Source organism: Lactuca virosa, chromosome 2 (assembly GCF_052849685.1).
Source record: "Lactuca virosa cultivar CGN04683 chromosome 2, Lactuca_virosa_CGN04683_v6, whole genome shotgun sequence".
Lineage (NCBI taxonomy): Eukaryota > Viridiplantae > Streptophyta > Magnoliopsida > Asterales > Asteraceae > Lactuca > Lactuca virosa.
In genome coordinates, this window is record NC_136427.1 from 189,991,705 (window position 1) to 190,135,883 (window position 144,179).

Here is a 144,179-nt window from a genome sequence, read left to right on the forward strand (position 1 = left end):
GGAGCAGCGTTCCCAAGCCAAAAAGCTCTTCTTCTCGGAGCCTTATGGCGCTCCGGGACTTGCCTCTAGCACTTGGAAGTTGCTAGGGATTGGGAATGAGAGGTTTGGAGTATTGAGAGAGAAAGAAGGGTGAAGGTGTGAGTTTTGGGAGTGATTTACGCCTCTATTTATAGGCTGAGTTCGGTCCGAACGCATCGCGTTCCCTAGACGAATGCAGCTCGGTCGCGAACGTGGTGTGTTCCCTAGACGAACACAGGGCGTTCGTTGCCACGTTTCGCCATCTTGTTCCAAGCCGTGGGGAAGAAGGTGTGGCCCAGATTGCGCCACGTGTCACTCGAAGATTACCCCAAAAACTAAATATCTTCTAAAATCCGTAACTTTCGCATACGAGCTCCGTTTTTGACGTTATTTATATGCACGCGTAGGTAAAAACAAGACATACAACTTTCATTTAGACTCCGTCAGCTAATTCTTGACTGATCTTAAATTTAACAGTAGGAGGAGATTATACTATTAAATGTCCGCGTAAAATTCATAACTTCTACATACGGACTCCGTTTTCGTCTGTCTTTTTATCGTTGAGTTCCTATTAATGAGATCTTCAACTCTCATTTAGGTAGCGTAGGCCAAAAACCGCTCGATCTAAAATTCTAGTTTCGGGCTGTGCACTGCTATGCCAAATCTTAGAAAATTCATAACTTCCTCATACAAAGTCAGATTTGGGCGTTCTTTTTTTTGTATGTTCTCGGTTTAACATATACTACAACTTTTATTTAGACACTAAGGCTAAAAAGTCCTCTATCATAAATTCACTATTTATGTCTCCCGGTGCCGTGCCGGTTTTGCCGTAAAACTTCGACAGGTCATAACTTCTTCATTATAACTCGGATTTCGGCGTTCGTTATATGTACGGAAACCTTGTGACATATACTATAACTTGGTAAAGATTATTTATTCTAATTAATCTTCTATTAAAAAGTCATTTTTGACACTTATCGTCTCTAAATTGACTAGCCTGAAGCTGCGGGCGTTACAATTATCTCCCCCTTAAGATGATTACGTCCCTGAATCATCAACGAAACAGGGCAGTATAATGACTCCATACGTTATCAGTTCATCCTAGGTAATAATCGTAACTTATTTGTTCCTTCGAATGAGTATCTAACTCTTGGACTCCTGACTGCAGGCGGTGCCCGATCTTGGACCCGCTCTCTATCTCATGTTAGACTTCCAATCATGATCTTCATGTCACGATCTCGATCTTTATTGGAGACTCCTTCTTTAACAAACTTGAGATAAGTTTCTTCCTTCGATTATCATAATAGACCGATGGGTCATGTTCTAATGACCTCTCATCGTATGATACATTGCTTGGAATCAGGTCTTTTAGAGTCAAATTCCAGAACAGACTATACCTTCCTTCATGTTCTAATCACATCTTAAAAGGTAGCATTTCTAGCTACAAGCAACCGTCGCGATACCTCTACTGATCGCTTTGATTAATTCTTCCGGCTTAAGCCAGGTGTTAGATCGAACTTGGTTCTCGGAACCACGTAACATACTCGTCGTAGTCGGACTCAATTTGGTATGACCACTAGGGTCGGAATAACAACAATCTTCTTAGTCATTACCGAAACAATGGTAACGGCATACTTGAATAAAATGGTATCAATTACTAGCTTCTTGGTAACCTTGTGACTTTCCCTGATCCAAGTGTGAGTCCTGTGCTTCCGGTAGTTTAGGCCTCTACTACCTTTCACACCTACTCATACTCGTCCCAAGTATTGTCTCGCAATTCTCTAAGTCATTAACACATAAACAATTTTAACATATACAAATGTGTCCAAACAATCATATAATTTTCCCTAGACTCTACTAGGACTTCTTCCATGCATATCTTCAATCATCAATTCTGCTTCACTCGGTTGGTGATGGAAACGTCAGACGATGGGATAACTTCATGGATTATACCAAAAATCTTTCTTCTGCTAATCGAACATGTACTTCTCCCGTACTAGACGTATTATTTATTAGACGCATTCTAAAGGCATGATATCACTCTTACGATATCTTCCGATAGGCACCATTCAGTATCATAAGCCTTCTCATTTCGTCCATTCACTCAATTCACTATGAGTCTTCACCATGATGTTCTGCACACCAAAGCAGGCGTTCGGTGTATCGAGACGAGAATATAGATAGAGGAAGATTTAGACGCGTATTCCTCCTTATTACTCCGAAAAGTTACATGCCGGTTCTAACACCGTAATTAAACGTTTAGAAATCGGAACACATAAAATTTCCAGATCCGGTCGGCAACAGACCATAGATCTGACCAAACAATAGCTTAAAGCATCACAAATCATTTAGCACATAAAAGCATTTTAGGCATCTTCCCTAATTAAGCTAGTGCTTGTGTTTATTCAGGTGTACTACCTAAAATATATTGGACACACTCCTCACGATCATCGCTTAGCATTCTAAGTTTAAGTCTAGAAACAAATCCTTATTCCGAGTTCGCTTAAACTAATGCTCTGATACCAACTGTGACATCCCTATTTTCACGGCCAGAAAAGACCGATTTTGTTTATGCTTTATAAAAATCAGAGTACCTCTTTTAATAAAAATGTTGCGGAATTTGCTCCCAGTAAAACATGATAAATACGTTATCAAGGCATTTCCGAAGAAAAGTATTTTTATTCATTTTAAAACATTTGGGATGTCATCGTTAATACAGAAACATAAGCATAAACAGAACTTACATTCATTATCACTAGTGATTTATATCTCCTTAATCTCTCAGTGTAATGTGACTTCATATCAACACCTGTGATATAAATAAATAAGGGGAAGAAGGACCTATGATTATTGGCACAAAATCGGTTCGTTTCCGTTCATCGTTATTTTATTTTTCTTATCTGTACTTACTTTTAAGCTTTTTTCTAGAGTACTTTTCAATTATATATCAAGTGGCTTATGGCTTTCCTCATCTATGAAAATGTATACACACCCAGTCACACACATTACTTAATCAAATATAATGAATACTTAATTACCTATTAACTCTTGATCCCTTTTAAGTCTAGATGACTGATTAGTCAAATCATTAAAATATCTTATGTTCCTTGCATATGTTACTCAAATCATTGAAATATGTTAGAAGGTTTATGAGTTTTATCATTTTTGGGTGTTTAAAATTTTGATGAACTACTTTTCTGTAGCAATAATTTACACAATTTGTAGGTGCAAACAAAGGTGCTTTTTTACACCTCGTAGAATAGATACTATCTATTTGGACCTTTTTACCCTTGGAGGGTCTTCTTCCTACTTATTGTTCCCTTGTGTTCCATGTGGTTTGGATATTTGTTTTTTTTTCTTGTAACATGATTTTTAATACATAAAGAGAAACTGAATAGGAATATAATGCATTTGGAATACATATAGGGAGTCTTCATCCTGGTGCTTTCATAGATCATCATTTTTCACAACTAAAAACTTGTGAGCCGAAGATGGTTTATATATTCTAATTGTTTTTTTTTCTTAGTCACCTTTTGTGTTAACATGATTTTTTCATGCATTTATATTTCACATGATGTCTGCCTGACTCTTGCATAGGTTTTGTGGATTATATGTTTATCGGGCGGGGCTTGATGTCGGGCAGGGACTCGATGACCATTTTGTATGATATCTATCTTTGAGATTATTGCATGTGTTATGTATATGTATTTACCGGGCAAGACCCGATGCCGGGCGGGGCCCGATCACTATCATGCATCTTATTACCTTAGTGATTATTGTTTTTGATATATGTTGTTATGTTTATATGCTTGTATGTATCACGGATGGGGATTGATGACTAACACATCTGTATACCGAGAAGGGCTCGATGCCAGGCGAGACCCGATGAAGGGAACGGGCCCAATATATGTTTGATATGTGTGGTATGGGGTATTCTGTGGAACTCACTAAACTTTGTGCTTACGGTTTTCAGTTTATTTTTAGGGACTTATGGTGCTAAGGGCAAGAGCTCGGGGTGATTGTGGTGCACACATGAGATTGTTCCGCATTTACATGACTAATCTGGTATTTTATGATGTATCGATACACTTTGTCACACTTGAGATTTTATGATGATATTTGGAATACTATTTTTATAAATTTAAAAAATGAAAATTTTAGGTCATATTATTGGGACATTACAGCGCGCCACTCGGTCTAAGGTTAGATGCTTAGGTTATTTAATGTTTAGTAAGTCGGGCACCACCCACTAGCACCTTAGGAAGTGGTGGTCGACGGTGGTCCATGGCTGTGGGAGGCAGCAGCCACCACTTTTAATGGCGGGAGTTATAAATTTTTAAGCAAAAACAATATCCAAATCATTCTGGTTCACATGAAACATCAATCAAACATACACATACGTATACAACCACTTGAGGTGGTGGCTAGTGGTGGCAGAACGACGACAACCATCATGGTCCGCTGCCATGGTGGGTTTCTCTTTGTTTTCCGTCCAACAAACACACACACACACCGACATTAACTGAAACACGCACACCCACATGCGAAAACACACACAACACAGCCACCCACTCACGGTGGCATACGACAGTCGGCAAAATGTTGGCACATGGGATAGTCGCTTGGAGCGGCGGCGGCGTAGATGAACAACAGAAGGAACGGAGAAGAGAATGGTTGTGCAACCCTTAACCAAGAACGGCAGTAGCAACATCCAAGAGCTTAGTTCTTTCGATCTACCCGACTGACACGACGTTGCGCTCACGATTCTCGTCTTCGCCGACAGTGGGAACAGCGGCGGTTGCTCGATGGTGCAAGGCAGCGACAAGGTGAGGGCGGCGGATGTAGATATGGAGGGATAAGGGTGGCGGCTGCAACACAACTTAGGGTTAGGGTTTGTGAAGTCGTTTAAACTAAAGGCCAAGGGAAGGGGTTACAGGTTTTAGCCCCTTCTCCTTCATTTCAAACTTATGTCCATTTTTAAACTTTCAGTCCCTCCTTCCCAGATGGTTTTCAAATTAAATCCATAATTTACTCTATAGCCCCCTGCTTCCAAAAATTCTTTCAATTAAAGTCCAAAAGTTACTAAAAAGCACCCAACTTCCACAAATCTATTCATAACTAGTCCAAAAGTTACACTTTATCCCTTGATTTCCAGAATTTATGACATTTAACTCCTTGCGCTAATACTCTGATAAATTATTACGGATTTGGAGCTAACATAATATAATACATCTTGGTGTTTTAGGTTTTATTATTTATTTATTTATTTTACTTATTTTATTTATTTTATTTTAAATTAAACGGGATGTTACATCGGCCGAAAGGTTCTATAGCTGAGGGTTATGTTGCTGAAGAAGCTTTCTCATTTTCTTCCATGGACCTTCGAGATGTGAAAAATCAATTCAATAGACCTGAAAGAAATGAAGATGTCGTCGTTGAAAAAACAAAGGTTTGGATGTTTGAGTCTAAATGACGATCGACCATCGCAAATCTAATCAAAACTTTTAATTTAACGTAAATGCGTAACATGGAATGGCTTGTACTGAATAGCTGTGAAAAAGTCAGACAATATATCAAGTAACTGTTCTTATCTTTATCTTTCATCCTTAATTTTTTTTCTTTTTATCTTTTTACATCTATGAATTCTATATCTTTTTTTCGTCAACGTAGGAAATTTAAATTTGAACATCCCCAAAGTGATGAAAAGAGCGAATTTACTAATTGGTTTCGTGAAATGGTAAAACAAATTATGAAAGAAATTTGTTTCATTGATCTAAAGAATACATATTACATTTACTTTATATTTGTTAGGTTCATCAAATGAAAACATAAAACTCTACAGAATTCCACAAAGAGTTTTCGGCTCTTACAATGGGTCCGCAAATGAATGCTTATACTTACACCGCATGCATAGTCAACGGTGTTAGGTTTATGGTACTTAGTTGTGAGACACAACGCACAACACAAAACTCTTGGGTTTAAAGGCGAATGAGAAAGGCGAGAAATATTATGTCCAATTAGAAGAGATTATAGAGTTGTGGAATACACATGATTATTCAACTGTACTATTTCGATGCAAGTGGTTTTATACTCAAACAAGTGTTATTTTTGTTGATAAATTCACCAGTATCAACACACGACGCGAAGCATACAATGATGATCAACTCATATATGCTTCAAAAGCCAAACAAGTGTTCTACAATCGGTGTGTCGTCGAGCAATTTAATCATCAGAGTAGTTGGGATCTACCATCGAATGATGATCGTGTCCAACTTGTTTACAATGACTCTGTCTAAAATGTTGACAATGGCTCACACGAAAATGTTGACAATGTCGACGTAGTTCAAAATATGTCATCATCCAATGCTCCACTTTTTATCGATTTCAACATATACTTTCAAAACATGCCTAGATTCGTTGTTGATGTAGAGAGTGCAACTTAAGTTCCTCCGCCAACTGGTAGAGTTAATGATGTTTCTGATTGTGAGACTAATTATGATGAGACTGGTTCTGATTATGATACCGAAGGATATGAGGAAGATTATGATTAGAATAGTTCTTATGTAATGCGTATTTGTAATAGAAACTTTATTTGGATTCCTAGTTTAAATAGAAATGTTTATTCCTATGTAATGTGTATTTGTAATAGAATTTGTATTTGTATGTCTTATAATTTTTCAGGAAATGGCATCGATATGGCTCTTGTTTTTGTACACCATGGTTGCTGTTATGGGTCGTTGACATGGGGGCGATGGAGCCCAGGACCCACTTTTCCCAGGCGGTAGAGGTGTTGGTCATCATGAGCAGGATGATAAATCTTATTATGAATTTTTTTATTTACTTTTTTTTATTTAGTTATTATAAAATACCGTTTCTAATAATTTTTTCTTATATTTGTAGCTGTGTATGATGTGCCATACAGAAGAGTATGAGGAAAAGTGAATAACATTAAGCTCGAAAGAGCGCTCTTAAACAATAAGGGCAAACTGATTGACATAGACTATGATGGGGATATAGCATATGATCACGTAGGAGAGCTGAAGGACATGTTTGCACGCGAAGTTGGGAAAATCATGTGGCGGATGGTCCCTTTTGATAAGTGGACATGGAAAAAAGTTTCCCCCAATATAAATGATACAATAAAACAATATTTAGGGGTACATTATTGATATAAGAATATTTTATATGGTTAATTATGATTGGTTTTTTACTTGGATAACTTCTTTTTTGTTGTTTTTGTAGACGAAGTTTGATTTGGATAAGATATCCCGGGATCCAGATGCTACTATGTTGTTAAAGAGTTTTGAAACGGTAAAAGGTTGGCGAGAGTGTAAAGCTGATGCAAAAGAATATTTTTTGAAAGTCGGAGGGTATGAGGATATCCCAAGAGCATTAACCACCCCATCCCCATGTGATATGGAGGTTGATAATTCGAGAAAAACATTTGAGTGTTTCTAAACAACTTCTTCGGAAGGGAACAAAAAATCCGTGGACAGCAAACGATCGTGAACCGTAGGGGTCGAGCTCGTATAGCCGTACTTGCTATAAAAAGGTAACGTACGATATGTAATTATTTTTTTAAAATATCTAATTTTTAATTTTTATTATTTATTTAAAATATAAGCTAATTTGTCATGTTAAACATAACATGAAGAGAGTAGAAACGTTTTGCAAGGCTCATACCGATAAGAATGATGTATTTGTTAATGTCGAGGCAGAACAACAATACGTAAGCATTTTATTATATTTTTATCATATAATTAAGTGTTTATTTATACTTAATTGTTATTCACTTTTGGAAAACACAAAATCGGTTAGTGGAAGAGCTCTTAGAACAAACAGAAGGGCCAGAAGGAGAATGTGAGTTAACACCCACCGAAAAAAGAGCTACTTTCGAGAGAGTATTACGTGAACGGCTTCGCCATATCACATGCACCGGCCGACAACCTTCTGCTATCCCGCCGACTGCACAACCATCACAACCACCACCATATTCATCACAGCCATCACAAGTAAAACAAGATTATTTAATTTCAATAAATGCATGTTGATTTGGTAATTTTGGTTTGTGATGATTATTTGCTAAAAGCTTTGGTAATTGGTTTTTTTGTCTTAGTTTAAAAATATTAATATATTTTGGCATCAATAAATGCATGTTGATTTAGTAATTGTGTTTTTGTCAAAAGTGCAAGAAATAGCAATGATTTTTTAAGTATTTAGTGTATTTAAGTGCAAGAAATAGCAATGTACTTTGGTATTTCTTGTATTTAAGGTTCTTTAGCATAAAAAGAGTAGATTATTTAATTTCAAAGTCTCGTGTATCTATATAATGATCAATAAATGCATGTTGATTTGGTAATTGTGTTTATGTTTTAAATGCAAGAAATAACAATGTATTTTGGTTTTTTGTCCCTAGTTTAAAAATAGCAATGTAGTTTGGCACAAATAAATTTATGTTGATTTGGTAATTGTGTTTTTGTCCCAAGTACTAGATATAGCAATGTACTTTTGGTATTTCTTGTATTTAAATGCAAGAAATAGCAATGTAATTTGGTAGTTTTTGTTTATGTTTAATAATTTAACTTATAAGTTTAAATATGTTGTTATTTATCATGTAGTTGGAAAATCTACGGGAAATTCTCAACGACCCGACGTATAGGGAGGAACTTTATGCGTTTTTTCAATCGGGGAAAGATCAAGGAGGAATCGATGGGAACGGAGATGATGGTTCGTCGGATAATTAGTTTGTGTTTTGTATGTTAGACTTGTGATGACACTTCGGTACTTGTTGGAATTATAAAACTTTGGGTGTTTATTTTGGTATGAAATTAATTATAACACTATTTTGTAGCTAATCGGATGTTATTATGTAATTTTTTTTGCATTTATTGTTATTATGTATCGGTTTTTTGGCACCCAAAATTGTTGATTTAAAAAAAAGTGTTATTACCGGCCACAGAAGGAATTACCGGTGACAAGAGCATTAGCGGCGACATAGGCTATTACCGGCAACAACAACATTAGCAGCGACATGGTTTTACCGGTGTGATTTTAAGCAATAGCGACAGAGCAATACCGACGACTTTTTACCGGCAACTTGTCGCCGCTATTGCCTTTAGCGGCGACTTTTGGCGCCGCTAATTCCATTTTTTCTCTTAGTGATTTACTCTATGGTCCTCTCTTGGCTAAATATTTTCACGTTTAATTATTGCGGGTAATCTTTAGATCAATTGCTGATGATTTATCTTTTTTACTTCACGATTGATTGATCTTCCCAGATTCTTCAACAGAGGTTACGATAACGATCTACCCTGGCCAAATATTTCGGAAATTCATCTTTCCATTATTTACTATTTGCTTTTTTTTTTCGCATAATATTTACAGACATGGAAAACATCAAGATTATAAACTATAGGATGACCATTGAAGAATTGAAGAACCATAGGGGTTGATTGCAATGGTGAGCCTCAATCTAATTTAGGCTACAGTTTTTTTCGTTAAGGTGGCCTTCCTCATCCAATAAGATTGGTGCATTGTATGAAATGCAAAATGTAACACCCGATTCCTGGTATGCCTTTAATTCAAGTATTCATATGTTTTCTGTAACGACGTGAATTTTCAAAACAATTTTTCATTTCTAAAACATACTTTCATTCATAAAATATCAGAGTAATCCAATGTATCACATGATAACATAATAACAAATCCCAAGATCTCTAAATACATAAATCCTCTCAGTGTGTACGGATCACGCCGGCGCCTTTCCACGGTCCTCGCTAGTACCTGAAACACGTATCACAACAACTGTAAGCATAAATGCTTAGTGAGTTCCCCAAAATACCACATACCGCACATACGCCTTTCCAGGCCATAACTCTATAGGATCTTTCGATCCATGTGTCTCAGGGGACTTCCATCCCAAATCCCGGTAGACCTTCCGGTCCTACCCGTATCGACCTTCCGGTCCGTAACCTCTTGACCTTCCGGTCCATACCATACATAACATACATAGCACATATATATCACATAACCGCATATAGCACATACATATCACATAACCACATATAGCGCATGCATCTCATAGCATACAAGACCTTCCGGTCACACGTAGGTACCCTTCCACGTACAGTATAGTGAGAAGACTCACCTCGTATGATGTCTAGTAACTCACGTGCTCGATATCCCTGAATCTCGAAACAACGACCTAGCCCCGCCTAATCACATAAAGTAATTATTTCAAATCATTAATGGCTCTCAAGGCTAGACTATATTCCTTTCTATAATCCCACAGAAGGGTAAAAGACCATTTTACCCCTCCTTGACCCAAAAGTCCAAATGTTGACCAAAACCCTAAAAGTCAACAGGGCAGTACGCGGCGCGTACCAGCTCTTGTACGCGGGGTGTACTCCGGTGATCCAGAATCGGGGTCTCGGACCCTTACGCGACGCGTACTGAAATTTACGCCCAGCGTAAGTCTCAGTTTCAGCCTTCCTTGGATTTTGGTCTTAAACGGTTAAGACACTCCTTCAACTTCCAGATCTGACTCTCCTTAAACCTCTTAACCCATAAAGTCGGAACCTTTAAGCCTTTGCATGGCTGTAAAGGTCCCTACACCCTCTAACACCTTTCCTTTCTCCTCCAAAGGTCTAGATCTCATGCATGGCTCACTATTTACGTCCAAGATTGCATTTTTATGAACATACAACTCATATAGTCCTGAAATATGATAGATCTAGGCTAATGGAGACCTTTTGCTCATAAAGTCTCCATCTTGGGACCAAAAACCCTAGAAATTGGTCCAAGAAGCACACAACACAAATGACAAAGCAAGTTTTGAGCTTTTTACCTCAGGAAGAAGCTCCATCCTCTGAAAAGCTCGGATCTACTCTTTCCCACAACTTCTAGCTTCCAAAATGGCCTCTTCTTCTCTTCCACCACCTTGAAAAGACACTTAGAAGCTTAAAATACCAACACACTAGCTAGAAACGAAGGAGGACTCTCTTTTAGGGTTTCACTCTCTGGAATGGAGGCTGAGGTCCAGGACATAGTATTCCTTTTATAGTGCACAAGCCCCAAATTAGTGTTTACACCTGGGCCGATTACGCCCAGCGTACCTAGCAGCGTCCGCGTCCAAAGTAAGTGCATGAGTACGTGCAGCGTACTCTTGAGTACGCCCAACATACTCATTTGCTACAACTTTTCACTCAAGGGTAACTTTGACAACTTGACAAAAGAGAAGGGTTAAATAGTTGTACCTGAATTTCGGGATGTTACAATTCTCCCCCACTAGAACCAGACTTCGCCCTCGAAGTCTCATGCTGCAAACAACTCCGTATGCTGCTCCCGCATCTCTGACTCTGTCTCCCATGTCAGCTCGGATCCTCTCCGATGTTGCCACTGGACCTGAACCAGGGGCACCTCTTTATTCCTCAGAACCTTGATCTTTCGATCCACAATCGCGATTGGCCTCTCAGCATAATTCAGGCTCGCATCCACCTGAATATCCTCCAGTGGTACCACCGCCGACTCGTCGGCTATACACTTCCTCAACTGAGACACGTGGAAGGTATCATGAATCTGGCTCAGCTCCTCAGGTAGCTCCAACCGATATGCTACCCTGCCCACCCTCACGGTCACCCTAAACGGCCCAATATACCGGGGCCCCAATTTGCCCCTCTTCCTGAATCGAATCACTCCTTTCCAAGGAGACACCTTCAGGAGTACAAAATCCCCGACCTGAAACTCTAGCCCGGATCGTCGTTTATCCGCGTAACTTTTCTGGCGACTCTGAGCTGTCAACAACCTCTGCCTAACCTGCTGTAACTGCTTTGTCGTCTGAAGCACTATCTCAGTGCAGCCCATCACACGCTGCCCCACCTCTCCCCAACAGATGGGAGTCCGACACCTCCTCCCATACAACAACTCGAAGGGAGGCATACCAATACTGGAATAGTGGCTGTTGTTGTAGGAAAACTCAGCCAACGGCAGATACGTGTCCCAACTTCCTCCGAAGTCCAACACACATGCTCGAAGTATGTCCTCGAGCGTCTGAATCGTCCGCTCACTCTGTCCATCCGTCTGGGGGTGGTAAGCGGTACTGAAATGCAACCTCGTGCCCAACTCCTCGTGAAACTTCTTCCAGAACCTGGAAGTGAAGCGTACATCTCGATCTGACACAATCGAGATCGGCACCCCATGTCGTGATACCACCTCCCTCACATACAACTCCGCCAGCCTCTTTGCAGAAGAGCTCTCACTGATAGCAAGAAAATGCGCGCTCTTCGTCAGCCGGTCGACAATCACCCAAATTGCATCGACACCCCTCGCGGTCCTCGGTAATTTGGTGATGAAATCCATGGAAATCTGTTCCCACTTCCACTGGGGAACCTCAAGTGGCTGCAACTTGCCATGCGGACGCTGGTGCTCGGCCTTAACCCTGCGACAGGTCAAGCACCTCTCGACAAACCACGCGACATCCCTCTTCATACATGGCCACCAATAATATTTTTTCAGGTCCAAATACATCTTTGTGGCCTCGGGATGGATCGAGAACCTCGATCTATGCGCCTCCTCCATCAGAATGGTACGTACCCCGCCTGCATACGGCACCCAAATCCGACCTTGAAAGGTCATCAACCCTCGACTATCGGTAACAAACCCAGGTACCTGCCCAATCACCCGCTCCTTCTTGTAGTTCTCCGGTCTCACGGCCTCTGCCTGGGCCTCCCGAATGGTGTCCAACACCGGGGTCATCACTGTCAATCTCATACAAGTGCCTCGAATCGGGGCACTTTCCGTCCTACGACTCAGCGCATCAGCTACAACATTAGCTTTGCCCGGGTGGTACAGGATCTCAAAATCGTAATCCTTCACCACGTCCAACCATCTCCTCTGACGCATATTCAGATTGGGCTGATCCATCAAATACTTCAAGCTCTTATGGTCCGTGTATATGGTACACCGAACCCCGTACAAATAGTGACACCAGATCTTGAGGGCGAACACCACCGCCCCCAATTCCAGATCGTGGGTGGGATACCTCGTCTCATGAGGCTTCAGCTGCCTCGATGCATATGCTATCACATGCCCTCTCTGCATAAGCACCGCACCCAACCCTGATACCGATGCGTCACAGTACACCACAAAATCCTCCATCCCTTCCGGCAGGGCTAACACAGGGGCTTCGCATAACTTCTGGCGAAGTGTCTCAAATGATGTCTGCTGCTCCGGACCCCATGAAAAAGCAACACCCTTCCGGGTCAACCTGGTGAGAGGCACGACGATCTTGGAGAAATCTCTGATAAATCTCCGATAGTAGCCGGCCAATCCAAGAAAACTCCTGATCTCGGTGGGAGATCTCGGCACCTCCCACCTCATAACCGCCTCAATCTTGGCCGGATCGACCAAAATCCGATTCTGGTTGACAAGATGCCCTAAGAAATGGACCTCTCGTAACCAGAACTCGCACTTGGAGAATTTGGCATAAAGCCTCTCCGTCCTCAATACTCCGAGAATCTCTCTCAGATGCTCCTCGTGCTGCTCTCTAGATCTCGAATACACCAGTATATCGTCGATGAACACGATCACCGAACGATCCAACATCGGTCTACACACCCTGTTCATGAGATCCATGAACGCTGTTGGTGCATTGGTGAGCCCAAAAGGCATCACCACGAACTCATAATGCCCATAACGAGTCCTGAACGCCGTCTTCTGGATATCCTCATCGCGCACTCTCATCTGATGATATCCAGACCTCAAATCGATCTTTGAGAACCAAGACGCTCCCTGCAACTGATCGAACAAATCGTCGATCCTCGGTAATGGATAACGGTTCTTGACCGTCAACTTGTTCAACTCCCGGTAATCAATACACATCCGGTGTGAACCATCCTTTTTCTTGACAAAAAGGATCGGCGCTCCCCATGGCGAGCTACTCGGTCGAATAAACCCCTTCCCCAGCAGCTCCTGAAGCTGCGAGGATAACTCTTGCATCTCTGGCGGCGCAAGGCGATAAGGCGCCTTGGCGATAGGCGCTGCCCCCAGAACCAAATCAATGCGGAACTCAACCTGCCTCTCGGGAGGCACACCCGGCAACTCGTCGGAAAAAACATTCGGGAACTCACGCACTATCGCAACGTCATCCACCGAATTTGGCCTCCCAGCGGCCTCTCGTGTGTCCATCACATAGGCTACAAACCCGCTGCAGCCCTGCTGTAAACTCTGCCTCGCTCTGGCAGCCGAACAAAACGCTGATCCACATCGGGTACCCTCGCCGTACACCGTAAGTACTCCCCTACTGGGGTCTCGTATCGTCACCAACTGTCGCTCGCAGTCTATCACAGCCCCAAATCGGCTCAACCAATCCATGCCCACTATGACACACACGTCCCACATCGCTATCAGGACCAGATCTATCTGGAACTCAACACCGAAGATCTCGAGTACACATCCTCGTATCATCTCCGTAGCATACACCGCTCGCTCGTCAGCTATGGAAACTCGCATAGGTCGACTCAACGCCTCTCGTCTGCTACAGATGTGCCGACTAAACGCAATCGACACAAACGATCGACTCGCACCCGAGTCAAATAATAATAAGGCAGGCACAAAACTCACAAGAAAAGTACTTACACATATCATCATATAAGCACAATATCTCAACTCAACATAAATGAATGAAAGAATACATACCAGCCACGACATCGGGCGCTGCGCGGACCTCCTCTGCTGTCAACTGGAAGGCTCTCCCTCGAGCCTTCGACGCCTCGGCCTTCACTGGCCGAACCTCGGTAGCTCTGGCAGCAGGTGCAGATCCCCGTGCTGATCCATGCTGTAACTGCAGGCACTCGGCCTTCCGATGGCCAGTCTGGTTGCAATGAAAGCAAACCATGAATCCCTTGGGGCAATCCTTGGCGATATGCCCCTCCTTGCCACATTTGTAGCAAGCCCCCGATCGACAGACCCCATCATGTCCCTTGCCGCACTTTCTGCAAGTGCGGCCCTTCTGGCCTCCAGATCTCGTATCAGCGGACTTGGCCCGCTTGGCTACCGGCTGAGACTGTGCCGGCCGCCGATCCGTCTCCTGAGACTCGGCCTCCTCCCTGGCCTGTGTCTCCAACTCAATCTCCCTCTTCCAGGGATTTTCCTGAAGCTCAGCAAATGTCCGATAAGTCGAGTTCGACACGAACTCCTGGATATCCCTCCTCAGAATGCCCTAATATCGGCTCATGCGTGCCTGCTCAGTAGACACATGCTCAGGGCAGAACATCGCCCTCTCATGAAACTTCCTGGTAACCACAGTAATAGAATCAGTACCCTGTTTGAGGGTCAAGAACTCCTGAACCAACCGTTCCTTGTCCACCGGGGGAACATACTCGTCTCTAAACATGGTGGTGAACCTCTCACAGGTCACCTCTGAAATCTCTGCAAGAGTGAAGCTCGCCGTCACGAACTTCCACCAGTCCTTCGCTCCCAAGCGAAGCTGGTTCAGCGCGAACTGTACCCTCAGGTGCTCCGGACATGAACACGTGTAGAAGCATCCCTCGATATCAACAATCCATCTCATCGCAGCGATCAGATCCTGCATCCCATCAAACTCAGGTGGCTTCGTGTTGCTGAACTCCCAAAACAACAACGAGTCACCTCCCTGAGGCCTGGCAGCAGCCACAGCTGCAGTAGCTGCAGCAGCCACAGCTGCAGTAGCTGCAGCAGCAGCAGCCTCAGTCACCGCGGCGTACCGCTCATCGAAAGTCTCAATCAGTGTGGTCTTGATAGACCCAAACATCTCTGGAATCTTGGCCCTGATCGCCGCCGCCACCTCATCGTGGATCATCTGACGAAGCTCCTCATCACTCACGCCACTCGGCTCAGGTCTGTGACGTGTCCCAACCATGATGTCTCTGAAATATAACATAAAAATATCAGAAACTCGCTCGAGTAGACTCGCACTCGATAACTCACCTCACTTGTTCCTTGGTACCCAAAGGATTCTTACTCAGGGTGCGCACTGCTCCGGTGCCTTTAGTAGTACGGGCCCTATACTACCGTCCACACCATATCAGCATTCACTCTAAGTCCTCCTCCTTGGATCCCAGATCACAAGCACTCTATATCTCACTGGCATAGGCTACCCTTCGGTAGACCCCTCATCAGCTCCTCACTGCTACCTACTCGCTCTCAAGCATCACATAGCAGCAAAAACCCTCCTAGGCTAAGGCATCACAAAATCAGGCCACTCTAGTCCTAATATGAATACCTAGCCAACTCTAGCATGCATATCATATCATAACATATCTCATAACACATAATGTTAGGGTATTTTGGGAAATCACCGTTCAGGCGCTGGTTGATCGTACACACTGCTTCCTTCTGCCTTTCTCAAAAGCTTTTACTCTTTTTAGAAAAATCGTTTATTTTATGAAAAGCTTTCTCAATTCCTCAGTTTGAGTTCAGATTCATCCGAAGATGCACCCGAATCCCTCAAACCAAGGCTCTGATACCAACTTGTAACGACGTGAATTTTCAAAACAATTTTTCATTTCTAAAACATACTTTCATTCATAAAATATCAGAGTAATCCAATGTATCACATGATAACATAATAACAAATCCCAAGATCTCTAAATACATAAATCCTCTCAGTGTGTACGGATCACGCCGACGCCTTTTTACGGTCCTCGCTAGTACCTGAAACACGTATCACAACAACTGTAAGCATAAATGCTTAGTGAGTTCCCCAAAATACCACATACCGCATATACGCCTTTCCAGACCATAACTCTATAGGATCTTCCGATCCATGTGTCTCAGGCGACTTCCGTCCCAAATCCCGGTAGACCTTCCGGTCCGTAACCTCTTGACCTTCCGGTCCATACCATACATAACATACATAGCACATATATATCACATAACCGCATATAGCACATACATATCACATAACCGCATATAGCACATGCATCTCATAGTATACAAGACCTTCCGGTCACACGTAGGTACCCTTCCAGGTACAGTATAGTGAGAAGACTCAACTCGAATGATGTCTAGTAACTCACGTTCTCGATATCCCTGAATCTCGAAACAACGACCTAGCCCCGCCTAATCACATAAAGTAATTATTTCAAATCATTAACGGCTCTCAAGGCTAGACTATATTCCTTTCTACAATCCCACAGAAGGGTAAAAGACCATTTTACCCCTCCATGACCCAAAAGTCCAACTGTTGACCAAAACCCTAAAAGTCAACGAAAGTCAACAGGGCAGTACGCGGCGCGTACCAGCTCTTGTACGCGGGGCGTACTCCGGTGATCCAGAATCGGGGTCTCGGACCCTTACGCGGCGCGTACTGAGATTTACGCCCAACGTAAGTCTCAGTTTCAGCCTTCCTTGGATTTTGGTCTTAAACGGTTAAGACACTCCTTCAACTTCCAGATTTGACTCTCCTTAAACCTCTTAACCCGTAAAGTCGGAACCTTTAAGCCTTTGCATGGCTGTTAAGGTCCCTACACCCTCTAACACCTTTCCTTTATCCTCCAAAGGTCTAGATCTCATGCATGGCTCACTATTTACGTCCAAGATTTCATTTTTATGAACATACAACTCATATAGTCCTGAAATATGATAGATCTAGGCCAATGGAGACCTTTTGCTCATAAAGTCTCCATCTTGGGACCAAAAACCCTAGAAATTGGTCCAAGAAGCACACAACACAAATGACAAAGCAAGTTTTGAGCTTTTTACCTCAGGAAGAAGCTCCAACCTCTGAAAAGCTCAGATCTACTCTTTCCCACAACTTCTAGCTTCCAAAATGGCTTCTTCTTCTCTTCCACCACCTTGAAAAGACACTTAGAAGCTTAAAATACCAACACAGTAGCTAGAAACGAAGGAGGACTCTCTTTTAGGGTTTCACTCTCTGGAATGGACGCTGAGGTCCAGGCCATAGCATTCTTTTTATAGTGCATAAGCCCCAAATTAGGTTTTACACCTGGGCCGATTACGCCCAGCGTAATCTTTGGTACGCCCAGCGTACCTAGCAGCGTCCGCGTCCAAAGTAAGCACATGAGTACGCGCAACGTACTCTTGAGTACGTCCAGCGTACTCATTTGCTACAACTTTTCACTCAAGGGCTAACTTTGACAACATGACAAAAGATAAGGGTTAAAAAGCTGTACCTGAATTTCGGGATGTTACATTTTCTATGGGACTCTACGAGTTAGAGGCCCAACTCGTCGAGTAGAGTCGTGATCCGCGGGAAGTTTAAGTAGTCTACTCGACGAGTCGGGAGACCGACTCGGCGAGTAGACGCTATTTGAGTGAAACCCTAAATTGAGGGTTTGCACCCTATTTAAACACATTATAACCCCTCAACTCAGCCCCCATTGTCCAGAGCAAACCCTAACTCCAAATCCTAGCCGTTTTTAGTGTGTTCTTGAGCCTTGTGGTGTTACTTTGTGTGATTGAAGCTTGAAGAGTAGAAGGAGGCTTGTGAGATCAAGGGGAAACAAGAAGATCGAGATTTTTGAGCATATTTCCAGCTTATTAGAGGTATAAAGCTGAAACCTTGACTATTCATTGTCTAGATCTTGATTTTGGACTTTTTCTTCATCTTTCTAAGCCCTAGTAAGGACGTATTCGGGATTGAGTATAAGAAGTGAGTTTGTGCTTCAGATCTAGGGTCATTGGGGGTCTTTATGGCATAAAGGTGCCCACTTTGTCGCCATAAACACCCCATGCATCTTGTAGACCATCTTTTATGGCTTTTTGAGCCAAAGATCCCATGCATGTGCACCAAGCTTGAGGCTTTACGTGTAAAATGGACATTAGGAGGCCAGATCTATAGTTTTGATGTGTTAAGACCCATTTAAATCGACTGTATAGTAATGGTCAAGGATGTACTCGGTGAGTTGTTCTTAGGACTCGGCGAGTCGAGGTGTAATGACCACAAAATCCCTTCTGTCGATGGACCACATGAGAGTGTGTAAGGTCCCTTAGTTGTTTGGGCTCTTAAGGGACCTGGGAATCATGGGACTCGACGAGTGCTAAACAAACTCGGTGAGTCCAAGGCAATCTCCCAATCTTTGAAGATGAACTCGACGAGTATTTCTTACAACTCGGCGAGTCATAGACTGGACGCACTCATATGATGAAGATGAACTCAACGAGTTCAAGGAAGAACTCGGCGAGTCGGTTGAAGATTGACTGAAGTGTTGTTGAAGGTGAACTCGTCGAGCTCTTGCTAGACTCGACGAGTGGGGACGGGTTTGTAGTATTCTGTGGACGAAGGGACTCGATGAGTTATCGGACCAACTCGGCGAGTCTGGTCAACCAAAGAGTTGACTTGACCAGGGTTTGACTTTGACTTTGACTTTGACCTTGATTCGAGTTGACCCTTGTAGGGGTTGTGAGTACAAGTTGATAACTTAGAGGGGTTGTCATGTAGGGATTGACGAGTCGAGGAGAGCCGACTTTCACACCGAGGACAGTGCAGACACTACACGACTTGGAGGTGAGTTTCCTTCTAGTAGGAGTGGGTCTACGACCACAATGCCGACCCACCAGCAAGGGCATTGCGTAGATGATTGTCTTTGTGATAATCATCTAGGATTGATGTACGAAATGATTATTGTGCTTGATATGATCATTGTATTTGATATGCTTGTTGTGCTTGATATGTATTAGTAATAGCAGGGGTGGAATAGTCCCCGGATACCGGTTGAAAGATACCGAAGGGGAGGGTAGCTCCCGGTTACCGGTTGAAAGATACCGAAGGGGAGGGTAGTTCCCGGTTACCGGTTGAAAGATACCGAAGGGGAGGGTAGTTCCCGGTTACCGGTTGAAAGATACCGAAGGGGAGGGTAGTTCCTAGTTACCAGTTGAAAGATACCGAAGGGGAGGATAGTTCCCAGTTACCGGTTGGAAGATACCGACGATTATGCATTATTTGGTATGGGTATGATGAGGGAACTCACTAAGCTTTGTGCTTACAGTTTCAGTTTTGGTTTCAGGTACCTCTTCGTCTAAGGGGAAGGAGTCGGCGCTGTAGCAGCGCATCACACACACATATGGTTTCTGCATGGAGATTTCTGGGATTGTACTTTGATTTTTATTACTTTTGATGATATGGTTTTCAGACACGTTGTTATGGTTTTTATAAATTGATATGACATTGGCAATGTTTGGCAAACTATTTATGAATCTTGTAATAAAAAAAATGAAATTTGGCCTCGAATTTTGGGATGTTACAAGTTGGTATCAGAGCCTTGGTTTGAGGGATTCGGACACACCCTCGGGGGTGTCTGGACTCAAATCAAGGGCTTGAAGGATTTTTACAAGAAAATAATTTTTTCTAAAACCTAAGTTAAAGAATTTTGAGAAAAGACAAGGTGTGTGATGCGTGCGACCGGCCGAGCTCAAGTAAGTTTTCCGCAAGATACCCATACTTGTTATGTTATGATATATGATATGATCATGTGATCTGCATGCTAGATTAGGGCTAAGGATCTAGGAGGATGCCTTGTATGCCTGTTATGTGCTTATGAGAACTTCATGCTAGAATAGGGCTAAGGATCTAGGAAGGATGCCTTGTATGCCTGCTGTAGGAGCTTATTCAGCGGTATTTTAGAGCTGTTAGTCAGCATTATGGTAGCCTGAGTTGGTTATGCTTGATTTGGTTACTCGACGCACGAATGCTGCTTGCTTTGTGCTATAGGGGTTCTGGCTAGCTTTGACTAACTAGTAAGCGAATATGTATCAGTATTCGCAAGCTAGTTAGCGAAAGGTGGTTGGGACTCCTAGTGCAGATGATGGCGGAGAGTATGTCGGAGGGTGCCCTAGGAGAGCCTAGGATGAGAATAGATGGAAAGCAGTGTCGGTAATGGGACTTGGTGAAGTTGAAGCAATCCTTGAGGAAAGTAAGGATAGATGTGGAAGGTAGTATGGGCTCGTACTACTGAAAGCAGAGGATCTGTACTCGAGTCAAGGAGGGCCAAGATGGTACCAGGAAACTTGGAGAGTGTGCGAGGCCTCTCGAGATTATGTATGATCCTGACATTTATGTGTTTATTTTCAGTATGGCGATTACGCGACATGGAGCAGGAAGTTCAGGATCAGGGTCAGGATTAGGATCAGGCTCGGGTGCGGGATCCGAGCAGGTTGATGACAACTTACGCGGGTTCATCGTGTCGGAGATCACTAGAGGTATCCTTGAGTCGACCCCTATCATCTTCGGGTCAATCAAGGACGGGATTATCGAGTTGATGGAGGATCGCCTCCAGGCATTTCGGAGGGACTCGACGCCCAGCCAGTCGGGTACGCACACCCTGTCCTTCAAGGATTTCAGGGGAAGTGGTGCGTCAGACTTTCATGGGGTGAAGGACCCCATTGCTGCCAGGAGATGGATCGCAGACATTGCGTCTGCGCAGTTGACGAGCTTCTGCCCGGAGGGGTCGAAGGTCCACTTTGCTGCGGGATGTTTGAGGGATAGAGCTAGGGATTGGTGGGAGTCAGTTGGTGACTCGCTGGGAGCCCCAGCCATTAAGGCTATGACTTGGTCGGATGTTGTGACCAGGTTCAAAGCTGAGTTTGCGCCAGCGGTGGAACTTCAACAGCTGGCTAGGGAGTTTCTTGATATGAGACAGACGACCGAGACAGTGGCGGAGATCACCGCTAGGTTCCGGGAGAGGGCCTTGTTTGTAACACCCGAAATCAGAAAGGTCAAGAAAGGAAAGGAAAACCATAAGTTAAAAAGGGTCGACTCGTCGAGTCCAGGGAGGAACTCGACGAGTCGGAGCGGGATCCGGGTATAAAGTAAGTGACAGACTCGGCGAGTCGGCAAGTGGACTCGGCGAGTCTGGTCTGAAGAGAAAAAAAAACCCTAAATCCGGGACTTTGTACACTATTTAAACGTCTCATTCTCTTCCTTAGGGTTCCTTTACAGTCTCTCTCACCTAGAATACCAAACCCTAGCCGCCATAATCCTTTTTGGAGCAAGATCTAGCTTTGGTGAAGGAAACCTTGAAGATCAAGAAGCGTAGATCAAGGAGACCAGAAGAAATCCGGATTATACTTCAGTGGGAGGTCATTTTGGAGGTAAGGAATCGTTATCCTTGGCCTTCTCCTTTCTATTTCAACATTCTTGGAGTTCTAGGGATTGGTTAGAGAAATATTGATGAGATCTTGAAGCATGAGTTAGATATGGAGTTGAAACTCCAGATCTGAGTTCTATATGAATCATTGATGCAGAAAGCCTTTCTAGTTGTTATGCAAAAGCCTTTCCCCAAGAGTTAAGTCCCTTTCTAGCTTGGTTTTGGTATTATGAGACAAGAAGCACGTAATTGTAGCAACTTTATGTTGCTAAAGGACTCTAGGAACCCAGATCTATTGTTTGGAGCAAAGGAGTAGCTCTGCGACTCGAGATTATGAGAATACACGAAAGGACCCGGCGAGTCTGGCAGATGACTCGGCGAGTCGGGCTAGATATCAGACTTAGAGTCGCGTAGGAACTCGACGAGTCACATGGGTGGACTCGGCGAGTTGGATGAAGATAGGCAGGAACTCGACGAGTTGGAAGAACAACTCGGCGAGTCTGTTGAAGATTGCCTTGGACTCGGCGAGTCTGGTCGCAGAACCTCAAACCTTTCCTGGTTAAGCCTCGAATCAGTGAGTCCGGAGGTGACTCGATGAGTTGAGCAGGATGGGACTCAGAGATCGTTGAACGCTACGAGTCTTGGGGGTGACTCGGCGAGTTGAGTCGCATTATGAGAGTTTCAGAAAATAAGGACTCGACGAGTCAACGGGCTGACTCGGCGAGTAGAGTCAGTCTGGAGGGTTGACTTTGACCAGGACTTTGACTTGACTAGAGTTGACTTAGTTTGACCGTTGAAGGGCAGTTTGGGACTAAGTGTTATATTTGGTATTAGTAGATTGGGGAGTCATTGGAGTAGCAGTGTGAGAGTTGTCAGATAGCAGTCAGCAGGGTATCTGCAAGAACTCCAGCAGTGCAGGTGAGTCTTCCTTCCAGTAGGAGCGGGTCTACGGCCACAATGCCGGCCCGTTTAGTTAGCAGTAGTTCCGGACCTCGGTCCGATGCAGTAGTTGGATTGCTTGATGTCTTTGTGATTCAAGCATGTTTTGTGTTATGTGTTCCGGACTTCGGTCCGATGCAGTATACAATATATGTGCTTATGCTAGTTGATATGTTTATGCTATGCTATGTTGAGTTAGTTTCCGGACTTCGGTCCGATGCAGTAGTTAGTATGTTTGATGCCTTCGTGGCTCAGACAGGATTTATGTGTTATGTGTTCCGGGCTACGGCCCGATGCAGTATACAATGTATGTGTTCATGCTAGTTGATATGTTTATGCTATGCTATGTTGAGTTAGTTCTGAACTTCGGTCCGATGCAGTTAGTCCGGACTTCGGTCCGATGCAGGGGACAAGGTCCCAGTCAGTTCCGGACTTCGGTCCGATGCAGGGGCAAGGCCCCAGTTAGTCCGGACTTCGGTCCGATGCAGGGGACAAGGTCCCAGTCAGTTCCGGACTTCGGTCCGATGCAGGGGGCAAGGCCCCAGATAGGCCGGACCTCGGTCCGATGCAGTGGGAAAGGCCCAGTATGTGCTTTATATGTTTGTATGGTATGTGGTAGTTTGGGGGAGCTCACTAAGCTTCGTGCTTACGGTTTCAGCTTTTGGTTTCAGGTGCTCAGTTTTCAAAAGAGGAGCTCGGAGAGGTTGCAGTGCACACACCATAGTCAGTTAGCCTGGGATGTTTTACTCTGATAATAAGTTTATGATTTGAATTAATACTATGAAATTATGTTACGACTTATGAAACGGTTTTTATAAATATGGTTTTAGTAATGTTTTAAAAGAAATTTTTAGTCGTGAAAATTGGGTCGTTACACTGTTGGTACCTCAGTACGTAGGGGATCAGGAGATGTGGAAGACCCGCTATCATGATATGTTGAGGGATGACATTCGGGAGCATGTCAGCTATTCTGCTTGCCCGACTCTGGATTCCATGATTGCCAGAGCGAGGGAGAGAGAGATTGATTTAGAGCACCTCTGGAAGAGGAAAGTTGAGACAGGGCAGGTTGTTGGGGTTTCAGGGAAGAAACCCAAGGGATTTGACGCTAGGTCGAAGGGCCAGCAGGGCCGGGACCGCTGTGGGAAATGCGGTAGGTCACACGAGGGAGTCTGATGCACTGGGTCGGGATCAGGCTGTTATAAGTGCGGCAAGACTGGGCATTTTGGCAGGGATTGTACTACCCCTGCCCCCACTGTTCAGATGTCAGACCTGATTTGCTTCCATTGCAATTAGAGGGGCCATAAAAAGGCCAACTACCCCAGGTTGACAGCAGCAGCAGCGCTAGTGGTGGCGCCAAGTCCAGCGGTGACACGGGTTATGGATGGCCGGAAGGTCAAGCCAGAGGCTCCAGTGGTGAGGAGCCGAGCTTTCCAGTTGACACCCGAGGAGGCACACGCCGCACCCGATGTGGTGACGGGTATGATTTCTTCCCTTTAATCTTTTATGTTATGTCGCTATGATTTTGATATGTTATATGTGTGCTCTATTTAGGATCGTTCCATGTGAACGGTATCCCAGTTCAGGTGTTGTTTGATTTGGGTGCTACCCGATCGTTTGTCTCTCTTGCGCTTAGCAAGAGGTTTCCTGAGTCCTCGGGCATGTTAGATTTCCCTCTAGAGGTCGAGATTGCGGACGACCGGTCTTTGCGAGCATCAGAAGTTTTCAGGGACTATGTCCTGAGGTTGTACGAGGAGTGCTACTTGGTGTATTTGGTCCCCATACCTTTGCGGGGAACAAGGTTATTATAGGTATGGATTGGCTAAGCCCCAATGGGGCGGTGATCGACTGCGTGCAGCAGTTGGTGCGGATTAGAACCCCAAGTGGGGGAGAGCTGGTGATTCAGGGCGAGAGGCCACAACAAGGACCAGCCTTATGCTCAGCAGCGAGGGCTAGGCGCTACCTCCAGCAGGGTTGTGTAGGATATGTCGCCTACGTTATGGATACCCGGGAGGCGGGTCAGACGACGGTGGGCAATGTGCCAGTAGTATGAGAGTTCATGGATTTATTCCCCGAGGAGTTGCCTGGGATACCTCCGGAGAGGCAGGTAGAGTTCAGGATCGACCTAGTCCCTGGTGCGGCCCCGATAGCCAAGGCACTGTATCGGTTAGCTCCTCCTGAGATGCAGGAGTTGTCCACACAGCTGCATGAGCTGTTAGACAAGGGATTCATTAAACCGAGCAGTTCAACCTGGGGAGCCCCGATTTTATTTGTAAAGAAGAAGGACGGGTCGCATCGGATGTGTATAGATTATCGGGAGCTGAATAAGGTAACGGTGAAGAACCGTTACCCACTCCCGAGGATTGATGACCTCTTTGACCAGCTACAGGGAGCATCTTGGTTCTCCAAGATTGATTTGCGTTCAGGTTATCATCAGATGAGGGTCAGAGAGGAGGATGTGTAGAAGACTGTTTTTCGGATGCGTTATGGTCACTATGAGTTCGTGGTGATGCCTTTCGGGCTCACCAATGCTCCTGCCGCGTTCATGGATCTCATGAACCATATGTGCAGACCGATGTTGGATCGGTCTGTGATAGTTTTCATTGATGACATCTTGGTTTATCCCAAGACGCGAGAGCAGCATGAGGAGCACTTGTGGGAGGTTCTGGATACTCTGAGGAGGGAGAGCTTGTATGCTAAGATCTCCAACTGTGAGTTCTGGTTGCGCGAGGTGCAGTTTCTTGGGCACCTTGTCAACCAGAACGGGATTTCGGTTGACCCGGCCAAGGTGGAGGCCGTGATGAGGTGGGAGATTCCGAGGTCTCCATTTGAGTTTCGGAGCTTTCTGGGACTGGCAGTCTACTATCGGAGATTCATTCAGGACTTCTCCAAGATAGTCGTGACCTTGACCCGGCTGACGAGGAAAGTCGTGATCTTTCGTTAGGGGCCTGAGCAGCAGGCCGCGTTTGAGACGTTGAGACAGAGATTGTGCGAGGCGCCAATTTTAGCCCTGCCGGAGGGCAAGGAGAATTTTGTAGTATATTGTGATGCGTCCATCTCAGGTTTGGGCGCGGTATTGATGCAGAGAGGGCATGTTATCGCTTACGCTTCGAGGCAGCTGAAGCCTCACGAGGCGAACTATCCGATGCACGACTTGGAGCTGGGGGTTGTTGTTTTCGCCCTCAAGATTTGGTGCCATTACCTCTATGGGGTTCGTTGTACCATTTACACGGACCATAAGAGCTTGAGGTATCTCATGGATCAGCCAAATCTAAACATGAGGCAGCGTCGGTGACTTGATGTGGTAAAGGATTATGATTTTGAGATCCTCTACCACCCGGGGAAGGCCAATGTCGTGGCCGACGCGCTTAGCCGCAAGACGGCGCCGATCAGGGACATCTTTCTGAGGATGACAGCCGTGACTCCGCTGTTGGAGCAGATTCGGGAGGCCCAGCAGGAGGCCATAAAGGAGGAACATCGGAAGAGCGAGCGAATTATGGATCAGGTTTCCTCCTTCGACTATGACGGTCGTGGATTGTTGACTCTTCACCGTAGGGTGTGGGTCCCATATCATGGAGGTGTGCGCCAGGTATTGATGGAGGAGGCGCACAAATCCAAGTTTTCTATCCATCCCGGTGCGAAGAAGATGTACAGGGATCTTCGTCTGGATTATTGGTGGCCGTGTATGAAGAGGGGCGTAGCTTGGTTTGTGGAGAGATGCCTGACCTGCAGGAAGGTCAAGGTTGAGCACCAGAAACCTCACGGCAAGGTCCAACCGTTGAATATCCCGCTGTGGAAGTGGGAGGATATTACTATGGATTTTATTACGAAGCTTCCCAGGACCGCGCATGGAGTGGATTCAATTTGGGTCATCGTTGATCGATTGACAAAGAGCGCCCATTTTATTTCGATTCAGGAGAGCATTTCGGCCGAAAAGTTGGCTGACATCTATATCAGGGAGGTAGTGGCGCGGCACGGGGTGCCAGTTTCAGTGATTTCCGACAGGGATGTACGGTTCACTTCCAGGTTCTGGAAGAGGTTTCATGAAGAGCTGGGTACTCGTCTGCACTTTAGCACCGCCTTTCACCCGCAGACGGATGGTCAGAGCGAGCGGACCATCCAGACTTTAGAGGATATGATGCGGGCGTGTGTTTTGGACTTTGAAGGTAGTTGGGATACTTACCTTCCACTGGCGTAGTTCTCCTATAATAACAGCTATCATGCGAGTATCGACCGTCCTCCTTTCGAGATGTTGTATGGGAGGAAGTGTAGGACCCCGATATGCTAGGGTGAGGTGGGTTAGAGGGTCATGGGGAGTACCGAGGTGGTATTCAAGATGACGGAGAGGATCCAGCAGGTTCGGAGCAGGCTTCAGACTGCTCAGAGTTGGCAGAAAATTTATGCCGACAAGCGTCGATCGGACCTGGAGTTCCAGGTCGGGGATATGGTGCTCCTGAAAGTGTCGCCTTGGAAGGGCGTCATTCGATTCAGGAAGCGGGGCAAGATGGGCCCCAGATATATCAGACCCTTTAGGGTTGTAGCCCGGGTGGGCAAGGTGGCATATAAGCTGGATCTGCCAGCCGAACTCAGTAAGATTCATAGCACTTTTCACATCTCTCAGTTACGGAAGTGTCTGGTGGACGATTCGGCGGTGGTACCATTAGAGGATATTCAGGTGGATGACAGCCTGAATTACATCGAGCGGCCAGTGGCGATCCTTGACAGGAAATCGAAGGATCTGAGGAACAAGAGAGTGGAGCTGGTAAAGGTGCAGTGGCAGGACCGCAATGGCTCGGAATGGACCTGGGAGTCGGAGGACGAGATGAGGGAGAATTACCCCGAGCTTTTTCGGGACCGAGCAGCAGACTTCGAGGATGAAGTCTAAGATAAGTGGGGGAGATTTGTAACACCCGATTCCTGGTATGCCTTTAATTCAAGTATTCTTATGTTTTCTCTAGGACTCGACGAGTTGGAGGCCCAACTCGTCAAGTAGAGTCGTGATCCGCGGGAAGTTTAAGTAGTCTACTCGACGAGTCGGGAGACCGACTCGGCGAGTAGACGCTGTTTGAGTGAAACCCTAAATTGAGGGTTTGCACCCTATTTAAACACATTATAACCCGTCAACTCAGCCCCCATCGTCCAGAGTAAACCCTAACTCGAAACCCTAGCCGTTTGTAGTGTGTTTTTGAGCCTTGTGGTGTTGCTTTGTGTGATTGAAGCTTGAAGAATAGAAGGAGGCTTGTGAGATCAAGGGGAAACAAGAAGATCCAGAGTTTTGAGCATATTTCCATCTTATTAGAGGTATAAAGCCGAAACCTTGTCTATTCATTGTCTAGATCTTGATTTTGGACTTTTTCTTCATCTTTCTAAGCCCTAGTAAGGATGTATTCGGGATTGAGTATAATAAGTGAGTTTGTGCTTCAGATCTAGGGTCATTGGGGGTCCTTTTGGCATAAAGGTGCCCACTTTGTCGCCATAAACACCCCATGCATCTTGTAGACCATCTTTTATGGCTTTTTGAGCCAATGATCCCATGCATGTGCACCAAGCTTGTGGCTTTACGAGTAAAATGGACATTAGGAGGCCAGATCTATAGTTTTGATGTGTTAAGACCCATTTAAATCGACTGTATAGTAATGGTCAAGGATGGACTCGGCGAGTCGTTCTTAGGACTCGGCGAGTCGGGGTGTAATGACCACCAAATCCCTTCTGTCGATGGACCAGATGAGAGTGTGTAAGGTCCCTCAGTTGTTTGGGCTCTTAAGGGACCTGGGAATCATGGGACTCGACGAGTGCTAGAACAAACTCGGTGAGTCCAAGGCAATCTCCCAATCTTTGAAGATGGACTCGACGAGTTGTTCTTATAACTTGGCGAGTCATAGCCTGGACGCACTCATTTGCTGAAGATGAACTCGACGAGTTCAAGGAAGAACTCGGCGAGTCGGTTGAAGATTAACTGAAGTGTTGTTGAAGGTTAACTCGTCGAGCTCTTGCTAGACTCGACGAGTGAGGACGGGTTTGTAGTATTCTGTGGACGAAGGGACTCGACGAGTTGGCAGACCAACTCGGCGAGTCTGGTCAACCAAAGAGTTGACTTGACCAGGGTTTGACTTTGACTTTGACCTGGATTCGAGTTGACCCTTGTAGGGGTTGTGAGTACAAGTTGATTACTTAGAGGGGTTGTCGTGTAGGGATTGAGGAGTCGAAGAGAGCCGACTTTCACACCGAGGGTAGTGCAGACACTACACGACTTGGAGGTGAGTTTCCTTCTAGTAGGGGTGGGTCTACGGCCACAATGCCGACCCACCAGCAAGGGTGTTGCGTAGATGATTGTCTTTGTGATAATCATCTAGGATTGATGTGCGATATGATTATTGTGCTTGATATGATCATTGTATTTGATATGCTTGTTGTGCTTGATATGTATTAGTAATAGCAGGGGTGGAATAGTCCCCAGATACCGGTTGAAATATACCGAAGGGGAGGGTAGCTCCCGGATACCGGTTGAAAGATACCGAAGGGGAGGGTAGCTCCCGGTTACCGGTTGAAAGATACCGAAGGGAATGGTAGTTCCCAGTTACCGGTTCAAAGATACCGAAGGGGAGGGTAGTTCCCAGTTACCGGTTGAAAGATACCGAAGGGGACGATAGTTCCCAGTTACCGGTTGGAAGATACCAACGATTATGCATTATTTGGTATGGGTATGATGGGGGAACTCACTAAGCTTTGTGCTTACAGTTTCAGTTTTGGTTTCAGGTACCTCTTCGTCTAAGGGGAAGTAGCCGGCGGGGTAGCAGCGCATCACACACACATATGGTTTCCGCATGTAGATTTCTGGGATTGTACTCTGATTTTTATTACTTTTGATGATATGGTTTTCAGACACGTTGTTATGGTTTATATAAATTGATATGACATTGGCAATGTTTGACAAACTATTTATGAATCTTGTATTCAAAAAAAAATAATAAAAAAAATAAAAAAAAATTGGCTTCGAAATTTGAGATGTTACACAAAATTTATGACCTTTTAATATTTATTTCGTAATTAATGCATACACCAAAAACAAGATTATCCTACTTCACATACTTAGAATTGCCTTTTGGATGGCAGGAATTTAGATTTGGGGCTTAAGAGCGTTAATTTTTTCTTCTCTGCACAATTGACGAACTTTGAAATCTCATTTAACGATAGGCATGGGTTTGACTTCAAAAATTAAGGAATTTTTTAATTGAATTAAAATTTCCATGACAATTGTTTTGTTTTGTGGGTAGTGTCTAGTTACCGACCAGTACCATTTCTGAATTTTTATTTCCATTGATGTAATATTTTTTGTAATAATTTCAATCTCTCGACATACATATTATTTATAAATTTGTAACAGTGTAGAAAGAACATTGGTGATAAGGCCGATTAATGTTTCAAATTTTGATGTTTGTATAACTATGAACTGTCTATATTTGTTTGTTGTAATTTAGTTTTTTCAAGATTCCCTGCAATCTTTATCTTTTTCGCAATTGGAATCTGTCCTATTTGAACCAAGGGAAAACAACCAGACGTTGGGAAACAAAAAGAGACAAATACCTTATCGGTTGGCACATCAAGACCAACAAAGAAAATGAAATAGGTATGCAGATACGCCAAAATAACAAATCATTTGTGAAACTTTACAGAAATGTTTTCCAGTGATCGTCCCACCAAACACTTTATTAAATACCAATTTACCAAACATAAAGTATTGATATGTTCATTTCCACATTAGTTGTTATGTTTTTATGGTACTAAATCTAAAAGGCCAACAAGCAACTACATTTCCTCTCTAATAGTTTATCTCAATCATATTATTAGTTGTTACATGTGATATTATTACTCAATAATCTTACATTCCATATACTTATTTTGTATTTTTTATCACGCGTTTAGAATTAATAACGTGACTTTCACTTATTGAGGTTTATTCATGTGTTGTTATAGACGGTACAATCAACTAAAACATAATACCCATATTCAATCAACTCTTAAATAGTCAACCATCTGTTTCAAAACTAAGATTTTTAAAATTTGTACATGTGGTTACTTTGAATTCAAGATTTATATCGACTTTTCATGAGTGTTTATTCAAATTCAGAATTACGTTTGCTTATTTATAAATCAGAGTTTTGTATATTGATTCTTGATCTATTAATGACTAATCCATATATTTTCATGGGTGTTTATTCAAATTCAGAATTACGTTTGCTTATTTATATTTCAGAGTTTTGTATATTGATTCTTGATCTTCTAATAACTAATCCATATTTTCATTGATGTTCTGTGGTGATCACATATCACCTAACATCAAAGGGATGGGGATGTTTTTTCACAGACATATATTAGAGGGGAAATTTATCAATGTCGTCATCTGTACTATCGTCACATGTCTAGAAAACGAAATTGAAGAAGTGACTAAATTAACAAAATGAACAACTGATTCTTGAATCAGCTTCAACATGGGTTCTACTTCTGTCATCAGCCCATGGGTCGTGCGTGCGCGCGCACACACACACTAATAATTAATACCACTCATTGAACCGGAGATCATTGATAAGCAAAAATATATAACCATTAGAATAGTAGTGAAACCAAACAAAGGTATAGTAGATCCATTCATATATATGAACTAGAGACAAACCAATATATCAAAAAAAAAAGAACCAAATAAATCACTTAGAGAATTTCAGCCTCTTCTCAGAACCCAACCCTTGTCCAGGTTCACCAGTTGCTCAAGGGTTACAAGAGACCATCTGTGTTCAGTTTGAGCAAACAGCTTTTGGTTGAGAGAGTCTATGATTACACTAATGTTCCCAAACCTAAACACTTGATGGCCATCTTTCATTCTTCCCACTATAGGCATAAACAGCAAATCATTATCTTGTGCATAAACTCCAATAAGTTCCTTCAAACTCATAGCAACAATACCAACACCACCAGAACCTAGTTGCTGTCCCTTTGCTGCCTGAGGTTCAGAGTGGGTCTTGATGTTTTCTCTGAAACCTGGATGGACAACCTCCAAGCCTTCAGCCGCCTGGTTCATCATGTTCAGACCAATATTAAGCCAGTATCTTACATGTGTTAGGATCGAGACACTTAACACATACCACTTGTTAGGATCGAGACACTTAACACATACCACTTGTTAGGATCGAGACACTTAACACACCACTCTAAACACACGAACAACAAAGATTTAAGGTGGTTCGGTCTATTTCTGACCTACATCCACACGAGGTAACTAGGAGTTTATATTTCTTGGTGCTAATCTGCACTCACTCTTTGTTGCTTATTTTTACAATACAGATGAGACTCATATATAGAGTCTGAAGTAAACAATTGAACAAGAAAAGCAGCCATGAAACATGCATCCGGGAAATATGGATCACCTCTCCTTTTCCACCTTTTTGACTTGCTTTTCTTCCATGTTTTCTGCCATGTTTTCTGCCTTTTTGACCAGCCCAATGGCTTCACACTCAACAATCTCCCACTTGAAGCCACGAAACAATCTTCACCATAGCTTCAACTGTGTATCTGTATTTCTGTAAAAACTTTTGATCTTGACTCCTTCCTAGTTACCCTGGCCTTCTCTTCAATTTACCTGAAGGCTAGTTGAAGCTTCCGTTAGCTCCAACACATCAGTCATGACTAAGTCTGCCACTGACCTGTTCTCTGTCTCCACCGGCTCCCACTGAAATGAACTGCCCGATCCTGGAATATCCTGAGAACAAACGACACTCTCTATATGAAGCAGATAATCTGGAGAGACTTTTACAGATGGAATACTGGTTCTCTTAACCCACTGTGTTCTGGGTATTCTAGCTGAAGCACAACCCTTGCTCCCACTGCTATGAATGCCCTTGACTGGTTTTTCTGAACCGTTCCAAACACGTTCAACCTGAATCTGACCTGTGACTCTGGGTTTGCCATCTGCAAAGCAAACCTTCTTCTGTCCACGAGACTCTATGAACCGGATTTTGTTTTTCTTCTGAACTGGGACGGTTACTCCCTCAGATGGTAATCTGACCATATATAATGAACCCTTCTTATGTCCACGAGCTATCACAAGATTTCCTTTGACAACCTTCCACTGCCCATTCCTGAACTTAACCTCGTGTCCCTGTTCATCCAACTGCCCAACAGAAATCAACTGTTTCTTCAGACTTGGAATTACCCGGACATCCTTCAAAGTCCATGGACCAACTAGAGTCTTCAAAACTAAGTCACCTATGCTCGTCACATCAAGAACCTCATCGTTCGCCAGTCTTACCTTACCAAAATCTCCTTCTTTTAGATTCTGCAGTGCTTCACGGCTGTGGGTAGCGTGAAATGAAGCACCCGAATCCATAACCCAGGAATCCACATTGCTCTCCACACTACAGATCAAAACATCATCATCTGAATGGTCTACTGCAGCGTTAACTTCTTTCTTGTCTTTTGGACATTGATTCCTGAAATGTCCAACCTCTTTACAGTTCCAACAAGTCACATCATTTCGAGTCCTCGACTGACTCCTTCTCCTGTTCCCGCTCCCACTACCTCTGTTATTTTTTCTACCTCTGACCGCATTCAATTGTTCACTTGATGATTCCCCGGAATTTCTTCGTCTGACGTCTTCGCCTAGAATTAAATCCCGAATTCCCTCAAAAGTGAGCTCTTTCGATCCTGAGGAACTAGTAACGGCTGTAACTGTTCCGGACCAATTGTCAGGTAATGATGATAACAGTAGTAAAGCTTGAACTTCGTCCTCAAATTTTATTCCCACTGACCCAAGTATGGATAAAATCGAGTTCAAATTGTTGATGTGTACTGTAACTGAACTTCATTCCCTCATCCTCGTGTTGACTAGCTCCCGAATCAGGAAGACTTTATTTGCTGCCGACGGCTTCTCGTACATATTAGACAATGCCTCCATGATTCCCTTTGCCGAGGTCTCCTTCAAAATGTTGAAGGCAACATCCTTTGACAACGTCAGTCTAATAAATGCCTTGGCCTTCTTATCCAAAATCTCCCAGTTTGCCTGTGTTATCGCCTCCGGTTTATCACCCAAAACTGCGTCCAAGTCTTTCTGCACGAGCAAATCTTCAATTTGCATCTTCCACCAACCAAAATCTTTCCCATCAAACTTCTCAATCTGAAGCTTACTGTTTTCTGCCATTTTCTGAAAGATTAGGGGCTAAACTGCAATTTTCTGAAAGTTCAGGGGCTAAACTACAATTTTTCAAATCTGCTACAGTGTTGCTACAGTGCCTGCTGACGTCACCGCTGACGTCGTGCTACAGTGCTTGCTACAATTTCTGTTGACGTCACCGCTGACGTCGTGCTACAGTGCCTGCTACAGTGTCGTCTTCTCCGGCAGAACTCCGGTGCTACGGTGTCGTCTTCTCCGGCGGAACTTCGGTGCTACAGTGTCGTCTTCTCCGGCGGAACTTCGGTGCTACAGTTTCGTCTTCTCCGGCGAAACTGGTTTTTCCGGTAACTATTCCGACAACCTTTGACCGGCGATTTGGACGTCTTCCGGTGGTCAAAAAATTCAGAAAAAAATATTTTCGGAATCTTCGGAACGAGACCTTTCCAACGGTATACACCAAAATCGTTTTTGACGAAAAAAAATTTCGACCAAAAACTGAAAATCACCTTCTGGAGCTAAAACCTTGCTCTGATACCACTTGTTAGGATCGAGACACTTAACACATACCACTTGTTAGGATCGAGACACTTAACACATACCACTTGTTAGGATCGAGACACTTAACACACCACTCTAAACACACGAACAACAAAGATTTAAGGTGGTTCGGTCTATTTCTGACCTACATCCACACGAGGTAACTAGGAGTTTATATTTCTTGGTGCTAATCTGCACTCACTCTTTGTTGCTTATTTTTACAATACAGATGAGACTCATATATAGAGTCTGAAGTAAACAATTGAACAAGAAAAACAGCCATGAAACATGCATCCAGGAAATATGGATCACCTCTCCTTTTCCACCTTTTTGACTTGCTTTTCTTCCATGTTTTCTGCCATGTTTTCTGCCTTTTTGACCAGCCCAATGGCTTCACACTCAACAACATGCTCATTCGACAGAAGCTGGGGTGGGATAAGATCCTTCCAACCCAGGTACCAATTTATAACTTGTTGAAAATCCGGCTTTGAACATAACCATTGGTACAGAACTTGTAGCCACTTGTTAAAAAACACGTCCATTATACGAAGTATGTGATGAGTCGGAATCGCACTAGCCCAAGTTCGGACCCAGTAAAACTGGTCAAGCTTCTGATCTGCTGGATTGACTTGGAATTCATGCATGACTGCCAGCAACTTTGGAATGATGTATCGGACCATCGTCTGTTCCCAGCTTGTCGGGTCAAAAACAGTCTTCCAGGGAGACAATATGTAGTAAGCTGACATATCACTTGGGTGCCAAGCATGCATAACATTTTCTAGACGATTCCTTATGGTATGATGCAATGTCTGGAGCTTCTGCCCCAGCAATGGCAGCCATGGATGGACCCACGAATGTATTGGTATGGTTTCCCGACGTGGGTCCCACGAGTCGACAACAGACGCTAACTTTGGCATGACAATGTTGTCAAGTATGGTTTGAAGAGCAGAGTGAGGGAGTAGTTGTTCCCAAGAATCTAGGAAACGGAGTAAGGGTTGAGGGTCCCTAGCTTGCATGGTGTTGGTAGTAGATATCCTTACAGCTGGGAACACGGCTTCCATAAAAAGCTGTGTGTAAGATATCTCATTTCCTTTCAATAAATCTTTCCATACCGACATAACATTCAAACCGTGTAACAGGTTTTGCAGTGGGTCCCATCCTTGGAAGACCCTACTCAGCAAAGGCAAGGCAAAAGAGGACGCGATAATAGCCAAACCAAACAGCTTGTACTTATCAAGATATTGTCTCTATAAGTCCCCGAATGACATGGAAACAGACTCTAAAGTCAATGTCCCTAACAAGCTCTCCTTTGTCAACCGTTCCACCACATACACCATCTCTTCCATGCTATCAAGTTGTTTTTTCTGACGGGTGGCATCATCTTTTAGCTTCTCCTTTTCTTTTTGCAAAGTCACAACCGTCTCTTTCTCTTTTCTCAAGTCCCACATAATCTTCTTCATATCAAGTTTAGCCCAGGCAACAATCAATCTTATATTATGTTGGATGGGGCTTGACTTTTCTTCTTCTTGTTCTTCTTCGGCATTCAGATTCTCTAAACTTGTCATCACCCGAACTTGTGGTCCCCTCATGTCAAACACTTTCTCAACAACATCCAACCCTTGTTCTTGCTTCTTCATCAACAGCTCCTCTGCGGTTATGTACTCTTTTTCCTTCTTTTTTAAAACACCTTGTTTTAACCACGTCTTCTCTTTTTGGGGAAAAACCTTAATCTCCTCGATTGGTTCCTGCTCTTTATAATCATTGAACCCAATTCCCATATTCTTGGGACGCAACTTTACTTCAATCGGAGCAACAATACCTTGTGCATTCTTCCCTAGCCCACCTCCTCTATACCCCATCTTCTCAAGCAACTTCATTCTGATACCTTTTGTGTGCTGGCATATGTTGAATTTCCTACAATGTTTGTTTGGCGCCGTAAAGATCTGATTTGGAAGCCAAGGAAAGTTGGATATACGATTGGTAGAATTCACTCTGTTTCACCTAAACTCGGAGAATCATATTTCTAAAGAATTCTTTTAAATAAAGTGAAAGGTCCTAAATCATTCGAAGAAATACACACAGTCAATATATGGTGAACTATGTTCTTCTATTAAAGATGCATGTTATAATATTGGCCTTTTAGATGATGACAAAGAATTCATCGATGCAATTAAGGAATCAAGTCTTTCTGGATCTGGTTTTTATCTACGGTTCTTATTTGCTACGATGTTATTGTCCAGCAGTTTGTGTAAACCAGAGATAGTTTGGAAAATCATGAAATGCATATATTGATATCCATAGATTAGTTGAAATGCATTTAATGTTAAGTTTTAGTTTTTCCTATTACTTTTACAAAAACGGCCACTTTTTAACAACATATATTGATTTTGGTGTTTTATCGCATATTTTAATATGTTTATTTAATTTATTTGACATAATTATAATAGTACGTATAAAATTATAATTGATATCCACAGTCCACACACCCTGATTAATAACCCACACTTAACATAACATTTAATCCCAACAAAATTATTAACTAAAAGTGAACATTATATTTAATCAGGACATCATTAGGTCCAATTACTTTAAAAGAAACTAATATGCAATACAATGAAACTTTACTTTTCATTTCTATAATAGAATGATACTATGATATTGTCATTTGGAAGTTTTTAAATATGTTATGTTTTAGTACGAACAAAAGATAACAACACAATGATAAATTAAAATAAATTGGGGAGTTATAATAAATCAATAAATGAAATGTAGTTGCTTTTTATATGTATTTATCTCATTCGTTCTTTCATTTCTTTCGGTATAAACATGAGCAATGATAATCTCAATCCATTAGACGAATGACTTAACCCATGAATACAATACACACTTAGTTTTTACAGTTACATTTTGTGTCCCGTGGCATTGTGAGGGTAGACGGCTAGTATATATATATATATATATATATATATATATATATATATATATATATATATATATATATATATATATATATATATATAGGTTCAAATGTGGATGAACAAATATTGTATGGATATAGGGATTAATAAGGGCCAAGTATTATTTAATTTTAATAAATACCCTTTAATTTAGGCAATTTACTTTATTTAAAACCCTATTGCCTCTTCCATTGGCACCCACAAAATTGTATCCTCCTACTTCCATCTACCTTCGGCCGCATCAACTGAGTTTTGATGCATATGTCGACCATGACCCTGCTACAATTAACAAATTTTTCAAGTCTGAGGAAGAGAATGATAATCAAAATACCACCACCAGTTCAGCATGGTGGTGACACATTTCGGAGCGGGAGGATCAGGATCGGGATCCAGATCCGGGAATGGATCGGGTGACACTACAGATGGCATAGATGAGAGGCTGCGCGAGCTTATTGCAGCCGAGGTTACCAGGGGCATCCTTGACGATACCCCAGTCATTTTTGGGACGGTTAAGGAGGGAATAATGGAGATCATGGAGGAGAGAATCAGATCATTCAGAGCTGATATTGATGCAGGCCAGGTTGGGGCCCAAACTCCATCGTTTCGGGTGTTCAAGGCGTGTGGAGCACCGGAGTTCTTTGGAGTCCGAGACCCTATTGTGAGTCGACGCTGGGTGGCAGACATGGAAAATGCCCAGCGCACGAGTTTTTGTCCGGAGGCGGAAAAAGTGGGCTTTGCCTCGTGTATGTTGAGGGATCGTGCCCAGGACTGGTGGGAAGAGGTGACCAGGAAAGTGGGAGCAGTCGGGGTCGCCGAGATGACATGGGTCGAGTTTGTTCGGCGATTTGATTTAGAGTTTGCACAACCTATTGAGGTGCAACGACTAGTGCAGCAGATCACCGAGACTGCAATAAGCTCGCGCAGCCTCTCATCTATGCCGTCTGTAGTGTCACCCGATCTATTCCCGGATTCGGATCCCGATCCTGATCCTCCCGCTCCGAAACGTGTCACCACCATGCTGAACTGGAATGTCATAAATCATAACGATCAGGATTTCCATAAAACGGATCTCCCCACACCGGTCCTCCTTGACGTCGTCAGATCTAACATTGGTTCGGGTACAGGTCCTGTGCTTCCAGTAGTACGGGCCCAATACTACCTTCCACACCTACCTGTACCTTTCCCCAAGGCTCTACCTGATAACTCCAATTCGTCCCAAAATAAACCATGTATTACAAACCACCGCATAACCCAAATCCTAGGCAGGCCAAAGATTTTCTCTACCCACATCAAACAGACCAATCATAACAGGTTGCCTTTATGCATGCAAATTATACACAGAAGAGGATCAAATAGACTTTCAAATAAAAGATTTTACCATAGGACCACAACCAGACAAAGAACATGAAATAAGGCCAAATCGATCATTCTAAGGCTATAAGCTCCTAACCGTATATAATTTTAAAAACATACACATAGCAAATTCCATACGATCATACAAGTTCAAATATCAGAATAGCATGGCTAGCATATTGGGGTACTACTTACTTGGCTCGGCTGATCATGCGCGTTGCACTCTCATCTTTTCCTTCTTTCAAAAGCTTTTTATGTCCTTTTTTATAAAACAAATTTACCATTTCCTTAGTTTGAGTCCTGACACACCCGAGAGTATGCCTGAATCCCTCAAACCAATGCTCTGATACCAACTTGTAACGACCCAAATTTTAGAACGAAAATTTTCATTTTTAATTAGCCAACCATATTTCATAAAACATGAAAATCTCATTATATGTTTTCAAAATCACCAACATTACAACAATTATTATTTTCAAAACATCAGAGTGTCCCCCAACCCATATCGAAAAAGAGAGATAGAGTGCACGCTGCATCATCACGCCTTGCCTTTGCCTTTAGGCTCCGATGTACCTGAAACAAATTGACAGACGGTAAGCTGAAAGCTTAGTGAGCCCCCCAGAGCATACCCCACACAAACCATATATCACATTAGCTATAAAGCTATCTCTACCACTATCACACGTCAATTAGCTATGAAGTTATCTCTACCGTTAGCCACAAGGCTATCTCTACCATTATCACACGTCAATTAGCTATGAAGCTATCTCTATCGTTAGCCACAAGGCTATCTCTACCATCAGCCATAAAGGTTGTCTCTACCTTTAGCCATAAGGCTATCTCTACCATTAGCCACAGAGGCTATCTCTACCATATGTCATGCATACATACATATCGCACCTCTACATAGCATGTAAACGAACTAACATAAAATGGGTCGGCCTTGGTGCCTTAGACCCATTGGTATGGTGAGAAAACTCACCTCACAAAGCTGAACCGGAAACTGAATTTAGGTATGACCTACGTTGCTCCTCCCAAACTCCCTATACGCAACAAATAAATAATCTTAACTCAGCCCCTAAGGCTCCTCTGAGTCAAACCTGGTCAAAGTCTAGGTCTGTAGTCAAGATCAACATTCCATATTGACCTTGACTCGACGAGTGCAATCAGCCACCCATTAAGTTCCTTGCTTAACTCATCAACTCACCGAGTCATCCGAGAGACTCATCGAGTTCCTTGATGTTTACGGCCGTAAACTCCTAACCGAACACCCTTGACCGTGAACCCTTGGCCGTGAACCCTTGGCCGTAAACCTTTGGCCGTGAACGAGGAAACCCTCTCGACTCGTCGACTCACTTGCACGACTCGCCGAGTCCCCTTAGTCCCTTATGTTTACGGCCCTTTCCAGTGGGACTCAAGGTCCCAAACTTCAGATCTATACTCTACTAGTGTGGATAACACGTAAAGTTGCAAACTTTACGTGCATGCAAAGCCTCACATGGCCATAACACCAAAACTAACCTTCAAACAAGGTATTCATGCATGCAGAGGGAATGAGCTTAATAAAAGTTGCAACTTTATGATATTTGGGACCTAAGAAGGTCTAGATCTAGAGCCATATCCTTGTGATAGGTCCATATCTAAGCTTGCTTCCATTTCCTCAAAGTTGGTTAGGTAACAAATTCATACCTCAATTCAATGCCCCAGACGAACTAGTTGCTAAATCTAGTGTTTTCCCTTGATACTTCTTCTTCAAGCATGGAATTCCTTCCACAATTCCAAGGTTTAAGCTCCCAAAGCTCTTACTTCACACACCCAAGTCTTTGCGGCCGTAAACGATCTCTTATGATCTTAAGCGAGGCTACAAAGGCGTATAATTTCGTTTATATAGGGGGCATACCCCAAAATTTAAGGTTTTTTTAAACAGCTCGGACTCGCCGAGTCGGTCCCGTCCCGCGTTCCATGATATCACGACTCTACTCGACGTGGTGATCTCCCAACTCGCCGAGTCCATGCATAAAACCTTTCCAAATCATTCCAGGTGTTACAAGTCTCCCCCGCTTGAACTAGACTTCGTACTCGAAGTCTGATGACCCAAACAAATCGGGGTAATGTTCTCGCATCTCCTCTTCCGGTTCCCAAGTCCATTCGGAACCCTTCCGATGTTGCCATTGCACCTTTACCAACCTTACTTCCTTGTTCCGAAGAACCTTGGTCTTCCTATCCAGAATTGCAACAGGCTTCTCTATGTAATTCAAGCTCTCATCCACCTGAATGTCATCCAACGAGACAATCGCAGCTTCTTCGGTGACACACTTCCAAAGCTGCGAGACATGGAATGTGTTGTGAATCTGACTAAGCTCTGCCGGCAACTCCAAGCGGTAGGCTACCTTACTTACCCGGTCAACAATCCGGAACGATCCTATATATAGAGGCCCTAGCTTTCCCCTCTTCCGAAACCTGATGATCCCCTTCCAGGGTGACACCTTTAATAACACGAAGTCCCCCACCTGGAACTCCAAGTCTGATCGTCGTCGGTCAGCATAACTTTTCTGACGGCTCTGTGCGACTCGCAACCGGTCGTGCACCTGCTGAATCAACCACATAGTCTTGAGCACTACTTCAGTGCTTCCCATGACCCGGTGTCCAACCTCATCCCAACAAACCGGGTTTCGGCACCTCCGACCATATAACATCTCGAACGGAGCTCGATCGATACTGGCATGATAACTGTTATTGTACGAAAATTCTGCCAGTGGGAGATACGTATCCCAACTCCCTCCAAAATCTAACACGCATGCCCACAACATATCCTCCAGCGTCTGAATCGTCCTCTCGCTCTGACCGTCGGTCTGGGGGTGATATGTCGTGCTAAAGTGTAGCTGAGTGCCCAGTTCCTCGTGGAATTTCTTCCAGAACCTAGATGTAAACCGAACATCGCGGTCAGAAACTACCGACACAGGCACCCCGTGACTAGCCACCACCTCACGCATGTAAATATCCGCCAGCGTCTCTGCGGATATACTTTCGGGTATCGGAATGAAATGGGCACTCTTCGTTAGTCTATCCACAATCACCCATATGGCATCCACACCCCTCGCCGTCCTCGGTAATTTCGTAATGAAGTCCATTGTAATCTCCTCTCACTTCCACATGGGAACGGGTAGCGGTTGGACCTTACCATGAGGCCGCTGATGCTCGGCCTTGACCTTCCTGCAGGTCAAGCACCGCTCTACAAACCAGGCAATTTCCCGCTTCATGTAGGGCCACCAATAATTCAGCCTCAAGTCCCTATACATTTTCGTAGCTCCTGGATGTATAGAGAACTTGGACTTATGTGCTTCCTCTAATATCTTCTGTCTCACTCCCCCGGTCACCGGTACCCACACCCGGCCACACTGCGTCAAAAGACCACGACTATCCTTAACAAACAAAGGATATTGTCCTCGGATTCTCTCTACCTTCCAATTCTCTTTCTTCACACCCTCAACTTGAGCCTCTCTGATCATCTCCAACAATGGAGAGATCACCGTCATTCTCAAACAAACATTCCCAATCGGGGAACCTGCCGTCTTACGACTCAAAGCGTCAGCCACTATGTTGGCCTTCCCTGGATGGTAAAGAATCTCACAGTCATAATCCTTCAGCACATCCAACCACCTCCTTTGTCGCATGTTGAGGTTCTGCTGGTCCATCAAATACTTCAGACTCTTGTAGTCGGTGTAAATGATACACCGCACTCCGTACAAATAATGCCTCCAAATCTTGAGGGAAAATACCACTACCCCCAGTTCCAGATCGTGAGTGGGGTAATTCACCTCATGTGCCTTTAACTATCGCGAGGCGTACGCTATCACGTGCCCTCTTTGCATCAGTATTCCACCTATCCTTGTAATCGATGCATCACAGTACACCACCAGATCGTCTAACCCCTCAGGTAGTACAAGGATCGGAGCTTCACACAATCTCCGTCTCAACGTATCGAAAGCCAACTGATGATCCGTACCCCACCGAAACGTCATATTCTTCTTGGTTAGTCGTGTCAATAGCACAACAATCTTGGAGAAGTCCTGAATAAATCTCCGATAATAACCTGCTAAACCCAAGAAGCTACGAATCTCTGATGCATTCTTCGGTACTTCCCACAACATCACAGCCTCAACCTTGGTTGGATCAACCGAAATACCTTCCTAGTTGATGATGTGCCCCAAGAATTGTACCTCTCGCAGCCAGAATTCACACTTGGAGAACTTGGCATACAACTTCTCTGCCCTTACGGTCTCCAGCACCTCCCTTAAATGTTGTTCGTGCTGCTCCCTGGTCTTAGAATAGACTAGGATATCATCAATGAAAACGATCACCGACCGATCCAGCATCGGTCTACACACCTTGTTCATAAGATCCATGAACGCTGCTGGGGCATTGGTGAGCCTAAACGGCATCACTACAAACTCATAATGTCCATACCGAGTCCTGAAAGCCGTCTTTGGTATATCCTCATCCCGAATCCTCATCTGATGGTATCCCAACCGAAGATCAATCTTGGAAAACCAAGACGCACCCTGCAGCTGATCGAACAAATCATCGATCATTGGCAACGGATAAAGGTTCTTCACCATTAGCTTGTTTAGTTCCCTATAATCGATACACATCCTGTGGGATCCATCCTTCTTTTTCACGAAAAGAATTAGTGCTCCCCACGGGGAACTGCTTGGACGAATGAACCCTCGGCCTAACAGCTCCTGAAGTTGTGTAGATAACTCCTTCATCTCGGGTGGTGCCAACCGATATGGTGCTTTTGCTATCAGAGCGACACCCGACACCAATTCGATACGAAACTCCACCTGCCTCTCCGGAGGCACTCCTGGTAACTCTTCGGGGAAAACATCCCGAATGTCCTGAACAACCGGCACACTGCCTACATCCTTCATGATCTTTACCCTTGTATCCGAGATATAAGCCAGAAATCTCGAACAATCCCGCTGCAGGAACCTCCGAGCCCTCGCAACCGAACAGAGGGTCGGCCCCTGCGATGCCCTATCACCATGTATCACCAGTTCTCCCCCACTTGGGGTTCGAACCCTCACCAACTAATGCTCACAGTCAATCATGGCCCCGTTCGCCCCCAACCAATCCATTCCGATAATCACTTTTATCCCTCACAATGGTATCGGGACTAGGTCGACACGAAATCTCTCACCAAGCATATTCTCTACACAATCCCGATACACCCTCGCAGCACTAACGGTGCGGTCATCTGCAATCTCCACCTCGAGCGGGGAATCCAAAGTTCCTGACGCGTTCCGGAACTTCTTGCTAAGCGTAAGAGATACGAACGATCGGGTAGCACCCGAATCAAACAAGACATGAGCAGACATACCATTGACCAAAAAGGTCCCTATACAAGCATATAGTACACATAAGCAAAACAGATACATAGAGTAGAGAATAATTACGTACCAGCCACAACGTCTGGCGCTGCCCGTGCCTCCTCGGTAGTCAGCTGAAATGCACGACTCTTAACTACTGGGACTTCCATCTTAGCAGTGCGACCATTGGTAATCCTCATTGTGGCGGGCGCAGGCGCCACCACCGCTCCTCCTCCTCCCTGCAACTTCAGACAGTTGACCCACTTATGGCTGGTCTGGTTGCAATGAAAGCAAATTAAGCCCTTCACAGGGCAGTCCCTACTCATATGGCCCTGCTGGCCACATGCATAGCATCTCGAGCCTGCGATACGACAAGCTCCACTGTGTACCCGACTACACTTGGCACATCGACCCCGACCCTGTTGACCCTTGCTGGGAGTATCTGACGTCTTAGGCTTCTTAGCCTGTCCTACTACTCCTGAGCCTGATCAGGTTTCCGCTTCGTGCGGGATTCCAACTCCATTTCCCGTTCCCGAGCCTTCTCCACCATTACATTCAGGGTCTTGCACCCCGTAAAGCTCACAAACTCCCGAATATTTTCCCTCAGCATGGAATGATATCGGGTCCGCCTCATCTCCTCATCGGTAGCGTATTGCAGAATCAACAAAGCTCGTTCCCGAAACTTGGCGGTGATCTCCGCCACAGTCTCGGTGGTCTGCTGCAAATCATGAAACTCTCGCACTAGTCGTTGCTCCTCAATGGGTGGTGCAAACTCCAAATCAAATCACTGAACAAACTCGGCCCATGTCATCTTGGCCACCCCGGCTGCTCCCACTTTCCTGGTCACCTCTTCCCACCAGTCCTAGGCACGATCCCTCAACATACACGAGGCAACGCCCACTTTTGCCGCCTCCGGACAAAAACTCGTGCGCTCGTTGCTCCTCAATGGGTGGTGCAAACTCCAAATCAAATCACTGAACAAACTCGGCCCATGTCATCTTGGCCACCCCGGCTGCTCCCACTTTCCTGGTCACCTCTTCCCACCAGTCCTAGGCACGATCCCTCAACATACACGAGGCAACGCCCACTTTTGCCGCCTCCGGACAAAAACTCATGCGCTGGGCAATTTCCATGTCTACCACCCAACGTCGACTCACAATGGGGTCTCAGACTCCAAAGAACTCCGGTGCTCCACACGCCTTGAACTCCCGAAACGATGGAGTTCGGGCCCCAACCTGGCCCGCATCAATCTCAACTCTGAATGATCTGAGTCTCTCCTCTATGATCTCCATTATGCCCTCCTTGACTGTCCCAAAAATGACTGGGGTAGCGTCAAGGATTCCCCTGGTAACCTCCCCGAGTCACTTGCACGACTCGCCGAGTTCCCTTAGTCCCTTATGTTTACGACCCTTTACAGTGGGACTCAAGGTCCCAAACTTCATATCTATACTCTACTAGTGTGGATAATACGTAAAGTTGTAAACTTTACGTGCATGAAAAGCCTCACATGGCCATAACACCAACACTAACCTTCAAACAAGGTATTCATGCATGGAGAGGGAATGAACTTAATAAAAGGTGCAACTTTATGGTATTTGGGACCTAAGAAGGTCCAAATCTAGAACCATATCCTTGTGATAGGTCCAGATCTAAGCTTGCTTCCATTTCCTCAAAGATGGTCATAACTCTCAAATAGGATCTAGGCTTAAGGTAATAGATTCATACCTGAATTCATTGCCCCAGACGAACTAGATGCTAGATCTAGTGTTTTCCCTTGATACTTCTTCTTCAAGCTTGGAATTCCTTCCACAATCCCAAGGTTTAAGCTCCCAAAGCTCTTACTTCACACACCCAAGTGTTTGCGGCCGTAAACGATCTCTTATGATGTTAAGGGAGGCTACAAAGGCGTATAATGTCGTTTATATAGGGGGCAAACCCCAAAATTTAGGGTTTTTTTTAAACAGCTTGGACTCGCCGAGTCGACCCTTCGACTCACCAAGTCGGTCCCGTCCCGCGTTCCATGATATCACGACTCTACTCGACGAGTTGATCTCCCAACTCGCCGAGTCCATGCATAAAACCTTTCCAAATCAATCCAGGTGTTACATAAGACTAACCGAAAGTTGATGACTTTATTGTTAACCTCTCTATATGCAAAATAGCCTTATGCTCTGGAAATGAAAACCGAACAACTTCAATTTGACTTGATCACACCGCATACGGCCGACTAACCTAAAGGGTATAAACTCCAATAACTCAATCGCTACATTGTCAATTTACATATTCACTCATTTATGGATTTTATTTCCTTCAATGTTTGAAAGGATTCAAAAAGTACATCACGTTTACTTCTTGATCTTCAATGAAGATAAAATTTACCATGAACAAACACTAAACCAAGTTAATGTTTGTATTAATCTTATTTGTATGCTACATATATATCATTCATTGTTGAGAAGTATTTTTGTTAAAAAAAATGGAACAACCAAGTAAGAGTATGGTGTAGTGAAATATTTGAAATCTGAAGATTGACATGTTCATGGACTTGATTTAAATTGTTCTTAAGTGACACTTGTCGCCACGAACTGATCCTACAACAAAGATCGAACAGATATATATATATATATATATATATATATATATATATATATATATATATATATATATATATATATATATATATATGTGTGTGTGTGTGTGTGTGTGTGTGTGTGTGTTCATTGCTTTTTCTTGCACAAAAAAGGTACATGAGTTATGAATTAGCAGGAAATCGATACTTTATAAACAAAATATTCTGAAAAAAAACTATCTATATATCTTTAAACAAAAAACTTTAAACTCACATGTTTAATCAACGACCAAATTGCTTATGTGCAATTATAACTTGCACCAAGTGTGACTCGTTGGTAGTTGAAATCGGGCTACTCCGAATGCAAATTGCCCTATCGACCTTCCCGCCTTCCTCGGTCGTCAATATGTTTTTAAATCAGTCATTAAATCAAGAAAAAACAAAACACAATCTATTAACTTTAAAAGTTACCCACTTAAGTGCCTTAATTGGTGACATAATTAGTTGAAACTGCAACCAAATTTGCACTTGCTAGTTTTACAGCAGCCCATCAAAAAGTGCTTTTGGCAATCCTTATGAAAGTGGACAACCAACATAGTGAAAATATAAACATTAATCAATGTAATGAATTCATATGATTTTTATTATATTCCAAAGAACACCAATAAACAATGCTCCTACAATAGCATAAAAAAACTTAATCAGTGATGATCAAGAAAGGAGTCTAATATCACATAAAATGGACATATAAATGGTATTTGAGTAACTTCACCATTTAAGATGTCAAGCAACCAAAAGATACACAATATCAATATTTGTTGGGTTAAATGTATTGAATGATAGATAAATGTATTAACATATTAGAACCAAGAGAAACCAATATGTATATTGGTCGACAACTGCGACTCATTTCATTAAACAATATGAAGTTCATAACCAACTAACACAAACTGAAAATAATAATAATAATAATAATAATAATAATAATAATAATAACATTGTTACTAAATTTCTCATTGTCTACCTGGTGAGATCAAGAAGAAAAGCCCACCCTTTACAAATCAACCAAATGATTTTCTGAAAATGTAACAAGAGTATGCTTTCCCCATTGAAAAGTAGCAAATCTGCTCATGGATATGTTTGACCGATTAGAAAAACATAAATCTGAGAAAACAAAATCACAAAAACCCAAATTTGGGAAATTAAAATTGAGTAACCAGGATCGTCTAAAGAGAGGAAGATAAAGGATAAGCATTGTTAGTATCTACCTGAGAATCCAGGATAAATCTTCCAAGCATGCAGAGCTTTGTCCTGTTGTTACAAAGAGGACTCACAACAAAAATCTTAATTAAGAAAATCTGATAGCTATAATAACGAACCGCTTACTAAATCGATCTAGATGTCACTCTAATCTTACCTTTAGGATGAAATTGTTACTGATTAATCACTAAAAAAGAAAATAAACTGGAATGGACCATAAGAGAATGAAAATAAAACCAAAAAGAAACAAAAGGTATACATGTCAAACAATGTTCAACAAATATGGTAAATTGGTGTGGTATGGTGTTTTGGCGATGTAGCAGATATGCTACATTAGTGATGCTGTTGGCCGTGGCTGGTGGTTAAGGTTCGTAGACCGAAAGGTAAAAAATGAACAAAAACGAAAACCGAACAGTCTATAATGGGTTAGCAGCAAACCCACCCTCAATTTTATTCATGGAAGCGAAATCTATGTCGAACAATGGTGAAGGTCACCGATGGGAGGATAGAATAACGAGAGGGGTGGTGTTGGTGATGACGACTAGCGTTTAACCGGAATAAAATAGATGTGATTCTATGATTCGTTGTAACATTTGGGAAGACGACCATAGATACTCATCAACAAGACTCGATCATCATAGATTATATTATTATTATATTCAATCTATTTTTAGAAATAGTGAGATTTATTTTATATATATATATATATATATATATATATATATATATATATATATATATATATATATATATATATATGGGTGAGATCCGTTGAGACTCATAGTTTCTTGAGAACCTGAGAACTAAAGGTGGAGCGTTAGATCAAAATTAATTCATTAATGGTATGATCGTCATCTTACCGATCTCATTTAATGTTTAATTTCTTTTGTTATTGGAAATATTAATAAAAAGTTCTAAAAATTAAATAATAAATCAAATTTCAGATTTTTTTAAAAAAAAATAATTTTCGATTTTTTTTTAAAATGGAGATTTTTTCATTTTTTAATTGAAAAAAAATATTTAAAAAAAAACAACAAATTTTTTTAAAAAAAAGCTGCATTTAAAAAAAACTGCATTTTAAAAAAACAACTGCAATTTTTTCCAAAAAAAAAAAACTGTAATTTTCTTTAAAAAAAAAACAGTAATTCAAAAAAAAACTGTAATTTTTTCAAAAAGGCAGCAATTTTTTTTATAAAACTGCATCTCTTTTAAAAAGTAAATTTTTAAAAATCGATACATTTAAAAAAAAAAACTGAAATATTTAAAAAACTAAAAAAACTCTAATTTAAAAATCAACGTTTTAGGTGCATATATGTATATTTTTCAAGTAGATATATACATCTTTCTTATACTATAATATTCGTAAGTAATCATATAAAAAATCCATTTTTATTTAATAATCTATAAACACAATAGTACAAATATTTTATTCGATACAAAATAAAATATAAAAAAAAACTAAAAAATACTACAAAATTTCAAAGTGTTTTTATGTCTTCGTGTTCCATATTTTCTTTAATTTAATATTTTTCATCTATTCAATGTTTTCCACAAATTCTTCCAAATCCACAAAAAAAATTGATTAATACAAGAAAACTCACAAAAACACATGTGTTCATACAGACGTAATTTATATGTGATTCACTTATGATTTATATGTGAATCACATGTAATTCATATGAAAGTTACTTGTGATTTACATGTGGTTAGAATGCGAATTACATGTGAATCACATGTAATTCATATTTGATTCACTTGTGATTCATATGTGAATCACATGTAATTCATATGTGAATCACTTGTGAATTACATGTGATTTATATGTAAATTACATATGTATCACATGTAACTCATATGTGATTCACTTGTGATTTACAAGTGAATTACATGTGAATCACATGTAATTAATATGTGAATCAGTTGTGATTTACTTGTGAATTACATGTGATTCACTTGTGATTTACATGTGAATCACATGTAATTCATATGTGATTCACTTGTGATATATTGCTAAAACGAAACAAATTAAAATAAACTATATGGTTAGAAAAAATAAATAATTAAGATGATTTACATGAAAATTACATCTGATTCACATGTAAATCACAAATGATTCGCATGTGTCACAAGCGATTCACATGTGTCACAAGTTATTCACATGTGAATCTGAAACATTCCAAAAATACAGGCCAAAAATTTCGTTTTAAATCATTAATAAAACCATAAATATTGTCATCATATAAAAAGCATAAATAGTATATCTCAAAATATCATACCACCCGTCAAAATATATCAGAGTATAAACATTCCAAGCTAAACAAATGGTGTGTGCCCTGTAATCATCCCGAGCTCCTCTTTTTAAAACTGAAGTACTTGAAACCAAAACTGAAAACTGTAAGCACGAAGCTTCGTGAGTCTCCCCAAACTACCACATAACATGCAACTAGGAGATATGGGCCCCACCCACTCTCATGGAGATTCTGTCCCCGCCCACACTCCATTATCTAGGAGATTCGGGCCCCGCCCACACTTCGTTGTCTAGGAGATTCGGGCCCCGCCCACACTCCGCTGTCTAGGAGATTCGGGCCCCGCCTACACTCCGCTACTAACATGCATACAAGTATCACACATAAAACAAGTATATCTAATTCTATCAAGCAGTCACATATCCATACTCAAATAATACTACGAGATTTGGGCCCCGCCCACACTCGGCTACTATGAGATTTGGGCCCCGCCCACAATCGAATAATAATGAGATACGTTCCCCGCCCACACTCACATACATAAACAACCACATACATGTTGGATAAGGTGTCAAAGTCGATAACTATATATGGTGTGTACTTGACCAGATTTAGCATTGTCCATTTGGGTTGCATGGCATCGTAACAATTGGATAGACAAAATGAGAAAAATGTCACTTATGATTTGTTAATATATTATAAGCTCTAATATATTAATGTGAAATCATATTATTTAATTAGTATTGATCAATAATGAATTTGGAATTAATTTTGTGATCAAAAGAGACTAATTAAATATATGGGGATTGATTAGGTAAATCATTCATTCTTATATAGTGGGCTCATGATCCATGATTCATTAGATTGGGCTAGAACCCATAGGGTGCTCCATGGATGCTCCATGGAGGTTAAAACCCATGAATCATGGAGGAAATGAAAAGTCAAGCACATTAGGGTTTACATGGTGTAACCCTACATGTGGCACACTATATAAAGAGCCCATGGAAAGAAAAATGGGCACTAAGACATAAGGGTGAAGGCTAGCCGAATTTTGGTGCACAAGTGTTCTTCTCTCAAGTTATTCCAAGAGTTGTGGTGTTGTGTGAAGCATTTGAGGCATCACATTCGGGGTGCTAGGCTCACAAGGTCGTAAGGAATCCAAGATACAAGAAAGGTATGTCATTCTACTAGTTTTTTGTAATACATATACCCAATAATATGCTAGTTAGGATGAAAGCCTTGAAAAATGAAATTTTGCATGAATAATAGAGAAAACATAGATCCAAGGTTTCTAGGGTTACATGTACACCATAGGAGTGTTAGAATGCTCAAAACTCATCAGTGGTATTAGAGCGTAGGCTTGTTTTCAATTATAATTGATGCAAACTGCTTAAAAAATCGATTTTTCTGCTCACTGTTGAGTGAACTCGCCGAGTCCATGTGAAAACTCATCCAACTCGTCGAGTTGGTTCATGCACTCGACGAGTCGGAGGCCCTGAGTGCAGAATTTCGAGTTTTATTGCTGGAATTAGACTAGAATCATTACCCTAAACTGTTTTTAGATTGTTAAACCTGTTTTTGATGTGGTAATGATTGTGCTTATCCAATTTCAATGATAATTGTCAAAGTTTCAAGTTTTATATTAAGTTCATATGATACTTGAAAATTGTTGATTTAAATTATGCATGCTTATGAGTTTGTTAGATCATAGAAATTATTTGACATGCTTGTTAGTGTAATTGTTGATCTAAATGCTTTTTAATGGACTCCATAACTTGTCCTCAAGGTATGGAATTCCAAAAGTCTTTTCCATTAAAATCATTAAAACTCATAAGTTATAGAAATGAAAGGTTTTGAATAGTTTCAAAACTTGCCCTCAAGTTTTGGAATTTGTAACGTCACTTTAGAAAACTTTAATTCCAAACCCTAGAACTTTAAAAGTTTAAAATTCAACCCTTATACTATTATAGTATTATATATATATATATATATATATATATATATATATATATATATATATATATATATATATATATATATATATATATATAAGATCAAGTTAGTCTTACCGTTAGTAGGCCTCATTCACGAAGTCGGTCTATAAGTGGGGTATAAGGTTGTTGCCTATAAAATGGAAGCTTAATGGGTGTCCACTCTCACCCACCGCTTCCTTGACTGGTGGAGGGTCGTTAGTCGAACGGGTAGGACAAAGACTATAATTCTCATTGAAAGTATAATGATAAATATAAAGTAACTAAACCTTTTATAAATTCCCAATCTTAGTTACTTTAGGAAAATGTGAAATTGATGCTAACCCATAAAATTACACTTTGTACCTTGGTAAAGTCGTTCGTGGAGTGTGTGTGGTTAATCGGCACACTAACTTGGACTTAACAAGGGTGACAAAGGGTGGCTTAAGGTTTATCATAGATCGGTGCAGCGTGTGTGGTTAACCGGCACATCGATTAGGTGATAAAATTAAGAGTACCAAGTTAATTTGCATGGTTATTCACACCTTGTTTGTGATCCTCGGTATCCCAGTCACAAACTTGAAGGGCATAATTGAGATTAAAACATGCCATTGAATTGTTCAATGAATATCAAAAGATCTAGGAGTTTCAATCCAATTAAAACCTAATAATCTATTTCGTTTTTAATGGTGGAAATTGGTAAATCGTCATTTACCTACCTTTAAATATTTTGTAGCTTGGATTACGGCATCCCTCTTCTAAGTTATAAAATACTGGGTTGGGTCCTAGCCTTAATATTTCATTTGGGTGTCTTATTAAGGATCCTATATCTAATCTAAACTTGTCTTTCTTCCTTTTTCAGATGTCTTCCAACAATGTTGCTTCTGGCTCAAACCCTACCAGCTCCTTCTCTCTCATGAACCTTTGTGGGAGAGTCATATTTGATGGGTCTAATTTCAATGATTGGATTTGGAACATAAGGATGGTCACTCGTTATGAGGACAAAGAATATGTCCTCGACAAGGAGCTTAAGGTCATCGATGAGTCGTCTGCTACTCCCGAGGAGATTGCTGAGTATACTAGCCATGAGAAGGATGTCGCTAAGGTGTCTTGTATCATGTTGGCTACCATGACATCAGAACTCCAGAAATCCTATGAAGATTTCTACCCTTATGAGATGCACCTTGAACTGATGGAAAGATACCATCAGAGTGCTCGTCAGGAAAGATACCATCAGAGTGCTCGTCAGGAGTTAGCAATATACATTATTCTACACTCCTTACCCTCTTGTTATGATCAGTTTCGTATGGGTTATCATATGAACAAAGAGGAAGTCACGCTTAGCAAACTTCAAGGACTTTTGAGGACTGCTGAAAGTAGTCTCAAAGGTAAGAATGTTGTTCCCACTCCTACTACCACCCCTGTCCTGGCAATCGGGCAAGGTAAAGGGAAGAAGAGGAAAATCCCTTCGAAGGGTACCAAGGTAAAGTCTCTTGATGGCTCCTCTTCGAGTGGAACCAAAGGTGGTTCTGCCACTCCCTCTTCCAACCCGAAGGATGCACAATGTTTCTACTGTCAGGAAAAAGGGCACTGGAAGCGAAACTACCCCAACTACTTGCAGGATGTTAAGGATGGGAAGGTGAAACTCACCCATGCAGGTATTTACACTATATTGTCTAATAACTCACCACATACTAATTCTTGGGTCCTTGATACAGGGTGTGGAATTCACATATGTTCTGATTTGCAGGGCCTAAATAGAAGTGAGGATGTGGAGCACGAGAAGATAAACTTGATCATGGGGAATAGGAAAGCTTCACCTGTCACCAAGATTGGAGTTTATTCTTTATTTCTTAGTAGTGGGTTAATATTAGATTTGAATAAATGTTGTTACTCATCTGAAATGGCGAGAAATATTATTTCCTTTCATGGTTTGTACAAACAAGGATTTACTTTTTCATTTGATAATGAATATGGTGGTATTAATGCTTTTTATAATGGTGTTATTTATTTTAAAGCATTACCTTGTGATGGTGTATATGAAACTGTGTCAGTTATAGACAACTTAGGAAATAATGTATTGCATATTGATTCTTCCACTAGTTTGGATAAGGCATCCTTGTGGCATTGTTGTCTTGGACATGTCAACAAGAAGCGTATAGGCCAACTCCAAAAGACTGCAGTCTTGGAGTCATTTGACTTAAAGTCAGATGATAGTTGCAAATCTTTTTTACTTGGAAAAATAACTAAGTCGCCCTTCACTGGTACTTGTGCTAGGGTTGAAGGTTTGTTGGATCTCATACACACCGATGTGTGTGGGCCCTTCAGAACCGCCACAAGGGATGCTAACCGCTTTTATGTGACTTTTACTGATTATTACAGTAGATATGGTTATGTCTACTTAATCAAGCATAAGTCAGAAACCTTTGAGAAATTCAAAGAGTTTAAACAAGAAGTGGAGAATCAGTTCGGCAGTACGATAAAGATGTTCCGATCCGATCGGGGTGGTGAGTAACTTAGTATTGAGTTCCTTGAATATCTTAAGGAATGTGGAATTGTTTCACAATTGACACCTCCTAGGACACCACAGCTGAATGGTGTGGCTGAGAGGCACAATCGAACCTTATTGGACTTGGTTCGTTCCATGATGAGTCGAGCTTCGTTACCAATCTCATTTTGGGGGTATGCCCTGGAGACCACCGCCCATATCCTTAATCTAGTCCCTACCAAAAAGGTTGCCAAAACACCTCACGAGATGTGGACTGGGAAAGTTCCCACTTTAGACCACATCAAGATTTGGGGTTGCGAGGCGTTCGTGAGGCGCGAGATACACGACAAGCTCGAACCTCGAAGTGAGAGTTGTATTTTCATCGGCTACCCACATAAATCCTTTGGTTATCTCTTCTACAGACCGAGTGACAATGTTGTCTTCGTGGCGAGGAGAGGAGCCTTTCGTGAGAGAGAGTTCATAAGCCAAGGAAACAGTGGGAGACAAATTGATCTTGAAGAAATTCAAGAGTCAAGCGGTGAAGGAACCTCAAACACTAGCAATCAACCTGAGGAGGAAACTCTTGTTGAGCCGATTGATGAGTCTGTACCTCTGAGGCGTTCCACTAGAGTTATGAATGCACCTGAGCATTATTATGGTTTCCATATTACTGCATAAGGTGATGCGTTTATCAGTGATAGTACACAGATAAATTTAGATGAACCTAACAATTTCAAGGAAGCCATGGCAGGCCCTGAATCTGCCAAATGGAAAGAGGCCATGGACAACGAGATTCAGTCCATGTATGACAATCAAGTTTGGAACTTGGTTGAAAATGTATCGGGTCATAAGACAGTCAGGTGCACATGGATCTTCAAGAAGAAGACTGACATGGATGGGAATGTACACACTTATAAGGTGCGACTGGTTGCGAAGGGTTTTACTCAAACTCCGGGAGTTGATTATGATGAAACCTTCACACCAGTAGGGAAGATTAAGTCTATTAGGGTTATTCTAGCCATTGCTGCATTTCATGATTACGAAATATGGCAAATGGATGTCAAAACCGCTTTCCTTAATGGAAAGTTAGCTGAGGATGTTTACATGAGTCAGCCAGAGGGTTTTGTCGATGCAAAGTACCCTAATAGAGTGTGTAAGCTTGAGAAATCCATCTATGGATTAAAACAAGCATCTCGCAGATGGAATCTTTGTTTCGATGAGAAAGTTAAAGAGTTTGGCTTTTCGAGGAGCGAAGATGAGTCCTGTGTATATGTTAAGGCTAGTGGGAGTATAGTTAGCTTTTTGGTATTGTATGTGGATGACATACTACTCATAGGAAATGACATCCCAACCTTGCGGGAGGTTAAGTCCTGGCTTGGGAAGGTTTCGCTATGAAGGACCTTCGAGAAGCTGCCTATATTCTTGGGATAAGGATATTAAGAGACAGGAGTAAGAGACTAATTGGACTTAGTCAGAGTACCTACTTGGATAAGGTGCTGAATAGGTTCAGCATGCAGGATTCCAAGAAAGGTGGCTTACCGATCCAGAGTAACGCCAAACTGAGTAAGACTCAGAGCCCGAGTATAGAGGCTGAGATAGCTGAGATGAGTCGAGTACCATATGCTTCCGTTGTAGGCTCGATCATGTATGCTATGACTTGCACTCACCCTGATGTGGCCTTTGCTTTGAGCATGGTCAATAGATATCAAGGGAATCCTGGCAAGGCTCACTGGACTGCGGTGAAGAACATTCTCAAGTACATGCGGAGGACTAAGGACTGGGTCCTTACCCTTGGTGGGAGTGATGACTTGAGAGTAGTGGGGTATAGTGACGCTAGCTTTCAGACTGATAGGGATAATTTCCGCTCTCAGTCGGACTAGGTCTTTACCCTAAATGGAGGAGCAATTACTTGGAAAAGTTCCAAGCAGGAGACAGTAGCCGATTCAACTTGCGAATCAGAGTATATAGCAGCAAGCGAGGCGGTGAAGGAGGCAATATAGCTGAAGAACTTCATTGGAGACCTTGGAGTTCTACCAGCTCTAAAGGAGCCTATGGAGATTTTCTGCGATAACGAGAGTGTAGTTGCCTTAGCCATGGAACCAAGGGATCACGACAAATCCAGGCACATCGACAAAAAATACCACTTCATTAGACAACGAATCGAAGGACTCCTCGTGGCAAAGAGGGTATCATCAGATGAGAACCCAACAGATCCCCTCACGAAGGGACTGTGCAGGGTTAAGTATTTACAGCACGTGAGGCGCATTGGGCTGAAGGATGATATTAGTTTTAGTAATTAGATAGCTTCCAAAACTTGTAATAGTTGAAATGTAATTGACATTTGATGTTTAAATAAACGGTGTTTTTATTTACTAGTATGGTACTGTCTTGTGTCAATCATTTACTATTGTCTCATTTTGCATGTTTTGACTTCCAGAATAATTATGTTATGGTATATCATATTATTTAAAACTATCCACAGTCGATCATACTTTGGAAGTGGGTATTGAAATAAGACTATCATGAATTGGGTTTGTAGATTTGTCGAAATTGTATTAGACATAGCAATTGTTGCTGCAACATTCATGAGTGCTCATAAGTTCTGAGTATTGGAATCAACCCACGCTCACTTGTATCACTTCATGGAATTTATCTCGAGTGATCGTGAGACGGTAATATCATATAAGTCTTCAAACCAAGAGATATGAGTTGTTGACTATGAGTTGGTTGTGCATTGATAGTACGAAAACGCATCAGTAACTTGATGTTATAAAACGTGTTGTTGTGTACAATTTGATGATTAGTTAGTACAAGCATATGAGTCAATGTTTATTTGTTCCTTTTAGTCCTTGGAGCATTAAAAGCAATATCTTGGGCCCTTCGATGATTTTGTTTTGACTTATCTGTCGGGCCCGGTCAGAACTCAATTGATGTGTTCGATTAAATTCTATGTCAAACAAATCGGAAATCGGGAAACAAACTGCTGGACAATAAGTACGACGTTGTTCCATGTATTTGTCCCGTTGATATCTTGAACAGAGGATTATATGGTCACTTATCTTAAACGGCGCATCATCTTAGTTCCGCGAGACTTTGAAAGAGCTATGATTGCTGGTCGGATCCTGAAGTCATACTTGCAGCTATAGTTATTAGACTTATCCAAGTGGGAAACTGTTGGATAAGCTGTCTAAGTCCATAACTATATTTGGTGTGTACTTGACCCGATTTAGCATGGTCCATTTGGGTTGCATGGCATCGTAACAATTGGATAGACAAAATGAGAAAAAGGACACTTATGATTTGTTAATATATTATAAGCTCTAATATATTAATATGAAATCATATTATTTAATTAGTATTGATCAAGAATTAATTTGGAATTAATTTTTTGATCAAAAGAGACTAATTAAATATATGGGGATTGATTTGGTAAATCATTCTTATATAGTGGGCTCATGATCCATGATTCAATAGATTGGGCTAGAACCCATAGGGTGCTCCATGGATGCTCCATGGAGGTTAAAACCCATGTATCATGGAGGAAATGAAAAGTCATGCATATTAGGGTTTACATGGTGTAACCCTACATGTGGCGCGCTATATAAAGAGCCCCATGGCAAGCAAAATGGGCACTAAGACATAAGGGTGAGGGCTAGCCGAATTTTGGTGCACAAGTGTTCTTCCCTCAAGTTATTCCAAGAGTTGTGGTGTTGTGTGAAGCATTTGAGGCATCACATTTGGGGTGCTAGGCTCACAAGGTCTTAAGGAATCCAAGCTACAATAAAGGTATGTCATTTTACTAGTTTTTTGTAATACATATACCCCATAATATGCTAGTTTGGATGAAAGCCTTGGAAAATGAAAGTTTGCATGTATAATAGAGAAAACATAGATCCAAGGTTTCTAGGGTTGCATGTACACCATAGGAGTGTTAGAATGCTCAAAACCCATCAATACATGTATCACACAGACAACAAGTATATCAATCCAACAATCTGACTGATATCTATACTCTGGTAATAATGAGACACGGGCCCCACCCACACTTCGTATTCCTATCAGGAACGTATAAACTACACGGGCCGCATTGGTGCCTTAGACCTGTTCCTACTGGAAGAGGACTCACCTCGCACTGCTGGAGTCTCGCGACTAAATCTCTGGCTGCTAGCTGACAGATCCCTAGACTATCAACATCAAAATAAAACCCAATTAACCATATTGGTTTCTAATGCATAACTCTAAAATACACACTTGGGGTAAAAGGACCATTTACCCCTAACATAGGTTGGTCTAAGACCAAGGCCCAACTCATACTCTGAAGGCCCAAAAGTTAAATAATCAACCAAGGCCCAACTATGGCCCAATTTTCAAAATTAGGCCCAAACCTCTACATGGGCTTGCCTTAAGGCCCAACCATTTGTTCTTAGTCCAACACTTGACATTCTGATGGTCCAATATCTCATAATCATCAAGGCCCAGTTATGGCCCAGCTATGGCCCAATTTTCCAAATTGGGTCCAAACCTTTCCAATGGGCCTTATCTTTAAGCCCAATCTAAGTGTTCTAGTCCAGTTACTTGTTAATAGTTAGCTCATCAAGAGTCCAGACATCCAGGCCCAACAAAAAGGCCCAACTCTAAACCCAACACAATTAGGGTTTTCATATGAAATGACGATTAGGGTTAAGTGTTTCCCACTTAACCCATTAAGCACTTAACCCATTAAGGACTTAACCCATTAAGGACTTAACCCATTAAGTCCATTACTCCACTAGTCCAACATACAATGGAAACGATATATGTCATAACTTCAGTCCACTGGTCCAAACGCGGTTCCCGACAATTCAACACTAACATTTTCTAAAATTAGGGTTTTCTAAACCCTAATTAGGGTTTCTAACCCAAACACAAACCAACTAAGTCCAATTCAATCTATTGGACCAATTAGGGTTCCACTAGGCCCATTAGGGTTTTATTAGGTCGAACACCACCCATCGCCACCTCGGGCGGTGGTGGTCGGCGGCGGCACACGGCGGCAGCCACCACCTCATGGTGGTGGTGGTTCTTTTACTTGATTAATCCATCCAAAGCAATACATACACTTTTCTCTTCATAAAATACACTCACACACAATAAACACACACAGAACCACCCTTCATGGTGGCTGATGGTGCCAGGAAGCGGTGGCAGGGGCAGCAGCCACCATGGTTGGCTGTCATGGTGGTTGCTTGCGAGTTCTGGCAGTTAACGTGCATACAACACTACAATACCGAGAACAGCCTATTCACTCATTCATACATCATATTCAGCCACCTCACAGGTGGCTGCCATCACTGGAGTAGGCAGAAACAGTGGCCAAAAGGACACCGGCGGCAGCGGTGACGCATCTGACGTCGAACTCGCACGAAAGGAACGGAGGAGAGGAGAGAGGGATGAAGGTTAGGCTTACCGGAATTTTTCCTGGTTGCTCATGTCCCGCACACGACGAACAGCGCCTCTTTCATTCTTCTTCGGTGCTCCCGTTGTCCGTAACATCTCCGGCAGTAGGTGTCGCAATGGCGACGTTCGATGGCGAGGCTGTAGTAGTAGGGTGGTGCTCGGTCACGGCAGGGGCGGCAGCTGAAGAACACTTCTAAGGTGGTATCGGCTGGTTAGTCCTTAGGGTTAGGGTTTGTTTAATGGCATTCTCTCATAGTGGGAATGGAATGCACGGTGTAAAACCCGCTCCACACAAACTTGATAGCAAAAATGGCAGAACCAGTCCTTCCATTTCACAATCTCTTCATTTTAAATCCGAAATTTACCTTTTAGCCCTTACTTCTATAATTCTTTTCAAATTAAGTCCCAATAATTACCATGCCGCCCCTGACTTCACAAAATATTTACAAAACCAATCCATAATTTACACTTTTAACCCCTAACTTCTAAAATTATGACGGTTAACTCCTCGAAACCAACACCTTGCTAATTTATTAATGATTTTAGGGCTTCTATTCATTTATTAATTTTATCTATTTATTTATTTAATAAACAGGGTATTACAACTCTCCCCCACTTAAATTAGATTTCGTCCTCGAAATCACTCATTACCATCTCTTACACACCAGGCAACTTGAACGACATGGCCACAATCCCAGGCATACCCTAGCCTTCCCAGGGTTTCCGTAACCAACCCTCGCAGGGCTCTAAAGCTCAAAGATAAACGAATTCTTGGCATTATGATCACATTACTCAATCTAAAATCTGAAATCACGATATGGTCTGACTCCCTGAAAGACCCCCCAGATAGAATGACTATAGCTAAATCCCACCATGAGTGACTTATCGCTTCCCAATCACTCAGTTACTCCGCCCGTACATGAAATGCTATAATACTATTACTTCTTGAGACACTGAATCTGTCTGAAGCACTGAACTGTCTGAAACACTGAATTGCCTAAAACAGGATGTTGCACCCTGGCTGCCATCCAAAATCTACCGAGACCTTCCTGGTCTCAATTCGTTCACCAGTCATCTGAAATACCGGGTTCCGGCCCGGTTGCGAAGCCAAAAGACTCCCACGCGGTTGCTCTAGACGACTTCTGAACGAAATCCTTGTCTGTCAACAGTTGCCACTAGTTTTTCTGTCACAGTGGCTCTAACGATCTTTTGTTCCGATTGGTCAAGTCCATACGTCGAATCCTGACATCACTCAAATCCAAAGCTGAAATAATTGCTACCCGACTCAGGGTAGCCTTATATCACAAATGACCCTAACGGTCCATTTCTTCCTTGATCTCACGACTGCAAATATGTTCCTACGGTCTTATCACTAGTTCAACCAGGTCTATTTCATATGGGGAAATCCGTAAACCAACCAGTGGATTTGCCACGCCCTCACTGCTGCACACCCGAACTGGTGGGTACTACTGTTCCCTCTGTGATCTAACAACACTCCCATGCTATCTACCAATTTAGTGAATGCTACGGGTACACCCGCAGACTTACAGCACTCTAGAACTATCTGCTAACCTTGTAAATGCTACGGCTACACCCGCAGACTTACAACACTCTAGCACTATATGGCTGCTTGTGAATGCTACGGCTATACCCGCAGATTTACAACACTCCAACACTATCTGGCTGCTAGTGAATGCTATGGCTACACCCACAGACTTACAACACCTTCTCACACTATCTGGCTGCTAGTGAATGCTACGGCTACACCCGTAGACTTACGACACTCTAACACTATCAAGCTGCTAGTGAATGCTACGGCTACACCCGCAGACTTACAACACTTTCTCCCACTATCTAAGTTGCTGATCACTAATCCGAAGACATCCAACATCAAAAATATACACGACCTACCATCCTCAACTAAACTCATGTCCTGACTGGCATCCCCAACCTGATTCCCTAAGGCCTGCTATCACGTGACCTCGCTGTACCAGTACCGCACCCATGCCCGTGATCAAAGCGTCACAATAACCCACAAAATCATCTATATCCTCTGGCAGGGTGAGAATCGGTGCCTCGCACAACCGCTGTCTGAGAGTCTTGAAGGCTGGCTGCTGCTCAGGCCCCCAGCGAAAGGTCACTGACTTCTTGGTCAGTCAGGTCAAAGGAACTGTAATCTTGGAGAAATCTCGTATAAATCTCCGGTAATAACCCGCTAGACCCAGGAAACTCCGAATCTCAGTTGGAGACCTCGGAATCTCCCACTGCATCACGACCTCTATCTTGGCCGGATTGACTAGTATACCCTTCTGGTTGACAAGGTGCCCAAGGAATTGTACCTCGCGCAACTAGAACTCACATTTGGAGAACCTTGCAAAAAGTCTCTCCCTCCTTAGAGTCTCTAGCACCTCCCTCAGGTGCTCCTTGTGCTGCTCCTTAGTCTTGGAATAAAGCAAGATGATGATGTGCTCTCCCAATCTCGTAATTGTTGCACCGAATCTGGCCCTGCAGGCCTCTCAAAAGCTAATCTGAAATCTTGGGTCTCCTCCAGAGACCCTTCAATATAACCAACTGATCTAGTTCCCTCTTCCCAATGTGCTCCAAGTCAATATCTCGTTCTCGGGCTCTAGAAGTCATATCATTCAAGGTCTCACACCCCGAGCTACTCACAATCTCCCTGCTATCATTCTGCAGTATGTCATGATACCTTACCTTCTTTGTTTCCTCAACTATTGCATACTGCGGTACCAACTAAGCTCTCTCTCCCGAGACTTGGCAGTGATCTCTGCCATAGTCTCAGTAGTATGGCAGAGGTCTAACAACTCTTGCGCCAACTGCTGCGCCTCAATCACCTGGGAAAACTCTGCCCAAAATCTGGTCGAATAGTCATCCCATGACATAGCATCGACTACATCATCACCCAACTCACTACCAAACTCTTCCCATCAAACTCGTTCACCAGTCATCTGAAATATCGGGTTTCGGCCCGGTTGCAGAGCCAAAAGACACCCACGCGGTTGCGCCACACGAATTTTGAATGAAATCCTTGTCTGTCAACAGTTGCCACTAGTTATTCTGTCACAGTGGCGCTAACGATCTTCTGTTCCAACTGGTCAAATCCATACGTCGAATCCTGACGTCACTCAAATCCAAAGCTAAAATAATTGCTACCCGACTCAGGGTAGCCTTATATCACAAATGACCCTAACGGTCCATTGCTTCCTTGATCTCATGACTGCAAAGATGTTCCTACGGTCTTATCACTGGTCCAACCAGGTCTATTTCATCTGGGGAAATCCGTAAACCAACCAGTGGATTTGCCACGCCCTCACTGCTGCACCCGGACTGGTGGGTACTACTGTTCGCTCTGTAATCTAACAACACTCCCATGATATCTACCAATCTAGTGAATGCTACGGGTACACCCGCAGACTTACAACAATCTAGCACTATCTTCTAACCTTGTGAATGCTACGGCTACACCCGCATACTTACAACACTCTAGCACTATCTGGCTGCTAGTGAATGCTACGGCTATACCCGCAGATTTACAACACTCCAACACTATCTGGCTGCTAGTGAATGCTATGGCTACACCCACAGACTTACAACACCTTCTCACACTATCTGGCTGCTAGTGAATGCTACGGCTACACCCGTAGACTTACGACACTCTAACACTATCAAGCTGCTAGTGAATGCTACGGCTACACCCGCAGACTTACAACACTTTCTCCCACTATCTAAGTTGCTGATCACTAATCCGAAGACATCCAACATCTAAAATACACACGACCTACCATCCTCAACTAAACTCATGTCCTGACTGGCATCCCCAACCTGATTCCCTAAGGCCTGCTATCACGTGACCTCGCTGTACCAGTACCGCACCCATGCCCATGATCAAAGCGTCACAATAACCCACAAAATCATCTATATCCTCTGGCAGGGTGAGAATCGGTGCTCGCACAACCGCTGTCTGAGAGTCTTGAAGGCTGGCTGCTGCTCAGGCCCCCAGCGAAAGGTCACTGACTTCTTGGTCAGTCAGGTCAAAGGAACTGTAATCTTGGAGAAATCTCGTATAAATCTCCGGTAATAACCCGCTAGACCCAGGAAACTCCGAATCTCAGTTGGAGACCTCGAAATCTCCCACTGCATCACGACCTCTATCTTGGCCGGATCGACTAGTATACCCTTCTGGTTGACAAGGTGCCCAAGGAATTGTACCTCGCGCAAGTAGAACTCACATTTGGAGAACCTTGCAAAAAGTCTCTCCCTCCTCAGAGTCTCTAGCACCTCCCTCAGGTGCTCCTTGTGCTGCTCCTTAGTCTTGGAATAAAGCAAGATGATGATGTGCTCTCCCAATCTCGTAATTGTTGCACCGAATCTGGCCCTGCAGGCCTCTCAAAAGCTAATCTGAAATCTTGGGTCTCCTCCAGAGACCCTTCAATATAACCAACTGATCTAGTTCCCTCTTCCCAATGTGCTCCAAGTGAATATCTCGTTCTTGGGCTCTAGAAGTCATATCATTCAGGGTCTCATACCCCGAGCTACTCACGATCTCCCTGCTATCATTCTGCAGTATGTCATGATACCTTACCTTCTTTGTTTCCTCAACTGCTGCATACTGCGGTACCAACTAAGCTCTCTCTCTCTCCCGAGACTTGGCAGTGATCTCTGCCATAGTCTCAGTAGTCTGGCGGAGGTCTAACAACTCTTGCGCTAACTGCTGGGCCTCAATCGCCTGGGAAAACTCTGCCCGGAATCTGGTCAAAAAGTTATCCCATGACATAGCATCGATTACATCATCACCCAACTCACTACCAAACTCTTCCCATCAATCACGTGCTCTGTCCTTCAGGAGACAGGAAGTAAGTCGGATCTTGTCCCCTTTCGAGACAACGGCTGGTACAATAAGCGCTGGCGACATCTGCCAACCATTTGCTGCTAGCAATGGGGTCCTAGCCCCATGATAATCTGGAGCTTCACAAGCTCTGAACTCCCGAAACATCAACGTACGCGCTCCTATCATGTCTGCTATCTCAATGCAGAATGCACTCAGCCTCTCATCACAAATCTCTAAAACGCCCTCCTTGATCATACTGAAGATCACAGGAATCTGATAAGTGATACTGTGCGTACTCTCATATGGAATGAACTCCCTCATCTGACCATCAAGCTGCCTAGCTCCAGAGTCTGAGCCTGATCCCTCGTTGACACCAGAACTGCCTTCTGGTCTACTTCGTAGCGTCACCATACTCGGAAATATATCTTCACAATCACGATGATACTCGTCAAAACACGAGGAATCTCACACACTAAAAGTTCCCTGGTCTTATCTCAGCCTTCCTTGATTCAAGTACGGATCCTCTGCTTTCAGTAGTACGGGCCTATACTACCTTCCACATCTATCCGTACTTTCCTCAAGAACTGCCTTGACTCCACCAAGTCCCTTCTACTGCTACTGCTCTCTACTACTCTCATCCTAGGCTTGTCCTAGGGTAATCACCATCCCACTCTCCGCCATCAGCTGCATAAGAAGTCCCTGTCATCTTCTCCTAGCTAGCTCGCGAATACTATTACATATCACTCATACTAGATAATTATTCGAATGAGAGATCCTACCCTACAACGGTTGGACTCAAACAAGAGCTGTAAAATAGAGCTAGACCTATCCTTCTGAAATTATTTAGTCCTCACAATATGTAACTTAACATATTCGTTTACTAGTTAGTAAAAAGACAACTAGAACTCCTAAAATCACAAAGCAAGCAGCATTCGGGCATTGAGTACACATAATCAAGCATATACTACTCTGGCTATCATACTGACTGATCTGTACTAGCATGCATTTCTCAGAAAGCTGATACACATATAACAGGCGTATAAGGCATTCTTCCTAGATCCTTAGTCCTAATCTAGCATGCTGTTCTCATAAAGCTAATAAACATATCATAACATAAACTTGTATGGGTAATTTGGGAGTACTTACTTGAGCTCGGCTGATTGCATGCACCACACCCTTTTTCTCTTTTCAAAATTCTTTTTGTAAAAATGATTTTCTTTTGAAAATTTTCATACCATGTCCTTAGTTTGATTTCAAACACACCCGAGAGTGTGCCCGAATCCCTCAAACCAAGGCTCTGATACCAACTTGAAACATCCCAAAAATACAACCCAAAAATTTCGTTTTAAATTATTAATAAAACCATAAACATCATCATCATATAAAAAGCATAAATAGTGTATCTCAAAAATCATAACAGCTGTCAAAATATATCAGAGTATAAACATCTCAGGCTAAACAAATGGTGTGTGCACTGCAATCATCCCGAGCTCCTTTTTTGAAAACCGAAGTACCTGAAACCAAAACTGAAAACTATAAGCACGAAGCTTAGTGAGTCTCCCCAAACTACCACATACCATACACATAACATGCAACTAGGAGATACGAGCCCCGCCCACTTTCATGGAGATTCGGTCCCCGCCCACACTCCACTATCTAGGAGATTCGGGCCCCGCCCACACTCCGCTGTCTAGGAGATTCGGGCCCCGCCCATACTTCGTTGCCTAGGAGATTCGGGCCGCGCCCACACTCCGCTGTCTAGGAGATTCGGGCCCCGCCCACACTCCGCTACTAATATGCATACAAGTATCACACAAACAACAAGTATATCTATATCTATCAAGCAGTCACATATCCATACTCAAATAATACTACGAGATTCGGGTCCCGCCCACACTTGGCTACTATGAGATTCGGGCCCCGCCCACAATCGAATAATAATGAGATACGGGCCCCGCCCACACTTACATACATAAACAACCACATACATGTATCACACAGACAACAAGTATAGCAATCCAATAATCTGACTGATATCTATACTCTAGTAATAATGACACACGGGCCCTGTCCACACTCCGTGTTCCTATCAAGAACATATAAACTACACGGGTCGACATTGGTGCCTTAGACCCGTTCCTACTGGAAGAGGACTCACCTCGCACTGCTGGAGTCCCGCGAATAAATCTCTGGCGGCTAGCTGGCAGATCCCTAGACTGTCAACATCAAAATAAAACCCAATTAACCATTTGGGTTTCCAATGCATAACTCTAAAATACACACTTTGGGTAAACGGACCATTTACCCCTAACATAGCTTGGTCCAAGACCAAGGCCCAACTTATACTCTGAAGGCCCCAAAGTCAAATAATCAACCAAGGCCCAACTATGGCCTAATTTTCCAAATTAGGCCCAAAACCTCTACATGGGCTTGCCTTACGGCCCAACCATTTATTCTTGGTCCGACCCTTGACATTCTGATGGTCCAATATCTCATAATCATCAAGGCCCAATTATGGCCCAATTTTCCAAATTGGGCCCAAACCTTTCCAATGGGCCTTATCTTTAAGCCCAATCCAAGTGTTCTAGTCCAGTTACTTGTTAATAGTTGGCCCATCAAGAGTCCAGACATCTAGGCCCAACAGAAAGGCCAAACTCTAAACGCAACACAATTAGGGTTTTCACATGAAATGACGATTAGGGTTAAGTGTTTCCCACTTAACCCATTAAGGACTTAACCTGTTAAGTCCATTACTCCACTAGGCCAACATACAATGGAAACGGTATATGTCATAACTTCAGTCCACTAGTCCAAACGCGGGTCCCCACAATTCAAAACTAACATTTTCTAAAATTAGGGTTTTCTAAACCCTAATTAGGGCTTCTAACCCAAACACACACCAACTAAGTCCAATTCAAGATATTAGGACAATTAGAGTTCCACTAGGCCCATTAGGGTTTTATTAGGTCGAACACCACCCATCACCACCTCGGGCGGTGGTGGTTGGCGGCGGCACACGGCGACAGCTACCACCACACAATAGTGGTGGTTCTTTTCCTTGATTAATCCATCCAAAGCAATACATAAACTTTTCTCTTCATAAAATACACTCACACACAATAAACATACACACACAGCCACCTTTCAAGGTAGCTGGTGGAGGCAGAAAGCGGTGGCAGGGGGCGGCAGCCACCATGGTTGGCTGCCATGGTGGTTCCTAGTTAACCCACATACAACACTACAATACCGAGAACAACATATTCACTCGTTCATACCTCATATTCAGCCACCTCATAGGAGGCTGCCATCACTTGAGTAGGCAGAAACGGTGGCCAAAAGGTCACCGACGGCAGCGATGACGCTGCTGAAGTCGAACTCGCACGAAAGGGACGGAGGAAAGGAGAGAGGGATGAAGGTTAGGCTTACCGGAATTTTTCTTGGTTGCTCACGTCCCACACACGACGAACAACACCTCTTTCTTTCTTTTCCGGTGCTCCCATTGTCTTTAACGTCTCCGGCAGTAGGTGTGACAACCTGAAATTTCTATTCTGTACAACCATTCACTTCAATATAAGTCAGAACTGTTTCTGCTAACTTTTAAGCTTTTTGGAGTCAATTTGAGTGTTTTAAAGCTTAGTACTTCAAGAGATAACTGGAGAGAGGATACTCTAGGGTTTATTGTGCATCAATAAAGTCTCAAAACTCCAAGAGTTTGGAGTTTACGGCCCAAACATGGTGTTTATGGCCGTAAACTCTAAGGAGTATAAATATGACACTTAGTCATTTTACTCACTTTTTTACCATTTCAAGCTTAGAAACTCATATCCTCTCAAGTATCATCCGAATTCCTTCTTGATCTTCAACTTTGTAAGTGTTTTCTTCCTTGATTAGTTGATATCTACCTTAATCTAGTGATCTTACATGATTTCATCCGTGAAATCATTCCATTTGTGTAGATCTTCAAGTGTTCTTCATTTCACCAAGAACACCAGAAACACACACTAGTGTTCTAGGACTTTAAACACCCTTACAAGCTTCTATATTGTAAGTATTCTTACCCTAGTGTGTTGTAAGGCTTGATACACTTGTTAAACAACTAGAAAACACAAAGAAACACAGGATCAAAGGTGTTTACGATCAAGACATGTTCTTGAACCGTAAACCCTAATGAAAGGGCCATTGTGAGCCCTAGTCCCTTACCAAGCCTTGGATACTAGTCTACATCACATCCTTGAAGTGTTTAGGACCTTAAACATCAAAAAGATCAAGAACCATTAGAGTTTACGGCCGTAAACTCATGGAGAAATGATCCATGGGCCGTAAACTCTATAAAGTGGTGCAATGGTGCCACAATGACTTCCTAAGGCTTGGACTTAACTACAAGATGCTTAACCTTGACTTAGAAGACCTTAAAACACAAAATGGTAGAAGTTACCATGGGTTTACGATCGTAAACCCATTGGGACCGTAAACCCAAAACCGTAAACTCCTAAAGAGTTTACCCTTAGACCATAAACTCAAAAGCTAAGCCATACAACCCTTAGATGCAACCTTGGGTACCTCTAGCACTTGAAACAAAGTGTTTTCCATGTCCTAAGCTAGCTTAACTTGGTTAATTAGTTGTATGAAGACTAATTAGATAGATATATGTGTCATTATATGTTAAATAGGATCCGTGTGTATGCTCAAGTCTTCACTTGACACTTAGCATCCTATACCATCCGATCATCCAAACCACTCACTATAGGTGATTTCATACCCCTTAATCAACCTTTTAATCACATGTGAGTTCACATGTGATTAATAACTACCAAACAAGTGGAATTCTTACTTTTCAAGCTGTGTTATCAAACAAACTACTTCAAACTGTTTTACAAACTCTTTTACATGTTAAATACTTTTATCAAACTCTTTTAACTTATACATTGTCAAATGTGTATCTATATAGATAAAGTTATATAAGTAGGATTGAAAGGACTTAGGACTGATAGTTCACCTTACTTCATGTTCCTTGTTTGGTTGTGGATTTAGGGTATCGGTTATTTGTCCGAAGGTTGTTTGGATCCTAGTTATATATTATGTATATGTGTATAGATATAAAAGTTCCTTCAATTCAATTCAATACCTTTGGGTAGCAAAGGTATACAAACTTGTTCATTCGTACAAACAACATTACTAGTAAACTATAATAGGTATAGTTTAGGAAGTTACAAGTACTATTACTAGAACAATGAAACATACAATGAGTCAGTTCATTCATGAGTCATAATACATAGTGATGAGAAACAAACATAATACATAGTGATGAGAAACAAACATAATACATATTGATGAGAAACAAACATAATACATAGTGATGAGAAACAAACAATAACATACAGAGAGAATACTATTATGAGAAACAAACAGAGTATACTAGACAGAGAGAACATACAATACAACTAGTACACAGTACATATACAAGAACATTACAACAGTTATGTGAGCCACGTAACGGGGCATGGCATCACCTGTCATGACTCGTTTTGTATCCAGAATCTCCTTAAGTGGAGAGCGTTGAGTTTGTGTATTTATCAATACTGGATTGACTATCATACACCTTGCTGCTCACTACAGTGGGACTTACAAGTCTACGGGTGCCAAATGTCATTTCTTCCGACGTCTTACATCGTCGTGTTTATAGTCGGTAGTATGGTACAGGCATATCACATGGTACTTTAAATAACAACTGATTTAAGGTAATTAGTACAACAGTAGTTACTTAATACAACACTACAGTACTTCATTATTTCCCAATTACATTCACTTTGTGACCTTCACACAATGAACGGTAATGTATAAACTATATTTTTGGTTAATGATAGTCAGATTTGGGAAAATATACACTTTTACAACAAACAAACATACATTTCATTTGATGCCTTGGTAGAAGGCTACGTTTAGTAGAAAATATAGGATTTTCTAGGAGATACAAACATTTACAAACTTATACATCAAGTACATACAAACACTTTCATACAAACACTGACACCAAAATACTTATGAACTCACCAGCTTAAAGCTGATCAACTCTTTCAAAATAACTTGTATTCTCAGGTCATCAGTAGACAGGTACCGATGCTAGGCTTTTGAGAAGATGGAGCACTTTCAAGACTCATCTCATATTTTGAATTACATTTTTGGTGTCTTATAACTTTACAGAACACACTTGTATGAAATTATATTATTAATGCAATGGATAATGTTGTTGCTTGTTTATTACTATACATTGTTGTGATACTGAACATGACGTCCTCCACCCCTGAACGTTTCCGCCGTTTCGGTTTTCGGGTGTGACAGATTGGTATCAGAGCATTGTTTATAGTGAATCGAGTATATCAACCCATAAAAGATATACAAACTATAAACACAACGGGATTAAAATACTCTGACCAAGAGTTTATACTTTTAAATAATAAAATATTTAACCAAGTATACATACCTGCATTCATACTAAAATCAGTGTCACTAGGACAGAACAAAAGTATTACGATTGTTGGGCAACACAATTAGACTTAGAGACATATGGTCAACCCTGGGAAGATATAGCCTGATCAACTATATTATCCGAGGAGTGACTAGCATGTGCCTAAGAGTGGTTGTGAGGTTGCAACAAGTCTAAAAACTTACCAACACTAATACAATGAAAACAATAGAACAAAACATAAACTTAAAATACTATAGGAGTATTTTGTGTTACTATAAATTTACTTATGTGCAAACTAAAAAGGTCTTTATTAGTATGTCAATAGTTGTTGAGTGGATACGTTAAGGTTATATGTATCTAGGATGTCATAGACTTAGAATCTGTGACCTTCGCTTTACTTCCTGTTCCTTGTTTGGTTGTGGGCTTAGAGTTAGGGTCACTTATTCGAAGGTCTATCCTGTTTTGAGTACATATAACTGGTATGCACTAAACAAGTATTAAAGTAACTAATGAAGATCATCTTATAATTATCTAATAAGTGCGTTTATTTAGTTATATCTTATACCCCTTTTCTCGCGTAGATATCATGGCTGGATTCCATCTTCCCGGAGATCCATACTTCCCAAACGAAGGCAATGCTGGGTGGCTTGAAGAGGAGCCAGAAGATGATCATCCAATCCCTTTGGATGATCACTCTGCTGAAGGATTTTCTAATGTTTCTGACTCAGATTCTGAAGTTAACAACTTACCCCCAGTGGCTGAAAACCCAAATCCAAATCCTAACCCTCGTCCAGCATTTCAAGGACTCATACCTCTGTGGGCCACAAACTTGAACAGATGGAGTCAGGAACAGGGTCAACCCATTCCCTATAATGGAGACAGAAGCTTTTACAACCTAAACGAGGGAGGTTCAGCTGACCAAGTCCTGCCCATCATGGTCCGTAGGATTTCTCGGAACTTCGAGCAAGGTCGAGCAACTATCGACCGAGTAGTGGAGATTGACGCCAACTCAGGCGTTAACACAGTCCGCATACGTCAGCTAGAGTCTGCTCATGAAAGGACTCAGGTCCATAATGCAGCTCTGCGGAGAGAACTTACTGAAACCCGAGCTGAAGTTAGGGAACTTCAAGCTCGACAAGCAATGACAGAAAGGCGCATGAGAGACATGGAGCACCGTCTGTCAGAATCAAGGACTAATTCGAGTGGTTCTCGTCGTAGATAGAGCCTACTCAACTTTCTCTTTTGGATATAACTTAGTTATGTAAAACTCTAGTCTAATTTCCTATTTTTGTTAAAACTTGGACCTGTTAGGTCATGATTAGGTCGTAGTTCTGTCAAAATTTTCCCATCTTGGTTGATGTAAGACCTACTTCTAGGTCATTTTTCCCGAACTTGTTACATCTGTAATACTAGTATTAATGACAGATATCTAATCTCATGGAAATTATTATCTAAATGCTTTCATCTTTTAGTACTAGATCTACATTCAATCGTGCTATTCAATGTGTTGTTGGGCTATGGAAAGTTAGTCCATGAGTCATTCTCATCAATTCTCTCTATTTTATTCTTATCAATATCTTCATCTTTGTAAACTTATAGTTAAAAGATGCGTCCACGCCGATCGACGAGACACGATCCTCTTGTAACTACAACACCAACTCCTCCTCAATTTGATACAGTAGCTCTAAATGCTGCGGTAGTTGCGGCTGTGGCAAACGCCATGGCTCAATATCATTCTTCCGGTTCCACCGGAGGAGGAACTCCCGTTCAATCTACTCCTGGTGAAACCCTTGTGCGCTTGATAGAGTGCTCCTACAAGGACTTCACCAACTGCAAGCCAATGTCCTTTAAAGGGACTGGCGGAGTCATTGCCCTCTTGCAATGGTTCAAAAAGACAGAGTCGATCTTTGAGATCTGCTCATGCCCGGAAGGAAGCAAAGTCAAATTTGCTGCTTGCACCTTCGAGGCAAAAGCCCTGACATGGTGGAATAGCCATGTCAAGTCACTATCTCTAATAGTGGCTAATGCTATGGGCTGGGAAGCTCTTAGGGAGCTGATGGTTGAGGAATACTGCCCGAGGGGCGAAATCCAAAAGCTAGAGCAGGAACTATGGAGCTTAACCATGAGAGGCTCCGACATTGTGACCTATACCGCCAGGTTCTGTGAGCTGGTGGCCCTCTGTCCCAACATGATTCATACAGAGGGAAAGAAGATAGAGAGATACATATGGGGGCTGGTGCCTCCATTTCAGGGGAATGTTTTATACTCAAACCCCACCACATTCGATAGTGCCAAGCGGTTGGCACAACGACTTATTGACCATGGGGTCCCTACCCCGTCGTCAACAACAACCCTAGCCATCTTAGAACCCTACAGAACTGCTGACTCCAAGCGGAAATTCTGGGATGACAAGAAAACGAAGAAGGCTGCCAAAAAGCAGCAGGTTGTGGCAGTTCATGCTGCGATAGCACCTGCCACTGCTGCTCTGGTCAAGCGGTACTCTAGAAGTTTGCCTAAGTGCAACAAATGCAACTTCCACCATATCGGAGCCTGCCGAGAAATGCAGTGCTCTAACTGCAACAGGAAGGGGCACACTGCCCGTTTCTGCAAGGCTCCGGCAAGACCAATCACCCAAGTCCCCGGCACCGGAGTGGGCCAGGCTTGCTACAATTGTGGCGAAGTGGGCCACTACAAAAGAAACTGCCCTAAGGAAGGGAATGTCGGTGGAGTGGGAAGAGTTCTGGCTATAGGCCACGAGGAAGCGGTTGCCGACCCCACAGTGGTCATTGGTATGTTTCTCCTCGATAACTCATATGCATGCATACTATTTGATAGTGGAGCGGAGAGGAGTTTCTTGAACCAAAAATTTGCTCATTTACTTAAGCAAAAATCACGAGCACTTAAGAACCGTTCACAGTAGAAATGGCTAATGGAAAGATGTAAAGCACTAGCAATATATTCATAGGGTGTACCCTAACTCTAGATAGCCATTCATTTTCGATCAACCTCATGCCGGTCTCAATTAAAAGTTTCGACGTCATTATCGGCATGGATTGGTTGAGTCTACATCGTGCCGACATCTTGTGTTATGAAAAGGCTGTTCGCCTTAATCTGCCGTCTAGCGAAACTCTAGTAATCTACGGCGACAAACCCGGCACGAACCTTCGTATCATTTCGAGCATTCAAGCCCATAAATTCTTGCGAAAGGAATGTCGCGCATTCCTTGCTCATGTGGTCGATGTGAGCCAAGAAACAAAAGTCATTCAGAACATTCCAGTAGTACGTGACTTTCCCGACATCTTTCCAGAAGAACTCCCAGGATTACCTCCGCAACGTCAAGTCGAGTTCAGAATCGACTTAGTTCCAGGAGCTACCCTAGTAGCCAAATCGCCCTATCATCTAGCACCTGCAGAGATGCAAGAACTGTCCAGTCAACTTAACGAACTGCTCAGCAAGGGCTTTATAAAACCAAGTTTCTCGCCATGTGAAGCTCCAGTCTTGTTCGTCAAGAAGAAAGACGGATCGTTTCGTATGTGCATCGACTACAGGGAGCTTAACAAACTGACCGTCAAAAATCGTTATCCTCTGCCTCGTATTGACGATTTATTCGATCAACTACAAGGGGCGAACTTCTTTTCAAAAATTGACTTAAGATCCGGGTATCACCAACTACGAGTGCTAGGGGAGGATGTTCCGAAGACAGCCTTCTGAACTCATTATAGACACTACGAATTCGTAGTGATGCCGTTCGGATTAACCAACGCGCCCGTTGTATTCATGGATTTAATGAATAGGGTGTGTCGTCCTTACTTGGATCAGTTCGTCATCGTCTTCATCGATGACATACTTATCTACTCTCGTAGTAAGGAGGAGCATAGTCAACATCTGCGACAAGTCTTAGAAACTCTACGTTCGGAGAAGCTCTATGCGAAGTTCTCAAAATGCGAATTTTGGATCCGAAGAGTCGAATTCTTAGGGCACGTGGTTAGTGAAGAGGGATTACACGTAGACCCTTACAAAATCAAAGCCATTAAGAGCTGGTCAGCACCGAAGACGTCTACGGAAATTCGTCAATTTCTAGGCCTCGGTGGCTACTATCGCAGGTTCATTCAGAACTTCTCCCGAATTGTGAAACCTCTTACAACACTGACCCAGTAGGGCGTAGCCTTTGACTGGGAAGAGAAACAGGAGAGAGCATTCCAAATGCTCAAGCGAGCCTTGTGCACCGCACCAATACTATCCCTCCCCGAAGGGATAGAAGACTTCGTTGTCTATTGTGATGCGTCAAATCAAGGGCTCGGCTGTGTTCTGATGCAGCGAGGTAAGGTCATCGCCAATGCCTCGAGACAGCTGAAGACACACGAGGTCAACTACACCACTCACGATCTTGAACTAGGAGCAATTGTGTTTGCTCTGAAGATCTGGAGACACTACCTGTATGGTACAAAAAGCACTATCTTTACAGACCACAAAAGCCTACAACATATATTCGACTAGAAGGAGCTCAACATGAGACAACGACGGTGGGTCGATCTACTCAGTGATTACGAATGTGAAATTCGCTATCATCCCGACAAAGCCAACGTGGTAGCTGACGCCCTAAGTCGGAAAGAATACTCTGGTCGTAGAGTCAAATCATTGACAATGACTATCCATTACACTTATCCACGCAAATCAAGGCAGCTCAGCTCGATGCTTTGAAGCCTGAAAATGTGGCAAACGAATCCCTTCGAGGGATGGATAAGAACTTGGATGTCAAGGGTGATGGAGCTTTATATCTCATGGATCGGATCTGGACACCGAAACACGGTGGCTTCAGAGACTTGGTCATGACCGAGGCGCATAACACTCGTTATTCCGTCCACCCAGGTTCAGATAAGATGTATATGGATCTTAAAAAGCTATACTGGTGGCCTAACATGAAAGCAGAGATTGCTACCTTCGTAAGTAAATGTCTTACTTGCGCAGAGGTCAAGGTCGAATACCAGAAACCCTTAGGTCTTCTACAACAGCCGGAGATACCGGAATGGAAGTGGAAGCGGATCACTATGGACTTCATAACCAAGTTACCCAAGACAACGGGTGGACTTGATACCATTTGGGTCACCGTTGACAGATTGACCAAGTCTGCGTACTTCCTACCTATCAAAGAAACAGACAAGATGGAGAAGCTTACAAGAACCTACATTAGGGAGATCGTACGACTGCATGGTGTTCCTATATCTATTATCTCCGATAGAGATAGTAGATTCACTTCGAGGTTCTGGCAGTCGCTACAAAGTTCCCTAGGAACTAGGCTGGACATGAGTACAGCCTACCGTCCACAGACCGACGGACAAAGTGAAAGGACTATCCAAACCTTAGAGGATATGTTGCGAGCCTGCGTGATTGACTTTGGGAAAGCATGGGATACTCATTTACCCCTTGTCGAAATTTCCTACAATAATAGTTATCACACGAGCATAAAGGCTGCTCCATTTGAAGCCCTCTATGGCCGAAAGTGCAGATCCCCTCTATGCTGGGCTGAGGTGGGTGACACCCAGTTAGCTAAAGGACGAGTTCCTGACAGCACTCTCACCGGTCCGCAGATCATACGGGAAACGACAGAGAAGATCGTTCAGATTCGTGAACGATTGAAAGCGTCTAAAGACCGACAGAAAAGCTACGCAGACAAACGAAGGAAACCATTGGAATTCCAGGTGGGTGACCGTGTTCTATTGAAGGTCTCACCCTGGAAAGGCTTGATACGCTTTGGAAAGCATGGAAAGCTAAATCCAAGATACATAGGGCCTTTCGAGATTCTCGCTAGAATCGGCCCTGTAGCTTACAAACTTAACTTACCGCGCGAACTCAGTAACGTACATTCTACTTTCCACGTCTCGAACTTGAAAAAGTGTATGTCCGACGAGACTCTTGTAATCCCACTCGACGAGATCGAGATCAACGAGAGCCTCCACTTCGTGGTAGAACCTGTAGAGATCATGGACGGAGAGGTCAAGCAAACCAAGCAAAGCCGTATTCCGATAGTGAAGGTTTGCTGGAACGCCAAGCAAGGACCTGAATTCACTTGGGAGCGAGAGGATCAGATGAAACTGAAATATCCTCATCTTTTTACTTAGTTATTTGTAACTACTTATTTGCTTAAACTCTAATTTCGGGACGAAATTCCCTCTAACGGGGGGATGATGTGACAACCCGAAATTTCTATTCTGTACAACCATTCACTTCAATATAAGTCAGAACTGTTTCTGCTAACTTTTAAGCTTTTTGGGGTCAGTTTGAGTGTTTTAAAGCTTAGTACTTTAAGAGATAACTGTAGAGAGGATACTCTAGGGTTTATTGTGCACCAATAAAGTCTCAAAACTCCAAGAGTTTGGAGTTTACGGCCCAAACATGGTGTTTACGGCCGTAAACTCTAAGGAGTATAAATATGACACTTAGTCATTTTACTCACTTTTCTACCATTTCAAGCTTAGAAACTCATATCCTCTCAAGTATCATCCGAATTTCCTTCTTGATCTTCAACTTTGTAAGTGTTTTCTTCCTTGATTAGTTGATGTCTACCTTAATCTAGTGATCTTACATGATTTCATCCGTGAAATCATTCCATTTGTGTAGATCTTTAAGTGTTCTTCATTTCACCAAGAACACCAAGAACACACACTAGTGTTCTTGGACTTTAAACACCCTTACAAGCTTCTATATTGTAAGTATTATTACCCTAGTGTGTTGTAAGGCTTGATACACTTGTTAAACAACTAGAAAACACAAAGAAACACAAGATCAAAGGTGTTTACGGTCAAGACATGTTCTTGAACCGTAAACCCTAATGAAAGGGCCATTGTGAGCCCTAGTCTCTTACCAAGCCTTGGATACTAGTCTAGATCACATCCTTGAAGTGTTTAGGACCTTAAACATCAAAAAGATCAAGAACCATTAGAGTTTACGGCCATAAACTCATGGAGAAATGGTCCATGGGCCGTAAACTCTATAAAGTGGTGCAATGGTGCCACAATGACTTCCTAAGGCTTGGACTTAACTACAAGATGCTTAACCTTGACTTAGAAGACCTTAAAACACAAAATGGTAGAAGTTACCATGGGTTTACGGCCGTAAACCCATTGGGACCGTAAACCCAAAACCGTAAACTCCTAAAGAGTTTACCCTTAGATCATAAACTCAAAAGCTAAGCCATACAACCCTTAGATGCAACCTTGGGTACTTCTAGCACTTGAAACAAAGTGTTTTCCATGTCCTAAGGTGTCTTAACTTGGTTAATTAGTTGTATAAAGACTAATTGGATACATATATGTGTCATTATATGTTAAATAGGATCCGTGTGTGTGCTCAAGTCTTCACTTGACACTTAGCATCCTATACCATCCGATCATCCAAACCACTCACTACAGGTGAGTTCATACCCCTTAATCAACCTTTTAAATGATTTTTAAATGCTTTTATCGGGGGGGGGGGGGGATACAAGTTGAACTATTATAGTTATTATATTAACTACCAAACAAGTGGAATTCTTACTTTTCAAGCTGTGTTATCAAACAAACTACTTCAAACTGTTTTACAAACTCTTTTACATGTTAAATACTTTTATCAAACTCTTTTAACTTATACGTTGTCAAATGTGTATCTATATAGATATAGTTATATAAATAGGATTGAAAGGACTTAGGAGTGATAGTTCACCTTACCTCCTGTTCCTTGTTTGGTTGTGGATTTAGGGTATCGGTTATTTGTCCGAAGGTCGTTTGGATCCTAGTTATATATTATGTATATGTGTATAGATATAAAAGTTCCTTCAATTCAATTCAATACCTTTGGGTAGCAAAGGTATACAAACTTGTTCATTCGTACAAACAACATTACTAGTAAAATATAATAGGTATAGTTTAGGAAGTTACAAGTACTATTACTAGAACAATGAAACATACAATGAGTCACTTTATTCATGAGTCTTAATACATAGTGATGAGAAACAAACATAATACATAGTGATGAGAAACAAACATAATACATAGTGATGAGAAACAAACATAATACATAGTGATGAGAAACAAACAATAACATACAGAGAGAATACTATTATGAGAAACAAACAGAGTATACTAGACAGAGAGAACGTACAATACAGCTAGTACACAGTACATATACAAGAACATTACAACAGTTATGTGAGCCACGTAACGGGGCATGGCATCACCTGTCATTACTCGTTTTGTATCCAGAATCTCCTTAAGTGGAGAGCGTTGAGTTTGTGTATAGATCAATACTGGATTGACTATCCTACACCTTGCTGCTCGCTACAGTGGGACTTGCAAGTCTACGGGTGCCAAATGTCATTTCTTCCGACGTCTTTCATCGTCGTGTTTATAGTCAGTAGTATGGTACAGGCATATCACATGGTACTTTAAATAACAATTGATTTAAGGTAATTAGTACAGCAGTAGTTACTTAATACAACACTACAGTACTTCATTATTTCCCCATTACATTCACTTTGTGACCTTCACACAATGAACGGTAATGTATAAACTATATTTTTGGTTAATGATAGTCAGATTTGGGAAAATATACACTTTTACAACAAACAAACATACATTTCATTTGATGCCTTGGTAGAAGGCTACGTTTAGTAGAAAATATAGGATTTTCTAGGAGATACAAGCATTTACAAACTTATACATCAAGTACATACAAACACTGACACCAAAATACTTATGAACTCACCAGCTTAAAGTTGATCAACTCTTTCAAAATAACTTGTATTCTCAGGCCATCAGTAGACAGGTACCGATGCCAGTCTTTTGAGAAGATGGAGCACTTTCAAGACTCATCTCATATTTTGAATTACATTTTTGGTGTCTTATAACTTTACAGAACACACTTGTATGAAATTATATTATTAATGCAATGGATGATGTTGTTGCTTGTTTATTACTATACATTGTTGTGATACTGAACATGACGTCCTCCACCCCTGAACGTTTTTGCCGTTCCGGTTTTGGGGTGTGACAGTAGGTGTCGCAATGGCGACGTCCGATGGCGAGGCTGTAGTGGTAGGGTGGTGCTCGGTCACGTTCGGGGAGGCGGCTGAAGAACACTTCCAAGGTGGTGGCGGTTGGTTAGTCCTTAGGGGTAGGGTTTGTTTAATGGTGCTCTATCACAGCGGGAATGGAAGGCACAGTGTAAAACCCACTCCACACAAACTTGATAGCGAAAATGGCCGAACCGGTCCCTCCCATTCACAATATCTTCATTTTAAATCTAGAATTTACATTTTAGCCCTTAGTTCTATAATTCTTTTCAAATTAAGTCCCAATAATTACCATGTAACCCCTGACTTCATAAATATTTACAAAACCAATCTAGAATTTACACTTTTAACCCCCAACTTCTAAAATTATGACGGTTAACTCCTCGAAACCAACACCTTGCTAATTTATTAATGATTTTAGGGCTTCTATTCATTTATTATTTTTATCTATTTATTTATTTAATAAACGGGGTGTTACAGAATTACAAGTGATTCACATGTAAATCACAAGTGATTTATGATGCTCAATATAGAAGCAATTAATATAAACTATTTGGTTAGAAAAAATAAATAATTAACATGATTTACATGTAAATTACATGTGATTCACATATGTCACAAGTGATTCACATGTAAAACTCTTTATTCTTCATCATTTTTCTATATAAACTTTTTGATATTATGTGAGAATTACCTGAAATCCAAGAAATCTACAATTGTAGAAATCTATCACAACTACAGCTTGATAGGAACCTGAATAGAAATATTTGTATGATATTTGTGACACATCACACATACATTCAAATGGTGCTTTAAGACATATACTCTATGTTGGTTAACCAGATTTTAAGCGTCCTGGATTGCATGGTCCTGCATCAAGAATATACATGATACAATGTTAACATTCATGGTAACATTCTGTAAAAAGGAACAATGTTCATGCTTTCATGCAAGTCATGTGAAAACATGATATGAAGTCTTAACTTTGAAAGCTTAAAACTAAATTACCACAGCAAATCCATGTGAATCAGAGAATCGTACCTATTTTTATGGCGTTTCAACCACTTTTTGGAAGAATGATACTGGATCTCTGGAGCTGTTTCTCATCAGGCTTACAAGTTACAACCAAAAGTTATATATAAAGACATTGTAATCTAATCAAATTGCCATTGGCCAAGATAATAAGTTTTATTACTGGACAACTTTGTGGATGATTTGATATACAACTACCACTATTTGCTAACTTCGGATCACAAGTGTTTAGTTCTTGTATATGATGTAGAACTCATCAAATTTAGAAAATTATTCAGATATTCAATCCACTCAACTGTCAATTATAACAAGTTCTTAATTCTTTTGTTTTATAACAAAGATTTAAAATAGTGCAAAATGAATTATAATATCTTTAACATTATGTTATTGAAGTGTGTTATGAATTTAGGGGGTTGGTTATACCTTAGATTTGAGTTTCTTTCAAACACGATTGATATTGCATGCTCTATAGACATGTCTTCAAGGAACTCCTCCCTTACTTTATTAGTCTGCAATACATAAAGCAGCATGTCAAGAGACCAATAAGGAAAAAAACAAATGGTTTAAATATTTAGAAATAAAGTTGATTAATGATAACAGTTGTGATAGAAGAACGTGCCTTTTCTAATATGGTCTCGAATGTTTTTCCAACCTGTGAGACTAATTCTTGAGGATTTTGATTCCCATCCATATCAAACACTGCATAGTTGAAGAGTACAAAAAGAAAATTTAAGGAGTATATCAGTAACAGGAAATTGTTGAAATAAATTACAATTTATTGGTTAAAAGTACATGAACTTCTTATAGGTGTTCCAAAACATCAAATTTGGTAAACAATTTGCACTTTGAATTAAGTCATTAACAGAGAAAACATAAATTGATCATTATCTTTTTTTTTTGTTTCTATGTTCAAGAATATAAACTAATATAACTTGAGCTCATAACTTATTTTCAAGATATGATGATATTTGCTTTTCTGGTGCTGGAAGGTATTTCGGTAATTATATTGCATTCAAGTATATAAATAGGAAGTAAAGTTGAGTGTTAATCTGTTATAGTGTTATTCCAGTGACGTTTCACAGCTCGTGAAGAGCTTTCCTTCAGTTGAAATGGTGTTTGGGAAGGGACAAAAATTATCACTAACCCCCGAGAATTACTTGTTCAGAGTAAGCAATAATTCCAATATTTAGAAAATTAAATTCATTAAACCTCCATTGTCTCTGTTTGCTAAATATTATGATGATTTTAACGATAATCTAACACAAAAAATTGGTTGTTAAGTTCATTGAGGACTGTAGAGATTAAATGTAACATCCGGATTTCCAGGTATTATGTTATTCATTTATTTTGAGTTTTGAGGAGGGACTCGACGAGGTGACGCATGGACTCGTCGAGTAGGATCGCGTTTTGCTGACTGGATTAGTGAGGGACTCGACGAGTCGATTCGCGGACTCGGGGAGTTCGCGCTGTAATTTGAAAACCTAATTCTCGGGGCCTGTTCCCTATTTAAAGGCCTTTATGGCCTCCATTTGCGGCCACTTTATCCCAGAGAAACCCTAGAGAGAGAGTAGGAGAGTTTGAGAGCAAGAAGAGGTTAATACATCACTTTTGGTGTAGTTTTGCTAGAATGAAGAAGGAAACACCCATCTAGAGCATGAAGGGGGCTTGGATCTGGGCTAATCACCTTGAGACTTCATCTCTGGAGGTATAATCCTTTCTTTTCACGTTGATATGATAAATTTCATGATTTTAGGGTTTTTACCTCCATTTTATGTAAGATCTAGTGAGTATGAGGTCCCCTTTTGTGTTAATAGCATCAGATCTGGACCATGAGAGGTCCATAGAGTCACTATCCCTCAGCTTTATGCAAGCAAATGAAAGATTGGGGACTAGGTTGCCATTTCTAGAGTTATTTCTCCATTTATGACTTATTGTGGGTTGCATGCACGTAAAGGTTGCACCTTTACGTGAAATCTGAACACTTGAAGGGTAGATCTGATAGTTAGGGAAGTAGATCTGACCTCAAGAGGTCATTTGAGAGATGTTATGGAGGAAACTCGTCGGGCCCATAAGGGACTCGACGAGTCGAGTTGGGTTGCCCCGCGACTCACGACCTGTGTTAACCCGTTGAGGAAAGGGCTGACTCAGCGAGTCGAGTGAGATCCAGGGGCGAAGTGGACATGCATGTACTCGCCGAGTCGCACTAGTGCACTTCACGAGTCGGGTCAAAGTTTGACCGTTGACTTTCGTTGACTTTTAGGGTTTGGTCAATGTTAGGGCCTTTGAGCCATGAGAGGGGTAAAATGGTCTTTTACCCTTCTTAGGGATTGTAGAAGGGGACTTAATCTAGCCTTTGAGAGCCACTATTTATTTGAGGATATTGTGTATGTGATTAGGCGGGGGCTAGATCAGTATATTCGTGTGCGAGATCATCCGAGATACCCGAGGTGAGTCTTCTCACTATACATTACCTAGAGTGGTATTTATATGTAGACCATAGGGTCTTGTATGCTATGTGTATATATGAGTTTATGTGTATTGAGTTATATATGTGATATGTGTGAACAGACCGGGCTGGAGGGCCCAACGATATAGACCGGGCCGAAGGGTCCAACGATACAGACTGGACCGAAGGGTCCGACGAGTTATGACCGGACCAGAGGGTCCAACGAGCTACGAGACTGGGGGGTCCCGCTGAGACACATCGACCGGAGAGTCGTATTATTGCCTCGAGTGGCGTATGTGTTGTATGTGGTATTTTGGGGAACTCACTAAGCATTTATGCTTACAGTTGATGTGTTATGTGTTTCAGGTACTAGCGAGGATCGCGGGAAGGCGCCGGCGTGATTCGTACACACTCTTAGAGATTATGTTTTTTTGAGATTCAGGGATTTGTTTATTGTGATATCATGAGATACATTGGATTACTATGACGATTTATGAATGAAAGTATGTTTTAAACATGAAAAATTGTTTTTGGAAATTTACGTTGTTACAAGTTGGTATCAGAGCCTTGGTTTGAGAGACTCGGATACACCTCCGGGCATATCTGAACTCAAACTAAGGAATTGAGAGAAATTTTCATAAAAGAAACAATTTTTCCAAAATGGTAAAAGATTTTGAGAAAAGCAGAACGGAGCAGTGTGTACGATCAGCCAGCGCCCGAACGGTGATTTCCCAAAATACCCTTACATTATGTGTTATGAGATATTATGTGATATGCTATGCATGCTAGAGTAGGCTAAGTAATCATATTAGGACTAGAGTGGCCTGATTTGTGATGCCTTAGCCTAGGTAGATTTCTACTGCTATGAGATGCTTGAGAGTGAGTAGGTAGCAGTGAGGAGCTTATGGGAGGTCTACCAAAGGGTAGCCTATGAGATGTAGAGTACTTGTAATATGGGATCCAAGGAGGAGGACTTAGGGTGAATGTTGATGCGGTGTGGTCGGTAGTATAGGTCCCGTACTACTGAAGACACCGGATCGGTGAGCATTCCAAGTAAGAATCCTTAGGGTACTAAAGAGCAAGTAGGGTTGAGTATCGAGTGCGAGTATACTCGAGCGAGTATCTAATTCCTTTTGTGTTGTATTTCAGAGACATCATGGTTGGGACGCGCCATCACCCAGGAGACAGTGGTACCAGTGATGAGGAGATCAGTAGGCTGATTCACGAGGAGGTGGCTGCGGCCATCCGAGCTGAGATACCAGAGATGTTCGGGTCTATCAAGACCACGTTGATCGAGACTTTTGATGAGTGGTACGCCGCTCTTACTAATGCTACTGTTGCGGCGGCCACCGCAGCCGTCGCAGCTGCCAGGTTTCAGGGAGGTGACTCGTTGCTGTACCGAGAGTTCAGCAACACGAAGCCACCAGATTTTGATGGGACGCAGGACCCGATTGCTGCGATGAGGTGGATTTCTGATATCGAGGGATGCTTCTACACCTGCTTGTGTCCGGAGCATCTGAGGGTTAGGTTTGCACTGAACCAGCATCGCTTGGGAGCGAAGGACTGGTAGAAGTTTGTGACGGCAGACTTCACTATGGCAGAGCTTACTGCGGTGACCTGGGAGAGGTTCACCATGATGTTTCGAGATGAGTATGTTCCCCCTGTGGAGAGGGAACGTCTAGCCCAGGAGTTCTTGTCCCTTAAGCAGGGAACTGAGTCTGTGACGGTGATTACGAGGATGTTCCATGAGAGGGCGTTGTTTTGCCCTGAGCACATGTCGACTGAGCAGGCACGTATGACCCGGTACTTGAACATACTGAGGAGGGACATCCATGAGTTCGTGGCGAACTTGTCATACCGGACATTTTCCAAGCTCCAGGCAAATGCCCGGAAGAGAGAGATTGAGTAGGAGACTCAGGTCAGGGAGGAGGCCGAGTCTCAGAGAAGGGATAGGCGACCGGCACAGGCGCAGCCGGCAGCCAAGCGGGCAAAGCCCGTTGATTCGAGATCTAGGGGTCCGAAGGGCCGCACTTGTGGAAAGTGCGGCAAGAGCCACAAGGGAGTGTGCAGAGCTGGGGTGTGTTACAAGTGTGGGAAGGAGGGGCATTACGCGAGGGATTTCCCCAAGGGATTCTCGGTTTGCTTTCATTGCAACCAGACCGGCCATCGGAAGGCCGAGTGCCCACAGGTGCTGTAGGGATCAGCGCAGGGATCTGCACCTGCTGCTCGAGCTACTGAGACCCGGCCAGCGAAGGCCGAGGCACCGAAGGCTCGCGGGAGAGCCTTCCAGTTGACAGCGGAGGAGGTCCGCGCAGCGCCCAATGTCGTGGCTGGTATGTATTCTTTCATTTATTTATGCTGAGTTTGAGATATTATGCTTATATAATGTTATGCGTAGGTACTTTTCTTGTGAGTTCTGTACCTGCTTTGGTGTTATTTGACTTGGGTGCGAGTCGGTCTTTTGTGTCGTTAGCATTTAGTCAGCACATCAGTATCCAGCGAGAGGCGTTGAGTCGACCTCTACGAGTTTCCATAGCTGACGAGCGAGCGGTATATGCTACGGATGTGATTCGGGGATGTGTACTCGAGATCTTCGGTGTTGAGTTTCCGATTGATCTGGTCCCGATTGCGATGGGGGACGTTTGTGTTATAGTGGGTATGGATTGGTTGAGCCGTTTTGGGGCAGTTATAGACTGAGAGCGACAGTTGGTGACGATACGAGACCCCAGTGGGGGAGTTCATACGGTGTACGGCGAGGGTACCCGTTCCGGGTCAGCATTCTGTTCGGCTGCTAGAGCGAGGCAGAGTTTACAGCAGGGCTGTAGTGGGTTTGTGGCCTATGTGATGGACACACGAGTAGCAGCGGAGAGACCTAGTTATGTTGATGATGTGTCGATAGTGCGTGAGTTCCCGAACGTTTTCCCCGAGGAGTTGCTGGGTGTGCCTCCCGAGAGGCAGGTGGAGTTTCGCATCGATTTGGTTCCGAGAGCGGCGCCTATCGCCAAGGCGCCCTATCGCCTTGCGCCACCAGAGATGCAGGAGTTATCCTCACAACTTCAGGAGTTGTTGGGGAAACGATTTATCAGACCGAGTAGCTCGCCGTGGGGAGTGCCGATCCTTTTTGTCAAGAAAAAGGATGGTTCACACCGGATGTGCATTGATTACCGGGAGTTGAACAAGCTAACGGTCAAGAACCGTTACCCCTTATCGAGGATCGATGATTTGTTCGATCAGTTGCAGGGAGCGTCTTGGTTCTCCAAGATTGATATGAGGTCGGGATATCATCAGATGAGAGTGCGTGATGAGGATATCCAGAAGACGGCGTTCAGGACTCGTTATGGGCATTACGAGTTCGTGGTGATCCCTTCGGGCTCACCAATGCACTGGCGGCGTTCATGGATCTCATGAACAGAGTATGCAGACCGATGTTGGATCGTTCGGTGATTGTGTTCATCGATGATATACTAGTGTATTCGAGGTCCAGAGAGCAGCATGAGGAGCACTTGAGGGAGATCCTCGGAGTTCTGAGATCGGAGAGGCTTTACGCCAAATTCTCCAACTGTGATTTCTGGTTACGAGAGTTCCAGTTCCTAGGACATCTCGTTAACTAGAATGGGATATTGGTCGATCCGGCCAAGATTGAGGCAGTGATGAGTTGGGAGGTGCCGAGATCCCCCACCGAGATCAGGAGTTTCCTGGGGTTGGCCGGCTACTATAGGAGATTTATTAAAGATTTCTACAAGATTGTTGTTCCTCTCACCAGGTTGACCCGGAAGGGCGTGGCTTTCAGTTGGGGCCCGGAGCAGCAGGCCTCATTCGAGACACTTCGCCAGAGATTATGCGAAGCCCCAGTATTAGCCCTTCCGGGGGGAATGGAGGATTTTGTGGTGTATTGTGATGCATCGATATCGGGGTTGGGTGCGGTGTTGATGCAGAGGGGACACGTAATAGCATACGCATTGAGGCAGCTGAAGCCTCATGAGACGAGGTATCCTACTCATGATCTGGAGTTGGGAGCTGTGGTGTTCGCTCTCAAGATCTGGCGTCACTATTTTTATGGGGTTCGGTGTACCATATACACGGACCACAAGAGCTTGAAGTATCTGATGGATCAGCCCAACCTGAACATGCGCCAGAGGAGATGGTTGGATGTGGTAAAGGATTATGAGCAGGGCGGAGAGTGCCCCGATACGAGATGTTTGTTTGAGATTGACAGTGATGACTCCAGTGCTGGACACCATTCGGGAGGCCCAGGCAGAGGCCGTGAGATCGGAGAACCGCAAGAGGGAGCGGGTGATTGGATAGGCACCTGAGTTCGTTACCGATAGCCATGGGCTTATGACCTTTCAGGGTCGGATTTGGGTACCTTATACAGGCGGGACACGCACCACTTTGATGGAGGAGGCGCACCGATCGAGGTTCTCGATCCATCTCGGGGCCACTAAGATGTATTTGGATTTGAAGAAGGATTACTGGTGGCCCTGTATGAAGAGGGATGTAGCATGGTTTGTTGAGAGGTGCTTGACCTGTCGCAGGGTTAAGGCTGAGCACCAGCGTCCGCACGGCAAGTGCAGCCACTTGAGGTTCCCCAGTGGAAGTGGGAACAGATTTCCATGGATTTTATCACCAAATTGCCAAGGACCGCGAGGGGTGTCGATGCGATTTGGGTGATTGTCGACCGGCTGACGAAGGGCGCTCACTTCCTTGCTATCATTGAGAGCTCTTCTGCAGAGAGATTAGCAGAGTTGTATGTGAGGGAAGTGGTATCGCGGCATGGAGTACCGATCTTGATTGTGTCAGATCGAGATGTACGTTTCACTTCCAGGTTCTGGAAGAAGTTCCATGAGGAGTTGGGTACGAGTCTGCATTTCAGTACCGCTTACCACCCACAGACGGACGGACAGAGTGAGCGGACGATTCAGACGCTCGAGGACATGCTCCGAGCATGTGTGTTGGACTTTGCGGGAAGTTGGGACACGTATCTGCCGTGGGCTGAGTTTTCTTATAACAACAGCCATCATTCGAGTATTGGTATGCCTCCCTACGAGTTGTTATATGGGAGGAGATGTCGGACTCCCATTTGTTGGGGAGAGGTAGGGCAGCGCGTGATGGGCAGCACTGAGATAGTACTTCAGACGACCGAGCAGATACAGCAGGTGAGACAGAGGTTGTTGACGGCTCAGAGTCGCCAGAAGAGTTATGCAGATAGGCGACGATCCGAGCTTGAGTTCCAGGTGGGAGACTTTGTACTCCTGAAGGTGTCTCCTTGGAAAGGAGTGATTCGGTTCAGGAAAAGGGGCAAGCTTGGGCCCCGGTATATCGGGCCGTTCAGGGTGATCGCGAGGGTGGGCAGGGTAGCATATCGGTTGGAGCTACCTGCGGAATTGAGCCAGATTCATGATACCTTCCATGTGTCTCAGTTGAGGAAGTGTATAGCCGACGAGTCGGCAGTGGTGCCGCTGGAGGATATTCAGGTGGACGCGAGCCTGAATTATGCTGAGAGGCCAATCGCGATTCGGGATCGGAAGATCAAGGTTCTGAGGAACCAGGAAGTGTCCCTGGTGCCGGTCCAGTGGCAACATCGGAGAGGATCCGAGCTGACTTGGGAGCTGGAGTTGGAGATGCGGGAGCAGCATCCAGAGTTGTTTTCGGAGCAAGACCTCGAGGGCGAAGTCTGATTCTAGTGGGGGAGAATTGTAACATCCGGATTTCCAAGTATTATGTTATTCATTTATTTTGAGTTTTGAGGAGGGACTCGACGAGTTGACGCATGGACTCGTCGAGTAGGATCGCGTTTTGCTGACTGGATTAATGAGGGACTCGACGAGTCGATGCATGGACTCGGCGAGTCCGCGCTGTAATTTGAAACCCTAATTCTCGGGGCCTGTGCCCTATTTAAAGGCCTTTATGGCCTCCATTTGCGGCCACTTTATCCCAGAGAAACCCTAGAAAGAGAGTAGGAGAGTTTGAGAGCAAGAAGAGGTTAATACATCACTTTTGGTGTAGTTTTGCTAGAAGGAAGAAGGAAACACCCATCTAGAGCGTGAAGGGGGATTGGATCTGGGCTAATCACCTTGAGACTTCATCTCTGGAGTTATAATCCTTTCTATTCACGTTGATATGATAGATTTCATGATTTTAGGGTTTTTACCTCCATTTTATGTAAGATCTAGTGAGTATGAGGTCCCCTTTTGTGTTAATAGCATCAGATCTAGACCATGAGAGGTCCATAGAGTCACTATCCCTCAGCTTTATGCAAGCAAATGAAAGATTGGGGACTAGGTTTCCATTTCTAGAGTTATTTCTCCATTTATGACTTATTGTGGGTTGCATGCACGTAAAGGTTGCACCTTTACGTGACATTTGAACACTTGAAGGGTAGATCTGATAGTTAGGGAAGCAGATCTGACCTTAGGAGGTCATTTAAGAGATGTTATGGAGGCAACTCGTTGAGCCCATAAGGGACTCGACGAGTCGAGTCGGGTTGCCCCGCGACTCGCGACCTGTGTTAACCCGTTGAGGAAAGGGCTGACTCAGCGAGTCGAGTGAGATCCAGGGGCGAAGTGGACATGCATGTACTCGTCGAGTCGCAGTAGTGCACTCGACAAGTCGGGTCAAAGTTTGACCGTTGACTTTCATTGACTTTTAGGGTTTGGTCAATGTTAGGGCCTTTGAGCCATGAGAGGGGTAAAATGGTCTTTTACCCTTCTTAGGGATTGTAGAAGGGGACTTAATCCAGCCTTTGAGAGCCACTATTTATTTGAGGATATTGTGTATATGATTAGGCGGGGGCTAGATTAGTATATTCATGTGCGAGATCATCCGAGATACCCGAGGTGAGTCTTCTCACTATACATTACCTAGAGTGGTATTTATGTGTAGACCAGAGGGTCTTGGATGCTATGTGTATATATGAGTTTATGTGTATTGAGTTATATGTGTGCTATGTGTGAACAGACCGGGCTGGAGGGCCCAACGATATAGACCGGGCCGAAGGGTCCAACGATACAAACTGGACCGAAGGGTCCGACGAGTTATGACCGGACCAGAGGGTCCAACGAGCTACGGGACTGGGGGGTCCTGCAGAGACACATCGACCGGATGGTCGTATTATAGCCTCGAGTGGCGTATGTGTTGTATGTGGTATTTTGGGAAACTCACTAAGCATTTATGCTTACAGTTGATGTGTTATGTGTTTCAGGTACTAGCGAGGATCGCGGGAAGGCGCCGGCGTGATTCGTACACACTCTTAGAGATTATATTTTTTGAGATTCTGGGATTTGTTTATTGTAATATCATGAGATACATTGGATTACTATGACGATTTATGAATGAAAGTATGTTTTAAACATGAAAAAATGTTTTTGGAAATTTACGTTGTTACATTAAAGCGTTTGTAGATCGATAGATTCCAAACAGAAAAGCAATATATAACAAAGAAAAGAACACAATAATGGATCAAAGATGTCGAATGAATTAATAACTCACACCTCAGAAGAGCTCGATGAAGAACTTCGACTGTAGAGGTGTGTTAGGGTTAGAATGCACGTTAATGATAATCACGACTATCCTAAAAGCAATACATGCATGCAATATTTATACTAACCCTAATGCTTATCCACGGTTGGACAGGCCCAAACCGGGAAAACTATATGGACTTATAACCAAGCCCAAAGACACAACTCTAATACCCAACAATCTCCCCCTTTACGTCAATTGAGGAGAGATACTACTTCCGTTGAGTGACCTTGACCTTCTTCACAACCTTGAACAGCCGAGGGATGATCGCAAGAAGCGTCTGTCGAAACTGAATATACCACCGAAGCATATCAGTGAACAACTTATTGTCAGCTTCACTATTCTGATTACACCTGTGTATGATTTCCAAAATATGCTCCAAACAGCCGGTGGAGAACAGATGCTTGTCAATAAGAGCGAACATGCACTTTTGACCTTCACCCCTAATGAACATCATAGTGTGGAACTTGGGATGAATTTTACCCTTAATCATCAAATTCACATCGCCTGCCCTTCCAATTGGCTTCATCGTGGTTCGCTTGTGAATGGCAGAAGCGATTTCTTGATCCATCTTTGCTACTTCATGAATGTAACATACAAGCATTCGCTTGACGTGATCAATGATAGGCTGATACTCTTGTGGATTGGTCATCAAAATATTATTAAGGAGTATCTAGTCGTGAGGGTTCAAGTTCGGTAGATCAGCCAGGGAAATGGTATGGACCGAGCTATCCGAGCCTCGGGTCACATTGAATTTAACGTTGATGAATTTCCCTACCGAATAGGGCTTCAATACCTTGACCGTTGTAACTTTCTGAGTGCTCCAGGTCAAGTATTGTGGCTGAGCGAACTCGAGATAAAACTCAAGCAAATCCCTATCTACCTTCGGGTCTGGGGAAGGAACGCCCGTCGTCGAGTCAATGCAATGAAAAATGAATGCCTATCGGGTGATTGTCATGTCGAATTGTAATTCCTTCGAGTTCTCAAGACCGAATGACAAAACAGGTTCAAGCCAATGAGTGCTCGGTTCATCAATGACTTCCCTCTGGAGCGATTCCATAGTCCATTCCGGAAACATGGACTTTCTTTTCTCTAATAGTTCATTCTCTTTCAACTCCTTCTCCAGAAGCTCCATTGCTTTCTGAACCTTCTCCTGAAGTTCTTGATCAGTGGGCTTGGCTTTCAGATTAATTTTCGAAGCATTCCCTTCCGTAATGTCTTCAATATCATCATCATCATCATCTTCATCGTCTTCTCCAATCTTCTTCTTTTTCTTTTCCCTCTTACTGCCCGAAGCTACATTATCCTTCGGTTCAGCAGTAACTTTTGTTTTTGGAGATGGTTGAGATTTGAAAACTTTCTCTCCCCCTTGTTTTGGATGGACACCAGTCTCCAGAACACCTTCAATCCTACTTAAGCTATCCAAAGCAGGTCTTAGCTTTTCAGCCAAGTGGCGTCGTATGGAGATAGTCAAAATGGAGTCATGGGCATCCAGGAGATGCAAGAGAATTGAATGGACATCACCCACTGAGCTTTTAATCACCTCTCGCTCAGACTTCAAATCTTCAATCTCTTTTGTGGCGTTCCTAAGCTTTAGATTCTGAATTTTGAGTTGGGAAGTTCGCTTGTCCAGCTCATCCATCACTTGGTTTTCCACTGAAAGCTCGTCCTCAAGTTGAGTTAAACGATTATCAACTTTAGTGTGAAGCTCTTTGTTAGCAGTCTTAATCGCTTTGCGAGCTACTTCAAGATTTTTCTTTTCAGCCTCCAGTGAACGCGTGGGATTGTCAACGGAGGCGTTCATTGTTTGGATGTTTTTATGAGCTGCCGCTTGTAAGGAATCCAGAAATAGTTGAGCCTCTGAAATTAGTTTTTCTACTTTTGCGGTCGCTTCCTTGCAATATTTGGTTGAGGCGTCAACGGCAAGCAAAGCCGTCTGGCACGTTGAGGTTGAAGCATCAATGGCTTTTGCAGCGTTGGAGATGGAGGTAGCATGTTCTTTTACAACCGAGGAGAACAAGGCGTTGAGGGCTGCCTCTGAATATGCACCAGTAGAGGACGAAGAAAGTAACTGATCAATCTTTTCAGTCACAACCTTGAGATGTCGTTTAGTAAGGGGGCGTCTTCATCTTCATCACTTTGGACACGATAAGGACTGAAGTAAGTGGAATCAAACTCCAAGTCCTCACCGCCAAGAATGGGATCCGACTCATGAGATGGAGGTGGGGATAAAGGTTTGGAGGCTATTGGAGGATCAGGACCGACCGTAGATGCCCCAATATCAGATACGTTGACATGAACAGTTGGTGTTGGGGTATGATTCGTTGTTGTAGTAGTAGTTGTAGAGAAGAGTGGGGTTGGAATGGGGATGGATGAAGCGGTTGTAGATGTGATAAGTGGAGGACAATGAGCAATTGTAATGGGAACCGGAAGTGGAATAAAGCGAGGAGGCGAGGTTCGGTTGCTATTATCAGTTGGTGAGGGAGGGGGCGAATTACCTTGAGATGGACTATCGGTTTCTGTAGCTTCATCATCAGTTGATTATGGGTCGATATCACAGACTACTTTCGGGTCTGGTTCGCCATCAGATGGAACATACTCAGCATCACTCGTAGAAGGTGAAGGAGACTTTGGTCGTCGAGCTTGCTGTTTGACCCTTCATTTCTTTGGAGCAGTAGGCTCGGCGTTCGCCGCCTTGCGTTTCTTTGGGGTGGAAACCTTGGAGGATTGACCCACTTTGTCTCCTTTAGTATCAGCCTTCTTCCCTCGTTTCGATGGCTTGTCAGCAGCATCCAGTGAACTCTGCATCTCTGGAGTGAGAATGCGAGTACCCGAAGGAGTCAACTTCTTGTAATCATTCATTACCGTACTTTCATTGGAGACACATCGGCTCATTGACTCAGGAATCGAGCCGATGAATAAGAACTTCGTTGGATCAGTCACAATAATCTTGACTGTATGAAAAGTTGCAATAGAGGACCGCAGAGCACCTTCCATGACAGGAATCTGAAAGCTCTGAATTGCTCTGTGAGTAATTAACGTCCAAAAACGTCCACAGGAGATCTCAGAATGCTTTGTTGATGAGTTGAGACTCTGCACCAGTTGTGCCCATAGAAGTGACCCATAATCGAGATTGATACCATTATAGATACCATAGAGAATGGTCAGGAACCTTTTGCTTGCCCCATCTGACCCTGCAACACATTCTGCTAAACCCTTGTAGAGAAGGGTAAGCAAACCATTCCACTGTGGTGGCAGACATGACTTTTTGAACTTTGTTACCGTCGTTAGAATGTTTGTGTAGCCCATGTCGTAAAGCATATGAAACAACTGGGTCGTTGTGATAAAGTCCGGTGAGATGACAGAGGCATCTGCAGAAAGCCCTAGCAATGAACAAAATCGGGCTTTGGAAACGGATGTCTTTTGATTGAAGATATCAAAGAAGATTCGTTCCTTGCGCTTGTCATAAGAAGCAGTAAAATACACCTGAGATATAAGAGACATCATAACGGACTCGACCTGAGTAAGTGCAATTACCAGTGGAGAATACTTCAGGCACTCGACAACATGGAGCATGTATGAATCGTATAGAAAATGATCTAGTTGAATGATAAGGTTCTGATTAGGCTTGATTGTGAGAAATGATGATGAAACAGTTTGATCTTGAACAGAGGATGATTCCGCCATTGTTTCAGTGAGGAAGAAGATGAACAGTGTAGAATCGCCTGTTGTGTTCGTGAAAGAGAGATGAGAGTTTGTAAAGGAGCCCAAGAGTTTCGAGAAAATCTTTTATACTATCTCTAGGAGAGAGAAACTTCTGTTTGTGATGATGACTGAGTTTCTGAAATGTCTCTTAAAAAAGCGCGATGTGACAGCCTGGTATCCCGAGAAATACGTCAGCATGCGTGGGTATGGAAACCGTTTCAAATTCACGCGCCTTTTCGATCTTATCTCCTTTTCAAAATTTTGAACCGTTTCAACTTCGTGCTAACTCTCCGTTATTCGCGTTGTGCACATCAACTATCACTTCTTAATGAACTCACCATATCTATTAGAACCGAAAGCACATGTCTGAAAATTGCCATTAGAACTGTTAACAAGAATTTGGAAAATCATAAAGACCTTCGTGCAAGAGTGTGCCAATGAAAAAGAAATAAAGCAAGATATTTATGGGATTTAAGTGATGTCTATCAAGACATGAAACTGATGATCCTGGGCACGAATCTCTTCCTTCAAAGTCAAGAGAGACTAAGAAGTGTCTATGTGGTTTCCCGTGAAATACGATCAAATGTTTGTAAAGAAACATTGAAAGCATCTTTTCAATAATAGGCTTTAAAGGGTAGCTTACCTTCAACCGAACCTTGATACTTGAAATAAGACCGAAGATTAGGTGAAGTACTTGTGAAACCGATGTGGTTTGTTGAACAAGTAGGTTTGAAAATATATGTAGTGACTGGAAAATATTAAGAAATCTCAAAAAAAAACTGGATCTTATGGGTAGAAACGTCCTGGTGTTAGACAGTTTCATAAAGATCACGCAAAAAGAAAAAAAGATTTCATAAGGTAACAAGTAAGAGCTTGAACATAAGAGTGTTCCCCTTCAATTCATTTAAGGTGTTGGATTTTGGGTTTCACTTAGCTCGTGGTAGACGAAACTAAGATCATCAACACAGAAGTTGTGCAACCATAAACCTCAGTGTTAATGTCTGAGAGTCTCAAGGGTTACAAATGTGGAGCGAAATTAGATGGAGAAATATGAGGTGGTTTAAGAACCGAAAGTACCTCTGCCATATAAGAGTGACAAAGCAGAAAACTCTTAACTCATTATGAGAAGAGTAAGGTAGCTCAAGACTTGAGTGATTTTAACAGCCTGATTGGGAAAAACGATTTGTGTTTATCGAATCATTAAGGCTGGACTCAGAGTCATGGAGGCTTCAGACTACATGCAACAACATGCTTCTAGGGACTCTTAACTAGTACATAGAGAAGAATGTTATACCTGCCCCAATGTCATTATGTTTCGCTTCCTTGAACTTGAATGAAGTTTGAAAATTAAAAAAAAAACTTAAAAACAAATAAAAAAAAATTGTAGTTTTTTTTTTGAATTTTTCTGAAAAATAATAAAAACAGAAATGAAAATATTTTTGGATTTTTGGATTTTTCTGAAAAAGAAATGAAAACAGAAAAAAAAATATTTTTGGATTTTTCTGAAAAAGAAATAAAAACAGAAAAGAAAATATTTTTGGATTTTTCTTAAAAATAACTGAAATTAGAAATAAAAATGAAATATAGGCATATGGAAGAATAAGAAAGATTTACAAAAATGTACAACCGAAACCATACCTTAGAAAAGATGAAGCGAAATAGACCGAGCGATCGATTCATTTCGGTTCCTAAAAAATTAAGAGCCGAAATAGACCGAGCGTTCGGTTCATTTCGGTTCCTAAAAATTTAAGAGCCGAAATAGACCGAGCGTTCGGTTCATTTCGGTTCCCAAAAATTCAGGAGCCGAAATAGACCAAGCGTTCGCTCTATTTCGCCTGTTCAATTTTATTGAGACAAGAATGGTTTTGGTACTGACTCAGCTTCCATCATTCCTAAGCCTTGGAGTATTTTGTTAAAGCTTGCTTCAGGTAAGGCTTTAGTGAAGATGTCAGCCAGTTGATCTGAGGACCGAACGAAGTGAACCTCGACATTTCCATCTTCAACGTGGTCCTTGATAAAGTGATATCTGAGTGCAATATGTTTTGTCTTTGAGTGTTGCACTGGATTGTGACATATCCTAATCGCACTTTCAGAGTCACAATATAGGGGGATTTTCTTCATGCTTAGGCCATAATCTTTAAGTTGGCTTTGTACCCGTATGACTTGAGATGTACAGGATGTTGCAGCTATATACTCTGCTTCGGCTGTGGATAGAGACACGCACATTTGTTTCTTTGACTGCCAGCTGACTAGTTTGCCATCAAGGAACTGGCATCCACCGGTTGTGCTCTTTCGGTCCAATCCACATCCACCAAGGTCAGCATCAGAGAAGGCTTGAACAAAGAAGCCGGATTTTGTAGGATACCAAAGACCGAGCGAAGTGGTTCGCTTCAAATAACGGAAGATATTTTTCACTGCAAGCATATGAGGTTCACTTGGATTTGCTTGAAACCTGGCACAATAGCAGATAGAAAACATAATATCTGGTCTACTTACCGTTAGATACATAAGAGACCCTATCATTTGACGATAGAGAGTCGTATCAACCGCCGGTTTTTCAAGTGATGGAGTCAACTTCTTGCCAAATGCCATTGGAACCTTTACTTTAGAATCTCCCGTCATGTCGAACTTCGTTAATAGAGTCTTCGTGTATGCTTCCTGATTAATGAAGATGCCCTCTGGTCCCTGTCTTATATTCAATCCAAGGAAAAAGTTAATCGGACCCATTGCGCTCATTTCAAACTTAGTCTCCATCAACTTCCTGAATTCAGCTGTTGAGCTGGGATTCGTGGAGCCGAAGATGATGTCATCGACATAAATCTGAACTATCATTAAATGTTCTCCTTCTTTCTTATGAAAGAAGGTTGGGTCAACCGAACCTTGCTTGAATTTTGACATTTTTAGAAAACGAGTAAGAGTTTCATACTAGGCTCTCGGGGCTTGCTTCAATCCATAGACTGCTTTATCCAATATGTAGTAGTGATCAGGATACCTCTCGTTCACAAATCCGGGTGGTTGCTCAACATACACCGTTTCTTCTAGTTCTCCATTTAAGAAAGCGCATTTTACGTCCATTTGGAAAACTTCGAAGTTTTTATGTGCAGCGTATGCCAAAAAGATTCTTACAGATTCCAATCTTGCTACTGGAGCGAAGGTCTCTTCATAGTCTATCCCTTCTTCTTGGCAATATCCTTTCACCACCAGCCTCGCTTTGTTGCGAATGACATTTCCCTCTTTATCCAGTTTATTTCTAAAAACCCATTTCAAACCGACCACAGATGCATCGTTTGGTGTGGGAATTAGTCTCCAAACACGGTTTCGTTCAAACTCATGGAGTTCATCTTGCATAGCTTGCACCCAATCATAATGATCAAGAGAAACATTTACCGTTTTTGGTTCAATTTTGGAGACAAACAAATTAAACATGCAAAATTCTACTTGAGAGAATAAAGCAGTTTGCTTCGCTTTCATTTGAGAGCGTGTGAGGACTCCCTCAGATGATTCACTGATTATTTGAGTTTTAGGATGATCCTTTATCCATTTTATGAGAGGGGGGTAATTCGGAACATAGGCTGGATCCAGCTCAGCATTGACTTCTTCTTCCAGTTCTGACATATCGTCGTCGTAATTTGCATTTTCATTCTCCCCCTCAAATGGCGAACCGAAATCTATGTCAGGTTCATTGCTCTCCCCCTCAATTGGATCTTCTTGGGTTGGGGTTGTTGATGGATTCTCCCCCTGGAAAGGCGTATCGGTTGTTTTTGGTGTAGACGAACCCTCCCCCTGGAATACAGTCCTTTCTCTTGGAGGGCCATCTGTAGCTGGATTTTCACCGGATGCAGTATTTGCACTTTGATTCTGCTTCTCGGTTGATTGATGAGGCTCGCTTTCGCTTTCCGTAACTTTTGCAGCTTCATCGATGATCTTTATTAGATTATTGATTTTGTTATCTGCTGATTTTGCTTCTGAATTGATCGCTTTTTCTGGTTCATCAAAAAGTAGCATGAACTCATCAAACAGATTAGCAATTGGAACCGTGACTAGACCAGTTTCTGGAAAGATCTCCTCTGTTGGACTTTCGGTTGTTCGCATTTTCTTCACATAGTTATCGTCAAAAGTAACATAATAGGTTTCTTTAATTTTCTTCGATCGTTTGTTTAGAACCCTATATGCTTTTGAAGTAAGTGAATAACCAAGAAAGATCCCTTCATCTGCCTTAACATCAAACTTGTTTCGGTTCTCTTTGGAGTTGAAAATAAAGCATCTTGAACCGAACACGTGGAAAAACTTCACATTTGGCTTACAATCATTCAGAATTTCATATGGAGTGATGGTGAATCTCTTGTTCAGGAAGGATCGGTTCTGAGTGTAGCATGCAGCAGCAATTGCATCAGCCCAGAAGTATAGTGGAAGAGAAGCGAAGCTCAACATGCTTCTGGATGCTTCACATAAAGAACGGTTTCGTCTTTCAACGATTCCATTCTGCTATGGAGTATAGGGAGCAGAAAAGTTGTGAGTTACTCCCTTTTCAGCCAGAAATTCTTCAAAATCTTTATTCTTAAACTCAAGACCATTGTCGCTTCTTATATTTCGTACCACCTTTCGCAGCTGGACTTCCACTTGTTTGATAAAAACCTTCAGCTTGGGAGTTGCCTCTGATTTCAGTTTAAGAAAGAAAACCCAGGTGAAGCGAGAAAAAGCATCTACAATAACAAGTATAAACTTACTACCACCGTAGCTCTCAATAGTCTCAGGACCACATAAGTCGATGTGTAATAGTTCAAGTGGTTCGATGATCTTTGTATTGATGCGTGTAGGGTGACTTTTTCTTCTTTGCTTGCCTATCTCACATGTTGCACACAGATGTTCTTTGTCAAATTTGAGAACAGGCAGTCCACGCACGTGGTCACCAAGCACCAGCTTATTAATGTCTTTGAAGTTCAAATGGGACAGTCTTCGGTGCCATAACCAGCTTTCATCTGTGTTCGCCTTTGATAGCAAACATATTGCTGCTTTTCCTTTTATCGGGTTGATATTTAGAGGAAACATCTCCCATTTTCGCTCAGATTTCAACAGGATTTTCTTCGTTTGTTTTTCAATTATCTCTGAGCCCTCATCGTCAAACGAGACTTTTAAACCGGTTCCTGCAACCAATTGAGAAACACTGATGAGGTTATGCTGCAATCCTTCCATGTATGAGACCTTTCGTATAGAGAACTCTCCATTGGTGATCATCCCATATCCTTTGATCGTTCCGTAAGAGTTGTTGCCGAACTTCACCCATCCACCGTCCTTAAGGGACCGAAACTCCCTTAGTTCTTCCCTCCTTCCTGTCATGCGACGGGAGCAGCCACTATCGATATACCATTCTTCGTCAAACTGCTCGTCACTGATCACCTGCAAAAGTTAAGCAGATTTAGGAACCCAAAGTCGCTTGGGTCCTGGTGAGACTTTTACAGAGTAAGGAATTGTAACCGAAAGATCAACCATATATATTCTTTTTATTAATGTGGTTTCATCTTTTCGTTAGATGGTGTACACTTTGATTTTATTTTTGTCTTGTTTTGACTTGTGTATTTTGTTGTTAGATGTTTTTACATTTGAGGTTTTCTTGGGTGATCTAGATTTAGCTGTCCTTTTGATCTTCTGGACTTCAGGTTCTGGATACAACTTTCCCTTTCCTTTGACATCCTTCACAGAGTTGGGCTTTAGTTGAGAGTGAGGAGGATGGGATTTGGAGCCGATACTTGCTTTTTGGTCCTGGGCTCTTGTGTTGGAACCGAAACTGGACTTTCGGTTCTTGGAGTAATAAGAATTAGGACCAAAACTTGACTTTCGGTTCTTGTGACTTCCAAAATTAGAACCGAAATGGGTCGTTCGGTTTTCCTGACTGCATGACTGGTAGTCTTTGCTAGAGTTAGACTTGACCGGTGCTTCCTTTTTATGAGAAGAGACCTTTTCAGAGCGAACATAAGAGGGGTTTTGGGATTGCCAAAACTGCTTTCTCAGATTGAGATTTTTCATATATCTTTTGTTCCTCTGTCGTTTCTATTCAGCAATCTGTTCTTGATTTAAGTGTATGTTGGCTTTAGGTTTCTCTTTCTTCTTATTAGCATCGGTTGTTGTTGATGAATCGTTGTTAGTTTTCAGTGGTTCGCTTGGTAAGTCTTTAGTACCACTTGTGTTGGGTTTATCAAACCTTGAGGGTTTGTTGAGTGGTTCAGGAATATATCGTCCCTTAACTCTCCATGAGGTTTGCTCTGACAGACCAACGGTTTTATCTGCATTATCGATGGGTGCAGACCAGAAGAAGTTATCACACCCTTCAACATTATCTTTGTCAACCATCTTGTCAACTCAGCCGTTTGCTTCTTAGTTATCCATATGACTGCATACACTTAGTTGGGTGTTGTTTGTACCTTTTGATAAACAACGGCTTTTTCCTTGAGCTTCTTTGACTTATCCTTTGTCACCCGAGCGTATTCAACCGAATTTTTAGCTTTGAATGATTTTGTGGGTTCGGGTTCGCTTTTAAGAAATTCTGAACAATCGACCACGTCTTCTACAGAGATTTCACTCATCTCACTCTCCTCATCAAATTCAGAAGTGGTTTCCAAATTGATTTTGTTTTCTGAACTCAATTTAGCGTTTGATGAGTCAAACTTCTGTATAGTCTCGGTCTTTATTTTTAACTTGTCGTTTTCGTCCAGTAAATTCTTTAGCATACATTTATGTTCTTTGGATTCAATGAAAGATTCGATTTTGTCCAGTCCATATTTGTAGGTGACAGAAATTTCATCTGAGGACATTATAGATTCACATTCAGCAATGACTTTGTCCTCCTTAAATTCAAGGAAAGGTAAAATCATTTATGAATCTGTTTTCCTATCTCACAATCTAAATGAAACTGAGTGATATTGGTATATAGACGTTTAGCAATCAAACAGAAAACATTTCTTTGCTTCAAAAATTTTAAATTGTCTCTTTGCAAATAAATAAGTTCATCCCTAGCCCTACTTAACTCTAACTCCTTCTACTGAATCCACATCCTTCTCTCCTCACTCTTGGAAGACTCCCTGCTGAGTTGGTCAGTTAGGTTAGAATTGGCTAAGCGAGTTTGCATAAGACTTCCACTTAAACTAGAAAAATTGAATTTTAATTCATTTAAGTCTTTTTCATAGTTTGTTATTGGCACTTTATGAGATTCAAGGATAGTTTGTACATTTTTGATCAACTGATCGCAGTCACTGATCTTTTCGCTCATGGGCTTGGCAGCGAAGCATTTGTCTTCCACGACCTTCGCTTTCTCATGCTTACTTTCGGTTGTTACCATTAAGCATCTACCAGCCAACTCAGCAACTCCTCCTTTCGCCACATATGCTCTTTGTTGGGTATTCTATGTTGCGTCATGGGCTTAGTTTGATATATCCGGACTGGGCCTGTCCATCCGTGATTATTAATTAGGGTTAAGCTATAAATAGTGCATGCATGTATGCCTTAGATACTGTCGTGATTATTATTCATTATTACTCTGTAACCCTAAACACCTCTATAGTCGAAGTTCTTAATCGAGCTCTTCTGAGGTGTTAAAGTTTAATCATTCGACATCAGTTAAACCATTCATGTGTTCTTTATTACGTCATTTATTGTTTTTCTGCTTAGAATCTATCGATCCTACCAGAACTTTGTTCCAACAATTGGTATCAGAGCAGGAGACTGTGTGATCAATACACATTCCTTCTGTTTGAAGAATTATTTAGGGTTTCCGCTTTTATCGAATATAAAGAAGTCGTCTTCCTCTTGTTGACGGTAACTCTTGTGTTTGATATAACCCTAATCTCAGGTTTACAGGTCTGATTCTAGCAGTTCTAAGGAAAGGCTCACCATGTCTCACGATGATTCTCAAACTAATCCCATTAACATCTCCAACAGCATTGGATCCACTACAAGGGTTCCCATTCTTTACACTAAAGACTATGAAGTGTGGGCGCATCACTTTGAAGATTACGTAGTTGGATCTGAAGATAATGGTTATCTCATCTGGGAAGTTATCACACTTGGGCCGTTTGTTCACTCAGGAACGAATAGGACAGTGAAAACTCAAAAAGAATATAATCAGCTTGTGGCGGACGAAGATAAGATGCCACAGGATGAAAAGGACAAGCTGCTATGTAATGTGAAAGCCATGAGAATGATCAGATTCGCGTTGCAATCTGACACTTTTCGGTTAGTGGGTTCATGCACGGCGGCTAAAGAAATCTGGGATAGGTTAAAAGAACTCTACTCAACCGATGAGGATCTAGAACACTCAATCCAAACCTTGTTGCTCTCAGAATTTGGAGTTTTCAGTCAGAAACCTGAAGAGAAACTGATACAAACCTTTGATCGCTTCAATCATCTCCTTAGCAAGATGATCAAGCATGGTATTGATAAAAATTGATCGAGCGAAAGGTAACCTTCAAGAATGGTTTAAGACCAGAATGGATGGCAGTGGTTTCAACAGTGAAAGCTCACGAACAATTTAAATCGTACTCACTAGCGAAACTGGTGGGTATACTTAAATCCCATGAGAGTGTGGTAACCAAGGAGGCGAAGATAGTTTCGGGTGTGGGATCGCTAGCCCTTGTCTCAAAAGGAAAAAGTGTTGCAGAAGAAGATGAGGATTCTGATATGTCTGAGTGTGACCTTACAGGCGAAGAATATGCAATGATGGTAACCAACCCAAAGAAGTTTGCTCGAAAGAAGTTCCCTGTCAATAAGAACAGAAACTGGCAGGGAAGTTATAGTTCTGAGAAGGTAAAAGAAGAAACGAAGAATACCTCTCAAAACGATGACAACAAGAAGGAAAGCAAGCTTGCAGGAGACTCTGGATTCGACTATAATTACTGTCATGGCAAGAATCACTTTGCCAAAGATTGCATGTTGAGGAAGATGGCTGAGAAAAGGGACGGTGAAGATGATAAGGCGTATTACATGCGAAAGTTGGAAGAAATAAAGAAAAAGAAGGCAACTAATAGTTCAATGAATGCCTTGATTGTGCAGGAAGATGTGGATGAAGATGAGTTCGGTGTCATTGAAGTCTGGTCAACCGATTCTGAGGATGAAGAAGTGAGAAATCCCATACATGGAAGAGGTTATGTGGCGAGAGATACTGGTTCGGCTGGAAAATGTTTGATGGTTACAGCTGGAAGACCAACCGAAGGTGACCTTGAGGAGCCGAACCTGACTGAGGACAAGTGCTTTGCAGCCAAGCCCGTGAGTGAGAAGATCAATGACTGTGATCGATTGATCAAAAAGGTACAATCCATTCTTGAACCACTTAAAGTTCCAGTATCAAATTATGAGGAAGAATTAAATGAATTAAAATTTAAATTTTCTAACTTAAGTGGTAGTCTCATGCAAACTCGCTTAGCGAACTATAACCTAACTGACCAACTCAGCAGGGTGTCTTCAAAGAGTGAGGAGAGGAGGATGTGGATTGAGCTGAAGGAGAAGGAGTTAAATAGGGCTAGGGATGAGATTATTTATTTGCAACGAGACAATTTAAAGTTTTTAAAACAACGGAATGTTTTTTGCTTGATTGCTAAACGCTTATATACGAATATTTCTCAGTTGCATTTAAATTGTGAAATAGGGAAAAAGATTCATAAGATGATCTTACCCTTCCTTGAATTTAAGGAGGATGAGGTCATCGCTGAATGTGAATCAATAATGTCCTCAGAAGAGACATCCATCACTTATAAAATCGGACTAGACAAGATTGAGACCTTTATTGACTCTAAGGAACATAAGTGTATGCTCAAAAATCTTTTAGATGAAAATGATAGGTTGAAAATTAAGTCCGAGACCATTCAAACTTTTGACTCGTCAAACGCCAAATTAATTTCAGAACATAAAATAAATATAGAAAACACATCTGAATTTGATGAGGAAAGTGAGATGAGCGAAATCTCGGTAGAAGATGTGGTTGATTGCTCTGAATTTATGAAGAGCGAAACCGAGAATGAAAAACCCCTCATATCTGAGAACTCGGTTGAATACGCTCGCCTGTCAAAGGAACAGCCGCAGAAACTTAAAGAGAAAGCAATGGTCTATCGGAAAGTTCAAACAGTGCCAAATCAAGTATATGCTGTTACAGGGGTCACTGAAAAACAAACAGCAGATTTGAAAATCCTGGTAGACAAAGACAATGCTGAAGGATGCGACGATTATTTTTGGTCTGCTCCTATCGATAATGCAGTCGAAACCATCGGCTTATTTGAGCAAACCTCGTGGAGGGTAAAAGGTAGATATGTTGCAGAACCCATCAACAAACCCTCAAGTTTTGACAAACCAAGCACGAGTGGGACAAAAGAGATACCAGAAGAACCAAAGAAGGCATCTATTGTACCTTCCAAGTCACCCGAAGCTCAAAAGGAGAAGCCAAAAACAAGCTTCAATATTCATAAATCTCAAAAGCAACTGGCGGAACAGAAACGCCAAAGAAATCAGAGATATATGAAGAATCTGAATGAGCGAAAACGGTATTGGCAGTCACAAAACCCTAACTACATTCCTTCAAAGAAAGAGACAAACGTCAAGAAAAATGACAAGCCAAGCGAAAAGGAAAGTTTTAGTCCAAGCTCCTTTTATTCCAATGCTAAGAACCGAACATCCAGTTTCGGTTCCAACACCAGAGCCGTGAACCGAACATCCAGTTTCGGTCACACTGTCGAGGCTGACAACCGAAAGTCAAGCTTCGGTCCTTCCTACTACCAAAGAAAACCGAAGGACATCAAAGGAAAAGGAAAGCATGATTCAGGTTCTGATATCAATAATAAGAAAAAGTTAGTTAACCCTAGGATTCAAAAATGTATTCCAAAACCATCTAACAACAAACCATCTAAAACACCACTGTTTAAACAAGATTAAAACAAAATCAAGGTGTATACTATCAAAAGAAAGAACGAAACCACTCTAATAAAAAGAACTTATATGGTTGATCTTTCTGTTGCTATTCCTTTTTCTGTAAAAGACTCAACTGGGCCCAAGAAACTTTGGGTTCCTAAATCTGCTTGAATTTGCAGGTTATAAGTGACGAGCAGTTCGATGACGAATGGTACATAGACAGTGGCTGCTCGCGTCACATGACAGGAAGGAGGGAAGAACTGAGGGAGTTTCGATCCCTTAAGGATGGTGGATGTGTGAAGTATGGAAATAACTCTTATGGCACAATCAAAGGATATGGAATGATAACCAACGGAGACTTCACGATTCGAAAAGTGGCTTATATGGAAGGGTTGCAGCACAACCTCATTAGTGTATCTCAATTGGTTGTGGGAACTGGTTTGAAGGTTTCATTCGATGATGAGGGATCAGAAATAATTGAGAAGCAATCCAAAAGAGTTGTGTTGAAGTCTGAACGTAAGGGAGAGATGTATCCTTTAAATCTCAACCCAATTCGAGGAAATCCAACAATATGTCTGCTGTCAAAGGCAAACTCTGATGAAAGCTGGTTATGGCATCAGCGCCTATCTCACCTGAACTTCAAAGACATTAACAAGTTGGTGCTTGGTGATCATGTTCGAGGCCTTCCACTTCTCAAGTTTGATAAGGAACACCTTTGTGCAGCGTGCGAGATGGGCAAACAAAGCAGAAAGAGCCATCCTACACGTATCAATACAAAGATTTTTGAAGCTCTTGAACTTCTGTACATTGACTTATATGGACCTTCGGCTATCGAAGGCTTCGGTAGTAGTAAGTTCATTCTTGTCATAGTAGATGATTTTTCACGCTTCACCTAGGTTTTCTTTCTTAAACAGAAATCAGACGCAACTCCCAAGTTGAAGACGTTCATCAAGCAAGTGGAACTGCAGCTGCGAAAGCTGGTCAGGAATATTAGAAGCGATAATGGGCTTGAATTCAAGAATAAAGATTTTGAGGATTTTCTGGCTGAAAAGGGGATATCTCACAACTTCTTGGCCCCCTATACACCACAGCAGAACGGAATTGTTGAAAGGCGAAACCGTTCTTTATGTGAGGCAGCCAGAACCATGGTAAGCTTCGCTTCTCTTCCGCTATACTTCTGGGCTGATGCAATTGCAACCGCGTGCTATACTCAGAACCGACCCTTCTTAACAAACGATTCTCCATCACTCCGTATGAGATTCTGAACAATCGAAAGCCCAACGTTAGGTTTTTCCACGTGTTGGGTTCAAGGTGCTTCATTTTCAACTCCAAAGAGAACCGAAACAAGTTTGACGTCAAAGCCGATGAGGGAATATTTCTTGGTTATTCACTCACTTCAAAGGCATACAGAGTTTTGAACAAACACTCCAAACGTGTAACGTCCGTAGATCCGGGCTAGTCAATCTAGAGATAATAGGGGTCGAAAATGACTTTTCGAAAAAAGATTATTTAGAATAATTAATCTTAACCAAGTTGTAGAATATGTATCAAGGGTTCCGTACATATAAAGAACGCCGAAATCCGAGTTATAACGAAGAAGTTATGGACCGTCGAAGTTTTACGGCAAAACCGGCACGGCACCGGGAGACGTAAATAGTGAATTTACGATAGAAGACTTTTTCGCCTTAGTAATCTAAACCAAAGTTGTAGTATACGTTAAACCGAGAACATACAAAAAAAGAACGCCCAAATCTGACTTCGTATGAGGAAGTTATGAATTTTCTAAGATTTGGCATAGCAGTGTACGGCCCGAAACTCGAATTTTAGTTCGAGCGGTTTTTGGCCTACGCGACCTAAATGAGAGTTGAAGATCTCATTAATAGAAACTCAACGATAAAAAGACAGATGAAAACGGAGTCCGTATGAAGGAGTTACGAATTCTTCGCGGTCATTTAACAGTCTAATCTCCTCCTACTGTTAATTTTAAGATCGGTCGAGAACTAGGAAATGGAGTCAAAATGAAAGTTGTAGATCTTATTTTTACCTACGTGTGGATATAAAGAACGTCGAAATCGGAGCTCGTATGCGAATGTTATGAATTTTTGAAAATCGGCTGATTTCCACCCTGTGTACGATGCCACGTGTCAGCACCAGGCTTTGCCTTGGTGCCCAAGTTGGCTCACGACGTGAATATTAAAAATTCACGACGTGAGTGACCCTCCAGCCTCCTATAATATTAATAGTAGCTAGACTATGAATTAGTCGCAGTTAACGTTAGACTAAACCCTAGTGGTATTGATACTAGGTTTTGTCAAGGAAAAATGGTTTTGAGATAACGAAGTGTTGTCCGAGTACCGAGTCACCACCTTACCAGGTGAGTGCATAGTTACTTTCATCTTACACATAGATATGAAGTATTTTATATAAACTACGTTCTATGTGTGCATATTATCTATATACTTGCTATCTATGCTTGATGAACGATTTTATACAAGTTTTATATTTTTTAAACTGTATATGTATTTATATCTACATAATATGTTGGGTAAAACATGGGTAGATGAAATATGAGTTGGATGATGAGTTGAGAGGTGATATAGACCATGAGTTAAGGGTGAGAGGTGGACGATGTGAGAAGCCTTTTACCCAAATGTTGGCCCCGTCATCTAGCAGAGTATGGATGACAACCAGGACTGGTACCACCAAAGCGCAAGGCAAGAGCGCTATGAGATCATTACCAACATGATCACCGCTAGGATGGGGAGTGGAGAATCCCTAACCGCTCATCTGCAGAAAATGCAAAGGTATGTTGATCGTCTTCTCAAACTTAATGTTAAGTTTGATGAGGATTTGGCTATCGACATCATCCTCCACTCCTTGCCTTCCTGCTACAACCAGTTCAGAATGACCTACCATATGAACAAGGAAGAGGTTACCCTGAGTAAACTTCAAGGGCTCCTGAGGACTGCTGAGAGCAACCTCAAGGAAAAATCTATTGCATCATCCTCTACTGTAGCTGCTCCTGTGTTGGCAATTGTCCAAGGAAAGGGTAAAAAGAGGAAGGCTCCTTCTAAGAGCCACCAAAAGGGTAAGTCCCAAGATGGTTCCTCTTCTAGTGGGACCAAAGCAGATTCTGTTAAACCCTCTTCTGACCCCAAGGAAGCAGAGTGCTTCTATTGCCACCAGAAGGGCCACTGGAAACGAAGTTGCCCTAAATATCTACACGATATTAAGGATGGGAAGATAAAACCCACCTTTGCAGGTATGTATTTAATTAAATCTAATAACTCATCACTTTCTACTTCATGGGTCCTTGATACTGGATGTGGTTACCACATTTGTTCTGATTTGCAGGGGCTAAGAGAAAGTAGGGAAGTGGAGCACGGAAGGATAAACTTGATCATGGGAAACAAGAAGTCTTCACCAGTAACCAAGATCGGAGTTTATTCCTTAGTGTTGAGTAATGGGTTAGGACTAGATTTAAATAATTGTTGCTATTTGCCAGATATGGCAAGGAACATCATTTCTTTTCATGGATTGTTTAGACAAGGTTTCAAATATTCATTTGATAATAGTAATGGTTCTATTAATTCTTATTTGAGTGGTGTCTTTTATTTCAATGCATTACCTTGTAATGGGATTTATGAATCTGTGTTCATTATAGATAATTTAGGAAATGATGTTTTGAATATTGATTCGTCCACAAGTTTGGACAAAGCATGCTTGTGGCATTGTCGCCTTGGCCATGTTAACAAGAAACGTATAGCCCAACTCCAAAAGGATGGAGTCTTGGAGTCATTCGACCTTAGGGACGATGACGTGTGTGAATCTTATTTACTTGGGAAGATGACCAAGTCACCCTTTACTAGCACATGTGAAAGGGGTGAGGGTGTATTGGATCTCATACATACTGATGTATGTGGACCCTTTAGATCCACCACAAGGGACGCTTGTCGCTTCTACGTGACTTTTACAGACGATTATAGCAGATAAAGATATATCTACTTAATCAAGCAAAAGTCAGAAACCTTTGAAAAGTTCAAAGAGTTCAAGAATGAAGTGCAGAATCAGATGGGCAGGAAAATCAAGATGCTTCGATCTTATCGAGGGGGAGAGTACCTAAGTCTTGAGTTTCATGACTATCTAAAAGAATGTGGAATAGTTTCACAATTGACGCCTCCTAGAACGCCACAATTGAATGGTGTGGCTGAGAGACGTAATCGAACCTTGTTGGACATGGTTCGTTCTATGATGAGTCGTGCTTCATTACCAATCTCACTCTGGGGATATCCCTTAGAGACTGCCGCCCATATCCTTAACTTATGTAACGACGTAAATTTCCAAAACAATTTTTCATTTTAAAAAAAAACATACTTTCATTCACACCATAATCATAAAAACATAATGTATCCACTGTATCATAACAAACATGTCCCAAGATCTCAATATCAAAACTCCATAAGTGTGTACGGATCATGCCGGCGCCTTCCCACGGTCCTCGCTAGTACTTGAAACACATAACACCACAACTGTAAGCATAAATGCTTAGTGAGTTCCCCAAAATACCACATACAACACATACGCCACTCGAGGCTATAATACGACCCTTCGGTCGATGTGTCTCAGCGGGACCCCCCAGTCCCGTAGCTCGTTGGACCCTCTAGTCCGGTCATAGCTCGTTGGACACTTCGGTCCGGTCTGTATCGTTGGACCCTTCGGTCCGGTCTAAATCGTTGAACCCTTCGGTCCGGTCTATATCGTTGGACCCTCCGGTCCGGTCTATACAACACATAGCATACATATATCACAATGCACATAATCTCATACATACACATAGCACACAAGACCCTCTGGTCTAAACATAGATACCACTCTAGGTAATGTATAGTGAGAAGACTCACCTCGATGAAGTCGGATAAACTCTCGTGCTCAACGTCCCAACTTAGCCTCCTCCTATTATTCGAATAACATTCCTGATCAATACTCTCTCATGATCTCATCTCTACAGACTGGGTAGAAGGCCATTCTACCCTTCCCTGAACTCTCCTGCACCAGTCTTGACCAGAACCCTAAAGTCAACAAAAGTCAACGGTCAACTTTGACCCGACTCGCTAAGTGCACTAGGGTGACTCGGCGAGTACACGCCTGCCCTCTTCGCCCCTGGTCCTCTCTTGACTCGCTGAGTCAACCCTATACTCCATGGGTCGTCACAGGTCGCGAGTCGCGGGGCAACCCGACTCGACTCGTAGAGTCCACTTATGGACTCGGCGAGTTTCTTCCATGAACTTGCTCAAACAACCTCCTGAGGTCAGATCTGCTTAACCAAATCATAGATCTAACCCTTAAGCACTCAAAGGTCACGTAAAGGTGCAACCTTTACGTGCATGCAACCCATATCAAGCCTCAAATGGAGAAATAACACTAGAAATGGCAACCTAGTCTCCAATTCCTTATTTACTTGCAAAAAGCTGGAAGATAATGACTCTAGGGACCTCTCATAGTCCAGATCTGATGTTATTCATACCAAGGGGACCTCATACTCATTAGATCTCATAAAATGAGGGTAAAAACCCAAAAATCAAGAAGTTCATCAATATAACACGAAATGGGAACGGTTTATACCTCCAAAGATGATATCCCGAGATGATTAGCTCAGATCCAGCCCCCTTCACACTCTAGCTTTGTGCTCCTATCTTCCTTCAAGCAAAACCACACAAAAAGGTGAAGAAATAGCCTCCTTTTTCCCTCAAACTCACTATCTCAGCTCCCTAGGGTTTTTCTGGAACAAGGTGGCCGCAAATGGTGGCTATAAGGGTCCTTAAATAGGTCCCAAACCCGAGAAATTAGGGTTTCATTAAACAGCGTGGACTCGCCGAGTCCACGTATGGACTCGCCGAGTCCATTCATTAAATACAGTCAGCAAACGTCGATCCTACTCGGCGAGTTTAAGCGTCTACTCGCCGAGTCCCTCTCTAATACTCAATAAAATACATAAAATAAGATAACTGGGAATCCGGATGTTACAATTCTCCCCCACTAGAATCAGACTTCGCCCTTGAAGTCCTGCGCAACAAACAACTCCGGATGCTGCTCCCGCATCTCCAACTCCGGCTCCCAGGTCAGCTCGGACCCTTTCCGATGTTGCCACTGGACCTGCACCAGTGACACCTCCTTGTTCCTCAGAACCTTGATCTTTCGATCCCGGATCACGATTGGCCTTTCCGCATAATTCAGGCTCTCATCCACCTGAATATCCTCTAGTGGTATCACCGCCGACTCGTCGGCTATACACTTCCTCAACTGGGACACGTGAAAGGTATCATGAATCTGGCTAAACTCCATAGGTAGCTCTAACCGATATGCTACCTTGCCCACCCTCGCGGTCACCCTGAATGGACCAATGTACCGGGGCCCCAGCTTGCCCCTCTTCCTGAATCGGATCACTCATTTCCAAGGAGATACCTTCAGGAGTAAAAAGTCCCCCACCTGGAACTCCAGCTCGGATCATCGCCGATCCGCATAACTCTTCTGACGACTCTGAGCCGTCAGTAACCTCTGTCTAACCTGTTGTATCTGCTCTGTCGTCTGCAGCACTATCTCAGTGCTACCCATCACACGTTGTCCCACCTCTCCCCAGCAAATGGGAGTCCGACACCTCCTACCATACAACAACTTGAAGGGAGGCATCCCAATACTAGAATGGTGGCTTTTGTTGTAAGAAAACTCAGCCAACGGTAGGTACATGTCCCAACTTCCTCCGAAGTCCAACACACATGCTCGGAGCATGTCCTCGAGCGTCTGAATCGTCCGCTCACTCTGTCCGTCCGTCTGGGGGTGGTAGGCGGTACTGAAATGCAACCTCGTACCCAACTCCTCGTGGAACTTCTTCCAGAACCTAGAAGTAAAACGTACATCTCGATCTGATACAATCGAGATTGGTACCCCATGACGCGATACCACCTCCCTCACATATAACTCTACCAACCTCTCGGCATAAGAGCTCTCACTGATAGCAAGAAAATGCGTGCTCTTCGTCAGCCGGTCGACGATCACCCAAATTGCATCGACACCCCTCGCGGTTCTTGGCAATTTGGTGATGAAATCCATGGAAATATGTTCCCACTTCCATTGGGGAACCTCAAGTGGCTGCAACTTGCCCTGCGGACGCTGGTGCTCGGCCTTAACCTTGCAACAGGTCAAGCACCTCTCGACAAACCACGCGACATCCCTCTTCATACAGGGCCACCAATAATCTTTCTTCAGGTCCAAATACATCTTCGTGGCCCCGGGATGGATTGTGAACCTCGATCTATGCGCCTCCTCCATCAGAATGGTATGTGCCCCGCCTGTATACGGCACCCAAATCCGACCCTGAAGGGTCATCAGCCCTCGACTATCGATAATAAACCTAGATACCTGTCCAATCACCCGCTCCCTCTTACGGTTCTCCGGTCTCACGGCCTCTGCCTGGGCCTCCCGAATGGTGTCCAACACCGAAGTCATCACTGTCAATCTTAAGCAAACATCTCGTATCGGGGCGGTCTTTGCCCTACAGCTCAGCGCATCAGCTACCACATTAGCTTTGCCCGGGTGGTACAGGATCTCACAATCGTAATCCTTTACCACGTCCAACCATCTCCTTTGGCGCATATTCAGGTTGGGCTGATCCATCAAATACTTCAAGCTCTTGTGGTCCGTGTATATAGTACACCGAACCCCATACAGATAGTGACGCCAGATCTTGAGGGCGAACACCACTGCCCCCAGCTCCAGATCGTGGGTGGGATACCTCGTCTCATGAGGCTTCACCTGCCTCGATGCGTACGCTATCACATGCCCCCCTGCATAAGTATTGCACCCAATCCTGATATCGATGCGTCACAATACACCATAAAATCCTCCATCCCTTCCGGGAGGGCTAACACTGGGGCTTCGCATAATCTCTGGCGAAGTGTCTCAAATGAGGTCTACTGCTCCGGACCCCATGAAAAGGTAACGCCCTTCCGGGTCAACCTGGTGAGAGGCACGGCGATCTTGGAGAAATCCCTGATAAATCTCCGATAGTAGCCGGCCAATCCCAGAAAACTCCTGATCTCGGTGGGAGATCTCGGCACCTCCCAACTCATCACCGCCTCAATCTTGGCCGGATCGACCAATATCCCATTCTGATTAACAAGATGTCCCAGGAACTGGACCTCTCGTAACCAGAAATCACACTTGGAGAATTTGGCATAAAGCCTCTCCGTCCTTAATACCCCGAGAATCTCTCTCAGATGCTCCTCGTGCTGCTCTCTAGATCTCGAATACACCAGTATATCGTCGATGAACACTATCACCGAAGGATCCAGCATCGGTCTACACACTCTGTTCATGAGATCTATGAACGCTGCTGGTGCATTGGTGAGCCCGAAAGGCATCACCACGAACTCGTAATGCCCATAAGGAGTCCTGAACGCCGTCTTCTGGATATCCTCATCACGCACTCTCATCTGATGATATCCAGACCTCAGGTCAATCTTGGAGAACCAAGACGCTCCCTGTAACTGATCGAACAAATCGTCGATCCTCGGTAATGGGTAACGGTTCTTGACCGTCAACTTGTTCAACTCCCGGTAATCAATGCACATCCGGTGTGAACCATCCTTTTTCTTGACAAAAAGGATCGGCGCTCCCCATGGCGAGCTACCCGGTCGAATAAACCCCTTCCCCAGCAGCTCCTGAAGCTGTGAGGATAACTCCTGCATCTCTGGCGGCGCAAGGCGATAAGGCGCCTTGGCGATAGGCGCTGCCCCCATAACCAAATCAATGCGGAACTCTACCTGCCTCTCGGGAGGCACACCCGGCAACTCCTCGGGAAATACATCCGGGAACTCACGCACTATCGGAACGTCATCCATCGAACTTGGCCTCCCAGCGGCCTCTCGTGTGTCCATCACATAGGCCACAAACCCGCTGCAGCCTTGCTACAAACTCTGTCTCGCTCTGGCGGCTGAACAAAACGCCGACCCACATCGGGTATCCTCGCCGTACACCGTAAGTACTCCCCCACCGGGGTCTCGTATCGTCACCAACTGTCGCTCGCAGTCTATGACAGCCCCAAATCGGCTCAACCAATCCATGCCCACTATAACACATACGTCCCCCATCGCTATCGGGACCAGATCTATCGGGAACTCAACACCGAAGATCTCGAGTACACATCCCCGAATCACCTCTGTAGCATATACCGCTCGCTCATCAGCTATGGAAACTCGTAGAGGTCGACTCAATGCCTCTCACTGGATACTGATGTGCTGACTAAATGCTATCGACACAAAAGACCGACTCGCACCCGAGTCAAATAACACCAAAGCAGGTACAGAACTCACAAGGAAAGTACCTATGCTTATCATAATATAAGCATAATATCTCAAACTCAGCATAAATAAATGAAAGAATACATACCATCCACGACATCGGGCGCCGCGCAGACCTCCTCCGCTGTCAACTGGAAAGCTCTCCCGCGAGCCCTCGGTACCTCGGCCTTCGCTGGCCGGGTCTCAGTAGCTCGAGTAACAGGCGCAGATCCTTGCGCTGATCCCTGCAGTAGCTGTGGGCACTCGGCCTTCCGATGGCCAGTCTGGTTACAATGGAAGCAAACCGTGAACCCCTTGGGGCAGTCCCTCGCATAATGCCCCTCCTTCCCGCACTTGTAACACACCCCAGCTCTGCACACCCCCTCGTGGCTCTTGCCGCACTTCCCATAAGTGCGGCCCTTCGGACCCCCAGTCCTCGAATCAGCGGGCTTTGCCCGCTTGGCTGCCGGCTGAGACTGTGCCGGCCGCCGATCCACCCTCTGAGAATCGGCCTCCTCCCTGGCCTGGGTCTCCAGCTCAATCTCCCTCTTCCGGGCATTTTCCTGGAGCTCAGCAATGCCCGGTAAGTCGAGTTCGATACGAACTCCCGAATATCCCTCCTCAAAACGCCCAAATACCGGCTCATGCGTGCCTACTCGGAAGACACCTGCTCAGGGTAGAACATCGCCCTCTCATGAAACTTCCTGGTAACCACGGTAACAGAATCAGTACCCTGCTTTAGGGTCAAGAACTCCTGTGCCAACCGTTCCCTCTCCACCGGGGGAAATACTCATCTCTAAACATGGCGGTGAACCTCTCCCAGGTCACCTCTGTAATCTCAGCAAGAATGAAGCTCGCCGTCACGAACTTCCACCAATCCTTCGCCCCCAAGCGAAGCTGGTTCAGCGCGAACCATAGCCTCAAATGCTCCGGACATGAACACGTGTAGAAGCATCACTCAATATCAGAAATCCATCTCATCGCAGCGATCGGGTCCTGCGTCCCATCAAACTCTGGTGGCTTCATGTTGCTGAACTCCCGAAGCAACAACGAGTCACCTCCCTGAGGTCTGGCAGCAGCCACAGCTGCAGTAGCCGCAGCAGCAGCAGCCTCTGTTACCGCGGCGTACCGCTCATCGAAAGTCTCAATCAGTGTGGTCTTGATAGACCCAAACATCTCCGGAATCTCGGCCCGGATCGCCGCCGCCACCTCATCGTGGATCATCTGACGAAGCTCCTCGTCACTCACGCCGCTCGCCTCAGGTCTGTGGCGTGTCCCAACCATGATGTCTCTGAAATACAACACAAAAGAAATCAGAGACTCGCTCGAGTATACTCGCACTCGATAACTCAACCCTACTTGTTCCTTAGTACCCAAAGGATTCTTACTTAGGGTGCGCACTGCTCCGGTGTCTTCAGTAGTACGGGCCCTATACTACCGTCCACACCGCATCAGCATTCACTCTAAGTCCTCCTCCTTGGATCCCAGATCACAAGTACTCTATATCTCACTTGCATAGACTACCCTTCGGTAGACCCCTCATCAGCTCCTCACTGCTACCTACTCGCTCTCAAGCGTCATATAGCAGCAAAATCCTTCTTAGGCCAAGGCATCACAAATCACGCCACTCTAGTCCTAATATGAATACCTAGCCTACTCTAGCATGCATATCATATCATAACATATCTCATAACACATAATGTAAGGGTATTTTCGGAAATCACCGTTCGGGTGCTGGCTGATCGTACACACTGCTTCCTTCTGCCTTTCTCAAAATCCTTTACTTTCTTAGAAAAATTGTTTATTTTATGAAAAACTTTCTCATTTCCTCAGTTTGAGTTCAGGTTTATCCGAGGATGCACCCGAATCCCTCAAACCAAGGCTCTGATACCAACTTGTAACGACGTAAATTTCAAAACAATTTTTCATTTTAAAAAAAACATACTTTCATTCACACCATAATCATAAAAACATAATGTATCCATTGTATCATAACAAACATGTCCCAAGATCTCAATATCAAAACTCCATAAGTGTGTACGGATCATGCCGGCGCCTTCCCACGATCCTCGCTAGTACCTGAAACACATAACACCACAACTGTAAGCATAAATGCTTACTGAGTTCCCCAAAATACCACATACAACACATACGCCACTCGAGGCTATCATACGACCCTTCGGTCGATGTGTCTCAACGGGACCCCCCAGTCCCGTAGCTCGTTGGACCCTCTGGTCCGGTCATAGCTCGTTGGACCCTTCGGTCCGGTCTGTATCGTTGGACCCTTCGGTCCGGTCTATATCGTTGAACCCTTCGGTTCGGTCTATATCGTTGGACCCTCCGGTCCGGTCTATACAACACATAGCATACATATATCACAATGCACATAATCTCATACATACACATAGCACACAAGACCCTCTGGTCTACACATAGATACCACTCTAGGTAATGTATAGTGAGAAGACTCACCTCGATGAAGTCGGATAAACTCTCGTGCTCAACGTCCCAACTTAGCCTCCTCCTATTATTCAAATAACATTCCTGATCAATACTCTCTCATGATCTCATCTTTACAGACTGGGTAGAAGGCCATTCTACCCTTCCCTGAACTCTCCTGCACCAGTCTTGACCAGAACCCTAAAGTCAACAAAAGTCAACGGTCAACTTTGACCCGACTCGCCAAGTGCACTAGGGTGACTCGGCGAGTACACGCCTGCCCTCTTCGCCCCTGGTCCTCTCTTGACTCGCTGAGTCAACCCTATACTCCATGGGTCGTCACAAGTCGCAAGTCGCGGGGCAACCCGACTCGACTCGTCGAGTCCACTTATGGACTCGGCGAGTTTCCTCCATGAACTTGCTCAAACAACCTCCTGAGGTCAGATTTGCTTAACCAAATCATAGATCTAACCCTTAAGCACTCAAAGGTCACGTAAAGGTGCAACCTTTACGTGCATGCAACCCATATCAAGCCTCAAATTGAGAAATAACACTAGAAATGGCAACCTAGTCTCCAATTCCTTATTTACTTGCAAAAAGCTGGAAGATAATGACTCTAGGGACCTCTCATAGTCCAGATCTGATGTTATTCATACCAAGGGGACCTCATACTCACTAAATCTCATAAAATGAGGGTAAAAACCCAAAAATCAAGAAGTTCATCAATATAACACGAAATGGGAACGGTTTATACCTCCAAAGATGATATCCCGAGATGATTAGCTCAGATCCAGCCCCCTTCACACTCTAGCTTTGTGCTCCTATCTTCCTTCAAGCAAAACCACACAAACAGGTGAAGAAATAGCCTCCTTTTGCCCTCAAACTCACTATCTCAGCTCCCTAGGGTTTCTCTGGAACAAGGTGGCCCCAAATGGTGGCTATAAGGGTCCTTAAATAGGTCCCAAACCTGAGAAATTAGGGTTTCATTAAACAGCATGGACTCGCCGAGTCCACGTATGGACTCGCCGAGTCCATTCATTAAATACAGTCAGCAAACGTCGATCCTACTCGGCGAGTTTAAGCGTCTACTCGCCGAGTCCCTCTCTAATACTCAATAAAATACATAAAATATGATACCTGGGAATCCGGATGTTACAACTTAGTTCCCACCAAGAAGGTTGCCAAAACACCTCACGAGATGTGGACAGCGAAAGCTCCCTCGTTAGCACATATCAAGGTTTGGGGTTGTGAAGCTTTCGTAAGACGAGAGACTCACGACAAGCTAGAACCTCGTAGTGAGAAGTGTTATTTCATCGGCTATCCACATAAGTCTTTTGGCTATCTCTTCTATAGACCAAGTGACAATGTTGTCTTTGTTGCTAGGAGAGGGGTTTTCAGAGAGAGAGAGAACTCATAAGTCAAGGAGACAGTGGGAGTCAGATTGACCTTGAAGAGCTTCAAGAGCCAGGAGATGAAGGAACCTCTGACACTGGCGCTCAACCTGAGGAGGAAACTCCTGTTGAACCAATTGACCAGTCCATACCTCTTAGACCTTCATGTAGAGTTAGTCTTCCACCCCAGTTTTATGGTTTCCATATTACTACTGACGGGGATACGTTTATTAGTGATAGTACACTAGTAAATCTGGACGAACCTAATAGCTATAAGGAAGCCATGGCAGGCCCAGAGTCTGCTAAATGGAAAGAGGCAATGGACAGCGAGATTCAGTCCATGTATGACAACCAAGTTTGGAATTTGGTTGATAATGTACCAGGTCGTAAGACAGTCGGGTGCAAGTAGATCTTCAAGAAGAAGACAGACATGGATGGGAAAGTGCACACTTATAAAGCGCGATTGGTCGCGAAGGGCTTTACTCAAACTCCTGGAGTTGACTATGACGAGACTTTCTCACTAGTTGCTAAAATAAAGTCTATTAGGGTAATGCTCGCAATAGCTGCATTTCATGATTATGAAATTTGGCAGATGGACGTAAAAACCGCTTTCCTAAATGGGAAGTTGGCTGAGGATGTTTACATGAATCAGCCAGAGGGTTTTGTCGATGTGAAGTATCCAAATAGAGTGTGCAAGCTTGAGAAATCCATTTATGGATTGAAGCAAGCGTCTCGCAGATGGAATCTTTGTTTTGACGAGAAGGTCAAAGAGTTTGGCTTTCTGCGAAACGAAGATGAGTCATGTGTGTATGTCAAGGCCACTGGGAGTATAGTGAGCTTCCTCGTATTGTATGTCGATGACATACTGCTCATAGGAAACGACATCCCAACCTTGCAGGAGGTCAAGTCCTGGCTTGGGATGTGTTTCGCTATGAAGGACCTCGGAGAGGCTGCGTATATTCTGGGAATAAGGATAGTGAGAGACAGAAGTAAGGGACTGATAGGACTCAGTCAGGATACATACTTGGAAAAGGTACTAAAACGTTTTAGTATGGAAAATTCCAAGAAATGGGAGTTGCCAATTCAATGCAATACCAAACTGAGTAAGACTCAGAGCCCGAGTACAGAGGCAGAGATAGCTGATATGAGCCGAGTACCTTACGCTTCCGTAGTTGGCTCGATTATGTACGCTATGACTTGTACTCGCCCTGATGTGGCCTTCGCTTTGAGCATGGTCAGCAGATATCAAGGGAACCCTGGTAGAGCACATTGGATTGCTGTCAAGAATATTCTTAAGTACCTACGAAGGACCAAGGAATGGTTTCTAGTCCTCGGTGGGAGTGATGACTTAAGGGTACGAGGGTACAGTGACGCTAGTTTTCAGACGGATCGGGATAATTACCGATCGCAGTCGGGCTGGGTCTTTACCCCGAACGGAGGAGCAGTGACTTGGAAAAGTTCCAAGCAAGAGACCATGGCTGATTCAACGTGCGAATCAGAGTACATTGCGGCAAGCGAGGCGTCAAAGGAGGCTATATGGTTGAAGAACTTCATTGGAGACCTTGGAGTTGTGCCATCCATAAAGGAGCCCATGGAAATTTTCTGTGATAATGAAGGAGCGGTTGCCTTAACCAAGGAACCAAGGGATCATGGCAGATCTCGACATATCGACAGGAAATACCATTTTATTAGACATCGGGTAGAAGAGGGACTCCTCATTGTGAAGAGGGTATCGTCGGAAGATAACCCTGCAGATCCCCTTACGAAGGGACTGAGTAAGGTCAAGCATTTGCAGCACACTAGGAGCGTTGGGCTAAAGGACGATATTAGTTTAGATTAGATAGGTAGGAAACTTGTAATGGATAATTTTGTATTCAACATTTGATGATTAAATAAAGGTGTGTTATTTATAAGAAAGTTACTATCTTGTGTTGATTATTTATCTATTGTTTCAATTTTGCATGTTTTGACTTCCTGAATAATAAGATTATTCGAACAGTCCACAATCGCTCATATGTTGGAAGTAGATATGAAAGAAGATTGTCATGAATTTGTTTGTAGATTGTCTAAAAGGTTTTTAGACATAGCAAAGGTTTGCTACAAAGTTTATGAGTGCTTATGAAATATGTTTTGAGCATTGGAATAAACCCGCACTTGCTGGTATCACTTCATGAAAGTTATCACAAGTGATCGCAAGATGATAATATCATATAATCTTTAAACCTAGATATATGGTTATTTTTTGCTAACTGATTATACATTGATAATGCAAAAACGCATCAGTAACTTGATGTTATAAAACACATTATTGTGTGTGACTTAGCTAGTAAATGATAAAAGCATATAAGTCGAAGTTTTTCTGTTCCTTTTATTCTAAGAGAATAAAAGCTATATCTTGGCCACTCGATGATTTGGTTTGACTTATGTGTCGGGCCCGGTCAGGATGAAGTTGATGTGTTCAATTGAGTTCTATGTCAAACAAATCAGAGATCGAGAAACAAAATGCTGGACAATAAGTATTGTCAGCATGATATCTAGAACAAAGGATTATATGATCCCTTATCTGAAGGACAGATTATTGATCAGAGTTGACTGCGGCTATTGAAAGCTACCATTGCTAATCGGATCCTGAAGTCATATGTGATTTATAGTTACTAGACTTATCCAAGTGGGAGACTGTTGGATTAGTGTCTAAGTCCGTAACTATATTTGGTATGTACTTGACCCGAGTGTGCATGGTCCTTTTGGGTTGCCTTCACCAAAGCAACTTGATAAGGTAATTTAAGGAGAGAGAGAGGATATTATGGTTTATTAATATATTATAAGAATAATATATTAAAGGAGAAATCATATTTGTTTAATTAGTATTAGTCATAAATTAATTAAGAATTAATTTGGTGACTAAAAGAGATTAATTAAATAAAGGGGCTTAAACTATCAAATGTGTGATAGTTGAGTTTTAGGCTGAGAAACCTAATGGGCTAAAGGGGGAACGAAATTATGATGAAGGATCATCATATTTTCGTCCAAGGCCTTATTCCAGAAGGTTCCTTGGGCTGCTTGGTGGCTAAGCTGTCCATTAGGGTTTAGACTGAAACCCTAGCAGCCTACAGTATAAATAGAGACCCTAGGCTTCAATTTTCGGCCACTTGATTCCAAGAGAAACCCTAGGGCTAAAAATTAGCATCCTCCCTCCTATCTCATAATTGCCTTCTTGCTTTTTGGTGTTTGTGAGCCATTAGAGGCACTACATTTGTGGTGCTTGCTTTCAAGAGTCTAAGAGATCAAGGAAACTAGTTGTTATTGCAATATAACAACAAAGGTATGTGTTCTACTCTTCTATATAATTTTTTTAAAATAGTAGGAGCATGCTAGGGTTTCTTATGTGTTCATAAAGTTGTATGTCTTATAGTGAAAACATAGATCCAATTAGGGTTGCATGCACACATAGGATTGTTTGTATAAAACCTATCATTAATATGATCCAAAAACTATTGCCTTTGTTGTAAGTAAAACTGTGTTTGGAAATGTTTGATAATGATACAAATCTAAACTGTGGTTTCTAGACAATGAAATCTAGTTAAAGTTTATTGTGACAAAGTTGTACGGATAACATATAAACAAACATACGGATATACGGATAAATTTATCTGCCAAGGTTGTACTCAACAACCGCAGATACGGGTAAACGGATAAATCACAAGTATATTTGATAAACATAAACATAAAAGTGTACAATACTTGTTTAAACAGTTGATAAAACTTAGGGCAGTGTTGTCACACCCCAAAACCGGAACGGCGGAAACGTTCAAGGGTGGAGGACGTCATGTTTAGTATCACGAGATATGTATATGGTAAGCAAGTAATGAACAACCATTTCATTTCGAAAGAAAGTGTTTACAATGTGTGTGTTCACAAAACATAGTATTCATAAACAAATAACAAAACAAGACTTGAAGCTATAATGCTTCATCTTTTGAATCCCCAGCACGAGCACCTGTCTAATAGTCTCCTGAGAATACAAGTTATTTGAAAGAGTTGATCAACAATTAAGCTGGTGAGTTCATAAGAGTTTAGTGATTTAAGTAAGTTGTAAAGTGTTGTTAACAATGTAAATGTAACAATGGTGTTGAAAATGTGGTTGTAACATGTAGTTGTAAAATGTTGTAAGTTGTAAGTTCTGTTTTGAAAAGCTCGCATGTTCCTCTAGAAAATCCTATATTTCCTACTTTGATGGAAGTTTAAGTAAAATGACACTACAACCCATTCTATGGGTACTAAGTGGGTACAAATTATATAAGACTCAAAGTAAACAAACAATCGATTGTGCGCATCTGCCTCAAGCTCACCACCAAACGAGGAACAGATTTTAAGGCGGATAGCACACATTCCATTGGTTGTTAGATCATCGTCATATATAACCCTGGTGTATTCACTTGTTACTCATGGAGTTAGTTGTGATGGTTCCTTTGTATCTAATGAAAAGTTCTTTAAGAAAACCCTTATTTCTTATAATAAAATGGTGACCACAGTGACTACTTTTATAATAACTTAGTTTATACTGATATATATAATCTAATATCGGATAGAAAGTTTACTGTGTGAATCTGCCCTAAGCCCACAACCAAACAAGGAACAGGAAGTAAGGCGGAAAGCACACATCCACCTACCTATTGGGTATTAGTTTTATATATAAACATGGTGTATAAACTGAGGTATTATAGAGTTACTCACCTAAGGTCCTTTAAATTGAACTGGTTTAATAAAATGGATTAAACCCTTTTCTGGGAAGTTTCTAGTTTTGAATACCAGCAGTATTGATTTTGGAAAATATGTTTTGTACTAGAAAAACTGTGCTTTGACTCTGTGTCCTATAACCTGACCCATACCTAGTACCCTTATGATGACTTAATGTATACTAAGCATACATATATATATATATATATATATATATATATATATATATATATATAGAATCGGGTAGATAATAGATTGGGTGAATTCGTTCCAAGCCCACAACCAAACAAGGAACAGGAAATGAAGCGGAGAGCACACATCCTATTAGTTGTCGGACCCTATTGGTATATATGTATCCTGTGATGTATACATTAAGGAATCATAAGACTAGCATTATGGTCCTATCTTTTAATCGTAGCCTTCTACCAAGGCATCTTCTGTTATGTGCTAGACTCGACTGATCCATTTGTCATTTGTAAAAATGTATATTTTCCCTAGTTTATAACTCGAAAATAGATTGAGTTCGACTTTCAAGCGGTACTGTCACTTTATGAAAGTAATGGGAAAAGTAAGTACACAGTTGTCGTTTATAATGACATGCGGATGTACTGATAACCTAAAAACGTAATTATTTTATTACGGTCATAATGTGAAGGCTAGAACCCTTACTATACGCTCTCCATGTCGGGAGATTAGGGGAACTAAACACGACCTCTTCAAATTCTTGAAAGCCATATAATTCACATTAAAGTATATGATCATGTATACCCAATATAACTATCACCTTTTGTTTAAAACAATGAGTTAGTGATTCATTGGTATAATTAGATCCTGTATGTGTGTTCTCATGCTATAGCAACCTAACTTGTTTGTTCTGTTTGTTTCTCTTAATTGTGTGTTCTCTCTGTATGGTATTGTTTGATTCTCTTCACTATATGTTCTGTTATGGTATTGACTCTTTGTGTGCTTCATTGTACAAGAAGTAATGAATGGCATTCTCCTAAACTATACCTATTATAGCTTACTAATGTTCTACTTGGACTGTTATTGAAAAGACTCATTTATCTACTAAGTTATGCTTGTACTTTAAAAACAGAGTTTTGTATAACTATAAAGTGACATAACTTTAAAAGAGTTTTGAAATGTTTGACAACTTATAAGTGACATAAGTAACATTTTGAAAGATGTTTATACATTTACACAATTTTCATTGTGTTCAACTTGTATTCGCCCCCTTAAAACAGTTAAAATAGTTAGAAGATTCATTACGGGGTATGAACTCACCTGATGTGGGTGATTCAAACAGGTATGCGTGTAAGGATGAGAAGTTCCACGAATGAAGTCCCGAGACACAATAGGTCCTAAATGACATATAAGGACACGTATTGACATGAATATAGTGTTTTATAAACAACTATATGAAAGGAAACACCTTAAGGACTAAGAAATCCTTAAATGGTGGTGTTACAATCACTTAGGATTTGCATAAAAGGGTTGTAAAGCCACTTAAGGGAGTTTTCGGTCCAAATGGTTTTCGGTCCAAATGGTTTTGACCGAAAACCCATGGTCTTTGATGCATAAGGTGATTTCTAAGGGCTTTCAACAATCAATTAAGTGTTCTAGACTCAATACTAAGTATTAGGAAGGGCTTAAAGTCATTTTGCACCCTTTATAAGGGTTTTCGGTCTAAGGAGATGTACTAGACCGAAAATGCCTTTTGTTCTTGGATAAATGACGATTTTAAGGCCCTAAATCAAGAGTTTCAACTAGATAACAAGTATAGGGAAGTAATACTTACGATTTAGAGGCTAATAGAGTTGATTTTAGACCAAAACACTAGTGTGTATTCTTGGTGTTCTTGGTGAAATGAAGAACACTTGAAGATCTAAGTAAATGGAATGATTTCATGGATGAAATCATGTAAGATTGCTAGATAATGGAAGAGATCAACTAATCAAGGAAGGAAATACTTACAATCTTGAAGATCTTGACAAAAATTTGGATGATACTTGAGAGAGAATTGTTCTTGACTTGGAAATGGGAAAAATGACTAAAAATGACTAAGTGTCATTTATATACCCTTTAGGGTTTTCGGCCCTAACACTATTTTGGGCCGAAAACTCCAAACTCTTGGAGTTTTGTGACTTAAATGTTGCACAATTAATCCTAAAGTATACTTCCTCTAATTTGTTCTCTCAAGAAATAAATATTAAAAATACCCAACCGGACTTTAAACCGAGCTAAAAAAAATTAGCAGAAAAGAATTTCGGGTTGTCACATCATCCCCCCGTTAGAGGGAATTTCGTCCCAAAATTAGCTTTCTTGGCCGTACTACTGGGGTTGCGCTCCTCGGATTGGCAGAATACCTACTCGTAGACCTGGCAACTTTACCCTGGTGTTCTTGATAGGATTCGTACTTGGTCCATCTATCATTACCTCGTGTATACAAGTCGTATATAATCAGGGTTAGTAAGACGGTCGGATGTGCGACTCTGCCCCAGGTCCACAACCAAACAAGGAACAGGAGATAGGGCGGAAACACACATACTAAATCTGCAAAATCATAATCATATACCACCCTCGCGTATACACTGAATAGTGATAGGTGGTCTGTATTCGTCCATAGCCTCTATGCTCGAACTTGGTCTGTTGGACGAGTGGTATTTCGTGACGATCTGCGGACATCTGACGATAAGGCTTCGGAGGACAAAGTACTCTTCGCACGAGTACTTCAGGGGTTTAGAATACGAAAGATAAAACTGAGGTTTAGGTCGGACTTTCGATACGAATGACGAAAGTTTTGAGAACTTGCCGATCGAGGCGATAGAAACATATGAACTCAGTATGGTGACGACCACGCCAACTCATGACGAAAGATAGTAACGGACTCTTTACTGAACAAAATTTTGGTCAAATGAAAGAAACGTCTGCTATGCGACGATGTATCCCTCGTATGCTCGATACTGTTCTCCTAGTATGCTCGACAATGTACTCTTTGTAACTGTTCCCGTGATTCCTGTTTTCTATTTGAAGTTAACACTCCTACGTATCGTACCGCTATGTGCGCGTACATACGAACAAAAGTGCTCTATTAACCGTGGGGATACTTTATAACATAATCCTCTTTGGTACCACTACAATCGCCCACAATATACGAGTTATGAATATTTAAGATGTACCAGGCAGTCGACTAGTAACTTTGCCTCAAATCCCCCAGCCAATTACGCGGAGTCACTCACTCTTAGTCTGCAACATCTTAGTTGCGCACAACCCTGATGTATATGGTAAGCCATAATAGCTTCTCTAAGGGATCTCTTAGTTCTCTTGAATATTGCGACCTATTTCAACATGTGTGTTGTTATAGTTACTTTTAAGTGTTATCCCTCAATTTAAATCTTATATGAATATAAGTAAATTTTTAAAAGTAATTTCTATTTTGAAAAACGTACCACTACTCGTCGACGTCTCCGGGGTAGATTCTCCTGCGGTGATCATCAAAATGCGTCCATCCACTCCTGAGTTCCTTTTTATTGGGCAGTTCCTCTAACGGTGGCCAGCCTCACCACAGCCATAGCAGGCTTGGTTTTCTTCAGCTCCGAGGACTTGGGAGATCGGTTGCGCCGGTGCCCTGCAGAAACGAACTGTGTGTCCCTTTCTTTGGCAGTTCAGACACTGCATTTCCCAATATACTCCGGTGTGGTGAAAGTTGCACTTTCCACACTTCGGAAGGTTTCCCGCATATCGACTGGCAGGTACCGAAGCAGTAGGCGTCGTAGCGGCGTACATAGTACTCGCTTGTTGCTCTTGCGGGGTGTCTTGTGTTGTTCGCTTCTTCTTCCTCTTGTTCCCCGAATTCTGCTTATAGTCCTTGTCCCTTGATGGCTCGGGAATATGGACTTTCACGCCATGGCGGACTCCATGGTCGATGAGTCGCTGTGCCAGGCTTTTAGCACTATCGAACGTGGCTGAGTTAGAAGACAACACATTTCCTTGGGTTGGAGCAGTCAGACCCCAAATGTATCTTTCTATCTTCTTGCTCTCTGAGGTAATCATTACGGGGCATATGCTAGCTCGCTGAACTGGTCGGTGTAGGTCACTATGTCTGAGCCGACCATAGTGAGATCCCACAGCTCTTGTTCCAGTTTTTGAATCTTGCCTAACGGGCAGTATTCCTCCCGCATTAACTCTTTTAGGTTTTCCCAACCTATTGAGTTAGCCACTGATAGGGTCAGTGACTTAACATGGCTGTTCCACCATGTTAGGGCCTTGCCAGAGAAGGTGCATGTAGCAAACAACTTCACTTTGCTTCCTTCTGGGCATAAACAGATTTCAAAGATCGACTCTGTTTTCTCGAACCATTATATGAGGGCAATGACTCCTTCAGTCCCATTAAAGGACAATGGCTGGCATTTGGTGAAGTCCTTGTAGGAGAACTCTCTCGAGCGCACGAGGACCTCACCTCGAGTAGAATCAGTAGGCGTTTCACCTCCGCTGGTAGTGATGGAGTGATATTGAGCCATGACTGTTGCCACAGCCGCAGCCACTGCAGCGTTTATAGCTGCCATATCGATTTGCGTAGGAGGCGGCGTTGGAGTTATCGGAGTAGTGCGTCTGTTAGATCTGCGAGGAGGCATCTTTGCTAAAAGAACACAAAGATGAGACGGAATAAGTCTAAAGCAATGGACATAAGCCGAAAGCTGAAAAGACAAGGTTATCCTAGTTCTGGATGTATCGGGTCCTGACTTCCACAGGGTTCTAGAAACAATTCATAAAAGATTCTATACCTAATAAACCCTATGAATTTGAAATAACTATCCTCGAATGAATATCTGCTTCCTGCATAACTGTTACCAGCTGCATGTAAGAAGAAAAAAAAAATTAACAAGTAATATGAGCAGTGTTTCCACTCGCTCATTAATTTAACCAGATTATTATTTATTAGTGTGACGTGTAAGACGTTTTTGGTTACTTCAGTTGACCCTTCTTAGAAAACTTCTCATGAACTTGTTCTTGTTCCTCCTGGACTCTTCTGTTGTCTATTATGAGGAAGTGGTTACATCTATCTGAGCTTGTCGTGCGAGAATGAAAGTGACTAAAGAATCTATGAGCTTTAAGGTAACTTTATGGGGTGATCCTTACGGGGTCCTCCTATAATTGTACAATGTATACAAGTCTGTATATAATTGAAGATCAAATAGACCTTCGAATAAGTGATCCTACCCCAACACTACACCCTTAAGAGGAATGGATAGTGAAGCGTAGACCACAGGTTCTAAGTCTATAAGATCTTGATTATATAAAAAACTTTAGAAATATACCTTGCAAGATTATAGACCTACCCGTAAGGGTCTTTTAAGTTATCACATAAGTTCTTTATATGGACTAAAATACTCCTATAGTATTCTACTCTGAATGTACTTGTTCTGGTGTTCTGGTAAGTTTTAACACTGTTGCAACACCACATCATTCCCAAACACATGTCGGTCACATCTCGAATGAATATAGTTGATCAGGCTATATTGATCCTAGCTATGATTACATAACTGTTCAGGTTGACGACAGTGCCCAACCCTTAAATACTTTTAGTTCTGTTCTCCTCGTGACACTAGTTCTATTATGTACATGTATAAGCAAGTAGGTATATTTCTATAACTTATAGTTATATTCTAAAAATATATCATTATCCAGAGCACTTAAGCCCCATTGTATTTATAGTTGTATATCTTTTATCGGTTGATATACTTAGTTCACTATAAACAATGCTCTGATACCAATATGTCACACCCCAAAACCGGAACGGCGGAAACGTTCAAGGGTGGAGGACGTCATGTTTAGTATCACGAGATATGTATATGGTAAGCAAGTAATGAACAACCATTTCATTTCGAAAGAAAGTGTTTACAATGTGTGTGTTCACAAAACATAGTATTCATAAACAAATAACAAAACAAGACTTGAAGCTATAATGCTTCATCTTCTGAATCCCCAGCACGAGCACCTGTCTAATAGTCTCCTGAGAATACAAGTTATTTGAAAGAGTTGATCAGCAATTAAGCTGGTGAGTTCATAAGAGTTTAGTGATGTAAGTAAGTTGTAAAGTGTTGTTAACAATGTAAATGTAACAATGGTGTTGAAAATGTGGTTGTAACATGTAGTTGTAAAATGTTGTAAGTTGTAAGTTCTATTTTGAAAAGCTCGCCTGTTCCTCTAGAAAATCCTATATTTCCTACTTTGATGGAAGTTTAAGTAAAATGACACTACAACCCATTCTATGGGTACTAAGTGGGTACAAATTATATAAGACTCAAAGTAAACAAACAATCGATTGTGCGCATCTGCCTCAATCTCACCACCAAACGAGGAACAGATTTTAAGGCGGATAGCACACATTCCATTGGTTGTTAGATCGTCGTCATATATAACCCTGGTGTATTCACTTGTTACTCATGGAGTTAGTTGTGATGGTTCCTTTGTATCTAATGAAAAGTTCTTTAAGAAAACCCTTATTTATTATAATAAAATGGTGACCACAGTGACTACTTTTATAATAACTTAGTTTATACTGATATATATAATCTAATATCGGATAGAAAGTTTACTGTGTGAATCTGCCCTAAGCCCACAACCAAACAAGGAACAGGAAGTAAGGCGGAAAGCACACATCCAACTACCTATTGGGTATTAGTTTTATATATAAAAATGGTGTATAAACTGAGGTATTATAGAGTTACTCACCTAAGGTCATTTAAATTGAACTAGTTTAATAAAATGGATTAAACCCTTTTCTAGGAAGTTTCTAGTTTTGAATACCAGCAGTAATGATTTTGGAAAATATGTTTTGTACTAGAAAAACTGTGCTTTGACTCTATGTCCTATAACCTGACCCATACCTGGTACCCTTATGATGACTTAATGTATACTAAGCATGCATATATATAGAATCGGGTAGATAATAGATTAGGTGAATTCGTTCCATGCCCACAACGAAACAAGGAACAGGAAATGAAGCGGAGAGCACACATCCTATTAGCTGTCGGACCCTATTGGTATATATATATCCTGTGATGTATACATTAAGGAATCATAAGACTAGCATTATGGTCCTATCTTTTAATCGTAGCCTTCTACCAAGGCATCTTCTGTTATGTGCTAGACTCGACTGATCCATTTCTCGTTTGTAAAAATGTATATTTTCCCTAGTTTATAACTCGAAAATAGATTGAGTTCGACTTTCAAGCGGTACTGTCACTTTATGAAAGTAATGGGAAAAGTAAGTACACAGTTGTCGTTTATAATGACATGCGGATGTACTGATAACCTAAAAACGTAATTGTTTTATTACGGTCATAATGTGAAGGCTAGAACCCTTACTATACGCTCTCCCTGTCGGGAGATTAGGGGAACTAAACACGACCTCTGCAAATTCTTGAAAGCCTTGAAATTCACATTAAAGTATATGATCATGTATACCCAATATAACTATCACCTTTTGTTTAAAACAATGAGTTAGTGATTCATTGGTATAATTAGATCCTGTATGTGTGTTCTCATGCTATAGCAACCTAACTTGTTTGTTCTGTTTGTTTCTCTTAATTGTGTGCTCTCTCTGTATGGTATTGTTTGATTCTCTTCACTATATGTTATGTTATGGTATTGACTCTTTGTGTGCTTCATTGTACTAGAAGTAATGAATGGCATTCTCCTAAACTATACCTATTATAGCTTACTAATGTTCTACTTGGACTGTTATTGAAAAGACTCATTTATCTACTAAGTTATGCTTGTACTTTAAAAACAGAGTTTTGTATAACTATAAAGTAACATAACTTTAAAAGAGTTTTGAAATGTTTTGACAACTTATAAGTGACATAAGTAACATTTTGAAAGATGTTTATAACAAACATTTACACAATTTTCATTGTGTTCAACTTGTATTCCCCCCCTTAAAACAATTAAAATAGTTAAAAGATTCATTACCGGGTATGAACTCACCTGATGTGGGTGATTCAAACGGGTATGCGTGTAAGGATGAGAAGTTCCACGAATGAAGTGCTGAGACACAATAGGTCCTAAATGACATATAAGGACACACATTGACATGAATATAGTGTTTTATAAACAACTATATGAAAGGAAACACCTTAAGGACTAAGAAATCCTTAAATGGTGGTGTTACAATCACTTAGGATTTGCATAAAAGGGTTGTAAAGCCACTTAAGGGAGTTTTCGGTCCAAGTTGTTTTCGGTCCAAATGGTTTTCGGTCCAAATGGTTTTGACCGAAAACCCTTGGTCTTTGATACATAAGGTGATTTCTAAGGGCTTTCAACAATCAATTAAGTGTTCTAGACTCAATACTAAGTATTAGGAAGGGCTTAAAGTCATTTTGCACCCTTTATAAGGGTTTTCGGTCTAAGGAGATGTACTAGACCGAAAACGCCTTTTGTTCTTGGATAAATGATGATTGCAAGGCCCTAAATCAAGAGTTTCAAATAGATAACAAGTATAGGGAAGTAATACTTACGATTTAGAGGCTAATAGAGTTGATTTTAGACCAAAACACTAGTGTGTGTTCTTGGTGTTCTTGGTGAAATGAAGAACACTTGAAGATCTAAGAAAATGGAATGATTTCATGGATGAAATCATGTAAGATTGCTAGATAATGGAAGAGATCAACTAATCAAGGAAGGAAATACTTACAATCTTGAAGATCTTGACAAAAATTTGGATGATACTTGAGAGAGAATTGTTCTTGACTTGGAAATGGGAAAAATGACTAAAAATGACTAAGTGTCATTTATATACGCTTTAGGGTTTTCGGCCCTAACACTATTTTGGGCCGAAAACTCCAAACTCTTGGAGTTTTGTGACTTAAATGTTGCACAATTAATCCTAAAGTATACTTCCTCTAATTTGTTCTCTCAAGAAATAAATATTAAGAATACCCAACCGGACTTTAAACCGAGCTAAAAAAAATTAGCAGAAAAGAATTTGACTTTTTATTGAAGTGCTAGACGGTAGAGTTTGTTCAAATGGAAATTTCGGGTTGTCACAAGTGTACACAAGCACATATATGAGCCCAAGATACAAGTTCTATAACTTGTATAAATATATAAACCTATATATGTTTGTGTATGTTTGAGGTATATTGAAACTACCAAGTTGATAACTGTCTATACAGTCATACAACATTTGTAGTCGGGAAGTATATGTTATTTTATTAGTTGTATCATTTTAACGACACAACATATATTGATATTGAGGTTTAAAACTAGCTTGTTTACTTATACAACAAAAGCGTTTAAACAAATATTTCACCAACTAGCAATGTGTTTACACAAAATAATGATAGTTTATGTGTATTTTGTACGATAAATATTACTTAGTACCCGTACTACCATGTAAAGACGAGGGCCAGACATGAAACACCAGAGGGCAGAATCATTTTAGCAATTAAGCCGTTCTGAAATCCAACAAGCCAAGCGGCCCTTCAAACCAGATTCCTCGTACCGAAAGTAGTAGAGTAGTAAATAATATTTTTGTGTGATTTATATCGCATAAAAATGATGATGTTGTTTGTAATAAGAAAGTATTTAGGAAATGTATATAATATATAACAAAAGTAGTACATGTATCCCACCCTCCCCCCCCCCCCCCCCACGAAAATATGTAAAAATGGGGACTTAACACTCACATTAAAGTGCGATTGACGATTTGTATTCGAGAATGGATGCGAGAAGGTCGGGATGTATTACCGTGAACGCTGTATTCCGAGATTATTTAGTTTCCTAAGGAAATAATATCATAAATTAATATGTGGAAGTGATTGGGTATTTTGACTAAGTATAAAGACTTATTAATTTTCCAAGTTTTATTATTTAAAATTTATTTAAATAATCAATTTAAATAATTTTTGTGTAATTAAATCCAAAATTTATTTAATTCAAATTATAATTAATATTTTGTAAAAAGTTAATAATCCAATGTTTTATTTAATCTAAAATAGATTAATAAATTATATATATATATATATATATATATATATATATATATATATATATATATATATATATATATATATATTATAAATAAATTTATTAAACTTTTATTAAGATTGAGTTAAACTGAAAAGGCTTTCCCAAAATGGGGGTAGTTTTGGACATTTTAATTTATGTTTCATGGACATGGGATCATCATGAAAATAATTTAAAAGAAGGAGACGCTAAATTTGGGCAAATTCGAATGTGAGGGACTGTATCTATATAATTTGTATTTAAGTTTGATTACACATGAGGTAGTCAACCTCCTGCGTTTTCTTCGATTACGCAAAATAAACCACCGAGAAAAAATATTGTCATTCGTCATGTGGTACTCCTCTTACACGAAGGGGTAATGATTGAGCAAGGATATTAATTGAGGAAGGACTTACGATGGTGGAGGCGGCGAATGGCGGTGGTGGCCGGTGATCCACAACAGTGGCAGTAGAGGCGACGTAGGGTGGTAGGAGGCCACTCCGGTGGTCTTCTGCTGACTTTTTCTTACTTCTTTCGAATGGATTCGACGAAGGGAGTAAGGAGAGGGCTGTATGGATTGAAACAACAACAATCAAAGCTTGGAGATGGTGTTTTCCGATGGTGGCAGTGGGTGTTTGAAGGTGGCAGTAAGTAGCTCTGGCGCTTGCTGTCACCGGATTTCTATTCTGTTTGGAGAAGTTTCCTGATGAAAGAAGGAGAGGGGAGGGTGGGTAAGGTGTTTGGGAGGGTTGTTGGTCAAGAAAACACTAAAAGATGGTGATGGAGTGGTGATTCGGTGGTGGTGTTATGGGATTTGTAGTGGTTTGGTGGTGGTGTCATGGTGATTTGTGGTGGTGTGTGGTGGTGTTTCAATTTAAGTAAGATAGAGAGATATGGAGGGAAAGATAGAAGCTATGACATGAGTGAGGATTGAAGTCTCCAATGACTTCTATTTATAGATAGAAGACATACACACATCCTTGAACACCTTACCTTCTAAACCAATCAAAGACACTTCTTAACCCATACTTGGTACTCTTTGGTGAAGTGTGTACTGAATCCAAGATGGTGGACGGAATAAAAACGTGGGAGGGAGTAAAAGACCAAAACAAATCTGATTTTTGGCTTCGAGAATCATATGTGGGGTCCCACATGGGGCTATACCCCTATTAAATGACCAAAAACAATCAAAACTGGGTGCATCGGGATCCGAAAGTCGAGAATTTTTTTCGGAAGTACCGTTATGTAGAGTTTAATTCAAGGATTCTAGAACATCAAACAGATTAAATTTTGGAGTTACGGAACTCCAGGAAATTATGTTTAAAGTTTCGCGTCTAAACAGCTCGCGATGTACTTTTTCGCGACTTTTGTAAATATTTTTGCTAAGAATATTTTGAGTGTTAAATTAAGTAATAGACTATATTCTGATTCCAAAAACGTTCTCAGAAATCCCATTGGAAATGCGTAAGTACCTCAACGGATCGATTCGGTTTTACGCGATTAAAGAAAAAATAGTGTTTTACTGTCTGTTTTCTCAAAACTGTCGTATCTTTTGCATACGAACTCCTTTTTGGATGTTCTTTATATTTTCAAAAACAGGGGAATATGTAATATAATATTTTAATGTTTGTTTTTCTTAAAATATGCTTAATGCAAAATTTCAGTTTTTCTGACGCATTAATTAGCGTTGCAGTTTAAGCGGTTTGATTCGGTTGACAGTTTACACATTTGGAAGCAATGTATCATCTGATATCTTATAACAGTTTAAATGAACTTATTTATTTTACTTCAGATGCACTAAAAATCAATAAGTCAGATTATCACGAGTTTCACGGTGAATTGGTTGTCTATAATATTAGCTCTAAATTCTCGAATGTCACAATTATTATGAGATTGAATCCGTCTTTGTTATTTGCTCTGTGTATGTTATATAAATTGTACATGGTTAGGATTTTATAGCCTTATAATGACTGATTTGGCCTTTCTATTTGTTCCTTGCCTGGCTGTGGATTTGCGGTAGAATCATTTATTCGAATGTCTATCGAGTCTCGTATTTAAAATTGGCATGCATGGATCAAATGCCAAGGATAGTGGAGATCTTGTGTGGAAGAGCAGTGTTAGGAAGCAATCTAGAAGTAGTGTCTAGATGTTGAGTCGTGGTTCTAAGGAACCAACAAGGCGAGTCTATAGCTGACTTGAGGAAATAGAGTCCTTGTGACTTCGGGTCTTGAGAGGCCGACTTGAGACAAATACATGTTGGTGTCGAAGGTATAAATGGGCCCGTACTACTGGAATCATTGTATCCGTACGCGACTCAAGTAGGAACCTTAAGCAACCAAGAAACTTGTAGGAGTGTGTGGGTATCAGTGTTTGTGCTTTAGACTGATTTTCGATGGTTTTATTGTGTGTTTCAGTATGGTGGTTACTCGAGGTTCAGGCTCCAGCGACCCCGAGAGGTCAAGTGCCAGTGATGAGGAGATCCGCAGGATCGTTTCCAACGAGGTGGCCGTGACGTTCAGAGAGGCTATTCCATAGATGTTTGGGTCTATCAAGACCATGCTTCTACTGCTGCCACAACCACTGCATATGTTGTTGCCGAGAGACTGCAGGGGGGGTCATTGGTTGTCGTACTGAGAGTTCAAAAACATAAAGTCATCTGAGTTTGATGGGACACGGGATCGGATTTCTGCTATGAGATGGATCTTTGATGTTGAGGGATGTTTTTACACTTACTCCTATCTAGAGAATCTGAGGGTTCGTTTCACGTCGAACCTGCTTTGCTTGGGAGCGAAGGATTGGTGGAAGTTTGTGACAACTGATTATACTATTGCAGAGCGTTATGCGGTGACTTGGGACAGGTTTACTGAGATATTCAGGGATGAGTTTGTACACATGGTTGAGAGGGAAAGATTGGCCCGGAGTTCCTGTCTCTCAAGCAGAAGACAGAAAAGGTGACTGAGATCACCAGGATGTTTCATGAGAGGGCCCTGTTTTGCCCTGAGCAGGTATCCACGGAGCAGGCACGCGTGAGTCAGTATTTGAGCATTCTTAGGAGGCATATCCGAGAGTTTGTGGCGAACACCACATATTGGACATTGGCTGAGTTGCAGACCAATGTCAGGAGGACATAGATTGAGTTGGAGACTCAGGCTAGAGAGGAGAGGGACACCCAGGTGAGAGATAGGAGGCTTGTACAGTCACAACCGGCGACTAAGCGACCCAAGCCTGCTGATCAAAGAGCTAGAGGCTAGAAGGGTCGCACTTGCAGAAAGTGCGGCAATGGACATGAGGGACCCTGTCGGTCAGGATCGGCTTGCTACCTGTGTGGCAAGGATGGGAATTTGGCTAGGGATTACCCGAAGGGATTTCAAGTTTGCTTCAGTTGCAACCAGACATGTCACATGAGGGCCGAGTTTCCTCAACTTGCATCTAGGGTGGTTCAGACACCAGGCCCCACGACCCTGCATATTATAGATGGCCGACAGGGGAAGGCTGAGGCACCGAGGGCTCGATGAAGAGCATTTCAGTTGACAACAGAGGAGGCCTGTTCAGCTCCAGACGTTGTGGCCGGTATGTGTTCTTTATTATTCTGCTGATTTATTTATGTTGCTTATATTTTTTACTGTGTGGGTACTTTTCTTGTGAATTTTGTTTTTGCGCTTGTTCATTTTGACTCGGGTGCGATTCGATCTTTTGTGTCATCATCATTTTGTCGCAGATTTAGTATCGCGCGAGAGACTTTGAGATGGCCCTTAAGAGTCTCTATACTTGATGAGCGTCCGGTCTCTGCTACTAATATCTACCAGGGTTGTGTGTTGGAGATCTTCGGTGTTGGTTATCCGATAGATCTTATCCCTATTGCGATGGGAGACATCTGTGTGATCGTGGGTATGGATTGGTTGAGCCGGTTTAGGGCTCTGATTGACTGTGAACGTCAAATGATGACAGTTCGAGACTCTAATAGGGGGTGCTGACTATCTACGGTGAGGGTACTAGGTCGGGATCAGCCTTCTGTTCTGCCGCCAGGGCAAGACATAGTTTGCAGCATGGGTGTATGAGTTATCTGGTATATATAGTGGATACTTGGGTTGAGAAGAAGGGATCGACCGCCATTTATGATGTTCCAGTGGTACATGATTTTCCCGATGTTTTTCCTGACGAGTTATCGCGTGTGCCTCCTGCGAGGTAAGTGGAGTTTTAGATCGATCTGATTCCGGGTGTATTGTCGATCGCCAAGGCACCGTACTGCCTTGCACCTCCTGAGATGCAGGAGTTGTCCTCTCAACTGTAGGAGCTGTTAGGAAAAAGGTTTATACGGCCGATCAGTTCTCCTTGGGGAGCACCGATCCTTGTTGTCAAAAAGAAGGATGGTTCACACCAGATGTGCATCGGTTACCAGGAGTTAAACAAGTTGACGGTGGAAAACCATTACCCATTACTAAGGATTGATGATCTTTTTGACCAGCTTCAGGGGGCATATTGGTTTTCCAAGATCGATTTGAGGTTCGGCTACCATCAGATGAGGGTGCAACAGGAAGACATTCAGAAGACGGCCTTCAGAACATCTCTATGGGAATTACGAGTTCGTGGTGATGCTTTTTGGGCTCATCAATGTACTGATGGCGTTCGTGATGGGTTTTACACAAAATAACATCCTATGTGCTCATGCAAACCCTAATGCTTGGATCTAGGCTTCTCTATTGTACATGCTATTCATCCAAGACATGCAAACCCTAGATCTAGTATATATAATCAAAATAAACATAACAAATCAGACTAGATGATTACCTCTTGTTGAAACCTTGAATCTTCTTGTCGTTGGAGCTTACAGTCACAAATGTCACTCCTCTAATGGCTTACAAACACCACAAGCAAGAGGATGATCTTAGAGAGAGGTTGGAGGCTATGAAACTCGGCTCTTGCACTCTTAGGAGAAGGGGGTAGCCGATTTCTGAAGCCTAAGGGGTCTATTTATACTTGTGCTGCTAGGGTTTCAGTCAAAACCCTAATTGGATAGCTTAGGCCTTAAGCAGTCCAAAGAATCTTCCAGAATAAGGCCTTGGACGAAATTAGATGGGTTCCCACCCACAATTTCGTCCACCCCTTAATCATGAAGGATTCTCAGCCCAAATCAACTATCACACAATTGACAGTTCCAGTCCCTTTTATTTAATTAATCTCTTTTAGCCACAGAATTAATTCTTAAGTAATTCTTGTCTAATATTAATTAAACTATATGATTTCTCCTTTAATATATTATTCATATAACATATTAATAAATCATAATAACCTCTTTATTCATAAATCATCCTATCATGTTGCTCTAGTGAAGGCAACCCAAAAGGACTATGCACAACCAGGTCAAGTACGTAATTACCAAATATAGTTACGGGCTTAGACATTAATCCAACAGTCTCTCACTTGGATAAGTCTACTAACTACAAATGTAAATACAATCCGATTAGCATTCGTAGCTCTCAAATACGATGTCGAACTCTGATCTTATCAGTAACCTGTCCTTCAGATAAGGGATCATATAATCCTCTGTTCTAGATATCATACGGACAATTACATGGAACAAAGTCATACTTGTTGTCCAACAGTTTGTTTCTCGATCTCAGATTCGTCTGACATAGAACTTAATCGAACACATCAATTCAGTCCTGACCAGGCCCGACACATAAGTCAAACTAAATCATCGAGGGCCCTGATATCGCTTTTACCCTTTTAGGATAAAAGGAACAGATAAACTTCGACCTATATGCATTTTCCATTCACTAATCAAATTATACACAACAATGCGTTTTATAACATCAAGTTACTGATGTGTTTACGCATTATCAATGCATAACCAATTAGCAAACAATAAACCATATATCTAGGTTTTAAGACCATATGATATTATCGTCTTGCGATCACTCGTGATAAATTCCATGAAGTGATCCAACAAGCGTGGATTTATTCCAATGCTCAAAACTTGTTCATAAGCACTCATGAACGTTGTAGCAAACTTTTGCTATGTCTAATACACTTTAGACAATCTACACACCAATTCATGACAGTCTTCATTCATACCTACTTCCAACATATGAATGACTGTGGACCGTTCGAATAATCTTATTATTCAGGATGTCAAAACATGCAAAAATTGAAACAATACGTAAATAATCAACATAAGACAGTAACTTTACTAATAAATAATACTCATTTATTTAATCATCAAATGTCAATTACATTTATCTATTACACGTTTCCAAATAATCTAATCTAAACTAATATCGTCCTTCAGCCCAATGCTCCTAGCGTGCTGCAAGTGTTTAACCCTACTCAGTCCCTTCGTAAGCGGATTTGATGGGTTATACTCCGACGATAACCTCTTCACTACGAGGAGTCCTTCTTCTACCCGATGTCGAATAAAGTGATATTTTCTGTCTATATGTCGAGATCTACCATGATCCCTTGGTTCCTTGGTTAAGGCAACCGCTCCTTCGTTATCACAGAAAATTTCCATGGGCACCTGTATGGCTGGCACAAGTCCAAGGTCCCCAATGAAATTCTTCAGCCATATTGCCTCCTTTGACGCTTCGCTCGCTGCAATGTACTCTGATTCGCACGTTGAATCAGCTACGGTCTCTTGCTTGGAACTTTTCCAAGTCACCTTTACCCTCTTAGGATAAAAGGAACATATTAACTTCGACCTATATGCATTTGCCATTCACTAATCAAATTATACACAACAATGCGTTTTATAACATCAAGTTACTGATGCGTTTACTCATTATCAATGCATAACCAATTAGCAAACAATAAACCATATATCTAGGTTTTAAGACCATATGATATTATCGTCTTGCGATCACTCGTGATAAATTCCATGAAGTGATCCAACAAGCGTGGGTTTATTCCAATGCTCAAAACTTGTTCATAAGCACTCATGAACGTTGTAGCAAACTTTTGCTATGTCTAATACACTTTAGACAATCTACACACCAATTCATGACAGTCTTCATTCATACCTACTTCCAACATATGAATGACTGTGGACCGTTCGAATAATCTTATTATTCAGGATGTCAAAACATGCAAAAATTGAAACAATACGTAAATAATCAACATAAGACAGTAACTTTACTAATAAATAATACTCATTTATTTAATCATCAAATGTCAATTACATTTATCTATTACACGTTTCCAAATAATCTAATCTAAACTAATATCGTCCTTCAGCCCAATGCTCCTAGCGTGCTGCAAGTGTTTAACCCTACTCAGTCCCTTCGTAAACGGATTTGTTGGGTTATCATCCAACGATAACCTCTTCACTACGAGGAGTCCTTCTTCTACCCGATGTCGAATAAAGTGATATTTTCTGTCTATATGTTGAGATCTACCATGATCCCTTGGTTCCTTGGTTAAGGCAACCGCTCCTTCGTTATCACAGAAAATTTCCATGGGCACCTGTATGGCTGGCATAAGTCCAAGGTCCCCAATGAAATTCTTCAGCCATATTGCCTCCTTTGACGCTTCGCTCGCTGCAATGTACTCTGATTCGCACGTTGAATCAGCTACGGTCTCTTGCTTGGAACTTTTCCAAGTCACTGCTCCTCATTTAGGGTAAAGACCCAGCCCGACTGTGAACGGTAGTTGTCTCTGTCGGTCTGAAAACTGGCGTCACTATACCCTCGCACCTTTAAGTCATCACTCCCACCGAGGACTAGAAACCAATCATTGGTCCTCCGAAGGTATTTAAGAATATTCTTGATTGCGGTCCAATGTGCTTTGCCAGGGTTCCATTGATATCTGCTGACCATGCTCAAAGCGAAGGCCACATCAGGGCGAGTACAAGTCATAGCATACATGATCGAGCCAACTGCGGAAGCGTATGGTACTCGGCTCATCTCAGCTATCTCGAGTTCGGTACTCGGACTTTGAGTCTTACTTAACTTGGCATTACTTTAGATCGGTAACTCCCCTTTCTTCGAATTCTCCATACTAAAACGTTTTAGTACCTTGTCCAAGTAAGTATTCTGACTAAGTTCTATTAGTATTTTACTCCTGTTTCTCACTATCCTTATTCCAAAATATAGGCAGCCTCTCCGAGGTCCTTCATAGCGAAGCACATCCCGAGCCAGGATTTTACTTCCTGCAATGTCGGGATGTCGTTTCCTATGAGTAGTATGTCATCGACATACAATACGAGGAAGCTTACTATACTCCCACTGGCTTTGACATATACACATGATTCATCCTCGCTTCGCAGAAAACCAAACACTTTGACTCTCTCATCGAAACAAAGATTCCATCTACGAGACGCTTGCTTAAGTCCATAAATGGACTTCTCAAGCTTGCACACTCTATTGGGATGCTTCGTATTGACAAAACCCTATGTCTGAGCCATGTAAACATCCTCAGTCAACTTCCTATTAAGGAAAGAGGTTTTGACATCCATTTGCAATATTTCATAATCATGAAATGCAGCAATGGCCAGCATCACCCTAATACACTTTATCTTAACAACTGGTGAGAAGGTCTCATCATAGTCAACTCCGGGAGTTTGAGTAAAGCCCTTCGCAACCAATCGCGCCTTATAAGTGTGCACATTCCCATCCATATCGGTCTTTTTCTTGAAGATCCATTTGCACCCGACCGTCTTACAACCTGGTACATGATCAACCAAGCTCCAAACTTGGTTATCATACATGGACTGAATCTCGCTGTTCATTGCCTCTTTCCACTTTGCAGACTCCGGGTCTGCCATGGCTTCCTTATAGCTTTTAGGTTCATCCAAATTTATTAGTGTACTATCACTAATATACGTATCACCCTCGCTTGTTATATGAAAACCATACAGCACGGGTGGAACACTAACTCTACTGGAATGTCTAAGAGGTAATGATTCGTCAGTCGGTTCAACCGGAGTTTCCTCCTCGGGTTGAGCGCCAGCGTTAGAGGTTCCTTCATCACTCGACTCTTGAATATCTTCAAGATCGATTTGCCTCCCACTGTCCCCTTGGCTTATGAGTTCTCGTTCTCCGAAAACCCCTCTCCTCGCAACGAAGACAACATTGTCACTCGTTCTATAGAAGAGATATCCAAAGGATTTCTGCGGGTAGTCGATGAAAATACACCGCTCACTACGAGGTTCGATCTTGTCGTGAGTCTGTCGTCTTACGAAAGCCTCGCAACCCCAAACCTTGATATGTGCCAACGAGGGAGTTTTCCCTGTCCACATCTCGTGAGGTGTTTTGGCAAACTTCTTGGTAGGGACTAAGTTAAGGATATGGGCGGCAGTCTCTAAGGCATACCCCCAGAATGAGATAGGTAGTGAAGCACGACTCATCATGGAACGAACCATGTCTAGCAAGGTTCGATTACGCCTCTCAGCCACACCATTCAATTGTGGTGTCCTAGGTGGCGTCAATTACGAAACTATTCTGCATTCTTTGAGGTAGTCGTGGACTTCAAGACTTAGGTACTCTCCTCCTCGATCGGATCGAAGCATCTTGATTTTCCTGCCCATCTGATTCTCCACTTCTTGTTTAAACTCTTTGAACTTTTCAAAGGTTTCTGACTTGTGCTTGATTAAGTAGATATACCCATATCTGCTATAATCATCGGTGAAAGTCACATAGAAGCGGTTTGCATCCCTTGTGGTGGATCTAAAGGGCCCACACACGTCGGTGTGTATGAGATCCAATAAACCCTCACCTCTTTCACAAGTGCTAGTGAAGGGTTACTTGGTCATCTTTCTAAGTAAACAAGACTCGCACACGTCATCGTCCCTAAGGTCGAATGACTCCAACACTCCATCCTTTTGGAGTTGAGCTATGTGTTTCTTGTTGACATGTCCAAGACAACAATGCCACAAGCATGCTTTATCCATACTATTGGAGGAATCAACACACAACACATCATTTCCTAAGTTATCTACAACTATC

At 42.3% G+C, this 144,179-nt stretch overlaps 1 pseudogene; it reads right to left on the reverse strand.

Moving 5' to 3' along the window:
* Positions 1 to 31,750: 31,750 nt before the first annotated feature.
* Positions 31,751 to 99,533, reverse strand: LOC145158073 (uncharacterized; annotated as a pseudogene).
* Between the last annotated feature and the right edge of the window lie 44,646 nt (positions 99,534 to 144,179).